The following is a 138,461-nucleotide window of genomic DNA, read 5'->3' on the forward strand; positions in this document are numbered from 1 at the left end:
CATCAAGCCCTTTGCAAAGCCCATCTCATTTAATCCTCTCCCAACAATCCTGGGAAGTTGTTCCTATTACTCTTTCCCTTTTCATAGATGAGGAAACTGAAGCACAGAGGGCTTAAGTAATGCTAGGAGTCACACAGCTCCGCAGGGACAGAGCTGGGATTCTAAGGCTATCTCCTAACTCCAGGTCAAGCAATCTTTTCCACGGTACTGCAGCCAATTCCTTATCACATGGGTGAAATCAGACGAAAAGTAAACATGCAGGGTTGCCTTCAAATGAGGCAGAGAGACAGTCCAGAGATTGAACTTCAGACTTGGAATCGAAGGCCCTGGGATTCATGCTCCCGTTTGGATATCGCTCACTTCTTAAGTAGTAAAATGCAGGGTTTGGGCTGGTCCGAACAGTGTCTGAGGTCGCTTCCAATTCTAATGTGCCAGGGGTTTATGTAACAAATGGCAGCATGCGGAGGAGATCGCAGAAGGTGACCTTCCTTCTCAAGGTTGCTAGATAAAATACAGGATGTCCAAGCCCCCAGTCCCTCCCTGATAGGGTGGAGTGGAGATGGCTATACGGGCTGGGTGTCTGTACAGACGAGGGGCAGAACTTGTTTTGAGCTCCCGCTGTGCCCCCTCCCCCTCCATTCTTAGGCCCTTTAAGGATGTTGCTCAGTCTCAGAGAAGTCTCCTTCGTACCTTGTCCCTCATGGTGGCAACAGGCAGAGGAAGAAAGCTGGCCAAGGCCTTGGCCTGCCCTCGTACTTGGCCAGCCCCCCATGCCCTGGCTGTGCAGAAGAAGCCATAGTACTTAGATTCAACCAGGCGTTGAAACATTTTATTACCCTTGACATGAGTGAAGATATAGAGCATGAAATGTTTTTCCAAGGCAGAGGAGATTAAGTTCCAATTCCATTTTGGGTTGTTTTGGTATTATTTTCTCCATCCTGAAAATTTTAGCACTTCCTAACTTAGCACCCCATTGGCTACTGACCACAGTCTCACCTGGTTTGGGGGTCTCCCAGTTTTGGGTGGCTCTGGCTACGCTCCACCTCCTGTCTCCATCAAGACTCCTCGTTTTTTCTCTAAGGTTGTAGTCGGTCAGGGTGACCTCTTGTTCTCCCAAATGTAACACTGTCACCAAAATTTGCTCTGGCTTCATTGCTCATTAGCCATCCCAAATTCCATTCTATTATGCAATTTGCATTACTAATTCATTATCTAACAATCACTCTTTTTGTAAGGAATATAGAACTGCAGGGAAAAGTGTTGGTCTCTGCTGGGATTGAAAAGGCATGTACAGCAAAGACCTATCCTCATAGATACTGCAGCTGTGCAGGAGTTTGCCACATAGCTGTATTTATTGTTCTCAAAGCAATGATTAAATAGTATCAGGTAATGGTAGGCACTGAGGACATCAAGATTGATAAGATATGATTCCTGTCTTCCAGGGGTTCACATTTACGAGATCACTAACTGGTGACTGAGGTGTTTGTTTGGTTGGCATGGTGCTTTAATAATTCTGCCTGTTTATTGCTGTGTAACAAACCACCCCTACTTAGTGGCTTGAAACAATGATGCTTTACTTTTCCTGGCGATCCTGTGGTTTACCCTGGTAGTTCTTCTGCTGGTCTCACCTGGGCACCGTTAGGCAGCTACATCAGTCAGCAGTTCAGCTGGTTGGTCCTAGATGGCCTCACTCCCATGTCTGAGGCCTCAGCTGGGAAGCCTGGAGTGGCTGGGGTGACTTTGCTTCTCTCTGACCACACTTGGGGTCTCATCCTCCTTCAGGCGATCCTGAGCTCTTTTATGTGATGGCAGAGCATTCCCAGGGGGTGAAAACCAGAGTCTCAAGGCCCCTTGAGGTCTTGGCTCACATTGCAAATGTCACTCTCACTGCGTCCTATTGGTCACCTCAAGACACAAGGCTGGGCCAGAATCAGTGGGGTGGGGTGGAGGAATAGACTCCATCTCTGATGGGAGGAGCAGCAAGGTCCCATTGCAAAGGGGGTGCATATAGGGATGAGAGGAATGTGTGGCCATGTTTTGCAGTCTACCACAGTTGCCAAAATAAAAAAAATTCTATTTCACATAAAGATCAGGTTTACTATTTTTTTTTCTTGAAAAATAGGGCGATTTGGGCTTCCCTGGTGGTCCAGTGGTTAAGACTCTGCTCTTCCACTGCAGGGGGCGCGGGTTCGATCCCTGGTCAGGGAACTAAGATCCCACGTGCCACACGGCAAAAAGGGGAGATTTGGCAGCAAGCTGCTAGAGCTGAGTACCTACTGGCCCATTTAGACTAGACATTCCATCTCCAGATCATCAGAGCCCCCATCACTCTCTATTGCTTATCCCAGGCTCTGCTCAGCCAGTAGGTCTCCTGCTGACCACTGTTTGTGACTGCTGTCTTCTAGAATTTTAGGCGATAACCCTGGAAGACGATATGTGATGAGGTCAAATGCATCCTATAGATCATTCGATTACTTGCCATGGTGGGGAGACCTGAGGCATTATAAAGTGGCGCACAAATTTTTTTTTTTTTTTTTTACTAAAAATAGTTTAAATGTTGAAGCTAGTTGTATTAGTTAGTTCCCTGTGGCTGCCTTGAAAAATTACCACCAACTGAGTGGCTTAAAACAACAGAAATTTATTCTTTTACAGTTCTGGAGGCCAGAAGTCCAATATCAGGGTGTCAGCAGGGCCATGCTCTTCTGAAGGCTCTAGGGAAGAACCTTTCCTTGCCTCTCCCAGCTGCTGGTGGTTCCCGGTGATCCTTGGCTTGTTCCTCACTTGCATCACTCCAATCTCTCTCTGTCTCCATTATCATATGGTCTTCTCCTCCACGTGTCTCTTCTGTGTCTCTGTGTGTCCTCTCCTCTTCTTACAAGGACACCAGCCATTAGATTCAGAGCCCACTCTAATCCAGTATGACCTCATATGACCTCATCTTAATTGATGACGTCTGCAAATAATTTCAGACGTCATTTCCAAATAATATCATATTCGGAGGTTCCAGGTAGGCATGAATTTTGGTGGGACACTATTCAACCCACTACACTAGTGAATAATTCTTCTTGATGAAACAGAGCATCTTTACGTTTATGCCTATAAAAACTGCCACTCACACTCACTTGCATTCTAATATACCTTATTGAGTGAGAGACCAGTAGCATTGTAACTAGGAATTTTGCACAACTGTGGTCATACTCAGAGAGTATATCTGGCATGTGAATTCTCCAGGGTGGGAGGAAGAAGAAGAAGAAGGGAAAGTTTGGAAACAGCTGGTAAAGATAGTGAGTGCTACTTGGTCAAAGAAGAGGTTGGAATGGCCAAGAGAGTCTTCAGAAGGAAGTGGGAAGTAGTATTTGATTGAGACCTCAGATTGTAGATAGGGTTTCGATGGGTAGAGAGGAAGTGAAAGAACAGCATGGACAAAAGTTCAGAGAGTCTGTGACATATCTGTGCAAAGTGAATGGATCAGTATGGTATGAATGTTGTAAAGGTGAACAGTGAATTTGGGGGTAGAGGGGTATCAGACTGGGCTGAGAGATTAGTCCTGCAGGCTGAGTAGAACCATGGTGTTCAAATCATATGCACTGATTATATCTCATATTTTAGACTTCCTTTAAGATTTCCTATGAGCAGTAGTAATAACAACAACACTAAGAGCTAATGATTATCAAGTGTTTATTTCATACTCTAGTAAGCACTTTGTGTGTTTTATCTCATTTAATACCCCACAATCTCCCGTCTCCTTGACCGGGTAGTATTATCATCCTCTCTTTAAAGATGAAGAAATTGGGATTCTTCAAGCTAGAATGTCATCTCTGGGATACAGATATCAGAGCCTATGCTTTTAATCACTATATTCTACTGTCATCACCAAATGGGTTCCACAGATAAGAATATTGGAAAATCACTGGTAGAGAGTTACTGAAAATGTCTGAGCAAACTCATGCCACAGAGAAAGTGGTATTCTTCTGTTACCTGGGGAATCTGGATTCTGAGTCAAATCAGGGGTGAAGGTGGGGGGGATGGTCTGGTGACCGGCAGACTACTTTAAAGGTCATTGCAGTAGCCTGGGCAAATGCAGTCTGTGGCATCTAAACCAAATAAATCTCAGAAGATAAGGACACATTCATGGGTCAGATAAGAAGAAGCAGTGAATGAATTGTTTGTGCAAAACACTAACCTAAGAATGCCACTTCCTTCTTAGAAAGCGCTTAGGCTCCCTCCTGCCTGCAGCTGTGAGTCTCAGTGTTATTACATTGTTATATATATATTTTAAAATAGGGCCCTAATGTAAACTATCGACTTTGGCTGGCGATGATGTGTCAATGTTGATTCATCTATTGTTACAAAAGTACCATGTGGGATGTTGATAGTGAGGCAGGTGGTGCATATGTGAAGAGAGGAGACGTGGGAACTCTGTACTTTCCACTCAACTTTGCTAAGAGCCTAAAACTACTCTAAAAATAAAGTCTATATGTACAAAATAAGGGGGAGTGGTAATTTCTGAGGTCAGTTTAGGAAACACAGGCAAATAAAGTTAATTAAAAACAACCTGCAGGACTTTTAGTACTCCTTTAGTTTCATAACACTTAGTACAGTTACAATGAAATCATTATGTCTTTTTGTTGTTGTTGTTGTTCATCTCTAGAAACAGGTTCCATGAGAGCAGGGACCATGATCACTGATGTACCTCCAGCACCCAGAACACAGTTTGGCACACGGTAGGCACTCAATACTTACTGGTTGAAGAAAAGAGAAATCAATCTACAAGACTTGATGATTGATTGGATGGGAGAGGCCAGGGACTGGGAGGTGGTCATAGCTTCAGAGTGGTTTTAATTAGTCATAGCCTTGTTACAGACCCCGCCTCAAAGCTCCCCACAGCCTACCCTGCTTTGCTTGACTTGTGATGGCCTCTGACCGCTGGAGTCCCACTTGACCAGCTGTGCTCCCCGCCATCAGTGGCCTCCAGGCAAGTCTGCATTTGCCCCAGCACGCACTGTGCTGTTTCCACCGCCAGACCTCCAGCCTCTCCACAGCTACTCACCCTAAAAATCCTTCCACCCAGCCTCAAAGCCATAGCCTCACACCCACAGAGCTCTTGGTATTTTGCAACAATTACCAAAAGTGCACCAGTGTCTCATGGCCATAAATATGGGGAAAACGTGGTAGCCACCAGGGTCCACCGGTGTCCGTGGGAAGCTAGGGAGCAGATCCCCATGAGCCCCGCCCCGGCCTTGTTGTAGGAAGGGCTGGAAACATGCCAGGATCGAGGCAGGCAGAAATCGCCGTATCTGGAATGATGTTGGAGACAGAGACTCTCTTTGCCAGCTCAAGCCAAGATAAACAGTAATCCTAAAATCTTAGGGATGATCTCTGTTTCAGAAGTGAGTTTGAGAGCGAGATGTCCGTTAGAACATTCTTAATAACAGAAGGAAGATTCTCCTCCTTAGGTAGTGATATATTTGTATAACAACAGGTATGCCTTCATCCAGTTAATATTAAAAAATTATAAATATTTAAAAAATATTTTAAAATATTGAAAAGAGGTAATGGACTCTGAAGCAGAAAGTGGAAATTTTCTCCAGTACTGCCTACCTGCCCTCACCCACCCTCATTTTAAAATCATGCTCTATGTTTTGTTTCGCAGCCTGTGCCCTGCTGCCTGACTTTGAGGAATTGGTCAATCACCTACCTCATTATTTTTATTGGCCACATAATTTTCCATGGTTTGAGTGCACCATAATTCTGGAGAACAATCTAAGCAAGCACAGCCTTTAGTGTAGCAATTCTGTTTCTAGGAGTCTGTCCCACAGAAATACCAGCACCCGCTGAAAGGTTGTATTACCTGAGTGTTTGCCAACAGTGAAACACGGGAGATAGTCTGTTAATTTGTAATGTAATTGAGGAGAGACAGGGAGCAAATGCTTTAGGTATGAGAAACTTGGCTTTGGGGAATCTGTAGGGGAGACAATGGGCCGTTATCAAATAGAGGACATATGTTTCCTGCTAATAGAAGTTTCCTTTTGGGGGGTCCAAACAGGTAGTATCAGGCTACCTGGACTCCTGAGGTCTAAGCCAATAGAAAGGACACTCCGGACAGTAGACTTTGTTTTCCCCCTAAAAATAGAGGTTAGCAAGGGATTCAACATTTTGCTTTTAATTTTGGTACAAAACATAGAAAAATCAAGCTAAATTGCACATTTTAAAAAACATAAATATCACAAATGCTGTAATATCCAGAAAAATATGGTATTCTAAAATTCTTACTAATTGCTTGATGTGCAGTTTGTGTGACCTATACCTTGGTGTGACCATCCTAGATGAGGTGACACAGCGGGCAATAGGAATACTTCTGGAAGCCATTTCAACACAGGGACAGCAAGCAATAACTTGACTCTGTGGAGAAGTTACTGCAAGCCACAGAAATCTGTCCCATCAACCTGCAATTAATGTGTCTCCAACCCACCTTCCCCTTAGCTGGATCCCCCAAATGCCCTTGGCTGTACCAATGCCACCTGACTCAAGGGGAAGTGTGACAGAGGGAAGTGTGAAAGGAAAGACACAGTGATCTTATCAGCTGGGGTTAAAATATCTTTTGCAGATTTTACAAAAACACAGGACTGTGTGAGCACGTGGCCAGGGCCCCACCCAGGGCCTTGGCAGGGGCCTACGTGAGGGAAGAGCCCAGAAGCCTCAGCTTCCTTAGGGACATGGTGAATGTACGTCTGGGTGTGGGTGCTGGCTGGTAGACTGGGGCAGCCAGCGTCTGATGGTTCCCTCAGCCCTCCTTCCCTTGCACTTGTCTTTGTAAGTTCACCCTTATATGTCTTAGACTTAGTTCCATATTAGGACAAATAGAGGACCTTAATTCTACCCCCTGTTTTTTCTGAATGATAGTATTCCATTGTGTGAGTCCACATTTAGATTATTTCTGATCTGCCGTAACACTGCTGCAAAGAGTATCTTTGCCCGTATATATATTTTTAAGCACATGGGAGCATATATTTGTAAAATACAATCTTAGAGTGCGATTGTTTGGCCACAGAGTATATCCAGTTAAAATATTGCCAACTGATGGATTTTACCAGTTGCTTTCTCTGGGGGTTGTGAGGACATGCCAGCAGGATAAGAGAGTGGCTAACACCGTGTGTTAGCAAACACTACTGACCCTTGCCACCCTGTATGTGAAAAATGCTGTCTTGCTGTAGTTTTAATTTGCATTTCTCTTGTTAAGAGTGAAGAGAAGCATCTTTTTATATGTTTAAGAACCATTTATATTTCCTCTTTTGTGGACTGTTTATAGCCTTTCCACTTTTCTGTTGAATTAGTCTTTTTCTTATTGATTTGTGAGAGCTGTTTAAATATTAAGGAAATTAGCTCTTGGTCTGTGATATAATTGGCAAATATATTATTCCAGCTTCTCATTTGTCTGTTGACTCTGCTTATGGTGTTTATTTTCCCATGGGAAAAAAATTCTATATTTATGTAACTGAACGTATTAAGCAAGTTTTTAATGACTTCTGCTACAGTGTCATTCTTAGAAAGGCCTGCCTCTCCCAAATATAACAATAAAAAAATTCTCCCACAGTTTGTTGTAGTAGTTTCATGATGTCATTTTTAATATTTAAATATTTGATTCTTCAGGAATTTATTTTGCCATATGGGGTGAAATATGCATATTTAATTTTATCTCAGAAGGCTGTCCCATTGTCTCAAGATTATTTATTGAAAAATACACGGTATTCTCCACTGACTGAGAGGCTATCTTTGTCATATACTAAATTCCAGTATGCAGTTGCTCTTCTTTTCTAGATTTTTAGTCTGTTCCATTGAACAGCTTGTCTTTTCATACACTAGTTACATATAGTCAGTTGCATATAGTAGCTTTGTATGTTTTGATTCGAGACTTCTAGCTTACAGAACTTTTTTCTTTTTTTTAATATTTATTTATTTATTTGGCTGAGCCGGGTCTTAGTTGTGGCATGTGGGATCTTCATCATGGCCCGCGGGATCTAGTTAACTGACCAGGGATCGAACCCAGGCCCCTTGCATTGGGAGCAGGGAGTCTTAACCACTGGACCACCAGGGAAGTCCCTAGCTTCCAGAACTTTGAGAGAATACATTTCTGTTGTTTTAAGCCTCCAGGTGGTGTAACTTGTAACAGCAGCCCCCCAGAAACTGATGCAGTGACAGACCTGGGGTTTGCACGCTAGTCTTTTTAAGTCCTGTGTTCTGAATAGGAGTGCAAGGATATTCATCCCTGTTCCCGAGAGAGAGAGTGTTGGTAAGGAGAAGAGTAGGGGTGATTAGTATCATTGCAGTTTCCTGACACCTCATCAGCCTGTGGTTGCTAAGAGACGAAGGGGTATACCGACTATTCTGTGTCCCTTCCAGTCTCCCTCTTCGCTCTTCTCCACCCTGCCCTGTGTCCTGGAGGCTGACCTCAGTGGCTGGCCTTGACCCCACTGCCCTTTGGCTTCTGATGGGGTTTGGCCAGGGCTAGGCACTGGCAGGAAGTTGGAAGGCAGCTCCCTCCCGCTGGCCCAGCTTGTCAGTGGCTGTGCATCTTTCCCTAAGGCCTTCGACAGCTCCAGCTCTGGCCTGTTGGTTGGCTCCAGTAACCACTTCCCCCCTTTTCCCTTTTAGGCTTCCAGGTGTTAACAGCTTCCCCTAAACTAGCCCTAGAGTACTACACCAGTCTCTTATAGGTATTCCTTAATCCTGCCCACATCCCCATAAAAGATCCATTCTTTAAACTTCCTTGAGCCACCCCTTTTGAAAGGATCGTGTGTTTCCTACCCAGATCCTGACCAATATGGGGAGCCCCCCACTTAACTTCAGTTTCCTTGGCTGTTGTCTCCACCTGCTCATTTGTACCACCTTAAGTCCTGACCATTTCATGTGCCTTTGGGAAGCCATTTCTGCTCTGATGGGAGCCTTCCAGGAATGTAAGCTGCTCAGGCACTCTGGCAAGGTCAAGGAGAAGTCTGTCTCCCCTCTGGGTCACTCCCTCATAAAAGGTCCCAAGCAGGCCAGCTGGGTCCCAGGGCTCCCCACTCTCTATCCCAGGAACTGGGCTAGTTGTGGATCTGGGCTAGGCGGGGAGGTATTTGAGAGACAAAACCTCCTCTCCCAGTAGAGCCTTGGAGGGATAAGAATCTATTACTCTGTCAGTCTCACAGGGCAGGCCCCCCCCTTTAACCAAGATGAGCTTTCTCCTTGGAGGCTTCTCATTCCTTAGGCAAACAGGGTCCTGGCAGGGTGTGCTACCCTGTTGCCAGACATGCCTAGACAGATCTAATTCTACTTAGACTTGAGCTGGGATCCTTTTGTACAAGGTTGAGAAGGTAGATTAGGACCCGGGAGAGGAAGGCCTCCAACACAACAAGTTTTAACCTAATATTCCAGGCAAGGATTCCCTAAATGTATCTGAGTTGGGGAGAGAGTTAGATAAAAAATTGTGAAGAGCTTAGTGCGTTGCCATCTCTGTGCCCATGTTCTTGCGCTCCCTCTAGCTGAAATATCACCTCACCAGAGAGGCCCCCTCAGGGAACTCTCCATCACCACACCTTGTTTTATTTCCAGCAGAGCATTTCTCATTCCCTGAAATCAGAACTGTTTTCTTCTTTCTTCACCCATTCCATGAGGGCAGGGAGATATCTTTCTTAGTCAGTGTTATACTCCCAGGGCCTGGCTCATAGTAGACATTCAATAAATATGTGTTGAATTTGTTGAGTGAGTAAATGAATTTGGCCCTATGAATGAATTTAGATGAGGAAGCCTGGAGAGGTCAAGGGAATTAGCTACCTGCTTAGGGCACACAACTCATCAGGGGCAAAGCTGGGACTAGAACCAGGGTATCTAACTAAATCTGCTATATCCAGGGGAGAGGAAGGAGTGGGGGGGATGGGTTAGCAGGAAGGCTGAGGAGAGGCTGATCTAGGAGCTGGGCTGGTGACAGTGAGATGTAAAAGGATGGGAAAGAGGGGATCTCTGGGAAGGTATTGTGATGTACTGGCCAGAGGTGAGGTGGGGGAGAAGAGACAAGATCAAGGAAGGGAAAATGAAATGAATTGGGTGCCTACTCTGTTCCAGGTGATGTGCCAGGTGTGGTGCCTGTGTGGTCTAATTTGCAACCTGTGTTATAGATACCATCATCCCCATTTTTATGAGCTAAGGAAATGGAGGCACAAGAGTTCAAATAAATTACCCTCTTTTGCCCACTTATCAAGTACTTGATGCCTAAGCTTGACCTCTTCCCACCCTCCACACTGCCTCTTTGAACATAGGGTTAAATCTGAGAGTTTTCCTTCAAGATGTCACTGTGCATGGAGTCCACAGTCAGTTGGAAGAGGGCAACAAGAAATAAGTGTTTATTCAGGGAAGGAGTAGGGAGCACAGGTACGAGACTCTCATTTGCTTCAGAGGAGAAACTGAGGCACAATAAGGCTAAATAAGGCAAGAGCTTCTTCTGATAAAGGGAGAACAGCTAGATGTGGGAAGAGTGGAGAGAGATGGAAGCTCCTCCAGAGGGTCTTCTTCTTCAAGGCGCTATGGAGAGGCAGCACAGGGACACCAGAGCGGGCAGACCTTGGAGCCAGAGGTGACACAGATACCCTTTTCTTTTTCTGGATTCCAATCTAGGGAGAAGAAGCAGGAGTGGAGGTGGGTGGCACAGGAGGGGCTGAGTCCAGGCCAGACTAGGACTCAGTGTGAGCCCCTCTCCCCTCCCCCAGTCGGGCCCTTTCCTTGCAGCGGGGTGCTCCTGGCTTTCTGCCTGCACCTGCACACAAACATGCCACAGCCCCTGCAGCCCAGATGTGCCAGGGCGGAACGAATTTGAAGTCCACTGCCCTTTGTCCCCATAGGTACACTTGTGCCTGTCAGACAGCAGCTCTGGGTTTGGGTTTGGAAAAGAAAGCTCACCGAGGCCCAGGATGCAGACTCTGCCCTCCACAGAGCCAGGTTCTGTTCAGGCCACAGGGCTGCAAAACGTGTTCTTTGTGCTGGGGATGCCTCCAGGGCAGGGTGTTGGAGGCGGCCCCCCAGTCCAGGGCTGGTCTCTGACCACCGATGCCAAGCAGCGGACTGGCTGTGGGTCGGGGGTTGAGGGAACCCTTAGAGGTTGTCACCAACCAGACCCTCACTCCTAGCCTAAAGCTTTCCCTCTTGGCTTAGCTCAAACTTGCTCAAAAAGGCTTTCATAAACAACGCAAGTCTGAAAACTCGGGCGCTCTCCCCGCCCCTCCAGCCCTGGGGGCTTCAGGAGGGTCTGGGCTGCCTGCCAGCCCCGGGCTGTCCCCAGACATGGGGATGGGGAGTGGGGAGGCGGTGCTGTTACCCTCTCCTTCCTGCTCGGTCTCCGGCCCAGAGTTTCCACAGGCCCCAGCCTCCCAGGCTCCCCACCCTGCTCTCCCTTAACCCTTTCCTCCGAGGGAAGGAGGGGCACAGGTCTCTGTTCTCCAGGGAGGCCTGGGAGGCGGCAGGGTGGGCAGGAGGAACTGAGAGAAAGGCCGGTCCCCGAAACCATACCCCCTCTCCCCCACCCGATGCCCCTCCTTCCCTTTCCCTCCCACTGGGGAAAGGGGAATGTGGAAGGAGATTTACTTTGACCCCCGGATTCTGGCTCTGGGCCCAAAACTCGAGTGGGAGGCAGAGGTTTCCAAGACCCTCCCCGCCCCCATCCCCGCCGCCTCCCTCCTCCTTCCGCGCCCCTTGAAGCTACCCAGCCGACTCAGCTAAAGTTCATCCTGGAGGGGCTGGCGCAGTGGTGAAGGGGGGAAGGCTGGGGGCGGAGGGAAGGGAGCCCGACTGGTCCCACCCCCGGCTGTAACCTCTGGCAGGAAGAGATTGTAGCGGGAGCCGCCGCTGAAAGGCTTGGAGCTCTGGAGGAAGGGCGCCCGAGCCGCGGCGGGTGCGTCCGCGAGCCGGGAGGACCCGGGCCAAGGCGGGGGCGCGCCGCCGGGAGGAGGGGGCGTGGCTTAGGCGCCTTCGGCCGGGGGACCCCGGTGGCACTGTCGGCTCCCTCCTTCCTGGGGCGGGCGGGCCAGCCATGCTCCTGTCCGGGGGCGACCCTCCGGCGCAGGAATGGTTCATGGTGCAGACCAAGTCGAAGCCCCGGGTGCAGCGGCAGCGGCTGCAAGTGCAGCGCATCTTCAGGGTCAAGCTGAACGCTTTCCAGAGCCGCCCGGACACCCCCTACTTCTGGCTGCAGCTCGAGGGGCCCAGGGAGAACATGGGCAGAGCCAAGGTAAACAGCTTCTTCCCACCTATCACTTCCAGCCAGACCCTTCTCCCGCTTCTCACCCCCCCGCCCCCCCGCGGGTCCCCAGAGGTCCCCCGACCTGGATTCGGCAGTATGGCGGGCAGGTACTGGGCCATCCTCCTGCCTTTCCAGATCTGCAGCCTTGGGTCCTTCCCTCTGGTTCCTTCTTTTTTTTCTGCCCCACCCCTCTCTTGCGTGTCACTTCTGTCCCTCAAGTGCGCTGAGAGAGGCTCGGCGTCGTGTGTCCCCCCGTGAGCCTTCCCTGGCCAGGGCCCCGCACTTACAGCCTGCTCCTCCATCTGGGGAGCAACTTAAGGTCCTGCATTTCTGTAGTCTGTGCAACATACCTCTTTGTTCTCCACCAAGAGCCTGGAAGGCCCAGGTCTTTCTGCCGCCTTTTAAGTCTCCTTAAATCCTGGGCTGCCCCTTGGAGCCTTGCAGAGTGCTGGGACTGGAAGGGCCATTAAAGATGCTTCTAGAGCAATGCTGGCACTCTACAGATGAGGAATTGGGGGCTGGAGAGGGTAAGGGGTCTCCCTGAGCGCTCAGGGTCGGGTAGGTGGGGCGTGGCAGGGGCTGGGACCAGAACCCAGGGCTCTGGGCTCCGCACCCCACACTCTTGATGCTCTAGGCAGCCTCTTGCAGGGACTCAGAGGTGGGGCTGCAGCAGCCCTGGAAGGCAGCAGCCCTAGGGGATGGGTGGGAATCTGGGAGGAGGGCTGTGGGCTTTCAGATGAAAGGGCTTGCTGTGTGGGGCTGGATGCTGGACAGGCCAGGTCACAGTGTGCCTCTCTCGCATGTGCCCTGGCTTCTCTCATAAGCTTCTCCTCCGCTTGGGCCTCTCAGGTTCCCTCTGACCCCCCAGTCATGGCCAAGGTCTCCCTCTTCCCCCAGATTCCCTTATCTTATCATTTCCTGGTAGGAATGCTGCAGCCTCCCTCAGCCCCAGACCACCTGCTCCCCCATGCACCCACCCACCCCAACACACACCCCTTCCCTAGCTGGGTCTCTACCAATATCCTAATTGGTCAAGGCCATGGGTGGGGGAGGCCCAGAACACGCTGGCCAGTGGGCAGGCAGGCTGGAAAGTTCCTCCCTCAGCCCCTCTGTTGAGCTGCTTCGTCAGCAGTTTTTCCAGTTCTGACAGAGGTACTGGGGGAGGGGAGGGGTTCCTGCCTGGAGAGCAGATGTGCAGGAACCCCTGAGATGGAGACTTTTCAGTAGCTGGCATAGGGTAGGTTAACAAGAGGAGCCTTTGGATTGTTTTGGGTTCTTAATCTTTTTTTTTTAAAGTAAGAGTGATTTTGTTTATTATTTATTTATTTATTTATTTTTGGCTGCGTTGGGTTTTCGTTGCTGCGCGCAGGCTTTCTCTAGTTGTGGCAAGCGGCAGCTACTCTTCGTTGTGGCGCACGCACTTCTCATTGCAGTGGCTTCTCTTGTTGCGGAGCACGGGCTCTAGGCATGCGGGCTCAGTAGTTGTGGCTCACAGGCTCTAGAGCGCAGGCTCAGTAGTTGTGGCGCACGGGCTTAGTTGCTCCGCAGCATGTGGGATCTTCCTGGACCAGGGATTGAACCCATGTGCCCTGCATTGGCAGGCGGATTCTTAACCACTGCGCCACCAGGGAAGTCCCGGGTTCTTAATCTTTTTGTTAATTTGAAATACACCTGCTCACCCTTTTATGGGACTGGTGCTTTCTGAAGTGTCTAGCTCACCTGTCCCCTGCTTACATACTCCATCAGCTTCTCCAGGCTTGGCTACTCCTGCTCCCACTGCTGCCTCAGAGTTCCTGGGCCCACCGACTTTCCTTCACACCTCAGGCCCTGCTAGTGTAACCAGTGGCTTTCTCCATTCCCCGCATCCTATTATCTCTTTCCCCTCTGTCTTCCCCCGCGGAAAAGCATGATTTAAGATGGAAACAACATGAGGGGTTCTGGGTAACTCCCTCCCTTATTGCACAGAATGAGCAGAAAGAAGAGATTTTTGGAGCTTTGGAGCAGGAGAGCAGGGAAAGTGGGGAGGATAAGGTTTTGTTCCAGAAGTTAGGAGATCTGGGTTCAATTTGCTGTCACCAAGTTACTGCTGGGACAGAGGGGCGTGGTGGAGAGAGTTGGAGGTTGGGGTTTGCTACCTTCTAACTGGCTGATCTCGGTCAAATCACTGACCTTCTCTTGAGCCTATTTCCTCATCTATAAATCAATATAATAATACCCACTTCATGGCAGAGTTGTAAGAGTCAATTGAAATAAGGCGTTCTTATGGACTTTTGCAAATGTGGAGAGTTACAGAGTAGAGATATCAGTTATTGTTTTTGTAACTAGCTGTATAACTTTGAATGAGTTCTTTTCCCTCTCTGAGTCTCGGTCTCCTTGTTTGCAAAGTGAGAAGCTTGGATTAAATGCTTTCTAAGGCCCAGCGATCTGATACAGGAAAATTTCCCATGTATAAGGATGTCTTGTGGTTTCCATGTGGAGGTGCTGTGGCTGACCCCAATCCCAGCTGTAGGGACACAAAATCACGTACCTGGATAATGGCCGAATATACACAGGCCAGCTGGCAGAGAGGGCTCAGTGAGACTGGAGGTTGTAGGATGGGGAAGGGGTGATGGACGGGGGTGTCTTGTCTGTGAGGGGAGGAGGGGTCAAGAAGGATACAGGCTTCTCTGGAGAAGACCCCGCGTGTTTTCTACATTATATGCACTGTTTTTCCAGGAAAAACTCTGTAGAACTCGGAAGTGCCTTTAAATAGTTTTCTTGAGGTGGGATTTAAAAAATAACGAAGACATTGCTGGAAATCACATTCCTAGGCAGCAAAAAGAAACACTGGGGAGGCCTGGCCTTTCTGAGGTGAAATCAGCCTCACCTCAGCGTGGAAAGGAGGGTTTTTACTAATGATCAAAGTAGCCCAGAGACAAGCCCTGCTCGGCTCTTCTGTCCTCCTTGGCAACGATGTAAAGAAGCGTTGGGCGCAGAGAAGACAGGTGACAGCTTGATTCTCCCCTTTTTGGACACGATGGAGGGAGGGAGGTGATGGGGAGCCAGAGGTTGGGGTGGGGAGCTGTGGGACAGGGTGTGGTTTGCTGACTTTGGGCTTTGCTGTCAGGTGGAAGTTGATCTGTCCCTGGCCCACACCGACTGTGAGCAGTACCACGGAAGCTGGTAGTGGCCAGGGGTGTGCTGGAACCAACTCCTGCTGACCCATCGTTGAAAATTCAGGAAGTTTTTGAGCCAATGGAGTCCTGTTGGTAGTTTGAAATCAACCACGGAGGGAGTATTTACACCACAGAAATTGGCAAATGCTACAAATCGGGACTATTTCCCCCATAACTGCATGATTGTTAAACACTTACCAGCACATCTAATTGTGTTGTGGGCACCTAATCCTTCTCCTTTATTTTAAACTTAATTTTTCTTTTATCAAAATAATACATAATTTAAAACTCCAATAGTTTTTAAAAAGCTCACAGTATAACGCAGTGATTCCTTGCCTTGTCCCTGCCAACTCCCTCTTCAGTGCTCTTCCCCGTAGAAAATATCTGCTCTGGCATTTCTACATCTCCACATTCCTAAAAAAATATGTAGCTATTATATCTTTTGATTAATCAATTTTAGATATCTTTTTACTTCCTATTATTATAGATGAGGATTTAGCTTCCTTATATTGCCATCCCTTTTTTCTTCCTAATATAGTTATATTTCATTTTTCTGTTAAATCTGTATTTAGTGTTTGCAACATTATGCCCTTGCAAATATCATTTACATCTAAGTGTTGAAGTGTACTATGATTAGGTTTTCTCTCTTACTTTTCGATTTCCCTGAGGTAAAGAACTCAACTCCTTTCTAGTTTGCTTGTTTTCCTTTGTACCCATTGCTAATTCTTATAACTTTCAGTAGCTTCTCACTACAATTTTCTACAAGGACAGTCTATCGATTCAAGGTGGTCTGTCAGTTCCAGATTTTTTCCTGGGGGCATCCTTCTTTCTGTCTGGTCAGGACTGCACAGCTGTCATCCTGAGACTCCCGTTTGCTGTCATTCTTGGCATCCTCTTGCCTTTTTTCCTTGTTAGATACCTCGTTTCCTGGACGCTGTGTCTTTGTCTTGAGTTGGTGGAGCACGTCCTTCAGTAGCGTCACCAAGTTAGAAAGATGGTGCCGAAACAAGAATGTTGATTCCGGAGTCGCACTCTCCAATCTGAACTAGTCGTCCTCTATGCCTCCTAGAACAGTGCCTGACACGTAGTAGGTGCTCAGTAGTGTTTATTGAATGGATGAATACATTCTGAGATTTCTCTCCACAATCTTCCTGGAGATTGTCTTTGCTTTTTTTTTATGTTGGGTCTCCTTTCTTGGTTTCTTTTCTTGATTTGCTGGAAAATGCTCTCTAGTAGCTTCCTGAGAAAGGTTTTATAGGACGTAAACTCTTGGGGTTGCATATATGCATATCTACATTGCGTATCTGATGGTCATTTGATTGACAATTTGGCTGGTATCAAATTATACATGGAAAATTATTTTCCTTCAGAAATGAGAAGGCATTAATCCATTGACTTCTTGCTTTAGGGATATCTGAAGCTATTCTTGGTCCCTGGTCCTTTGTATGTGAAGTTTTTTTTCTCTCTGGAAGTTTGTAGTTTCCCCCAGTGTTCTGAGGTGCCCCAGTGAGACCCCTCTGTGTGAGTATCTGTCTTCATCCATCATCAGTTACTATTGCGGAGTCTCTGTATGGGAAGAATGAGTTTCTCTGCACTCAGCACTCACTGTAGACCTCACTACTGGCCTTCCTCTCTTCCTTCATGATTTTTATGGTACCCACACCCTCAAGTATGCTGATCAACCTCTGATCCTAAGACCTTGTCTTTTACTTTCCACAGAACGAACTCCAGTGGGTAGGGAGGTACTTGTTCAGCCTTTGTGTAGAGGGGTGGGTGGACTCCCAGATCTAACTGCTTCTCAAACAACTTTACCTTAGTCCACCTTTTAAAAAATGTTCTCTTTCATTCCCAATTCCAGAGTTTCTTGGTGCTGCCATTTTTTTGAGCTTTTTGAGTATTCTGCGGTGTAATTTGGGGTGGTTCTGGAAAGCAGACAGTGTATGGCAACTGACTTACGAGAAAAGAGAATCCTAAGACAGGATTGATTAAGTATAGAGCAGTAGAAAACTACCTGGTGGTATTGTTTTTATTTAACTTACAAGTTGACAAATGACTTGCGGGACATTGGGCAACATATTTTAACAAATGCACATTTTTCTGTGCTTATTTTGTTCCTGCCTCTTCTCTATTTTTTCTCCTCTTGGAGAAAAAGGTCTGGGTGGGCTTTAAGCAGGAAAATTGCTCCAGATATTTTCTGGATGTAAATGCCTGTTGTTTCCATATCTGTTTTAGCTCTAAGGTATAGACAGCATCATGGTTAAGACCCCAGACTTTGGAGTCAGAGTGCCTAAGTGTCCCAGCCTACTACCTGTGTGACCTTGGACATGTGCCCTTCCTTGCTCACCTAAAATGGGGATAATAGTAATTTCCTTATAGGGCTGAGAGAGGAATCAATGAGCTGATGTATGTAAAGAGCCTGGCACATAGTAAGTATTCAATAAATATCAGTTCAGATTTATTATTTTGAAAATTATCTCATTTCCAATATATCTTTTTGCTTAAAAATATTGACGGTTAATGGAACAATAAATATTTCAAGGTCTTTGCAGAAGGAAAAAGAAACCACCCACCATCTTCTTCCTGAGCACATCTCTTCATTTTTACATATTGTTTTCATGTAGTTAGAACGTGGGGTGCATGGGGTGGGGGAGTTTGTCCAGGTCTATGAGAGTTATTCCACCTGGTCAGATTCACCCTTGCCAGGCACTGCAGACCAGCTGAGGTTCTGGGTGGGAGGGGTTGGCTTGGGATGTCTATCAGATTTTGAGCTGATTTTGGACTGACTGAAAAGGGGTTAGACATGGGCCTAAGTGCCTGGGTGTACCTTAGGCCCTTTGGGGAAGGTGTTGGAGGTCCATAGCCTGGCCATGTGGCAGAGATGAGCTTAGGCCTGAGCAGGGAAGGGTGGTCTGGGTACTGAGCAGAGGGGCCAGAGTGGTCTTTGGGATGGCTGCTGGAGATCCAAAATGGAGCGTTTGTTCCATAATGGAACTGCCATGGGAAAGCGGGAAGAGGGATGACTGTCATTGACACAGGCATGAGGAGGGACTTGAAGGCTAATGCAGTCATCAAGTGTTGGCTGATTAAGAGGGAGTGTTCATGGTTCTTTGGAGCTCATGGTGTCATGCTGGTGGAACTCAGCCATATAGTGGAGGAACCCAACCTCTCCTGTCCCAGTGACTGCTAAAGACTGAGTGTGTGAGCCCTGGAAACACAAGGACCTGGTGCCCAGATGGCCAGAGGTTTCCCTTCTGGTTCAGCCATTGTGCGTATCTGTGGGGATCCCCTGGATACTAGCCCAGCGACTTACCTTCTCCTCTGTCCCCTCTGGGCAACAGAGTTACCATGGTTACAGGTACAGGTTGTGCCGGAGGCCTTCTGCAGGGGGATTAACCAGAATCTCAGTGGATTACCCTGTAGTCACTGTGTAGTCAGCCCAAGGACGTGGAAAGAGCTCTGGTTTCAGAGTCAGATGGATGTGGGCTGTGGTCCTTACCCAGTCACCCACTAGCTGTGTGTCCTTGGGTCAGCAATAGAGCCTTTCTGAGCCTGCAAAATGGGAATAGCCTGTGCCAGGCATAAGCTAAGCACTTCTTTTGTATTATCTCACTGAAGCTTCATAATAGCCTAATGAGGTGGGAACCATTATCCCCATTTTACAGATGAGGAAACGTAGGCATAAGGATGGTAGATAACTTGCTCCAGGTCACATAAGCTCCTGGCACATGGAGGGTACTCAGTAATGTGCCATCCCCCTCCCCCCCAGCTATTTCACAATTCTAGAACGCCAGGGTAGGACTGGACCTTAGGAGTATCTAATTTAATCCATCATTTTATAGGTGAGGAGACTGAGGCCCTGAGAAGATGACAAATTTCCCACGGTAACTTTAACCTACTGAGGTCAGGTTGGAACTAGAACCAGGGCCCTTGATGCCAAGCCCAGGTGCACCCCCTCCCTCCGGCCTCCCCCATCTGTCAGAGCTCCCTGGAAAGAGATGAGTGTGTGAGGAGTCAGGACCAGGGAGAGAGTGTTGGGCCGGGGGTGTCATTTGGCTTATGGTGGGCAGGGGCAGGGCATGTGCTTGTGAGGGGAGTGAGTGCCAGTGGCAGGCCCATAACGGCTGGCTTCCTTTGTGCTCTTCCCACTGGCTTCAGGAGTATCTGAAGGGCCTGTGCAGCCCGGAGCTGTGGAAGGAGGTCCGCTACCCGGCGGCCCTGCACTGCGCCTTCCTTGGGGCCCAGGGCCTCTTCTTGGACTGCCTGTGCTGGAGCACGCTGGCCTACCTGGTGCCTGGCCCGCCGGGCTCCCTGATGGTGGGCGGGCTGACCGAGTCTTTCATCATGACCCAGAACTGGCTGGAGGAGCTGGTCGGGCGGCTGCGCTGGGGCCCTGCCCCTCTGCTCACCCCCCGGGGCATCTGGGAAGCCGAGGTGACCCGGGCTTTTGGGGCTCTGGTCTGGATCCGTGGTGACCAGTATGCAGGGGACCTGCTGCAGCTGCCCGCAGCAGTCCAGGAACTGCTGCTGAGCCTGGTGCGGGATGCTGCGGGCAAGGAGGACATCATCCAGTGGCTCGGCTGCATTGGCACCTCCGACTCCCGCTCGGACCCCGAGCTCCTGATCTGCCCAACCCACCAGCAGAAGGAAGGTCCAGCCATGGTGTCCATGGGAGACGGTCCTGGGCCTTTTCTGGAGATGGGGAGCCCAGAAAATTCAAAGAGGTTAACCAGCCTAGGAGCCATGGGGGTCCTAATACCAGGCCAGAACGCTCAGCTGGAGACAGCAAACCAGCTGGTACGGTAAGTTCTGGAGAATCAGTTTGGCTTCTCTGCCCCTGCTCCTGCTCCCCAACCCCAGGGAAATAGTTTGGGACCTAACTGGCCTTACCGCCTTTCCAACAAACTTGGGTTTCCTCCAGGGTTGGTTCCAACAACCAAGGTGGTACGGACAGTGCTTGTGAGGAAGGGTCAGTACAAGCCAGCAGCAGCCAGGACCCTGCGGACCGCACACAAGCCTCGTCCCAGCAGCGGCAGGCCCGGAGGGGGGAAGACAAGCTCCCTCTCCAGCCTCCAGTATCAGCCCTGAGTGTGTGCTCACCCTGGAAGTCCTGGACCCCGGGGCCAGCCTTTGGGCCCTTGTGGCCGGGGACTATTGCTGCAACCTTCTGGAGGATCAATGAACTGCATTCTCTCCACCTGGCCTGGCTCCTGTCCCAGGCTTGCTTCAGTTTCCCTTTCTGGCAGAGGCCACTGGGCCCCATTCAGTTCAAGCTGCCAGGGCAGAATCCTTTGCCCTTAAATCTGGGATGGAAACAGAAGGAGCTGGTTCCTTTGCCCAGTGTGGAAAGCCCAGACTGCAGACCAGATGGGGGGCCAGGAGGAGAGGCAGCTCTTCAGAATTGCCCAAGGCCAGAGACCCCTAAAAAAGTAATGAGTTTATTGGTGGTCTCAGGAGGCTCAGGGGTAAAGGACAAGGCTAGCCCAGGACTTCCACAGATAGGGCCACCTTTGACCTCTACACCCCAACTCCAAGCTGGAAGTGAGCCGGGGGATCAAGGAAATATGCAGTGGGATTGTAAGGAGCCCGAAGAGAGGCCGTTTCCAGGGCCCTCCACAGGGCGAGGGGTGCCTACTGCTCGGGGGAGGCCCGCCACTCAAGGGGGGCTGACAGCTCCTTCAGGACCTGAACCTCAAACAGTGCCTGAAACTCTCAAAGTGCCCATGGCTGCAGCAGTGCCCACAGCTCAAACCCCACCCACAAACCCCGTGCTGCCTGAAGCCCCCAAAGTGCCTGAAACCCAGACTATGCCGGCAGTCCATGAAGAACCTGCAGCCCCCAAAGTGCCTTTGGCTCCGACAAAGCCAGCAGCTCAAGTGGTGCCCACGGCACAAAAGGCAGCTGTGGGTGAACTGGCACCAGCAGCTCAAATGGTGCCTGCAGCCCCCAAAACTCCCACAACTCCGAAAAGGCATGCAGCGAAAACATCACCTGCAGGTCCCCAAACACCCAGAGCCCAGACTGGGACTACAGCTAAAACAGGGTCTGCAGCTCCTAAAGCCCCTGCAGCCCCCAAAGCACCTGCAGCTCCCAAAACTTCCAGAGCTCTGAAAATGCCTGCAGCTCAGAAGGCACCCACAGATCCAGGGCCAACCCTGGATGCAGCCAAATTCCCAAGTGAGGGCCAGCCTTCGTCAAGGGGCAGTGCTTCCTTCCTGAAGGGCCAGGGGGAAGCTGGAAGGCAGGGGCCCCAGTCCAGTGGCACTTTGGCTCCCAGTAGTAAGCGCCAACCTCAGGTGGAGGGGCTCCTAGGGGCTTGGGAGGGGGTTCCGAGGCAGCCGCCTCGCCACCCACAGGCGAACAGCACAGTAACCAGCTTCCAGAGGTACCACGAGGCCCTGAATACACCCTTTGAGCTGCACCTGTCAGAAGAACCAGGGAACCAGGGGTTGAGGCGAGTGGTCATTGACGGCAGCAGCGTGGCCATGGTGTGAGTAGCCACGGACCTGGGGTGGGCTGGGGATGCTGGGGAGCTCGGGCGGGGTGTCCCTGGGGTGATAGACTGTGGGCATCCTTGACCTCTGTATACGGGTGACATGGGGTTCAAATGGGGGAAAGATGGGAGGGAAGTGGTACATGTTGAGGGGCTACTGCATGCTGGGTGGTGTTCATGGAATCATCACAGCAGCCTTCAAAAGTAGATTTCTGTTCTCCTTCCCTCATAGAAGCAGAAACAGGCTCAGAGAAACGATTAATCTTGACCAAGTTCCCAGAGCCAGTAAGGGGCCCAGCTGGCCTTTGGGTTCAGATCTGCCCACTGCCCAGGCCCATGCTCTTCCCATTTCAGCCTGCCTCACATAGCATGGGGTCTGTCAACCCCAGACCAGTTTTCAAATGTTTAGCCCAACCCTTAAGGTCCAGCACTGATCTCCCCTGTGAAGCTTTTCCCAACCATGCCAACTCTCAGAGATCACTCTCTCTGCACAGCACTTACTGCTGTATACGTGCTAGCATAAATACATGCAGGATGTCTTCATTTGCCCACACAGTAGAATAGTTATCTGTGCTGAGCACACTCCCAGCACACAGTTGGTCAGCAAATGTTTGTTTGCTTCCAGTCCTAAACTGAGCTTTCTGGATGTAGAGGTTGCCTTCTCCTTCCTTTTGCCCTGGAGGCCCTTACACACACACACACACACACACACACACACACACACACACACACAGCAGGTGAGTGGACCCAGTAGGTGCTCACTGTTTGATGATGGAGAGATGGGAGGGGGCATTGTTGGTGCCCGTGGTGCTGATGCCCTGGCATTGCCAGATGTGCTGCCCTAGGCTGGCTCTGAGGGAGGGGTGGAGAGGCAAGGCCATTCCAGGCAGAAAATTGCTACCTCACTAATTCCCCCCATCTCCCCCCCACCCCCACCCCCCAACCCCAGGCACGGCCTCCAGCACTTCTTCTCCTGCCGGGGCATTGCCATGGCAGTGCAGTATTTCTGGAACCGGGGACACCGAGAGGTCACTGTGTTTGTACCCACCTGGCAGCTTAAGAAGAACCGGAGGGTGAGAGGTGAGCTGTCCCCAGCTGCCCAGCCCCTCAGTGGGCTTACTCTCTATGCCGTACTTTTCCTTGCCTTTCTGTCCCCACCATGGCCTTTTCTACTTAGCCCTTCCTCTGACCATCACTGTCTTTTGCCTTTCACCTCCAGAGAGCCACTTTCTGACGAAGCTACACTCCCTCAAGATGCTTTCAATCACCCCCTCTCAGCTTGAGAATGGCAAGAAGATCACTACCTACGATTATAGGTGTGCTGGTCTGCAGGCCTTCTCTTGTGGGGCCCCGGGGCTTGGGCTGGGCTGGTGTGTCAGGTGGAGTCTTGCCTCATTTGCTCTGGGGAGATGGAAGCAAATATGTCAGAGGGTCATGTCAGAGAGGGTGGTGTGGTGCACCGGCCCTCTGTAGGCAGAGGGAGAGACACAGAGAGGAGAGGGCTCCAAGGTTGGCTCTATTCAAACCCAAGAAGTGTTTCTGAATTTGGGACTCTGCAGCCCAATTTCCCTGAGTTAAGAGGCTTTCTCCCCCATGAAGTATGGGGTGAAACCCTCTGCTTTCTTTGGATGGGACTAGCCCAGGTGACTCCTGGTGCTTCAAGAGAGCTGCTTCCCCCAGCAGCTGATTTGGGTGTCAGTTTGGGTTGAAGCTCAGGTTTTCTCAAGGAATTGCTGCAGTCTTTTCCTCCCACCAGCCCTCGCCCTGGGAGGAGGTATGTGACTGGAGCCCTGGCTGGGCTCTGAAAATGGAGTCAGATTGGCCCTGTCTCCTAGCTAAAGCCTGAATGCCTCCCTACTTGCCAGTCCTCAGCACCCACTCCCCAGCGTGGCTGCAGGACCCGTGTGCATAGGGGTGCCTGTGATGCTGCCTCTGATGGGGCCGAGAAGGCCCTGTCCAGGTCACTGACCCTGGGCTGGACTCGATGCCCAGCAGGCCAGGTCTTGGCTCCACTTAGGCACCTCCCATGCCAGGCAGGGAGAAGTTCTGTTCCTCCCCAAGACCTGGCGCCCACTCAGCCTTCAAGCCTGGGAAGGGCTGGGCAGGGCAGCTCAGGCATCCTTCCTTCAAGAGCTGGCCCCCCTGGGTAAGGTCTTTAAGTGCCTTTAAATTCAGGCCTGGGTTTGAGGGAAGGTAGCTTTCCTGCAGGAGGCCCCTCTGCTGGTCACTTGTGGAATTGCATGCTCGTGGCCGCCAGAATGGCACTCTGCAGGGAATGCCGAGAAGTAGGTGGCCTTTGCTTTCTTTCCTGGTCACAGCCCTCTTTCGAGGAGAAGTGATCCTTGGAAAAATGGATTTGTTTATTCAGGTATGTGTTTTTATACGTGTATACACATATCCATATGTATGTATGTGTGTCTTGGCATGTACCTGAATGTTGTGCATTGGTGAAGAGTAATCATGGAATACTTGGTACATGCTGTGTGGCAGGCACTGAACTAGACACTTCAGTGTCTAGTGTATTGTCTCATTCAGTTTAATCCTCACAGCAATAGAGGGTAGGTATTTTATGTTAGTTTGACAGATGTGGAAACCGAAGAAGTAAAAATGCACGTATGGATGTGGACAAGTGCATGTCTTTCTGTGTGCGGGTCTGAGCATGTGTATGTGAATGCCTATGTGTAAAATAGGGGTCTGTGTTTGCATATACAGTTGGGGGATGTGCATCCCAGTTCACCCTCCCAGGGGCGAGTGGACATCCCAGTCGGCTGCATAGATGAGGATGGGCTCTTGAGTCTTGGCTCCCTGACTATCAAGGGCAGCGTTTTTGTCCAACACACCTCAACAAGAAGCTGCAAGTTCATTTTCTCAGAGGACTGGGGAGGTGAGGGTCTGGGTACTGGGTCGTTAGCGACTTCCCCTCTCCCTGCAGGTTCATGGTAAAGCTGGCGGAAGAGACAGATGGCATCATCGTCACCAACGAGCAGCTCCACGTCCTGATGAATAATTCCAAGAAACTTATGGTCAAAGATCGGTGAGGCAGCTCCCAGGGGATTGGGCTGTTCCTTCCCCTCGGGTGCTGGGCAGTCCCTGGCAGGAGGGGTTTGGGCAGGGGGAGGGGCCTTGGAGCGGTGCTCATCAGCACCTGCTGGGAGGAGATGTGGGTCTCAGCCCCTGTGGAGATACCAGGTGGCAGCAGGGTGTGGGTGGGTCAAGGGCTCCTCTGTGACGTTTCCTCCTCCATCCCGGGTCCAGCCTGCTGCCCTTCACTTTTGCGGGGAATCTCTTCATGGTGCCCGACGATCCTCTGGGCCGTGATGGCCCCACTCTGGATGAGTTTCTGAAGAAGCCAAACAGGTAATGGGCCAGGCACCCCCCTCCACACCCCACCTCCCAGCCGCTCCTGGGGCTGACTGGAAGCTTCCCCTTGGTGCTAGCCAACGTTTGTCTAGGGCTTAATAGTGAGCAGAGTGATTTTAGTTTTTCAGGTCTTTGTACTTCCACCCACATGTGCACATCCATAAACCACTTACAATATGGTTTTACAGTTTCACAACCTTGCACACATGCTTCAGTCCTATATGTAACATTCCACAACTGGCATTTGTCACCATGTTTTATTGTTTTTCCCAGATGTATGCCATGTTAGTTCATGTGGCTGGCTTTAACGTCCATGCTCTATTCCATTATGTGAGTACCCAACAGGTTTATGGGGTCTTTTGTGGAGGGCCATTCGACAGTTTCCGTGTTATGCTGTTGGTACCAGTGCTGCAGTGAACCGCCTTGTTCTTGTTTCATTGTGTGCAGGGGGAGCTGTGTCTGGAGTATATACCAAGTAGAACTTTTTCCACATTTATTACCTGCTTTGATCCTCACAGCTCGAGTTAGACATACGTGACCACTTTCCTCGTTTTACAGATGAGGAATCTGAGACTCAAGTACTTTCCCAAGGTCATTGTGCTGCTGCCGGCAGAACTGATTTGCAATAACTCAGTTCCTCTGGCTTCCACCCACTCTGAGCCGCCTTGCTGCTCACCTCCCAGTTCCCTGGGCCCGGCAGGGGACTGTGGTCAGGACCTTCTGGGCAGGGCACTGCTTCCCGGGCCAGGTCCCCCAGTCCCATTTCTCCAATCTGAAGAAAAGTGATGTGGCCGAGGTTTGCGTGCTGTGCGCTCCCAAGCCCCATGTCAAGCCTCCTTCCCTCTCTTGACCTCCCCCGGCTTGCTCATCCTGGAGTCCGATTGGAAGTACCAGTCATCTAATTCTTATCAAACCATTGGCTTAAAACTGGTCGGACATGTCACTTGGTCAATGAGGTTTTGATTGGATAAGTCTTCAAAGCCCAGGTGAATCTCTAACATTGCCGTCTGGCAGATGGGAGTGGAGGGAATATCTGTGGGCAGGTCCTGTCTGAGCCTGTGCCATGTTGGCGGCTGGCCCTCGGCCCAGCCTCAGGGAAACTCAGCAATGGGGTGAGGCTCTGTGGGGCTTCCACAGATGTGGCTTCGCCTTGGATGGCCTCTAGGGGCGGGCTGTCCCCCCCACCCCGACCTCCTCCATCAGACTCCTCTGTCCTGCTGTTTTGGTGTAGGTTGGACACTGACATTGGCAACTTCCTGAAGGTGTGGAAGACCCTTCCTCCCAGCTCTGCCAGTGTCTCTGAGCTGAGTGAGGATGCTGACCCTGGGCCCCCGGAGAGTCCGCAGAATGTGGAAGAAGTCAGGGAGGAGAGGGAGGAGAGGCAAGATGAGGAGCAGGAGATGCAGAAGCCGGCCGAGAAGGAGGATGACCTGGACTCTTCGCTGATGTCCGTGTTCAGGGCTGAGTGCTCTTCCCTCTCAGAGGAGATACTCCGGTGCCTCAGCCTGCACGACCCCCAGGATGAAGCCCTCGACATCGATCTCCTGCCGGCGGTACCTTCTCCCTCCCTGGGCATCCCCTGGGATGGGAAGGCTCCCTGCCAGCAGGTTCTTGCCCAGCTGGCCCAGCTGACCATCCCCAGCAACTTCACCGCGCTTTCCTTCTTCGTGGGATTCATGGACTCCCACCGGGACGTCATCCCTGACTATGAAGCCCTCGTGGGGCCCCTGCACAGCCTCCTCAAGCAGAAGCCGGGCTGGCAGTGGGACTGGGAGCACGAGAAGGCCTTCCTGGCCCTGAAGCGAGCTCTGGTGTCCGCCCTCTGCCTGACGGCCCCCAACCCCCAGCTGCCCTTCCGCCTGGAGGTGACGGTGAGCCAAGTGGCCTTGACGGCTGTTGTGTACCAGGAGCGCTCAGGGAGAAAGCACCCCGTAGCCTATACCTCGAAACCCCTCCTCCCCGACGAGGAGAGCGAGGGCCCGCAGTCAGGGGGAGACAGCCCCTATGCCATGGCCTGGGCCCTCAAGCACTTTTCCCGCTGCATTGGAGACACCCCAGTGGTCCTGGGCCTTTCCTATGCCTCCCGGACCACTGTGGACCCTGGGGCATGGGACGGCCGCAGGGTTGCCAAAGCATGGTTGATCAGATGGTCCCTCTTGGTACAGGACAAGGGCAAGAGGGCACTGGAATTGACCCTTCTCCAGGGCCTGCTAGGGGAAAACCGGCTGCTGACTCCTGCGGCTTCCATGCCTCGTTTTTTCCAGGTTCTGCCTCCTTTTTCTGACCTGTCCACTTTTGTCTGCATCCACATGTCGGGGTATTGCTTTTACCGGGAGGATGAGTGGTGTGCTGGCTTCGGTCTCTATGTTCTGTCTCCCACCAGCCCCCCTGTCTCCCTTTCCTTCTCTTGCTCCCCTTACACCCCGACCTATGCCCACCTGGCGGCCGTGGCCTGTGGCCTGGAGCGCTTTGGCCAGTCCCACCTGCCCGTGGTTTTCCTCACGCACTGCAACTGGATCTTCAGCCTCCTCTGGGAGCTCCTGCCCCTCTGGAGGGCTCGGGGCTTCCTCTCCTCCGACGGGGCTCTGCTACCTCACCCAAGCCTGCTCTCCTACATCATAGCCCTCACCTCCGGCCTCTCATCCCTTCCATTTATCTACCGAACCTCCTACCGGGGCTCCCTGTTTGCTGTGACGGTGGACACCCTGGCCAAGCAGGGTGCCCAGGGGGGCGGCCAGTGGTGGAATTTGCCAAACGATGTTCCCGTCCCTGTAGTGTCTCCCCGTACCACGGGCAAGAGGCCCAACTTGCTGGCATTACAGCTGAGCGACAGCACCCTGGCTGATATCATTGCCAAGCTGCAGGCCGGGCAGAAATTATCCAGCTCCTCACCCTTCAGTTCTGCCTTTAACTCCCTCAGCCTCGACAAGGAGAGCGGCCTGCTTATGTTCAAGGGAGACAGGAGGCCCCGGATCTGGGTAGTCCCGAGGCAGCTCCGGAGGGATCTGATTTTCGCTGTGCACGACCTCCCCATGGGGGCCCACCAGAGGCCCGAGGAGACCTACAAGAAGCTGCGGTTGCTGGGATGGTGGCCGGGCATGCAGGAGCACGTGAGAGATTACTGTAGGAGCTGCTTGTTCTGCATCCCCCGGAATCTCGTAGGCAGTGAGTTGAAGGTTATTGAGTCCCTGTGGCCCCTCAGGTCCACCGCCCCCTGGTCCCACCTGCAGATCGAGGTGGTGGGCCCAGTCACTGTCAGCGAGGAGGGCCACAAGCACGTGCTGATTGTGGCTGACCCCAACACCAGGTGGGTAGAGGCATTCCCGCTGAAGCCCTACACGCACATGGCCGTGGCCCAGGTGCTGCTTCAGCACGTGTTCGCGAGGTGGGGTGTTCCGGTGAGGCTGGAGGCCGCCCAGGGCCCCCAGTTTGCCCGCCATGTCCTGGTAAGCTGTGGGCTGGCCCTGGGAGCCCAGGTGGCCTCCTTGAGTAGAGACCTCCAGTTCCCCTGCCTGACGAGCTCCGGGGCCTACTGGGAATTCAAGAGGGCCCTCAAGGAGTTCATCTTCCTGCACGGCAAGAAGTGGGCGGCGTCCCTGCCCTTGCTGCACCTGGCCTTCAGGGCCTCCTCCAGCCAGGCCACACCGTTCCAGATCCTGACGGGGGGCGAGGAGAGGCTGACCGAGCCCCTGTGGTGGGAGGTGAGCAGTGCAAACATCGAAGGCCTCAAGATGGATGTCTTCCTGCTACAGCTGATGGGGGAGCTGCTGGAGCTCCACTGGAGGGTGGCTGAGAAGACGAGTGAAAAGGCTGAGAACAGGCGTTTCAAGCGGGAGAGCCAGGAGAAGGAGTGGAATGTGGGCGACCAGGTCCTCTTGCTGTCCCTCCCCAGGAACGGCAGCAGTGCCAAGTGGGTGGGTCCCTTCTATATCGGGGACCGGCTGAGCCTGTCCCTCTACAGGGTCTGGGGCTTCCCCACCCCAGAGAAGCTTGGGTGCATCTATCCTAGCAGTCTGATGAAGACCTTTGCCAAGAGTGGCACCCCCCTGTCCTTCAAGGTCTTGGAGCAGTGAGCTGGAGCAGTGGGGGAGCCCCCCGCCCCAGGGTCCTGGGCTTCTGCTGCTAGGCCTCCCCTTGACCCCAGCAATGCTCTCACAGCCCCCTGGGGGCCCTTCATTGTGCCTTTTGTAGAGAAGTTACTTCATAAAGCTTTGCTGAACTGCCTTGAACTGGGGACCAGCGTCCCTATGGAAACATGCCCAGTATGGGGTATTGGGAGAATCTGTTGAAGGCTGTCAGATGTGGGCCTCTGATAATTTTACCCTGGCAGGTATCCCTTCCTGGGGCAGGCCAGGTTCAATGTCTCTCCCCAAGTGAAAGTGTACATATACACGCGTAGTCCAGAATCTTATTTCTGGCTGTCTTTACCATGAAACAGTGTGGCTCTGGACCTCAGAATCAAAACCACATTCCCCTCTCAAACAGAAACCTCGATTGTGGGCTCCTCCCCCGATTGTTGTCCCTGACTGGGGACCCTTTGCCCTTGAATCTGTCACAGCTGACCCAAATCCATGTGGGCTGTGGAGAGGCAGCCCGTCCCTTATCTCATGGTTCGCTTTCTCAGGCCAGGCTAGGCCTGCCCAGCTGTCAAGGAAAGGCTGGCAGTCCTGGGCCTCAAGGCTCGGAACTGGGGTGGGAGGATGGCCGGCCAGCCATCCTGTAGGTGCATCCTGCCCGTCAGCATGGGAAGGGCAAAGGGGAGACGGAGTCAGCCTACCTCATTTGACTCCAGCCAATGGAGACGCTCCCTGACCCCGGCTTCGATGATATCGAGCCCACAGGAGTCAAGGATCTCGATGCCAAGTGTGGCATCTCTACCTGAAGAGCTGCTTCGACTAGACCAAGGGGCCCAGGCCTCGGCTTCAGGGGCAGGGTGACTGAAATGAGTGGTCTGGCACACGGTGAGGTGCTGGCGTGGCTCTACCTCCCAATCCCACCCCGCAGCCCGCAGCCCGCTCCTCCCACTGCCACTGTACCCTGCATCCCCAGACCCTGCATAGTGTACGACTGCTCTGTTTGGATTCCCCAGACCCCCACCCTAGTCCCCTGGACCCTGCCTTCTGGGTAGAGAAAATCCCGGCCTCCCCCAGAGCCGCTCTGCAAAGATCACTGACTGCAAGAGTGCGTTTCTCACCGGTGTGTGTGCCTTCACTCTCCCTCCGAATGGCTGCTGCTGCCGATAGAGGGGGGTCCAGGTGGAGGCCAGCACTGGGTCACTCTGGCTGGGCCTCTAAGTAGTTTTATTTCTCCAAAACTGAGCCAGTCTCCTGGCCTAGCTCCAGTTGCGAAAACTCTTTACATTGCTAGAGCCAGAGTAGAGCCTGCCACTGAGTCCAATTAGCTTGTTTTACAGCCGAGGAAAGAGGCCCAGAGAGAGAAAGTGACTTGCCCGAAGTCACAGAGATAGTTGGTGGCTGAGCTGGGACCAGGATTAAGCTTCCTGATTCTCTGTTCACCACAGATGGGGTTCAAGTGAGAGAAGGTCTCAAAGTCGTATACCCATCTTCCCTCCAGCTCCTCATCTCCCAGATCTTGAAGACAAACTACTTAGGTGTTGCCCTCAAACCATTTCTAGCTGTTAATTCTGTCCAGGAAAGAATGATTGGGTGACAACTGACAAATTGAAAGGTGAGCCGTGGGGTTTTTAGCAGATACCTCTTTCCCCCTCCTCCTCGCCCTGCACCTGCCCCTCTCCTTCTCCTCCTCCTCCCTCTGATGGTCTGTTCAACCTCATTCTCCCTCCTCAGTGCTGTATCCATTCCCCGTTAACCACATTTATGACCTTATACCCCTTTTGGTGACCTTTCCCCCCCCATTTGATTTGTCAATAAATGGATCAAAATGGAGCTAATGTCCAGTTTTTAAAAAAATTTTTTTTTCTTTTAGCTTTAGCCTCAATTATGAGGAGGGTGGGAGGCAGTTGTGGGCATGGGTGCTGCATGTTTTCCAGGCAGACTTGCAGATTTGACAGTCTGGATAGTAACTTTCCAAGTACATCTGACCTGAGCTCTTATTTTACCGAGGAGACCAGCGCCCAGGTAGTGATAGAGCTCAACCTCTCTCCCCCTACTGGTTCATGGCAGGGCTGTGAGGAGAGCCCAGGCTGAGGGCTTCCATGCTAGTGCTCTTTCCCGTTCACGTCTTAGAAGTGGGCAGGGTGGGAATGAAGATGAATGAAGGCTGGTGTAAGAATGGCATCAGTGCTGAACCAGCTTGGCTGTATCGGAAACACAATAGAACTAGGTTTGAATACTGACTCCATGGCTGCTACCTATGAAGCCTTTTCCTGGGGCCTTGGTCTTCCCACCTATCAGGTGCAGGGTAACATTTCCTAAATTATGGATGGTGCAAGGATCTTATGAAGTAATCGTGCAAAGAGGCTACTGTGGTGCCGGGTATGGAGTAAGCCTTCATCACTGTGATGGACTGCATGTTTGTGTCCTTCCAAATTCATATGTTGAAACCCTAACCCCTAGTGGGATGGTATTGGGAGGTGGGGCTTTGGGGGGTTAATTAGGTTTAGATAAGGTCATGAGGGTGGAGCACCCAAGATGAGATTAGTGTCCTTATAAGAGAAAGAAACTAGGGCTGCCTCTCTCTCCACCACTTGAGGGTACAAGGAGAAGATGGCCATCTGCAAGTGAGGAAGTGGGCTCTTATCAGACACTTGATTTGCTGGCACCTTGATCTTGAATGCCCAGCCTCCGGAACTAAGTTTCTGTTGTTTAAGCCACCCAATCTATGGGGTTTTTGTTACAGCAGCCCGAACCGATAAAGACAATCACATACTAGCTAACGTTTCTTTTCTTCCTGCCCCTGGAGTGCTTGCTGTTATTGCCGCCTAGGCTCAGAAGCCTTCCTAACCCTGGCCAAGCTTCCAGACTTCGGGTGTCTGCTTCTTGCTGTTTTCTCACCTGCCGGAATGTCTGTTCAGCACTGGCAGGGGGATGGAGTGGCAGGAAGGAAATGTCCTTCCTGACAACTCCCTGGCTCACGTGGACACGGTCACTTAGTATTTATAGAGCACCTACTGTGTGCCAGGCCCTGTCTGATGTGGAGTGGATGGCAGGTAATGGGAATGGCATGGTGCCCCTCTGGGGCCCACCGTTAGGTGAGGGAGGCAATTCAACAAGCAAATACACTGCAGGGTGGTAAGGGAAGGAACACGGCATAGGAGCCCACAGCACAGGGGTCTGAAGCCTCGGCTCGCGTGCAATCCAGCGAGGTCTTGTCTTCCTGACCCCTTTCACTGAAAATAATGCACATGCTCTTAGGACAGGGCAGCAGGTGAAAGGTTCGGAACTCCTAAGTGAAAGATTGATCAGGAAGGTGGCTTAGCAAAACCTCTACTTTCTACTCAAGAGAACTTTAAGCAATATTCAGAATTTATCCACATTGGCTTCTGAGCCCTGTGTTGGTGAGATTTCTCTTCTTCGCGGCTGAACAATTTACAAGGTCTGATTTGACATATTTTTAGCGGAGCAAATAAAGATGTGTCCACAGTTGAGCACCATGGGCAGTGCAGCCTACTAGTCACTGCTTCTCTCCTTTATACCATCACGAGTTCCCCTTCTCATTTGGGGCACTGGCAGGTGAGCTTCCCAAGTCTCTAACAGAGAAATTACAAAGTCACCAGTAGGCAGACAGTCCCAGACATAAGCAAAAATATTATAAAGAATGTCCTGCAGTGTATCTCATTCTCATGTTAAAAAGTACATAAACTGGACTTCCCTGGTGGCGCAGTGGTTGAGGGTCTGCCTGCCAATGCAGGGGACACGGGTTCGAGCCCTGGTCTGGGAAGATCCCACATGCCGTGGAGCGAGCGGGCCCGTGAGCCACAATTACTGAGCCTGCGCTTCTGGAGCCTGTGCTCCACAACAAGAGAGGCCGCGATAATGAGAGGCCCGCACACTGCGATGAAGAGTGGCCCCCTCTTGCCACAACTAGAGAAAGCCCTCGCACAGAAACGAAGACCCAACACAGCCATAAATAAATAAATAAAACCCAAAAGTTAAAAAAAAAAAAAAAGTACATAAACTACTAACACAATATCGTAAATCAACTATACTCAAATAAAAAATTTTAAAAAATGTACATTAACTATCTGGTGAGATGGGGACGCCCTAAGCTTTGCTATACCATGTTTTCCTAGGGACCGTTTATGATGTCCTTGTGTTTCTGGGTAGAAGTGAACACACCTGAAAGAAAGCAGCATTATAACAGGTAAATGGCTACAATAAAACAAAAATCCTACTCACTTTTTTTTAAAAAAATAAATTTATTTATTTATTTATTTATTTTTGGCTGTGTTGGGTCTTCGTTTCTGTGCGAGGGCTTTCTCTAGTTGTGGAGAGTGGGGGCCACTCTTCATTGCGGTGCGCGGACCTCTCACTGTCGCGGCCTCTCTTGTTGCGGAGCACAGGCTCCAGATGCGCAGGCTCAGTAGCTGTGGCTCACGGGCCCAGTTGCTCCGCGGCATGTGGGATCTTCCCAGATCAGGGCTTGAACCCGTGTCCCCTGCATTGGCAGGCAGATTCTCAACCACTGCGCCACCAGGGAAGCCCTTTTTAGCATCTTTATTGGAGTACAATTGCTTTGCAGTGTTATGTTAGTTACTGCTGTATAACAAAGTGAATCAGCTATATGCATATATATATCCCCATATCCCCTCCCTCTTGTGTCTCCCTCCCACCCTCCCTATCCCACCACTCTAGGTGGTTGCAAAACACTGAGCTGATCTCCCTGTGCTATGCAGCTGCTTCCCACTAGCTATCTATTTTACATTTGGTAGTGTATATATGTTCATGTTACTCTCTCACTTCGTCCCAGCTTACCCTTCCCCCTCCCCGTGTCCTCAAGTTAGAGGTGATATAAACAGATGGAGAGATATACCATGTTCTTGGGTTGGAAGAATCAACATTGTGAAAATGACTATACTACCCAAAGCAATCTACAGATTCAGTGCAATCCCTATCAAACTACCAATGGCATTTTTCACAGAACTAGAACAAAAAATTGTACAATTTGTATGGAAACACAAAAGACCCCGAATAGCCAAAGCAATCTTGAGAAAGAAAAACGGAGCTGGTGGAATCAGGCTCCCGGACTTCAGACTATACTACCAAGCTACAGCAATCAAGACAGTATGGTACTGACACAGAAGCAGAAATATAGATCAATGGAACAGGATAGAAAGCCCAGAGATAAACCCATGCACATATGGTCATTTTATCTTTGATAAAGGAGGCAAGAGTGTACAGTGGAGAAAAGACAGCCTCTTCAATAAGTGGTGCTGGGAAAACTGGACAGCTGCATGTAAAAGAATGAAATTAGAACACTTCCTAGCACCATACAGAAAAATAAACTCAAAATGGATTAAAGACCTACCCACTTTTTAAAGATTGTCCAAGAATCCCTGGGACATGTACCAGTTTTAACTTGTTTCCTAATTCATATGGTAACAGTAACTTACATATAGTGGATACTTGCTCTGTGCTTTCCAATGCTGTGGGATATATACCATGTTTCTCTTCATTGTCTAGAGGAAGAAAATGAGGCAAGGGGAGTTTGAGTTATTTGCCGAAGGTCATATGCAGCTACTAAGTGAGAGGCTCCAGTGCCCACCACCTTCACCACTATGCTCACTGCTTCTCATGCAAGTATATTCACTTTGTTGCTAGAGTTACTTTCTCCCCACTAATCTATGGCCTTTCTATCCTTTATTAATGTATGATATTAATATACATTAGTATACTGTATATTAAGATTTCTCCATTTCAGCTTGGTCCAGACTAAGATGATTTACAAACTAAAACAGAGCTTGGTTTACCTCAGTTGGGTCCAAGAACAATTCTGTTGGCCCTGATAAATTTTGACGCGAATGCCATGCCCTCGTTTTCTGAGCTATAATGAGAAAATCTCTATTTTGAGTTGCCACTTAGGCATTTTACAGTATAATGACCCTGCTCACATCCAGAGTCTGGACCTTTAGATAAGGACCTGAGTTTAGGACTCCTGCCCCAAATTCCCGCTTGCTTTTCCTGGGGCGCCTTTTGAAATGACCACTTGTAGTTGAGCCCGGGTAAAGTTAGTGACCTGCACCCCAACTACCTTACACATAATAGGTTCTTGCTATCCTGCTCACATGTGAACTGGGACAGAGGACTGCCCTTCTCCTGGCTCACTGCTTCCCTTTTCCCCCTCCTGGTTTCTGGGATCTGTAAGTAATAAATCTTTCAACTTTACTTCGTGTGAGTGTACTACACCTTCAGTCAAAACGACTACAGGGTTTTTACTTCCCCAGATGGGGAACCGAGGGAGCTACCTCCTGACCCCATGTGGTGGCCTGTGCTTCCGCATTCAGCAGATCATAATCTGCATATCCTTAATTTAATACACCAGCTATGGGTCCCGCAACACACAAGGGGGTGCCATTTTCCCTCAGCTAATAAATAGTGCTATTTTGTAAGATGGTGAAAAATGAATCAGGGGAGGTCGCAGCAGCTGGATTGCAAAGGATCTAAAAAAAAAAAACCACGTTAAGCAATATGGATTTAATCCTAGACCCTCTCCCTTCCCCACAATACCCTAAAGGGCTTTAGGCAGTGAAGTTGCCACTCTGGCAATCCCCGTGTGGAGAATGGACTCAGAGAAGCAAAACTGGAGGCCAAGGGGCCAATTAGGAAGCTTTCGTAGAACTCTGAGATATTGGTAGCCAGATGGATGGAAAACAATGGATGGAACTGATTTATGGGGGTTATGGGAGAGGGAGGAATCGAGGATCATGGCTGGTGTTTGGTTAGGGCAACAGGGACGTTCCATTTTTAGACACACAGAATAAGGGAGAAAACAGATTTCGGGAGGAAAGACTCTAATTTTAGCAGGTTGACTTGAAGGTGGGCTAGGCAAAGTAGGAGTCTGACATTTGGGAGGGAGGTCCTGGATAGAGATAAAAAATGTATAAGTTGTCAGCATATGGATGGAGATTCAGGCTTTTGAGAGTGTGTCAGGATGAAAGGAATCCTAGGGCAGAACCTTGAGGGAAACTGACATTTAGGAGATGGGCAGAGGTACAGGAGGCTGAAAAAGAAAGTGGCCTCAGCAGACAGGTGGAAGCAGAGCCCAGAGCATGCACAGTCAGGGAAATGGGGGCGGGAGCGCTTCTAGAAGGAGGGTGTGGCCAACAGGGTCAAATGTTAGGGAGAGCCTGAGTGACAGAGGACTACATGATAGTGACATTAGTGACGCAGAAGTTGTGAGTGACTAGCTGAGGGCAGTTCAGGTGGAGCAGCAGAGGCCACAGTTGACTTAAGGGGTGAGCAACTGGTAAGCATAGATATTTGGCTCTAAAGGGGAGGAGAGGTGACGCTAACTAGCATATAAAGCTGAGGGTAACCATATATCTACCACTGTTTCCATATCCATCAATTTTTGTTTTAGACTTAAGAGACTTGCGTCTATTTAACTGCTCAACAGAAGGAGTGAGTAGGGAGGGAGACATTGAACATACAGGAGGGAGGAGAGGAAAAGAAAAGAGTATGTTTCTGGGAAATGGAATCCATGACTGGTGGATGAAGATAGCTGCCTTGACAGAAAGAAGGACACGACTTCTACTGAGCCAGACAGGAAGGAGAGATGAGGAGGAAGGTGAGTTTTTGGATGCGCTGGTGGGAAGGGTTCCTCCTGGGGTTTCTGCTTTCTCAGCGAAGTAGAAGGTGAAGAATCTGCTGCTGGCAATGGGGGCAGTTGGAGGAGTAAAAGTTTTAAGGAGAGAACAGAAGGCTTCAGTTGGATTCCGGGGAAGATGAGGAAAGAAGCTGGCAAAGGAAACCACAGAAGAATTGCTTGGAGAATTGCTCCAGGGGTGGCTGGAGACCATGGATTTAGATCCACAGCATATCCTTCAGCAGGACTTTACTCTGTAGCAATCAGCTGCCAGGGCGTGGGTGTAGGGAAGGCAGACAGTTGGATTCTATTCTTAGGATCCTTAGAGTCCTAGGAGATTTTCGTGCCTGGAGAGGAACACTAGCCACCATCTGTACTTTATTTATTGTTTAATTAATTTACTTCATAAACCTACTTAAGCAAAAATTGTCACAACATTTAAACACTATTTATATAACCAAGTCAAAATCTACACATTTTACAAATCAAATTATTTAAACATTGATTGCAAACTTAAATCTTCCTATACATTTCAATCAAATCATCAGTATAATATGTCAGCTTCTCAAAAAGCATCAAGCATTTTGGTAAAGCACACACATCTTACAAGAATTATAAAATTTTTTACACCTACTCTTATACTCATTATAAAAATGGGTTTGTAGACCCAAGAGAAGGACACTATCTCAGTTCAGACCAATTTTTGAATTTGGATATCCAAAAGAAGAATATTATCTCAGTGCAGATGAAGTTTTGAATTATTAATCAATGAATTCTTGGTTGGGACCTGGGAAATACTTTACCTTCTAAGATGATGAAAATCTGAGCCAGTGCTTATCTTATATATCACTAGAACTTTTCAAGTCCACACTTTTCCCATGAATTAGTGTATTGTAACTGGATGACTTTTCTTTAAACGATGTCATCTTTAAGTTTAATGACTATGATATGCAGATGTCCCAGAGATGTCCATGCCCAAACCTCTTATGTTTAACAGTAAAGGGACATTTTCTATGTAATTAAAGTTATGCGCCTTAAAATAGAGAGCTTATCCTGGATTATCTGTGTGGGCCCAATCTAATCACAAGAACCCTTAAAATCAGAGAATTTTTAAAGTCAGAGACATGACAGAAGGGTAGGTCAGAGAGGTTCAAACTGTGAGAAGGACTTGGCCTGATGTTTTTGGCCCAGAGATTGATGGCAAGGAACCTCAATCCTACAACCATAAGGAACTGAATTCTGAATGAGCTTGGGAGTGGATTCTTCTACTTCAGTAAGGAAGGCAGCTCTGCCTACACCTTTCTTTTGACTTAATGAAACCCTGAGCAGAGAATCCAGTCATGCTCTGCTGGACTTCTGACCTACAGAAACTGTGAGATAATAAATAGTTCAAAGTTGTGTTAAGACACTACTTTGTGGTAATTATTACACAGCAATAGAAAACTAATACAATAACTTTACTGACATTATTTACAAATTTATCTAGCTCATTTGCATTTTTACAAACTTCCCCAATATCCCCAATATCCCCAATATTGTTGTTTTCCCCAATATCCAATCTCCTCTTCTTCCTTATTATATAACTCCTGACTTTTAGCTGGGCATAGCTGCCTGGAATAAAGACTCTATTTCCTAGCCTTTCTCCCTTGCCTGGTGTGGCTAGATATGACTAAATTCTAGCCAATGAGATGCAAACAGAACTGTTGGAGGTACCTCTCAGAAAGCTTCTTTAAAAGGAAATGGGTTTGCCCTTCCTTCCTCCTTCCTGGGACTGTAAGGGTGAAGTAATGGCTGGAGCTCAAGGAGCTATCTTGGGTCAGGAGGTGATATGCTAAAGGTCAGAACAGCAAGAAAGGAAACTGGGCTGTGGTGATCATAAAACTGCCATCCAACCCTGCACTCTTTATTTGCAGATTCTTCTATGTGAGACAGAAATAATCTGCCATCTTGTTTAAGCCATTATTATTTTGGGTTTTACTGTTACTGTAATCTCATTATAATTAGTAGCAAAGTATAGAGACCCCCTTTCCCAAGAAATGAAGGATCATGTTTGAGCAATGAGCAGTTATCTTTTGGATGTTTGCCTAATTCATGTTCATGTAACACACTGTTGGAGCTTCTTTCTTCCTAGTTGTAATATATGACCAGATGGTGCCAATCAGTCTCTTTCATTTTTGGTACAGTTCCAACTTTTTCTGGAATTACTGAGAGCTCTCTGGATCCACCCCTCCCTACTTATGCAGATAAAGAAAAATAAATGCACCTTATGAATAGATATAATATCTGTTATACTTATACTCTTCTACTTATCAAAATTAACTAAAAATATCCTATTATAGTCATACTTCTTCACTCAGTATATTAACTACATTTTTGCACATTGTATAGTTACTTTTTCCTTTTTGAAAATCACAACAGAGTTGTGGATTTTAAAAATTCACCTTGTTCCAATTAACAATGTTATTTTCCTTTTGATTATCAAATTGTCACAGAATGTCAATTTGTGGAAGCCTATTAAAATTGGTTCCTTTGCCTTCTCAGCTCTATCCTACATTTAAGAAAGTATCTTTGCTTTTTGTCTTCACCAATAGGTTCCAGGCCTAGAGTTATTTATGACATGGAGCTATTCTCCAAGGGACCTTCAGTCCTTTTAAAGGTGAATAATATTTGAGGCAAAGATTCAGGTGCTAAGAATGCATATCAGATTTTTTCCTGATGTTGTTTCTATGCCGCTTTAGTGACAAAGTTTGAAAAAGTTATTTCTTTTGAAAACCACAAATTCACATTGGTATTTCCTATTTAACTCAGGCACTACCAAATCCTTTTTTATTTGACTCTGACATACAGTTTTACATTTATTTTCCCTACAGCATACCTGCTTGTATCCTGTAACCCCTGAACCCAGTTGTAATGTCGTGTTCTCTCTTTAGTGATCCTGTAGGGTCTCACTGAGCATCATTCTCTAATTACTTTATTGATAGATTCATCCATGCTGGGCCAATGGGACAGAGAAGTGAGACAGAGTTTATAATACTGGCAGGAGAGTGGTTGAAAGGATGAATTATGGAATCCAAGGAATTTTAAGGAGGAGGATAAGACAGCACAAATCAGGAGAAAGAGGAGAGGTTGTGGGATAGTGTGGGACAGGTACAGTGAAGGTCCCTGAGAGAGCTGGGAGGAAGGAGGTGGTGGTCAGAGCATGAAGTGATTGAACTTAAGACTACAAAGGTGGAGCAGTTCTAGGAGGCGGCCATGGTCATTGATGTGTTCCATGCCTGGAGATCTACAATTGCCCGCATGTGACCTACCTCCACCTCCAGTTGCCAAAGGAACCTCTGTATACCCACTCTCGGCCAAAGCAAACATACACACCCATGTCTTGGGTGGGGAGATGAGGGCCAGAGTACATCTGGGATCTGCCACAAATAGACACCCGGTTCACCATCTGCTGGCTGCCCCAATGTACATGGAAAATGTATACTGTGTTCAGGCTGGGTGCATGCCCCCTTCCTGCCACACCAGCCACAGGCTCTGGGCTGCTCTGTGGCCCCCGCCACAGTTCTGCTACTGGCTGAGCCTCCCTCCTGCTCTAGTCCGCACGGTGCTGGCTCAGCTTCTGACTGTGCTGGCCGAGATCTGTGATGCTGGCACTCCTCACAGGAAGGGGCCTGCTGGGTATGCTGAGGCTGGTCCATCTGGTCCCCTGTAGGGGCCTGTCAGGCTCACCTGTACCACCTGTTCCCAAATAGCACTGAGCAGGAAGCTGGGTTGGAGATGGGGGACAGGAGGAGCAGAGTCTGCAAAGTAGCGCAGGCCTCCCTACCTGCCAAACCCTGCCCTGATCCTAGGGCTGCAGGCAGAAAGAGATGCAGTGAGAGGCAACCGTGAGGGGTAGGTTAAGAGGGGCAGGTCCCGAGACACCAGAGCTCTGCTCTTCACCTTGGATGTTTGGCACAGGGTCCCATGCAAGGACGTGGAATAAAGGCAGCCAGAGGGAGTCTCTCTCCTGCCCTAAAGATGCTACTTCTGGGACAGGAGAGGGCAGAGGGCAGGGGTCAGGGGCTAGATTTCCATCCTTGAAAGGCTTGAGTCCTCAGAGTGGGAAAATGAGGAAGCCAGAGAAGCTTGAATATTTCCAGCCACCCAGCAGGTTCCCTCGACGCAGGCGCAGAGATACTCGGTCCCCGGGGTCCAGGGGCAGTAGCACAGAGCTGGTGGCTGCCTCCCGGGTCACGTCTGGGTCGTTGGCAAAGGCCGAGATGACAGGCCATGTGTTCAGCATCAGGCTCACCTGGGGAGGGGAGCCCAGTTAGCACCTCTCCCCAGTCCTTGTCCCAGGACCCCCACTTTCCTGAGGGCTTCCTTCCTTCTCTGCAGCCCCAGAGGGACACTCTGGAACCTGGGAACCTGAGGCTCAGAGCACCCTCCTGGGAGGGCTGAGAGGTGGCCAGTGTTGGACTCTGTGCCTCCTTCACAGTCTCTGCTAGGCGGGCCCTTTCCCGCCTTGCTCCTGGCCCCCCAGGATGCAGGCCAATGGAGGTCTGCCTGGGGATCCCCTGGGCTCCACTTATTCCCCCCTTCGCTTCCCCTCCCCTCCTGAGCCGGGGATGGGACAGGGCCTAGGGTTCAGGTCACCTGGACAGTCTGGCGGTTGTACACCTTCACCACATGGAACCGGAAGCTGTAGACGCCCCGGACAGGGGCCACGAAGGAGCCTGAGGCCCGGTCAAAGCCACCGCCCTCGTTCACCAGGACCTGTGAGAAGCGACCCTACTGAGTAGGGCTTGGGGATGCCTGGGACTCGGGGAAACCAGGATTGGGGGGAAGGGGCAGTGAGTAAGGAAAGGAAGGGGTGGCAAGTAGACCAAACAGGAGGAATGCACGGATTCAAAAGCAATGGTGAGAAAGGGCAAGGAGGGTATGGTGGGAATGAAGGGAAGGGAGACGGGCAGCGGGCTTGGGGGCAACTGGCCACAGCAGGTCTGTTTCCTTAGCAGCAGAGTGGGTTTGGACAGTGATTCCAGGTCTTTGCAGGGTAGAGGGATTACCTGGTCGAAGTATATGGCCCCACTGGTGCCATTGCCGATCTCCCCTGCTGGCTCGTGGTGGTGGCTTCGGACTGCAGCAAATGCCACTCTTCCAGGGGGCGCCTCTCCCAGGGCTGCTCCTCCTGGCCCCCCTGCAGCAGCTCGACTGGGCTCACAGACCACCAGGCACTCACCTTCCAGGAGGACTGGCTCTGTCCCCTCCTGGGCCCACCCGGTCCTCAGGGCCAGAAGTGTCAGGGCCAAGGTCAGCCCGGGGCTGAGTGAGGGACCTGGTGGCCAGTGTCGCTTTGCTCCCAGCATGGCTGAGTGGCTCTGTGACCCACAAGCCTTCTCTGTCTGCTCCTTGGTTTTGCCCACCTCTCCTCCAGGCTCTCACCACCCCTCACCCTGCTTCTCAGCCCTCTCTCTGGGACTCATGGTCACCTGGTCTTGGCATCTCCCTCTCCATCCCTCTCTGTGCCCCACGACTCTGTCCTGCCTCTCACTCCTGCTGTCACTGCAGTTCCTGCCTCCTCGGCAGGGCACAAAGTGACAGCAGCTGGGCTCTGGGAGGGAGAGGAGAAATGAGGCAGCCATACAGGAGGGCTACAGCCAGAACCCCAGGGCAGCCCCTCCCGAGAGCACTGAAGGCTGGAACTGGGACGACAGAGAACATGGGTGTCTGTGTGAGACTGTGAGTTCCTGTATGTGTATGTATGTGTGTGTGTGTGTGTGTGTGTGTGTGCGTATGTGTGAGACAGCTCCTACAGCTCCTCCCCTCACTCCTCCCCTCTTCAAAATCCCTCGCAAGTCAGCAGCCCTCTTAGCAGCATCTTTTCCACCGTTGGAAAAAAGGGAGTGTCCTTGTGTTTTCCCCGCAATTGTTTTGGTGGAAAGCGCTTGGCCCAACAGTGTCACTATCCTGTGACCCTGGGCCCGTCTCTTTCTTTCCTTGGTCTTCTATATCTTCATCAGAAGGGACTGCATTAGTCCCTTCAAAGCGCTCTTCACCTCCATCTCTCCATGAAGTGGTTCCTCATTCCTGAGAAACAACTGCGTGGAGCGACTGGAAACTCAGAAGAGCGCGGAGACGTGACCCCGCAGGCTTGGAGCAAAAGCGGGCGAGTGGGCGGGGCCGGGAGGGCGAGCAGGCTGAGGGCGGGGCCGGGGGCGGGGACCCGGCTGGGGCCTGGGCCCGGGCCGAGGCTCCGGCCGCGGGCGGGGAACAGCCTGCAGCTGGCGGGGGCGGGCGCGCGCCGGGGCTCGGTGCAGGCCCAGCCCCGGGAGGGGCCCAGCTGACTCCGCCCCCGGCCAGGAAGTGACTCAAAAAACTGTTCGTGATGTGGGGAAGAGAGGTCTCCGTTGGGTGAGGAATCGGGAAGGCCCGCCCAGATTCGGGCCCCCCGCCCTTCTTCCCTGGGCCGGGGGCGCGGGCGAAGCTGGGGCCGGCGGGCACCGAGCGGCGCCGGCGGGACTGAGGCCGCAGCGGGCGGCGAGGCGGGTAGGCGCGCTCTCCCCCGCGCCCGGGCCGCGGGAGCCAGAGGCCGCAGTGCAGAGCGCAGTCGGGGGGCGGCAGCCGCCAGCGGCTATGGGCGGGGCCCGGTCCGACCCCTGGGCCCCGCGTGGGGCTCGTGGCGCGACCGAGGGGTGCAGCAGACGGCGGAGGAAGGGGGAGGGGTGGGAGTGGCTAGAACCTGGGAAATGGCTGACAAGGGACCCAGAGGACAGCCCAGTTCAAGCCCTGGTGAGGATTCATCTTTAAGAGGCCGTCTTGGACCCGGAGATTGCAGAGACCCGGAGGAGAGGGACTCTTTCGTCACCTGTCCCCTCCTTCTGGCCTCCAGACCCAGCTGGATCTGCCCCCCCCCCCACCGCCCCGCCCCCGCTTCCTGCTCAGGACTGTGGTCATTTTCCAAAGGCCACACACCCATCCCAGAGAGACAGCCTTGTTTATCCATGATATGTCTCCGGAGAGAAGGCCCTTGTGTCCAGATAATCTGACATTCCCTCCCTATCCCCAAGATGGACTGAAGTGCTGGTTTACCTCTTGGGTTGTTTACCAGTTTGGTAACTAGGTGCGACCTGTTGATAGCTGGTGTAGGCCAGGAGACCAAATTTGGGTTGAGGGGACATTGAGGCTCTGAGCTGCTTTCCCTCCTTCCAGGGCTGGGCGGCCAAGGAGCCATGCCTACCTGGGGGGCTGGCTCCCCGTCCCCTGACCGTTTTGCGGTGTCTGCGGAGGCCGAGGACAAGGTGCGGGAACAGCAACCCCACGTGGAGCGCATCTTCAGGGTGGGGATGAGCGTCCTCCCGAAGGACTGTCCTGAGAACCCTCACATCTGGCTGCAGCTGGAGGGCCCCAAGGAGAACGCCAGCAGAGCCAAGGTGAACGCCTCTCCCTGACCCTTCCGGGAAAACAATGACTCCCTCCCCCGAGGAGGCAGAAGAGAGGAGGGGCTGGGGAGGATCTGCACTCTTTGCTTGTCTCACTGGCCCTGAGCTTTGAGGAACTTCCAAACTCTCTATTTGTCAAGAGTTTTGGTTTCATTTCTGCTGCGATGACCCAGATTCTGGCAGGGCTTGGAGATAAGTGACTCAGTTCAAATCAGTTTGTACTCTTTGGGAGAGAAGAGATAATCTGGTTGGGCAAGCAGGCCCCACCAAGGAATTCACCGTGGGGTGGGAGGCCACACTGATTCCTTTGGAGTTAGTCAGGACTTACAGAACGGCACGACCAAATACCATCCTTGTGGTCCTAGTTTGTTTCCCTATCTATAAAATGTGACTAATAACAGTATCCACCTCACTAAACTTACTGTGAATTAGATAAAGCATGTAAAGCGTGAGTTCAGTAAAAGTTATCAATGATGATCATTACGATGGAAATATACAACACACATACACACACGTAAATGTTTAGAAGAGACAGCCTTTTAACCAATTAATTATAACAGTTTCTTAAGTTGAGGCAAGTTCTAAATGGAAATTCAGCCACAGGCTGTCAACTGAAAAGGCAAAGAAGTGAGTTTCTCGATCCCCTCTTAACTGCCACGTTTTTCAGGATCTGTAGGGCTCCATTGCTCTGCTCAGGCATCCTGGAGCTCAGAGGAGAGCAGCGGCCCCGAAGGAGCTATTGGGCCACTTAGGATTCCAGCAGTCTCTTTTTTTTTCCTACCTCCCCTCCCCACCTTTTCCCCCAGGAGTACCTGAAGGGTCTCTGCAGCCCAGAGCTACAGAATGAAATTCACTACCCACCCAAACTGCACTGCATCTTTCTGGGAGCCCAGGGCTTCTTCCTTGATTGCCTGACTTGGAGCACATCAGCCCACCTGGTGCCGGGGGCGCCCGGCTCGCTGATGGTCAGCGGCCTGACCGAGGCCTTTGTCATGGTCCAGAGCCGAGTGGAGGAGCTGGTGGAGCGCCTGAGCTGGGACTTTCGGCTGGGGCCATCCCCTGGAACCTCTCAGTGTGCTGGAGTGCTGAGAGAATTCTCTTCTCTGCTGCAGTCCCGGGGGGATGCCCACACAGAGGCCCTGCTGCAGCTGCCCCTTGCTGTCCAGGAAGAACTGCTGAGCCTGGTGCAAGAGGCATCCAGGGGGCAGGGGCCCCAAGCATTCCCGTCCTGGGAGTGGGGGAGCCCAGGTCTGCTGGGTGCTCAGCACCAGGGAGTCAGGAGTCCCCTTAGTGACGGCAGGGAGTCTCTGGACACAGGACCTGCAGGGTGGCAAGAGTCAAGGGGAGAGAGACGTGCTATGGAGAAGGAGGGGACAAAGCACGGTGGTCCCAGGGAGATGGATTTGGGGTGGAAGGAGTGGCCCGGGGAAGAGGCCTGGGAGAGACAAGTGGCCTTCAGGCCACAGTCAGGAGAAGGAGAGGCAGGGCAGGCAGTGCCTCTGAAAGGGAAGGCCCTGGGGAAGGAGGGGGTGCCTCAGGAAAGAGGAAGGTTCTGGGTCCAGGGCGAGCCTCCTGGCACCCAGGGCCCCTGTCAGAAGGCAGCTCAGCCCCGGGGAGCCTCCCTCCTGCAGCGGCTCCATAATGGGGAAGCCTCACCTCCAAGAGTGCCCAGCCCCCCACCAGCGCCTGAACCCCCTTGGCACTGCGGAGATCGAGGGGACAGAGGAGACAGGGCAGACAAGCAGCAGGTTGTGGCTCGAGGTCGGGGGTCTCCGTGGAAACGAGGCACCCGGGGGGGTAATTTGGTGACTGGCACGCAGCGTTTCCAGGAGGCCCTCCAGGACCCTTTCACCCTGTGCCTTGCCAACGTGCCGGGCAAGCCAGACCTCCGCCATATTGTCATCGATGGCAGCAACGTGGCCATGGTGTGAGTACCTGGTGGGGCTGAGAGTCCTGGGGAGGGGGATGAGATGACGAGATGGGCAGTTGCGTTCACCTTGGGGATATGTGCGAAGTGGGGGGCAGTACAGCCAGGCTGCCAGGCCCCAGAATGCTGACCCCTTTCCACTGCAGGCACGGCCTCCAGCACTACTTCTCCAGCCGGGGCATTGCCATTGCTGTGCAGTACTTCTGGGACCGTGGCCACCGCGACATAACTGTCTTTGTGCCTCAGTGGCGTTTCAGTAGGGACTCCAAGGTCAGAGGTGAGTTGGGCCTGGTCTTTTGTGTCCGGGGATGGGCCCTGCTTCCACCTTGAGGATAACCCCATTGTGCTCCTCTGTTTCTCTAGAGGGTCACTTCCTGCACAAGCTGTATTCCCTCAGCCTGCTCTCCCTCACTCCCTCCCGGGTCTTGGATGGCAAGAGGATCTCTTCCTATGACGACAGGTACTTGCTTCTCTCTTGGTCACAGGCTCGACATTCAAGGAGCCAAGTGGGAGACTGAGGGAGAGACAGAAGCTCCTGACCCTGCACACTGTAAGCCTGAGTCGTGGGACAGGGGTCAGTTCTCCTCCGTGAGCCCCTATGATTGGGGAGGTAAACCTGCCCTGCAGGCAGGATGAGATGGATGGTGGACAGCTCTGTTTGTCCACTCATCCTTCACTTTTCACTCATCAAACTAAAGGATGCCTCATATTTATATAGTGCCTTACTGTCTAGAAAATACTGATTTAATGGAAAGATGGGAAAGCCAATGACATGAATAGCTGACAAATGCCTCTTAGAACCTAGATGTCCAAACACATAGAGAAATTCCCCAACCTTCTGGAAAAACCAGAGTAAATGTTCAAAATAACGATAAATGAAGAAACGCGTTCCATGCATAATAAGACTGTACAAAACATGGTATAATAAAAGATAGTGAAAGATCACTGGTCTTAGAATTTGCAGGTCTGGATTTGAGTCCCAGGTTGCACAGTCATTGACTGTGGAGTCTCTTAGTGGATTAATCTCTTTGTCTCAAGGTCCTCTTCCATTCATTCCTCCTCCTTGTGAATGTCAAAAGAAGCTAAGGTATGTGTTTTTCTCACTCAAGGTGCTGGGCAGGAGGGCAGTGATATTCCTTAGTTTTTCATGGATCCAATCAAGTGTGGCAGAGGGTCTTACCTCTGTTGTACAGAAATGGAGACGGAGGGTCAGAGTAGTTAACTTTCTTGGCAAAGGCTATGAAGTAGCAAAGGGAAAATGAGAACTTAGAGCTGCTAGCTGGTTTAACTGAAAAACACGGGGCACATTCCCTCCCCAGTGTGCACACAGCGTGGGAGATGGGCGGATTTTAAAAGCTAACTAACCAATTTAAAAAAACTAGTGACAAGTTCTTTATTCTCTAGGATTTTCGGTTTTAAATTAAAAACGAGTTTCCAAACTGAAGTGATTATATATTTTGTTTTTTCAAATACTTAGCTCTTACTCCCTAACAGGAAAATGGTATTCTACAAAAAGTTCACGTTCTCCCGATGCTATTCTGTTTTATGTCTAGATTTCACAGGTTATCTGCACTATGGAATCTTCTTTACACGCCAGCACTGACACACTTAAAACTGAAGGTTGAGTCAGTTGTAATAAATTTTGAAGGCACATGTCTGTACAGTTGTGTACGTCCTGATAGGCAGACAGCACAATATGAATTTGGAATTTTGCCTAGTTACAGTGAAAAACACAGTGGCACGTAGCACAGGCCTACTGAATACTGCGGAACAACGTATGATGTAACGTGATAACAGTATTAAAATATGCTTAACTTGAAAATACCTTTTGTACATTATATGATACCATATACATTTTTATGTCATCTTCTTAATTTGTTTCCCAGACAGAAACTCAGAACCAGACACCTGTCACACCGAATCCTGATTACTAGTCCTCTCTATACCACACTGTCTTTCAAATACTGACTGCCTGCTTAGTACTAGGTGCGAGGCCTGCCGAAGGAAGCAGGAATGCAGGGAATCAGGGAAGACCTGATTCTCAACTTCAAAGAGCCCAAAGAAACTGTAAACCAAACAGTACAGAATGGAGAGGAAAGGGATCCCCCTTCTGGCTGGGGTTTTGTGGGAAGAGAAGGCTTTGAGAGTTTTTGTTGATTGATTGACAAGGACATGGGATGCGTTGGAGCTCTAGGTTTCAAACCTGTTAAAAAGGACTCACCTCATGAGTCATACCCCAGTCCTGTGGAATCAGAATTACTAGAGTGGGGCCCAGGCATCTATTTTTTTAAAGTTCCCCTGGTGATTCCGTTCATCAGGGAGGTTGGGGAAGCACCTTCCAGATGGAGGGAATAGTTTGAGAAACATGGAAGTCGGACAGCATGGGGCATGTTTGAAGAACAGGGTGTAATCTGATCATTGACTTTGGCAGGAGCTGAGTACATTAGGGAGTATGGGGCGAGATAAGGCCATAAGAGTGGCTTGGAGCTGGGTTCTAGACGGCCTTGGCTGCCAGGCCTGGGCATGTGGAAATATTCGGTAGATAAAGGGCATGTTTGGAAGACTTTTGTGTAGGGAAGACCATGTTCTTGGGGGAGGTCAGGAGAGACTGGAGGGTGGTAAGCGGCTGGGGGCAGGGGACCCCCTCATCAGGAGGCTATGCAGTAGTACCACGCTTGCAATGTCCAAGTAGCTCAGATGGTAATGGTGGGACTGGAAAGGAAGGAAGCAGAGTGGAAAGGCTTTCAGAGGAGGAGCATGATGGATCTGGGACTGGAAAGGAAGGAAGCAGAGTGGAAAGGCTTTCAGAGGAGGAGCATGATGGATCTGTGACTGATTCATGGGGGCACGGTGGAAGAAGACAGAGCCAGAGCCAGATCTTTCTGTCTCATACTAATGAGGCACAAAGTGTTGAGTGGAGGATTGTGGTGACTTGAGGGGATGCTATTGGGGAACCACGATGGATTCATCTTTCATGGGTTTCCTTTCTAACCCATGGCGCCTGTATGCAGTCAGTCACCTGGTGGCTGGATCAAGGTGAGGGGGCCAGATCTCCATCACCAGAAGTGGGTCACAGGAGTCGATAACGCTCTTTGGGGTTGGGACCTTGGAGAATCCCAATATGGCTGCCGTGGTTTTCGTGACAGGTTCATGGTGAAGCTGGCTGAAGAGACCGATGGGATCATTGTCTCCAATGACCAGTTCCGGGACCTGGCAGAGGAGTCTGAGAAGTGGATGGCAATCATTAGAGAGCGGTGAGGGAGCCCTCCCCTGAGCACAGGGCACGGACTCAGACCTTTCTCTAAAACCAGCTCTGCTGTGCCACCGGGTGAGGACTCTGGGAAGGGGCTGACATTGCTTTGCGAAGGATGGTAGCTGGCAGCTTCTGATGGTGTTGGTCTTAACTGTCCGGGAGGTGGGCAGAGGCCCCTCTGTGACCACACATTCTCTGTGCCCATCCAGCCTGCTGCCCTTCACCTTCGTGGGAAACCTCTTCATGGTGCCTGATGACCCATTGGGGCGAAATGGCCCTACACTGGATGAGTTCCTGAAGAAGCCGGTCAGGTAATGCCTCAGACTCTCCTAGGCAGCCCTGGCTTTTGCTCTGCAGGGACCTTGCAGGCCTGGAGAATTGGGGGAAGAATGACCTCAATCTGGGACAGCTTTATTCTGTAGTAGTTCAAGTTGCCTTGGGCTTGGCCCAAGGAATCCTGACTCAGACCCTCCTGGCTGGGAGGGAAACTCCTGTTTCCTGTTTTCCCTAATCAGTGTGTTGGATGGAGTTATTTGGAAGGTGGTTGCTTTTACTTATAGCCAGCTGCATTGAGCATGCCCTCTGTTGGACATAAAGTGATTAATTTATTAGACTAGAACTAGATAGTGGCAGGTTCACCTTCCAGGTTCCAAAGGAACAGGCCATCTTCCCTTCAGAAGTGGGTTGATACTGCCCCTCAGTGGTCAGTTTCTGGAACTTCAGGGTCGCTCCCCAGAGCCCAGACTGGGCAGGGCAGTTAACCTGGGAGCGGAGAGCAGGGAGGCCCACTGGGCTTTAACCTCCCTCGAGGATGCTTATCAGCTCTTCCTGTTCCCTCTGCTTCTTCCCAGAGCCCAGGGGTCTTCTAAGGCTCAGCATTCTGCCAGGGGCTTCACAGAACACAGTAATCAGCAGCAGGGGAGAAAAGAAGAGGAAAAAGGCAGTGGTGGCATTCGGAAGACGCGGGAGACAGAGCGGCTCCGGCGCCAACTGCTGGAGGTGTTTTGGGGCCAGGATCACAAGGTGGACTTCATCCTGCAGCGGGAGCCGTACTGCCGGGACATCAACCAGCTCTCTGAGGCCCTGCTCAGTCTCAACTTTTGAGCCTCACCTGTCTTAGGGACTGCCACCCCGTCAGCTCCAGCCTCATCCAGCTCAGCGCATTCTGTGAGGGTCCCTCTGCTGCTCAGACCCTGACCCAGTCTCACCCTGAGTTGGTGCTTTGTGTCAGGGAAGCACCAAGGAAGCGCATTCGTGTGTGGGGAATGCTCTTGCCTGGGGCACTTTGGGGACAGGTCTGTAAGGTGACCTGATCTCATCTTGAGTCAGGACCTCAACCAGCTCTCAGGAGGTTCTGCTCAGCTAACTTCTTAACCTTGCCTTATGCAGGGTTTCTCTAGGGAATGGGGGCTGCTGGGAAGGGTGGGTCACGGAGATGGGGACTGTCGGCCCCTCCTCCACGCTGTGCTGGGGATGGAGGCTAGGGTGGGTGAGAGGGGAATGTAGAATAGGTGGCCAGGAAGCTAAGCCTTTCCTCCTCCTGGCTGCTGCTCTGATGGCCAGAGAACAGGACGAGTCCCAGGCCTGGCTGGGCTCCTGGGCGCATCAAAGGGAATGCTGGGCCCTGGAAAGGCTAGTGTTATGGGCTCTGGGTCACAGTGGGGCAGCAGGGATCTGGTGGAGAAGGCAGAGGGAGAGTTGGCTTCTGGTCTCAGCTATGCCTGCCTGTGACCTTGATTGATCTTGGTCTTTACTTCCGCCTACAAGTCAGGGGTAAAAATGCCTGTTGGGAGGAGAGATGAGAACGTGGAGGAAAGCTCCTTGGAGGAAAGGTACTTGGACCAAGCCTCAGGTGTGTCTGTCTGTGGTTGCACAGGCTTCCTAACCAAAACCTCACTTTCAGAGAGCTGAGGGTCCTCTGTCCCCAGGACCTGTGCCCTAGATTTTTTACATTGCATCAGTATAACGTGCCCTATAATGGCTGCGTCCCTTTTGGGCAACCCCCCCCAAATCCACATTTACAAAACAGTTAATTAGGGGTGACTTTGCATTACCAGAAAACTCTCAGGGTTCCTTCCTATCAATGGCAGCTCTCCTGTTGCATTCAGGAGTTTGTTTACAGTTGAACGAATGTGTCAGAAAGTCCGCAGTCCCCGGTTAATGCACTTGCTCGAGCGTTGAGCAGTCACCAAACCAATGAAGCCATGTTCTGCGAGGAAAACGTTCATGTGACCTGACCCTGGCATCTTCTTTACAGAACATATATGTTGCATAAAGCGAGACCCACTTCTGCTCTGTGTGTGCGTGTATGCGGATGGGAGGGTTTATAGAGTTTGTATGTAGAGGAACCAATCTGGAAAACGAAAATTGAAGAATCAGAGTCAGAAGGTACTTGACTGGCCACCAGACCAGCTGCTGTCACCTCAGGACATTCTCTTTCCTCCTTGATTCCTACAGGTCATTGTCCTGTATCTGCTTGAAGTCCTCCTGTACCAGGGAATTTACTACCTCCGAGGCAGCACATCCATCCATGGACAGTACTAGCCAGTCCTTCCTTTAGTGCATCCCCAAATATGCTTTTCTGTTACTTCTACCTTTGAGGCCAGTCATTCCCTCAGGAACAGTACAGAGCCAGTCAACTTCCTAAAGAGTCCAAAACCAGATAAAGAAGTTAAGACAGGTGTTCCTGGATTCTGTGCTGTCTGGGCCCTGCAGCAAGTCCCTGGACATGGCCCTCTTTTTAGGCTGATTTCTGTTCCCTGAGTGGCACAGGGAGTTGAAATCACCCCAGATCCTTGTATCAGCAACTAGCATGCGGAGCTGAATGATGATGGAGAGGGTCCTAGGGTCCCAGTGTCTTTGCCCCTCCCCATTGGTGAGATCCACCACTACACTGCACTGAGCTGGGCTGGGGGCAGGCGAGTTGGAGAGGCTAGTCGGGGTGGTAACAGTGATTCAAAGACAACCCATAGTCCCCTCAGAAGAAAGGAGATTGGTTAATATGGCCTGAATTGGGGGGTAGGGGAACTGCTTCTGGTCAAACTGTGGCAGAAACCAGGGTCGATAAAAAGGGAGAGGCTCCTTGATGAATACTTGGGACTCTTTTTCCCTGAAAGGATTGAGTTTGTAGCTTTTGATAGGTTCCTTGTACCTTTCACTTTCAATGCTGGTGGGTATGCAGTGGGCTCGAAGTATCTTCTGCCCCTTTGTGCTAGGGATCCTGGTTGACTGAAGTGGCCCCAGTCAGATGAGAGGCAAGTCCTTATCTTTTGACAGTCCTAAGCTTTGCACAGCTTTGTCCTGCTGCAGCCTGATGAACTGGGGCCAGTGTGTGATTGCTTTATCAATTCATTGCTGTTCAGTGACAGACTGAAGGCTGTCCTGGACTTGGGCCTTGTCCCTTCCTCTGCTGGCATCCTAATGGCACTGTGTGAAACAAGTATGCAGGGTGACCACAGAGCCCACTGGAAATGGATCACCATTCTTTTTGCCTCTACCTTTGTCATAACCTCGTGCCTCAAATTTGTTGCCAGCTCTTTTGGCAATGGAGGGACCAAGAAGGGAGATGTTGCACATTATAACTTTCAAAACCCCGTGTAAAGTAAAGGGTCTTCTAGGATGGCACTCCTTGAAATAAATTTCAGAACCTAGGCCAAAGAGATGAGCTGAAGCTAGTGAGATGATTTATCTTTATTGCCTAAACCGCGGAACATTCTCTACACAGCAAAAAGGAGAAATGGGCCAGGAACAGGACATGCAGGGAAACCAAACTTGGGAATTTATTTAGGAGCAGTTGAAGAGGTTAAGGTCCCAACTTGATGAGACTGCAACCTTGAAACAGCAGACAGTCTCTCAGTTCAATAAGGTGAGGCAACAGGACAATGAGAAAGAAAGAGGACTCCCTAAGAACCAGATGGTTTCAGGTTTCAAGTAGAGGAGAACCTGAGCTCATAGTTTCTCATTAGGAAGCCCTCGCTGAGGGACAGGCATCAGGCCCTTCCTTGAGCCTCCCCCACCTAGCCTATGACTTCCTTCAAGGCGGCCCCCAGCTCTGGGAAAGAATACTGGTAGCCAGCAGCCAGTGTCCGCCTTGGGACCACCTTCTGGCCCTCCAGCAGCATGACGGCACGTTCTCGCCCAAAGACAGCTTGTACCACAGTGCTGGGGAGAGGGATGAAGGCTGGGCGGCCCAGGGCTGTGCCCAAGGCCCGGGCAAACTCAGCGTTGGTAGTGGAGGAGGCTGGAGCCACTCCGTTCAGGACCCCTTGCACGTGGCTTGCTTCAAGGGCGTGGGCCAGGATTCCCGCCAAGTCTCTGATGTGAATCCAGGGGAAGAACTGGTGGCCTGAGCCGATGGGGCCCCCAAGGCCCAGGCGGAAGGGCAGCAGCATGTGACCAATGGCACCGCCTCCACGGCCCAGCACAACCCCTAGAGCAGGCAAGAAGGACGGTACAGGAAGGCCCCTCAGCCTCCAGGCAGTCCCACTGTTCCTCCCTGCTTCCCCTTCCTCACCTTTTCCCCATGCTGACTTTGCTCTGTGGCAGGCAAGGGGTGTGGCTCTCTTTAGGATGTCCCGCCCTCCCACCTGTAGGTTAGCTAGAAGTGGAGGCATCCTCTGTAAGCCCAGCTCCCCTTTTCCCCCCACCCTCCCAGCCCAGAGAAGACATTCCAACCCTGTCTGATACCCAGGCCCCTGGTTCTCACCGGAGCGCACCACCACTTGGCGTGTAGAATCTCCAGGAAGCCTCGCTGCAGCTTCCCATTTGGTTACAAGGTTGGAGAAAAAGTCAAAATCTCCTCCTGGGCTGTCTTCATCGTACTCGGCTGTCAGGCTGGGCTGGTAGTACGCTGCCGGTGGAACAGCACTTGTTTGCTCTGGGTGTCCTTGGTCCTGTCTGGCCCTTGGCCTCACCCTCCTTGGCCCTTGGGATCTCCCCATGGGAACTCAGAGCCATGGATATTTTCCCCTTGATCTTCTCCATGAGCTGACCTGTTCCGGCCCTGGAGTCATTCTTATTTTTCGTTATGGGGCTAAGCTGAGGTGCTAGAGTGAGAAGCTAAGAACAAAGACTTGGGTGCCAGGCTGCCTTGAGTTTTAATCTCAGCTCCACCATTTATTAACTCTGTAACTTCAGGCAAATTACATAACCTCTCTGTGCAGAATTTTTGCATCTTTAAAATGGGAATAATAGTACCTACTGCATAGGTTTCTCGTGAGGATTAAATGTAATATGTGCAAATCACTTAGAATAGTGGCTAATGTGTGTGTGTGTATGCGTGTGTGTGTGTGTATATATATATATATATATTTGTTATTTGGTCCCAAAGGTAAAATACAAGAATCAAGAATTCTGTTCCTAAAGAACTGTGCTATAAGAAATAAGGGACCTGGAAGTAGGTGGGACTTTCCCTGGCACTGGGAGCAGTGCCACTCCCCTCACTTCCTCTGAGGTCCCCATTTCTCAGTGAAAGTACACAAAAGTCAGGAGGAATATGCATGGAATGAGGGCCTAGGTAGTTCCCGTGCTTGGAAAAGACCAGCACTCTGGGGCCTGAGTTGCCCCTCACTGTGCTCCCTCCTTTCCCTGGCTAGTCTAAGGGTTGGTGGTGTGGGACATACCTACACCTGTGACTAAGACCCAGGCCTGGGGGGATTGTGGGGCCTTGGCAATGGCTCTAGCCAGCATTTGGGTGGTCTCCAGGCGGCTGCTGAGAACCTCTTTTTGGAAGGCTTCATTCCACCTGCAGGAGAAACGGGAAATAAAATGCCACTAAATACATGCACATACCCTTCCTTCCCTCTCTTTCCCTGGGGCCCATCCATATCCGTTTCTAATAAAACCCTGCACTGCAGCTTAGAGAAATGGTCCATCTCTTCTGTAGAAGGAAAAGGTATGTCTACTTTGGGCATCCTGAGTGGGGAGTAAGGTCCACCAGCTGGGCGGGAAGAAGGGCAAGTGGGTGTGGAGGAGTGGGGGTGGGGGAATGAGCAGTCCGGGATAAGGGTTGAGTTCTCAATCTGGAAGTCCCATTCTCCACAGCTCACAGGTTCTCCTCAGAGTCGGCCCTCTCCTCCCTCTGCTCTGAAGGATGTCAGCTTCAGGGCCCGGCTGACCTGCGGAGAGGGTTGAGGATGTTCTCTCCCGCCAGGTTGACGGCGGCATCGCAGCGGGGCAGCCCCGACGTAGCGAGCTCATCCTGTTGGAGAAAGCACACAGTGCCCGCGAGCCCTCGCCCTGCGCCACCAAACTAGGCCCCCCCATCCCCCATGCTTCCAGAATTTGGACATACCCACGTGATCCGACCAGGACCTGGCTTTCGGGAGACCAACGTCACTTCGTGGCCCCTGGCCTTCAGCAGCTGGGTTAGGGCTGTCCCAATGAAGCCCGTCCCGCCACCTGATCAGAAAATGAGAGGTGTTTACCCTCCCGGGGGCGCCTTCCATCCCCACGTGGCCCCCTCTTCCAGTGCCCTCTCATCTGACGCCAGACTTCTCCCCTCCTCGCCCCCTCCCCGCGATGCAGAGGTGACACAGGTCACAGAGCTTAGGGAGATTCGGCTTCTAGGGCTCTGAGGCCAAGGCCAGGTTGCCTGTGCACGAGACGGTGCCCTCTCTCAGAAACGGCCTCCTAGCCCTCAATTTCTGGCTATGTTTTCTTTGTATAAACCGGCCTCCTCCCACTCCCCCTTCCTGCCCTCCCTCACCCACAAGAACCCTCATAGTGACCAGAACCTAACGCGCCTGCGCAAGATTTAGAGTCCGCCTCCTCTAGGACGACTGCAGCCTTTCTGCGCATGCGTCTTTCGGGAAGCGCCCTCCACTTGTGGGGCGGGCAGGACTGGGCGTGGCCCTGCCTGGCGACCCGGAAGAATTCGTAGTGAAGGCTGTATATTTCACTGCAAGGAGAGGCGGGGATCTTGGCAAGGAGGCCGGGGGGTGGGGAAATAGGCTGAGGGGGCGGGGAAAGAAGGGGAGGAGGCGGAGGAGGGAAGGTTTTAGTGTAGAAAAAACCTTTGACCTAAAGCCCGGAGCTGCTGAGTCCTCCGAATTCTGGCTGTCTCTTCAGTTTGGTGGATACGTAGTACAAGAGAATCCGTCCAGAGGTACAATGGATTTCTTTCTACCCGGCATATTATTTCACCTTTTCTTCTCCCTGTTCCGGCTTCTTCCTGTCGGCATTTAAACGTTCTCAAGTTCCCCTCGACTTAAAATAACTCTTCTCCAGCCCTCTTCTTCCTCCGCTAATGTCCTATCTTTCTCTTCACCTTCCTAGCCAAACTTCTTAAAAGAGTGGTGTTCATTTTCTACTTCTACTTTACATCCGTCTGGCTTTGCCTTTATCATTCATTGCCCCTCTCGCCAATATCACTAATTTCCCACGTGTCACCAAAACTAATGCCTAGTTTTCAGTCGTTTTTCTTGACCTCTGTATCACTGGACACTTGCTGACTCCTCCCTCCCTTTGGAAATGCTCTTTTCTCGGCCTCAAGGAAAGCCACACTCTCTTCTGGGTCTTTCGCCCAGCTTTATTCAGTCTGTGTTGCTTGCTCCACCTCCTCTAAGGTCTTACAATGTTGATATTCCTCAAAGCTGGATCCTACGGATCTTCCTTTCTTCCCATTGTGCACTTTCTCCCAAGAATCTACCTCGGTGAATTCGGTTACCAGTTTTTTCAAAGAAGACTTCCCGAATCGCCTATGAACTATAGGAGAGCCTCAGAGCTCCTGAATCCTATAAAAACTTCCCACTGGATATATCTTCTTGGATATCTAAAACCCTTTTGATTTTACTTACTAAATATCTCCCAGATGCATCTATTTCTATCTCTGCCACCATGACTCTTCTTCAAGTTATTATCCTCTTTCGTCTATTTTCTGCAATAGTCTCTTTAATAGATTTCTGCTTCTGCATGTTTTTTTCTCTCCAAACTGTTCCACACACTGCAAGTGGAATGATCTTTTAAAAATATGTGGGGGAATTCCCTGGTGGTCCAGTGGTTAAGACTCTGTGCTCCCAAGGCAGGGGGCCTGGGTTTGATCCCTGGTTAGGGAGCTAGATCCCACATGCATGCTGCAACTAAGAGTTAGCATGCCGCAAATAAAGAATCTGCATGCTGCTACTAAAGATCCCACATGCCGCAACGAAGATACTGCACACAGCAACGAAGATCCCACATGCCGCAACTAAGACCCAGCGCAGCCAAATAAATAAATATTTAAAAATATATATATAAAAAAAATATGTGGGAGGAACACTTTGTGGCATATGAATCCTGAAACACTCCCGTTACAAATGGATATGCTGGATAGAATTGAACACATCTTCACTTAAATGCGTTGTCGAGTTAGCTAGAAAATAAAAGAACTCTCCAGAGACCAAAAACAAAGTGTGCTTTGGGACTGAGGCTGTCCTGTGCATTGTCAGTCAGTCTTTGTAACCCAGAGGCCTGGTTGACAGGAGACAATACCTGGGACAGTGCGGGGGTGGGGAGCTGTGGGGAGAGGGGGAGGAGAGTCTGCTAAATCAGATGCCTTTAGACCCCAGATTCAGGAGGGTGGAGGTCCATCAGTATCCTCATGGAAGTGAGGTGGGAATCCCTTCCAGAGCTTTGTGCCCCTTGTAAGAGGGGACATACATAGGGACAGTGCTCTGATCCCAGCAACCACTCCTCCTCCCCTGAGAGGCTGATGGAGAGCAGGTTTGTAATGCCTTAGAGTCTTTTTACTCTGGGGTTCTGGAGATGGGTGGGTCAGCTTCTCCCTCCTCCTCAGCCTCTCCTTTGACAACTGATCTAGTTAAGTTAAACCGTTCGCAGATCTCAAAGTCCATCTGACACTTTGGCAGTTAAAACGTTCAAATCCGAGCCAGACAACAAGACCTGAGAAATTTCTGTCTGCACATCTGGGTGTAGGGGCAAGTGCACCTGGTGCCCTTCAGGAAGACAAGGGTCCCTCCTGAGTCTGTAGCAATCACAAGGACTTCTTTCATTGAAATGGGACAGTTTCTCCCACAGCTGCTTCCTGAAACAGCAAAAGGAGTTGAGCACAGTCTCTCTGGGTGGTCAGGCCATCACTATGGGGCGGGACAGGAAGCCAGGACTCAGGGAGAGATCTTCCTCTCAGCGTGGGCTGGGGCAGTGCAGGATGAGGGGTTTGCTGGCAACTCTGCACCTTCCCCCATGCCAGCTCTTTGTGAATGCCCCCTGCTTCATTTTGCTTGGGCAGATTTTTGCAACTTCTCTCAGGCTCTGGGATGTAATTTGCTAAATGCTATTCACATCATCATTTCACATAGTTTCTAATTAAAGTATGATAGGACCAACCAACCAATCAACCAAGATCCTAACATGGAGACCCAACAGATAAAGGAGCCTAGAACCCCTCTGGTCCCCCTTTTTATAAATTTATTTATTTATTTTTGGCTGCATTTGGTCTTTGTTGCTGTGCGCGGCCTTTCTCTGGTTGCGGTGAGCAGGGGTTACTCTTCGTTGCGGTGCACGGGCTTCTCATTGCGGTGGCTTCTCTTGTTGCGGAGCACGGGCTCTAGGCGCGCGGGCTCAGTAGTTGTGGCTTGCGGGCTCTAGAGCGCAGGCTCAGTAGTTGTGGCGCACGGGCTTAGTTGCTCCGCGGCATGTGGGATCTTCCCGGACCAGGGCTCAAACCTGTGTCCCCTGCCTTGGCAGGCGGATTCTTAACCACTGCGCCACCAGGGAAGCCCTGGTCCCCTTTTTTTAACATAGTCTCTTTAGACCCCAGAGTTTGTGGAGATAGAAGTGAAACCAAGCAACTCAGATTGGGACTTGAACCCACTTGCCGGGACTCGAACCTGGCCAAAACCTAGATTGGGACTTGAACCCATGGACCTTTTTTTTTTTTTAATTAATTAATTTTTATTTATTTTATTTTTGGCTGCATTGGATCTTCATTGCTGTGCGCGGGCTTTCTCTAGTTGCGGTGAGCAGGGGCTACTTTTCATTGCGGTGCGCAGGCTTCTCATTGCGGTGGCTTCCCTTGTTGTGGAGCACGGGCTCTAGGCGCGCGGGCTTCAGTAGTTGTGGTGCACGGGCTTAGTTGCTCCACAGCTTGTGGGATCTTCCCGGACCAGGGCTCGAACCCGTGTCCCCTGCATTGGCAGGCGGATTCTTAACCACTGTGCCACCAGGTAAGTCCCAGTTGCATTGTAGTTTTAATTTGTATTTTCCTGATTACTAATAAAGTTGGGTGCCTTTCATATGTTTATTGGCCATTTGGATATCTTATTTTGTGAATTTCCTGTTCAAGTCTGTCAGTGTTTCTTTCGGGTTGTCTTATTTTTTTTCTTATTGATTGACAGGCATTATCTGTAAATTCTGCATGTGAGCCCTTTGTTGGCATATGTGCTGTAAGGATCTTCCTCCACTGGGTGGCTTGCCTTTTCACTCTCTTAAAGATGTCTTTTGATGAGAAGTCCTTCTTGTAATCCAATTTATCAAATCATTTTTCCTTTAAGACAGTAATTCTCATTCTCAACTGGGGGTGAATTTCAGATAAAATACAGGACCCCTAGTTAAATCTGAATATCAGATAAACAATGAAAAAATTTAATTATTTCCCAGGAACTTTTTGGGACACACACTATTTTTGTTGTTGTTGTTGTTGAATCTGAGATTCAATTTTAACTGTGTGTTCTGTCCCCCCTCACCAAACATGGCAACATTTCCCCCAGGGGACATTTGGCAATGTTCTGGAGACATTTTTCATTGTCATAACCGGGGCAGTGGTGGTGGTGCTACTGGCATCAGTGGGTAGAGGCCAGGGATGCTTTTAAACATCCTACAATGCATGGGACATTCCCCCACAACAAAAATTTATCCTGTTCAAAATATCAGTAGTGCAAGGTTGAGAAACTTGTTTTAAGGTTAGTGATTTTTGTGTGCCTTGAAGAAATCTTTCTAAACCCCAAGGTGATAAAGATACTCCTGTCATATTGTCTAGAAGTTTTATTATTTTATTTTTAATGTGTGGGACACCTGGAACTGATGTTTGTGTGTGTGTGAGATAGGGGTCAAATTTCATTTTTCCCCATGGATATTCACTTGACCCAGCAATATGCACTGAAATGAGTGTCCTTTCCCACTGCCCTGTTACTTCCTCCTCTGCCATAAACCAAGTGTCCATGGATGAATGTGTCTTTTTCTGGACTCTGTTCTGTTTCATTGCTGTAATTGATTGTCTTTGCATCAACATCACATTGTACTAATTATAGTAGATTTAATAAATCTTGATTTCGGGGTGTATCTTAGTTTGGGTTTTCCCAGAAACAGACCCTGATAACAAAGACTTGAGTGCAAGTAATTTATTTGTGATGTGATTCCTGGAAGGGGTGTGGCTTTAGGACTGTCAACCAAAGACGTGAGAGACGGAACAAGCCAAAGGACTCAATGGAAGGTTCTCTCAGGGATTGGGTGCAGACAGGAAAAAGGCCCTATTCTCCACTCACCTCTTCAGATCCACCCTCCTCCCTGCTCTGTTACCCACCTTTTGCTTCATTTGTATCATTTTTTTTTTTAGATTCCACATATAAGCTGTATCATATGATATTTGTCTTTCTCTGTCTGACTTACTTCACTTAGTATGATAATCTCTAGATCCATCCATGTTGCTGCAAATGGCATTATTTCATTCTTTTTAATGGCTGAGTAATATTCCATTGTATATAAGCACCACATCTTCTTTATCCATTCCTCTGTCGATGGACATTGCTTCCATGTCTTGGCTATTGTAAACACCACTGCAATGAACATTGGGGTGCATGTATCCTTTTGAACCATGTTTGCAAAAAGCAGATTTTAGTTTGAGAACTTTCTAATCTGAATGGTCAGAAAGTGGAGTAGCCACCTTGCTTGGTGATCATCAGATGAGGATGAGGTAGGAGGGTTTAAGCATTTGGTTAGAGTGGCGGGTGGGTAAGTTAAGTTCCTTTGAGTGAATAGCCTTAGGTGAAGGCTCAGCTCTGGCTGGAGGTACACTGTTTAGCCTCCTCACTTTTTTTTAAAAAATTTAATTAATTAATTAATTTTTTGGCTGCGCCTCGCGGCATGTGGATCTTAGTTCCCTGACCAGGCATTGAACCCGTGCCCCCTGCAGTGGAAGCGTGGAGTCTTAACCACTGGACCACCAGGGAAATCCCTAGCCTCCTCACTTCTGTCCCTGCCTTTTTGGTAGAACCCAGGGAAGCTGTCTGCTTTGGACTGTAATTGTGTAGTGTTTGTGCTGGGCAGGTCCTAGGCTGTTCTTTTCCATGGCATGGGGAAATCCTCTTATATTTGGGCTAATTCTCCTGCAGATGTAAAGTTTTCCTTCTTCTTATCAGACCCCAGCATCTGACAGCTGGAGCCATGACTTTCTCTGCATCTCTGAATCAAATCTGCACTGGTGGTTGATCTTGTCTTTTCTGGGTGAGCTGGTTGAAGAGATCAGTGTGGCATCAACAGCTTTTTCCACACTCTGTGTCCAAGAAGAGCTTCTTATTTTCTGGGCTCATGGCCCGGGGCAGACCCAGACACTGCCTTCAGGGCATCCTTAAAGTTCTCCCATAGCTGGTCCCTCCCAGCACAGCCTCTGGACAATCCTGAGGAAGTCTACCCTCCCCCATCTTCTTTCCTGGACAGCATGGCACTGTGTCCTGTGGTTTCCCTGCTCCCTGGGGACTGTGCTGTGTATGGGAGTAACAGGGGTAAGATCATTCGCTGAGCATCTAAGCAGTTTCAGAAAGCACTTTTGTTTCTCTGCATTTTTCATTTTTTTGGTCATTTGTAAAAATATAGAAATAATTTTAAAGAGAATGGATAAGCCATTTATTTAATTATAATTCTGACACAATTATCTCCATTTTTGAAGAATTCTGTCCAGTTTTCTCCCAAAACGTACAGTATTCCACACTGTTGCAGTCAAAGTGAATGTACATTTTTGAATATTCTGCTTTCTTCAATTCGCATTGTATTGCATTTCTGACTAGATTTGGAGTTAGGACTTCCAAGCTCTGAGGCAGGAGCAAGCGGGAGATGTTGGCAGTCCCTCAGTGTGGGGAGCCTAGGTGTGGGAGGCTATGGAGGCAGGAGAGTTACTTCAGAAGGAGGAGCCAGGCAGGAAGGCCTGTCCTCCTGTCTCCTATAAATTAGAGTGAAGTCTGTTTGATGATCCCAGAACTGTGGCCCGGCATTCACCGTAGGCTCTTGTCAGGTATCCTGGGACTGGAGGGCTTCTGGGCTGGTTTCCCAGTCCTGGTTCCAGCGGTAGGTGGTGATAAGCATCAAGTATGTGGCAAAGAATGTTAAGAAAAGCTTTTGTTGGGAGGCTTGGCTTAATTTCAAAAATTCTGGCTAGAATTCTCTAGAAATTTGGGGTCACTCTGGTGTTAGTGACAGGCTGGCTGGATTTCAGGTGCACTCAGAGTTGGCTCTAGGGCCAGGTTTGGCTGAAGCCTAAGCATCCCTTTCCTGGGTTGGAGATATCCTACCCTGTACTGGCCTCTCATTCATTGGCCTGATACCTTTCATTTACTGTGGATGACTTAATTAGACCTGAGATTCTGGAGACCTGCAGGCCCATGATGCTTCCCACTTTGTCCTAAGGCCTTGGGCTCAGGAGAGCTCTCTGGGTTTTTGTCACAAACATGATTTTGGTGTAGATAAGAGGGTACAAGGGATAGAGACTGCCAGAAGCCATGGGACTGAGGATCACCTTTAGTGATTCATCACTTCTGATGAATCGATATTGGCTTATCTGTGACCTGGCCTGGTTTGGGTAGGTGTGGGGATGGTGGAAGAGATGGAAGGAAAGGAGAAGGTGGACGAAAAGTTAGAAAAGGAGAAGGAGAAAGAGAGAGGGCACTCACTTCCATAAAGCATGGCTGTTTTAGTTACTGCAGCTTTCACTGGAGTTACATGGAGTGAGTAAAGTTAAAAGCCATGTTGCTGTGAGTCCGAATTTTTAGGAAGAAAATGCTTTCACCAAGGGAGGTGGTAAAGGCTCCATGAACTGGAAGTTGTGACCATCACCTGGCCATTTTGGGCTCCTCATACCAGTGGACCAGCAGGCAAAGAAAGGAGGTACTATACTGGCTGGAGTAATTGACCGTGATGCCTATGAGAAGCTAGGGTTGTTGCTGTACAAAGGGCGAAGAGAAGAGTATGACTTGAACCCAGGGGATTCGCTGGGGACATCCCTTGTACTTTAGTGCTCAGTGATCATTACAAATGGGCAACAGCAACTAGTCAAACCTGTCAAATATAAGGCAACTAAAGACTCAGCCCCCTCAGGGTTAGAGGTCTGGGTAACCCCAGCAGACATATAACCCAGGCCAACTCAAGTGTTGGCCAAAGGGGAGGGAAATCTAGAATGGGTGGTAGAGGGGTGAGATGAGAAATATCAATTAAGACCCGGGAGCAGCTGTAGCACAGGACCCTGTAGCTTGATTTGCCAACCCTCTTTAAGTCTTTTTAGGAGACTGTGATTGGCTATTAAACTGAAGGTTTGAACTGGTACCTTCCCTCTCAGGAAAGAAGGATGGGCATCTTGTTCTCAGGCAAGATCCAGATACTGTAAGAAGGTGCAAGTGGATTTGGGTGGCATAGGGAAGGCTTCATCAGGACCATTTTATCCACTACCTCTGATCAGCTCAATCAGCTATACTTCCCAGCTTACACCATTCCCATGGGTATAAATCCCTGGCCACCACTACCTTTGCTAAAGACAAAAGAATGCCCATGCAAGGCACTAATTGACAAGGAGAGACCACCATGCCTGTGCACTGACCCAAGGGCTCCTATGAAGGCTTAGCTTCTTTAGCCACATCCTGGATATGGGCTGAGTGATGCGATCTGGAAGTGCAAGGCTATTTACCCCCCACAGAGCAAACCTTGACCAACGGGAGAATGAATGGGTGTATGTGCTTATGCACAGGTAGGTCCATGTATGGTACTGAGTCAGCAATAGTTAGAATACCAGGGGTTTGGAGCCAGCATATAAAGGAAATAAAGATAGTTATTAATCCTAGCCTCTAGAATAACCACCCTAATTATTTTGATGTTAATTTCTTCTAGTTTTCTTTCTATGCATACATACAATATATAATTACGAAAATTGAGATTCTACTACAGGGAGATATTTATGTTGCTTTTAAAAAGCATTCTATTACATTGCATTTTCCTACATGAGTCAATGTTTTGAAATAAATTTTTAATAACTTCACAATATTCAATCATATGAATTTATTATTTAAACTTTGTTCCATGGCTGGGAATCTAGTTTTTCTACTACTGAAAATGCTGAGATTAAAATTTTTATTCATAAACTTTTGTGTATATCTCTGATTCTTTATTAAAGATGAATTTCTGGAAAGAGTTCACTTAATTGAAGGGAATCACCATGCCCTCAGAAGCGAGGAGTGGTATCAGCCACAGGCTCCTGCTGTGTCTGTCCCTGTCCCGCTCTTTTTCTCTCCTCCAGCCAGTCCCTCAACTGGCAAGAGTTGGAGGCCAAGCAGGCTCTAGGCCTTCATCTTCCTGCTGGTTACGGAGCAGCTGTTTGTGGCTGTCGTTCGTGCAGAACTCGTGATGCTGTCCCTCCTCTTATCTGTTCCATGTATTTGTTTTGCAGAAGTGACTGACAGATGATCTTCTCTGCCTCTCAGATCAAAGCTCCACAGATGGTAGATCTTTTCCTATCGAGGTGGACTGTGAGGAGGGCCCAACGTGGTGCCAAATGCATCTAAACTGGGGGTTCTCAGCTGAGGGTAATTCCTGCCCAGCTCCCTCATCCCTCCCCAACCACAACCCCAGGGGACATACAGCAAAGCCTGGAGATGGTTTTGATTCATAAGTTGGTTGAGACGAGACTGTTGCTACTGACATCTAGTGGAGAGGTCAGGGATGCTCTAAACATCCTACAATTCAAAATGTTCTTGGTGATTCTGAATATCCTTAAAGGTAAATCAGAGTTGGTGTTGAGTTGACGATGAAGGCAAGGAAGGATCTGGTGTAATTTCTTCTTTATGTTGGAAATACGGGTCCTGCCTCTGCAGGGAATCCCTTTCTCTTCTTTCTTTCCCTATTTTTCTTCACCGTTTCCTCTCCATCTCTGTCTCTCTCACACACACATCGCACACCCACCCCTTTCAAGGCTTATGGAATGCCTGACGCTGGGAGGAGAGAGCATCAGAGAGAGGAGACACACACTCAGGTCTGGAAGCGGGGATTTATTGGGAATTATTGGGAATTCTGTGATCTGGAGGAGCCTTCCTGAGGCTTAGGGATGTGGTGGGACTTGAGCAGGAACCAGAGGCAGATCCAGAGTGAGTGGCACAGAGAACCTGCTTGGATCCGGTTCCAGATTTCCCTTCAGGCTGACCCAGGTTCCAGGTTAATTCTCTTTCAGGACCTTATTGATCCAGGGCCGGTAATGGGAGATCCGGGTGAAGATGGCAGGGGGCTTTGCATCCGACTGTCCATAGGAGACAGTGCCCTGGGCCACCCCAGCGCAGAGAAGAGGGCCCCCTGAGTCTCCCTGTGGGACAGAGAGGGAAAGGGAGAGAGAGGGGAAAGGTGAGCCAGGGAACCACCCACTCCTCCCCATGGTCCCAACTCTGAGTTGGTCAGACCTATTGGGTTAGCCAAAAAGTTCGTTCAGATTTTTCCATAGCATCTTATGGAAAAAACCCGAACGAACTTTTTGGCCAACCCAATAGCATCGGCGGCGGGAACCCTGGTTCCTCATGAGGTTCTATGTCTCTGTCTGATGCTGCTTCTTGCTTTCCTTCCTGGCGCCCCATGACCCTGTGTAGCAGCCTGGGAGGGATAGTCAGAGACTGCATGGGGCCGCGGGAGGATGATCAGCACAGGGACGGTTCCAGCTCCTCAGTCCTGTGATCTCAAACTTTGTCACCGGCTGACACTCTTCTGACTCCATCTCCTTCCAGGAGGTGTCCGGACCCTGAACAGTGATTGTGGAGAAGACCCTAGTCTAAGGATCACCTTAAATGCAGATTTTGTCTTCTGGGGATTGCCCACGCACAGTGGGAGATTGTGGTCAAAAGTAGTGAAGTGTCTGCAGGCCTGGGGCTCCATGAGTCTCAGCTTCACCTCTTGCAGAGTGTTGGACCCCGGGTCCTGAACATTTGTTCTTCCCCAGCCAGCCACCCGGCACATTCTCCCGGGTGGGATGAAGTTGAATTGGGGTGGAAGGGGGAGTGTCCCCACGGCCAGGGTCAGGTTGGCTTTCCCCTTCAGCTGTGAAGGAAACGAGGGCTGTCAGAGCTAGAAATGGGCTTGGGGGCAACTGGAGGCAATCAGGGAGGGACAGGGCAAGTTGCTTCACATTACAGCCACTTCCAAGGGGGGAGTTGAGGGGCGCTGTCCAGAGGCAGGTTGGGGAAATGTCAGGGCAATGGGACCTGAAGGAGAAGCCCTGGAGAACAGGAAGTGGAGAAGGGGAAGAAGAATTTCCACCTTCAGTAACATGATGTCATGGTGAACAATAGAGTCATTGTATTTTGGGTGAGGGAACTGTTTTACGACTTCAAGCTTCTGCCATGTGTCTTCTTTCTTTTTTATGTTATGGGCTCCAAGGGTGACCATTATAGACCTTTGTGAGGGAGAAGAAGGACAAGGTAAAACAGTGACAGTGTGATTTTCTCCTGAGATATGCCCATTCTGAGAAAAGGGGACAGAGTCTCTCCCAGGGTCAATGGTTTCTTCCCAGCCCCCCTTATCTGGGCCACTTGTGGTATTGGAGGGGCTCAGGTTTTACTCAGGGAAGAGCTTTCCCAGGGAACAGAGACAATTTCCAAGACCCTTGGGACTTGCTGGGGACTGAGCGGGCCATGAAGGACCCAGGGGACAGGATTGGCATTTCCTAATCAGGGCCAGCCCTTTGGAGCCAGAGGTGTCAGAGGGAAGGGGGAAGTGCTGGTGTCTCAGGTGGGTGCTGTTCTCTGTCTCCCATGGAAAGGATGGGTTCAGGTCCCTGGGAACTGAAGGCCAGTGTTCCTGAAAAGCACATAGAGGAAGTGGCCCAGAGAACTGGGTGGGACCCTGAAGAGTGAGTCCATATCTCATGTGCTGGGGTCGGGGAGAGGGAGCTACTTTTAGAAGAGGGGTGCTGGGATGGGGTCGCCTTTCCTTTGAGGGGAGCTGAGCTCACAGTGACTGAGTGTCACGGGAGCTATTCAATTATGAGACCGATTTCCTTAAGCCCAAGTCTTTCCTCTCCTTAAAGAGACCCAGACCCAGGAACTCCCCCTCAGGCCCCCTAGGGGGTGTCCCTGGTTGCCCCTCTCAATGGGTTACCTCCCATTTGGAGATAAACAGGACCCTGTTGTCTCACTTTCCTGCACAGTGGGCAGCCATCTGGACAAAGTCCCTTTTTATCAGGAAACCACCACAAGCCACCAGCATATCCTGGGGAGTGACAGTTTCCAGGTGGGCCATGTAGGGGCGGGAGTGTGGCTTGTTCTCTGTGCCCCCGATGATGTCGCCTGGAACAGAGAACCCCAGGGCTTGAACACAGAGAATGCACAAGCTGGGTTAAAGTTGGGAGAGGCTTCTTTCGAATGCATCCTCCTCCTGTGATCTGCCCATCCTCCCTCTCTGGTGGCTCTGGTACCTGCTCTTCTTCCTCCAGGCACGGCAGCCAGCTCGGCCTCAGATGCCATGCCGTCGTGTTTCACCTCGGATTTCCCCCACTCCCATTCTGCACCTGCTCGACTCTCCTCTGTCACCGTGCAGGACAAGCTCTCCAGGTTCCTGTCTCAACCGTCTTCATATCCCGTGAGTGCTCACAGATCGGCCAAATTACAAGGCCAGAAGGTGAAGGCAACACAGGACTTTAAGCACAGTGTCACACGTTATATAAAGAGATGACACCCCCTTCATCCTGCCTGCTCTGGGCTTTCCCCCGATCAAAGTGGGGTTCCTTGTTCCTGGGAACTACCACAGGCTGCAGAGAATGGGTGGCCACAACCCCAGTGGAAACTTCACTCTGGGCTCTTGGGGAGAGATCTGGGGTTCTGTTTAAGAGTCAGCTACTTTCAGACTAAAATCTTATTTAGTCTTGATGCTGCAGCTTCCAGATGGAATGACCCCAACACTCACCAGCTTCAGCTCTGGAGCAGAGGAGGAAGAGCAGCAGGGGGAGACGAAGATGATGCATCTTCTCAGAGAGACCATCCAGGACAGGTGCCTCTTCTATTTTCCAGTCTTGGGTTTATAACTCCCAGCAAGTGAAGGCAGGGCAGGGCTGGTAACCACAGGAACTGCATGGTCACCTTTTCTTCTCTCATTCTGAGCTGGTTATCTTTCTAATCAGAGGTTCCCCCAGAGATGCCCTCTGTTTTGCTGGAGACAAGGTTGAGTCCTGAACTCCTGAGTCTTGGCTTCAGGGATGAGCTCTCAAGCCTGGTGCCTCATCTGTGGTGGGAGATGGAGGGATCATGTCTTTCCCAGGTAGGGAAGCTCATTAAAGCCCCATCAGAGACATGGGTGGGGGAAAGTCTTTACACTGCACATTCAGAAAGCACATGCACTTTTATGGCCATGACCCACAGTAGGAAATACATTTTGCAAAATGACCCAATGCATATACTATATTTATGTGTGTGTACATGAACATAAACTTACACACATGTGAATGAATCAAGAGTTTCAGGAAAAAGCTATTCGGGGTCTTTTGTGTTTCTATACAAATTGTAAAATTTTTTGTTCTAATTCTGTGAAAAATGCCATTGGTAGTTTGATAGGGATTGCATTGAATCTGTAGATTGCTTTGGGTCTACATAGTCATTTCCACAATACTGATTCTTCCAAATCAAGAACATGGTATATCTCTCTATCTGTTTGTGTCATCTTTGATTTCTTTCATCAATATCTTACAGTTTTCTGAGTACAGGTCTTTTGTCTCCCTAGGTAGGTTTATTCTTAGGTGTTTTATTTTTTTTTGATGCGATGGTAAATGGGATTGTTTCCTTAATTTCTCTTTTTGATCTTTCATTGTTAGTGTATATGAATGCAAGAGATTTCTGTGTATTAATTTTGTATCCTGCAACTTTCCAGAATTCATTGGTGAGCTCTAGTAGTTTTCTGGTAACATCTTTAGGATTCTCTAAGTATAGTATCACGTCATCTGCAAACAGTGACAGTTTAACTTCTTCTTTTCCAATTTGGATTCCTTTTATTTCTTTTTCTTCTCTGATTGTCATAACTAGGACTTCCAAAACTATGTTGAACAAAAATAGTGAGGGTGGACATACTTGTCTTGTTCCTGATCTTAGAGGAAATGCTTTCAGCTTTTCACCTTTGAGTATGATGTTAGTTGTAGGTTTGTCATATATGGCCCTTATTATGATGAGGTACGTTCCTTCTATACACACTTTCTGGAGAGTTTTTATCATAAATGGGTGTTGAATTTTGTCAAAAGCTTATTCTGCATCTATTGAGACAATCATATGGTTTTTATTCTTCAATTTGTTTATGTGGTGTATCACACTGATTGATTCGTGGATATTGTCTTCACTGGGTTTGGCATCAAAGTTTTGCTAGTCTCATAAGGGAGATGGGTAGCATCTACTCTCCAAAAGAAATTGTATACCATTCTTTGAATTTTTTTTTTTTTTTACATATTTTCAGTGAAACCATGTGAGCCTGGGGCTGTACTTGCTGGAATATTTTTGAAAATGGAATCAACTTATTTAATGTTTATAGGACAATTTAAACTTCCTGAGTATGTTTCTTTCAGTTATATTTCCTAGAGATTTGTCAATTCCATGTATAACTTCAAAATTACTGGCTTCCCAGTGACCTGTAAGGTAACATAGATATGATTTATATATAAACATATATCTCCCAGATATAAACCCTTTCTTAATTCTCCCACCCTGTGGCTTTACTTTTCACTATGTCAATAGTGTCTTGGATAGCCTCATCCACCAGAGGGCAGACAGCAGAAGCAAGAAGAACTACAATCCTGCAGTCTGTGGAAAAAAACCCACATCTACAGAAAGATAGACAAGATGAAAAGGCAGAGGGCTATGTACCAGATGAAGAAACAAGATAAAACCTCAGAAAAACAGCTAAATGAAGTGGAGATAGGCAACCTTCCAGAAAAAGAATTCAGAATAATGATAGTGAAGATGATCCAGGACCTTGGAAAAAGAATGGAGGCAAAGATCGAGAAGATGAAAGAAATGTTTAACAAAGACCTAGAAGAATTAAAGAACAAATAAACAGAGATGAACAATACAATAACTGAAATGAAAAATACACTAGAAGGAATCAATAGCAGAATAACTGAGGCAGAAGAACGGATAAGTGACCTGGAAGACAGAATGGTGGTATTCACTGCTGTGGAACAGACTAAAGAAAAAAGAATGAAAAGAAATGAAGACAGCCTAAGAGATCTCTAGGACAACGTTAAACGCAAAAACATTCACATTATAGGGGTCCCAGAAGGAGAAGAGAGAGAGAAAGGACCTGAGAAAATATTTGAAGAGATTATAGTCGAAAATTTCCCTAACATGGGAAATGAAATAGCCACCCAAGTCCAGGAAGAGCAGCGAGTCCCATACAGCATAAACCCAAGGAGAAACATGCCGAGACACATAGTAATCAAACTGGCAAAAATTAAAGACAAAGAAAAATTATTGAAAGCAGCAAGGGGAAAACGACAAATAACATACAAGGGAACTCCCATAAGGTTAACAGTGGATTTCTCAGCATAAACTCTACAAGCCAGAAGGGAGTGGCATGATATACTTAAAGTGATGAAAGGGAAGAAACTACAAACAAGATTACTCTACCCAGCAAGGATCTCATTCAGATTCGATGGAGAAATCAAAAGCTTTACAGACAAGCAAAAGCTAAGAGAATTCAGCACCACCAAACCAGCTCTACAACAAATGCTAAAGGAACTCCTCTTAGTGGGAAACACAGAGAAGAAAAGGACCTACAAGAACAAACCCAAAACAATTAAGAAAATGGTAATAGGAACATACATATCGATAATTACCTTAAACGTGAATGGATTAAATGCTCCAACCAAAAGACACAGGCTCACTGAATGGATACAAAAACAAGACCCATATATATGCTGTGTACAAGAGACCCACTTCAGACTTAGGGACACATACAGACTGAAAGTGAGGGGATGGAAAAAGATACTCCATTCAAATGGAAATCAAAAGAAAGCTGGGGGGCTTCCCTGGTGGCGCAGTGGTTGAGAATCTGCCTGCCAATGCAGGGGACACGGGTTCGAGCCCTGGTCTGGGAAGATCCCACATGCCGCGGAGCAACTAGGCCCGTGAGCCACAACTACTGAGCCTGCGTGTCTGGAGCCTGTGCTCTGCAACAAGAGAGGCCGCGACAGTGAGAGGCCCTCGCACCGCGATGAAGAGTGGCCCCCGCTTGCCGCAATTAGAGAAAGCCCTCGCACAGAAACAAAGACCCAACACAGCCAAAAATAAATAAATAAATAAATAAATAAATAAATAAAAAGAAAGCTGGCGTAGCAATACTCATATCAGATAAAATAGATTTTAAAATAAAGAATGTTACAAGAGACAACGAAGGACACTACATAATGTTCAAGGGATCAATCCAAGAAGAAGATATAACAATTATAAATATATATGCACGCAACATAGGAGCACCTCAATACATAAGGCAACTGCTAACAGCTATAAAAGAGGAAATCGACAGTAACACAATAATAGTGGGGGACTTTAACACCTCACTGACACCAATGGACAGATAATCCAAACAGAAAATTCATAAGGAAACACAAGCTTTAAATGACACAATAGACCAGATAAATTTAATTGATATTTATAGGACATTCCATCCAAAAACAGCAGATTACACTTTCTTCTCAAGTGCGCACGGAACATTCTCCGGGATAGATCACATCTTGGGTCACAAATCAAGTTTCAGTAAATTAAAAAAAATTGAAATCATATCAAGCATCTTTTCTGACCACAACGCTTTAAGATTAGAAATCAATTACAGGGGAAAAAAAAGTAAAAAACAGAAACACATGGAGGCTAAACAATACGTTACTAAGTAACCAAGAGATCACTGAAGAAATCAAAGAGGAAATCAACAAATACCTAGAGACAAATGACAATGAAAACACGACAATCCAAAACCTATGGCATGCAGCAAAAGCAGTTCTAAGAGGGAAGTTTACAGTGATACAAGCCTACCTCAAGAAACAAGGAAAATCTCAAATGAACAATGTAACCTTACACCTAAAGGAACTAGAGAAAGAAGAACAAACAAAACCCAAAGTTAGCAGAAGGAAAGAAATCATAAAGATTAGAGCAGAAATAAATGAAATAGAAACAAAGAAAACAATAGCAAAAATCAATAAAACTAAAAGCTGCTTCTTTGAGAAGATAAACAAAATTGATAAAGCATTAGCCAGACTCATCAAGAAAAAGAGGGAGAGGACTCAAATCAACAAAATTAGAAACGAAAAAGGGGAAGTTACAACAGACACCGCAGAAATACAAAGCATCCTAAAAGACTATTACAAGCAATGTTATGCCAATAAAATTGACAACCTGGAAGAAGTGGACAAATCCTTAGAAAGGTATAACCTTCCAAGACTGAACCAGGAAAACATAGAAAATATGAACAGACCAATCACAAGTAACGAAATTGACACTGTGATTAAAAATCTTCCAACAAACAAAAGCCCAGGACCAGATGGCTTCACAGGTGAATTCTATCAAATATTTACAGAAGAGCTAATACCCATCCTTCCCAAACTCTTCCAAAAAATTGCAGAGGAAGGAACACTCCCAAACTCATTCTATGAGGCCACCATCACCCTGATACCAAAACCAGAGAGAGATACTACAAAAAAAGAAAATTACAGACCAATATCACTGATGAATATAGATGTAAAAATCCTCAACAAAGTACTAGCAAACTGAATCCAACAACACATTAAAAGGATCATACACCATGATCAAGTGGGATTTATCCCAGGGATGCAAGGATTCTTCAATATACGGAAATCAATCAATGTGATACACCACGTTAACAAATTGAAGGATAAAAACCATATGATCATCTCAATAGATGCAGAAAAAGCTTTTGACACAATTCAACACCCATTTATGATAAAAACTCTCCAGAAAGTGGGCATAGAGGGAACCTACCTCAACATAATAAAGGCCATATATGACAAACCCACAGCAAACATCATTCTCAATGGTGAAAAACTGAAAGCATTTCCTCTAAGATCAGGAACAAGACAAGGATGTCCACTCTCACCACTATTATGCAACATAGTTTTGGAAGTCCTAGCCGTGGCAATCAGAGAAGAAAAAGAAATAAAAGGAATACAAATTGGAAAAGAAGAAGTAAAACTGTCACTGTTTGTAGATGACATGATACTATACATAGAGAATCCTAAAGATGCCTCCAGAAAACTACTAGAGCTAATCAATGAATTTGGTAAGTTGCAGGATACAAAATTAATGCACAGAAATCTCTTGCATTCCTATACACTAATGATGACAAAGCTGAAAGAGAAATTAAGGAAACACTCTCATTTACCATTGCAACAAAAAGAACAAAATACCTAGGAATAAACCTACCTAAGGAGACAAAAGACCTGTATGCAGAAAATTATAGGACACTGATGAAAGAAATTAAAGATGATACTAACAGATGGAGAGATATACCATGTTCTTGGTTTGAAAGAATCAGTATTGTGAAAATGACTCTACTACCCAAAGCAATCTACAGATTTAATGCAATTCCTATCAAATTATCAATGGCATTTTTTACAGAACTAGAACAAAAATCTTAAAATTTGTATGGAGACACAAAAGACACCCAATAGCCAAAGCAGTCTTGAGCGAAAAAAACGGAGCTGGAGGAATCATACTCCCTGACTTCAGACTATACTACAAATCTACAGTAATCAAGACAATATGGTACTGGCACAAAAACAGAAACATAGATCAATGGAACAGGATAGAAAGCCCAGAGATAAACCCATGCACCTATGGTCAACTAATCTATTACAAAGGAGGCAAGGATATACAATGGAGAAAAGCCAGTCTCTTCAATAAGTGGTGCTGGGAAAACTGGACAGCTACATGTAAAAGAATGAAATTTGAACACTCCCTAACACCATATACAAAAATAAACTCAAAATGGATTAGAGACCTAAACGTAAGACTGGACAGTATAAAACTCTTAGAGAAAAACATAGGAAGAACACTGGTTTTTTTGTTTTGTTTTTGTTTTTTTTGTTAAGAACACTGTTTGACATAAATCACAGCAAGATCTTTTTTGATCCACCTCCTAGAGTAATGGAAATAAAAACAAAAATAAACAAAAGGGACCTAATGAAACTTAAAAGTTTTTGCAAAGCAAAGGAAACTACAAACAAGATGAAAAGACAACCCTCAGAATGGGAGAAAATATTTGCAAACAAATCAACGGACAAAGGATCGATCTCCAAAATATATAAACAGATCATGCAGCTCAATATTAAAAAAACAAACAACCTAATCCAAAAATGGGCAGAAGACCTAAATAGACATTTCTCCAAAGAAGACATACAGATGGCCAAGAAGCACATGAAAAGCTGCTCAACATCACTAATTATTAGGGAAATGCAAATCAAAATTACAATAAGGTATCACCTCATACCAGTCAGAATGGCTATCATCAGAAAATCTACAAACAACAAATGCTGGAGAGGGTGTGGAGAAAAGGGAACCCTCTTGCACTGTTGGTGGGAATGTAAATTGATACAGCCACTATGGAGAACTGTATGGAGGTTCCTTAAAAAACTAAAAATAGAATTACCATATGACCCAGCAATCCCAGTACTGGGCATATACCCAGAGAAAACCATAATTCAAAAAGACACATGCACCCCAATGTTCATTGCAGCACTATTTACAATAGCCAGGTCACGGAAGCAACCTAAATGCCCATCAACAGACGAATGGATAAAGAAGTTGTGGTACATATATACAATGGAATATGACTCAGCCATAAAAAGGAACGAAATTGAGTCATTTGCAGAGACATGGATGAATCTAGATACTGTCATACAGAGTGAAGTAAGTCAGAAAGAGAAAAACAAATATGATATATTAACACATATATGTGGAACCTAGAAAAATGGTACAGATGACTGGTTTGCAGGACAGAAATTGAGACACAGATGTAGAGAACAAACGTATGGACACCAAGGGGGGAAAGCGGCGGGGGGTGGTGGTGTGATGAATGGGGAGATTGGGATTGACATATATACCCTAATATGTATAAAATGGATAACTAATAAGAACCTGCTGTATAAAAAAATAAATAAAATAAAATTCAAAAATTCAAAAAAAAAGTGTCCTGTGTAACCAGAATTTCATCTTTATTCATATATACACAACAAACATTTAATGTAGATCAATTTTTGCATTATTATTGATGGTTAGTGCTTTGTATATTTTGTATAAAATTGTTTTCCCAATGTTAAGTGTATAAAGAAATTCTCCTATATCCAAAGTTTTAAGTTTTTACCTTTAAATTAATTAATTTGAGGTATAGTGTTAGTCAAGTTTCATCTTTATTCACATATACCCAACAAATTTTACTATAAATTATTTTCATCATTATTAATCATTTTGAACTCATTTTTTGTTTCCATTATGTTTTTACTCGTGATTCATTTGGCCCTTGAACAGCGTGGGAGTTTAGGGGCATCGGCCCTTCACCTAGTGGAAAATCCAAGTATAACTTATAGTTGGTCCTCTGTTCTGTGGTTTTGCTACCAACTATGGGTAGTGTAGTACTCTAGTGTTTACTACTGAGAAAAAGCCATGTGTAAGTGGACCTGTCCATTTCAAATGCCTGTTGTTCAAGGACCCTGTGTATTTAGCAGTCTGTTTCATTAGTTTTAAAAATATAAGGATTTTCTGCTCATATTCTTGTTATGAAATTCTAACTTAAAACTCATTGTGGTCTATGAAAAATGATGCATCATTTTAATCCTTTAAACATTTTTGAGACCTAATCTATGGTCTAATCTATGGTCAACATCTATATGTGCTTGTAAAGTGTGTAATCTGCCTTTGTTGGGTAAGATGTTCTATATGTGTTCGTTTTTTTCATCAGCTATTCATAAATTCTGTAACATTACTAATCAATTTATAAGATGTGCTTTAAAATCTTCTCAAACGACTATGAAGACATTTCTTCCTGAGTAGCATCCACTCACTGCTGCTGTTGAAAATTCTAACTTTGCTCTGCCATTCATTTGAAAGTGTGTAATCTATCTTACTCTACTTGTCCTTAAGATTTCTGCTATTTCTTTATAATATTGATTTCTAGGTATAGATTTCTTTTCTGTATTCTGCTTGAGATTTATTTGTATTTTTTTAACCTCTAACTGCATTTTTGTCATCAGTTTTAACAAAATCTGAAGCACTATCTCATTATATATTACTTTTCCCCCCCATTCTCTCTCTCTTCTTCTAGAACTTTAATTCAACATATGTTCAACCTTCTAATTCTACTATTTTCTATATTTTTATCTTTATGCCTGTCTGTGCTCTATTCTTGACAATTCTTTCTGAGCCATTTCAGGTTAGTAATTCTATTTTCATCTTTGTCTAATCTGTTATTAACTTTATTCACTGTGACTTTAATTTTGGTGTTTTCATATTTCTCACTTTTAGAAGTTGTATTTAGCTCTTTTTCAGATGTCATTTTTTGAAGGTTAATGTTCCTGGGAGTGCTTTTTTTTTCCATACACACACACTGTATTTTATTTTTACAAGAGATAAATAAACTGACATCAAGCATTGTAAATGGATGACCACAACAAAAGCAACAATGATTGCAGTTACCAAACACGAAACACACTATGTCATAATATTGACATTCAGTCCAGTAATCCTCCACTCTAACAGCTCCTTTACTTTGCAGTAAAAATTGATTTGTATATTTTTTGCCTCTGAGTCCTTGTGGGATTTTTTTTTTATTCAAACAGAAAGTCACAAAAATTATAATCATCCTCATCAGTTCACTCAGTTCCATGTACTTAGTTTTTTTTTCATCTTGATCTTTTGTTAGCACTTTTATGAATTCATCAGTTTTCCATTAGAGTTCTGAAAATGCTTATTCATTCAGTTCAGCAGTATAGTCAGTTACCAGAAACCTGTACTTGTCAGAGTCTTTTCCATGAATTCCTTGAAGATGAAACCCTTTTATAGGAACATATTTGCAAAAGCATCAGAGTACACACAGAACTGTCTGTAAATGACAAAACACTTAAAAATGACCACGGTTAGAGATTTGATGAAAGTTCATAATAATGCAATTGACAAGGAAATTTAGTTATTTCTGAGATATACATTTTAAAGTAATAACTAGAATTATGACATAACACGGGAGTGCTTTTAAAGCTTGTTTTTATTTCAGCATAATTTTTTTTGCAATCTATATTTTATTTTACTAATAGTATTATCCCAATAATTAAAGTATTTTCTCTCTTATCATCTATTGTTTATTAGTCATGGTGTCTTATATCTTTCCTTGCTTGTTGATCTGTTTATATTTGACTATATGCTTGTCATTGTACTTGAAAAACAATATTTAGGTGTAATTCAAACACTGGAATTAAGTGAATTTCCTCCACATTTGCATTTGATTTTGCCGGGTACTTTGGCAAACAGTCCATAACAACATTAATCGAAGTTCAAGGTATGAGAGTCCATGAAAGTCCAGTACTATTTCCATCTTTCATGAAATTACATGCAAGCACTTGCCCATTAACTCTTAATTTTATTTATTTATTTATTTATTTGTTTGTTTGTTTGTTTGTTTATTTATTTATTTATTTATGGCTGTGTTGGGTCTTCGTTTCTGTGCGAGGGCTTTCTCTAGTTGCGGCAAGTGGGGGCCACTCTTCATCGCGGTGCACGGGCCTCTCATTATCGCGGCCTCTCTTGTTGCGGAGCAGAGGCTTCAGACGCACAGGCTCAGTAATTGTGGCTCACGGGCCTAGTTGCTCCGCGGCATGTGGGATCTTCCCGGACCAAGGCTCGAACCCGTGTCCCCTGCATTGGCAGGCAGACTCTCAACCACTGCGCCACCAGGGAAGCCCCCATTAACTCTTCTTTGTTACTTTGAGTGTGTAAACTATTCAGTTCCCAGCTTATTGTGAGGAGGGTTTGACTAGACCTGCTTGTGTGGGTCTTGGTCTTTGTTTTTTTTTTTTAATTTCTTTTTTATTTATTTTATTTTTTAAAATTTATTTATTTTTTATTTTTTTAACATCTCTATTGGAGTATAATTGCTTTACAATGGTGTGTTAGTTTCTGCTTTATAACAAAGTGAATCAGCTATACATATACATATATCCCCATATCTCCTTCCTCTTTGATTTCTGTACGTCTCACTTTATATGCTCATTAAAACAGAAGTTCGAATTTTGTGGGTTCAGCAAATTTCCACAGAACAATAGTAACTGTCTAACTGGACACCCATTATTCCTTCAGTTTTGGCCTGGTATTCACTCCTACATTGGCATTTCTTCAAGGCTTTTAAGGTTTTTAACCATTTTAAACAGGTTTCTTTCGGTTGTTTTTGGTGGGAAGATCGGCATGAAATCCTAGTCACTGTTAATGAAATCCCCTATCCACATCTGTATTCAGATCATTGGGAGCATATATATTTGACTTCCATTTCTTCGCATGCTACTCTTTATCCTTTACTTTTTAAAAAAGTTACATTAAAGTTTTTAAAATAAAATAAAGTGTTGAAAATCTTTAATTAACAATAAATTAAAATTACCCAGATGCTAAGGCACTAATAAAGCTGTTACACTATTTTCGTTTCTTTTCCCGTTTTCTGCATATTACCTTTCAGATGCATGAAGAAATTTCATGCGGTTGCAATCATAAACCGTGCATTAGAGGAAGGATTAAGTTCTTGGCAGCTCTGAAAATAAGCTATAACCTGTGTATATTTATATATAGGGAGAGGATCCTTAACTTTTATAAGATTTTCAAGTGGGCTTATAATAATCCATAGAAGACTGAGAATTGTATTAGCTTTCAATTCTGATACTTTTGCAAAAGTTTTACTATACTGTAGTGCTTTCTGTGCCAACAGAGAATCTTCTAAGTATTGTTAAGAGCGTCTCACAGCCCCCTGTGTTACTCTGCAGGACTCTGCCGTGCCTTTCTCTCAATGATGAATGCCTGGGTCCACTTCTTCATGTGTTACAGGGAGCACAGCAGTGAGGGACCCCCTTCTTAGGAGCTATCACCCCTGGGGCAGAGATGGGATTAGGTTGATGGGTCTCTTATACCATGGATGAATAGGATCTGAGATGTTTTTCCACCAGGGTCTGATGGCTGGCAACAAAATCAAGTCACTAGGCCTTTTCTGCCTGCAGAGAACCTTCTGGAACATAAAGGCCTTCGCCTTGAGTAGGAAGCAGGAAAACAGAAGTCGTCCACAGTGTCAAGATTTCACTGAGAGTTTGCTGGGGCTCAAGTGACCTGAGAGCGTAATGGTCAGTGGCAGAGCCTCATTCTTCCCTTTTCTTTCCCTGGCAGTGCCCTCCACACACTCAGGAGAGAGAGCTACTCAATCTGCATGACAACCTCTAGAAAGAAGTGGGAGCAGCAAGGGTCTCAACGGGGGGCTAAGACCAAAGGGTGAAGACATGCAGGCTCCAGTCCCTGAGGGAGAGGAAGGAGGAAATAGACAGCTCCCAGCTTTGATGCTTGTAGGGATTATTGAATTAGGTGGGTTTGAGGTTCTGGGACACAGTGACCCAGTCCCCATCCCTGTTGCCCTGGGTTCCCATTTCCGCGGCCAGCACTGACTCAGCAGCTGTGCGGGATATTGCGCTGAAGGCTTGGGTTACTGTCTTCCCCCAGATCACTGGCAGTTGGTGGGCAAGCCTCTTGGGCAGCCTTGGGTGATGAAACCTATCACAGCAGCAGGAGAATGGGAATGCGAATTCTCAACCCCCCACCCTCACCCTTCCTTCCTCTTTCAGGGGCTCAAAGTCTGGCAGGAGGAAGCACCAGCAGCAACTGACTGGGCAGACTTCCCAGGAAGATGCAGCCACTCCTGCTCCTGGTGGTCCTTCTCCTGCTGCCCAGGGCTAGGGCAGGTGAGTGACCGTCCCCATCCTCAGAGGCCAACCCCAGCCCATAGACTCTGGAGCCAGACCACTCAGGCACTTCCTAACCCTGTATCATTGGGCAGCTTGTATGAGTTCAAAGTTCCTCAGCTTCATCATCTATAAAACAGGCATTATATCAGGCCTACCTCAGAGAGTTGATATGAGAGTTAAATGACTTAGTGTACATAAAACTCTTGGAGTCGTCCTGGCACGTACTACTTGCTATATAAACATGCTCTCTGAACTCATTCGGCAGCTCCTGTGGCAGAGCCTAGGAGATAAAGATACAGCAATAGCAGGCCCGCCAGCTCATCTTTAGAGCCCTAAATTCATGAGCTGGCCGTGAGCTGGACTCACAGGGATCTGGGAGGCTCCCTGAGGAAGAAAATACCACGGAACTTCAGGGAGAGGCTGCTCAGAGGGCTCCAGATTTGCCATCCCCACAGCAGAGGAACCTTCCTCATTATGGGAGGCTGCAGCTGGGCTTGCCTTGTGGGGAGGTGGGAGGGAGCTGAGGCCGGGATGGGGAGCCAGCAGCGTTTCCTGCAGAATCCTGGAGCCTCCCCCAAGGCTGGTGCCCTGCAGACCCAATTCTCATGAACCACCAGCTTCTCCGGCCCCTGCAGCACCTCTCCTGCCTCGCCATCTTCTAACCTTTCTGGAGCCACCAAGCCGAAGCCCACACACCTGTCAGTGCAGAGATAAGTGCCTAATGCTTCCTTCCAGGGCAGATCATCGGAGGCCAAGAGGCCAGGCCCCATTCCCACCCTTACATGGCATATGTTCAGATCCGAACTCCACGTCTGAAAACTTGTGGGGGGTTCCTGGTGCGAGAAGACTTTGTGGTGACAGCAGCTCACTGCTTGGGAAGGTGAGGCACTAAGGGGCTTCTGGGCACCAGCAAAGCAGTTCCAGAAGATTTCCTGAGAGGAGCCATTGAAAGCAGGGTTCTAGCAATAAAGGGGTGAAAAAAGAGCAGGTAGGACTTGGGGGGCAGGGAGCAGGCCAGTGTAAATGGGGAGAAAGCAGGACCTGATCAAAAAGAGCAAGATGGGGAGATGGAAGGCACGCATTGGGGCTCAAAATATGAATTCAAGCTCCTTTTTTATTGTAGGGGAGGCCAAATATAAGGTCGCTGGGTTTCCCACCACCCCCAGCTCAAGGCTGTGGAGGCCAAGGGCATAGAGCCCAGTCCCAGAGCCCTCCTGTCCCCACGTTCCCTTGGCTGAGGTCTCACCACCCTGGGCTGTCACGTGCCCTGCATCGGGGACTGCAGTTCCTGCAGCTCAGACCTACCTCTAGGCTCCCTTTCCTTTGCAGCCAAATAAGTGTCATCCTGGGGGCCCACAACGTCAGTAGGTTGGAAAGGACTCAGCAGCGCATACCGGTGCTCAGAGCCATCCCCCACCCCAGGTACAATCCGCAGAACCACCGGAATGACATCATGTTACTGCAGGTACCGACCCTCTGGTTCTTCACCCGGGCTGCTCCCTCCCAGCTTGGGGGACCAGGGAGGGGGAAGCCGAGCAGACTCCCAGGGTGGTGGTGGGCATGGGGTGAGCACGGCATAGACAGTCCCTGAGTGCCTGCATGCTTCCTGCCAGCTGAGGAGCAGAGTCAGACGTAATCGAGCTGTGAGGCCGGTGGCTCTGCCTCAGACCCAGAACAGGCTGCGTCCTGGGACCCTGTGCACCGTGGCCGGCTGGGGCCTTGTCGGCCTGAACACGAGAACAGACACTCTCCAGGATGTACGGATCAGAGTGCAGAGGGGTGAGGAGTGCAGGAGGCGCTTCATGTTCTACACTGGCCGAACACAGATTTGTGTGGGCGACCCAAGAGAGCGGAAATCCGCCTTCCTGGTAAGACTACGGGCATCTGCCGACACTGTCCGAGACAAAGGGACGTGGGCAGACTGGGCAGTGAGGACAGACTACATCCCCATGGCCTCAGTCTGGGGCCCAGACCAGAGTGAGGTGGGGGACTTTTCCCCATCAATCCGGTCTCTGAGGGAATAGCAGGTGCACCAGCCACAGGACATACACGTGCAGCGTTTTCCTGGGGCCGGTGAAGGTACCTTGACCTGGGTTGTTCTGGAGAATAACCATAGCCAGGGCTGAAGCCCAGTGATGGAAAAATCCAGAAGCTTGACTTCTGCTCCCCCTCCCCCTCCCATCTCACACACAGCCAGCAGTGGAAGGAGCCCACCCACCCCTGTCTTCTCTGAGGGCGGGCCTTAGGGCCGCAGGAGCGGGGAGGCCTGGAGAATGGAGGCCCGGCTTAGTGTCCCTTCCTCTGGTTGCCCACAGGGGGACTCCGGGGGCCCCCTTGTGTGTAACAACGTGGCCCAGGGCATCGTCTCCTACGGAAACAGGATTGGGACTCCTCCAGCAGTCTTCACCAGGATTTCCAGCTTCCTGCCCTGGATACGGAGAACGATGAGACGCTTCAAAGAGTGGGGGCTGGAGTGACACGCCCTGTCACTGACTCCCCTTCTCTGGGGCAGAGCCCAGATCCAGGGCGGTTCCCAGAGCCTTAATAAACATTCACATCTAGAGTGGAAATAACCGATTTCTCATTTGTTCATTAAACATGATTCAGTACACAGCAAATGTGTGCCAGGACTGAGTGTAAGCTCCTCCAGGAAAGTGGGGTCTCTTCCCCAGGACAAGTGAATCCCCATCCCCACCATCCTGGGAGTCAGGGTGGGCTTCTTCTCTCCTCCAAGCCATCCATTCCTCCAGCTCCCCTCCACCCGCTCTGGGGAGTGATGGAAGGACCTATCTCTCCCCAGAGTAAGGCTCCTTATTCTCCACCCTACCAGAGACTCTCCTTTAGGTATTAAAGTGTGCCCCAAAACTGTGTGCCATTGGCATGGGTAGGACAGGCAGATCAAAGAGAGAATTGAAATTCCATACAAGGCCCAATTTAATATATGGTAAACAATTCTCAAATCACTGGGAAACAATGAACTTTTAATAGACGACATTGAAACAAAATAGAGAATCATTGGGGAAAAAAGATAAAGTTGGGTCCACACTTCTCATCATAATCCAAAATAACACTCAGATGGGATCAAAGACCTAAATGTAAAAAAATCAAACCATATAAGTACTAGAAGAAAGAAAAAAAAGGTTTACTTTCTTAAAAATATCTAACAAAACACCCATATCAAAGCTGCGCTATTCACAATGGCCAAGAGATGGGAGCAACCCAAGTGTCTATGGACAACCAGAGTTTCTGAAACCTTTACCCATACCAGCCCTGACTGTACTATAGACCAATGTTCTCATTTTCAATGTGATGAGCTTCTCCTTCTGGTTTCGTTACTCTAAAATTATACAATATGATATGTTGGCTAAAATGACTTTATACTAAAGATTAGCTTATGACTGATACATCAATATTATATTCAAATAATAGATTTCTGAAGTCACATAGTTTAAAACCGTGCTTTTAACACCTCAGGTAACTGTAAAGAATCAGCTGGGAAGTTCTTCTATGTTCATCAAAATGGTAATTACTCATCGCAGTGTGACATTTCCCACCTGAATTTTTGCAGTTTCCATAATCTTGAATAATCACTGAACACATATCAAAGCAACTGATATGCAGAAATGCTTTGGTAAATTTGATCATTCTTTTATAGGCATTTCTTGCCAGAAAGTCATTTGCCTAACATTCAGTGTAAGTCATTTATCAACAAAATTTTAATCAATAATACATCTTTGAAATTACTCAGTCATTTTTCCTATATTTGCTACCACCTACCCATAGGAATTCTCTCTTGCTTGTATGTTCTGGGGGAAAACAGTCTCATTGTTAAATATTTGCATTGGCAGGTGGAAAGAATACTTGACGATGGAGGGGGGAGGAGAGAGCTGTGGAAGAGCCCTCGTCCAGCCCTTCCTCTCTGTGACATTTACTTAGAGCCCCAGAGCACCGCCCAGGTCAGGACTCAGTCCCCAGGAAACTCCCAGGGCAGACCCATCTCTCCTCTAAGCCTCTCCCTGCCAGTCAGCACTTCCAAGGTAGCTCTCTGCCTCCAGCGGCCCTGCCGGAAACGTTTCTACAGACCTCATCGTGCTCACCTCCAGAGGACAATTCCCTTCATGATCATCCCAGAAGCCAGTTCCACCACCTCTCACAGCTCAGCACCCTCCCCCAATAAGTAAACCTCAGCAGCAGAGCTTTGGCAAGAAAGCATTTTGCACACCAAAAACTAGAGTAAAAGAACACAACTCCTCCCACTTTCTTTCTCCACTTTCAATCTCTGTGTCTTGGAAGCCCTACTGACTTGTCTGGAAAGTCACAAAACCATGGCAAGCTCATGGACAGAAACGCCACCGGGAGCTTCTCTCCTGACCCCATAGCTCAGGCAGACTTCCGGTCCCGCAGAGGCCTGGTGTCTGTGCCCTGGGGCAGAGCATCAGAGTCAGGAGAAGCTAGCCACTGGTGATTTGTCATAACTATAGCAACATCACAGAAGTGAGGTCTGGTAACCTTGATAATGGTGGTCTGAGTTTGTCTGGGAAATGGTGGGTGCCCCAGGGGAAAGCCACCTGAACCTTGGGTTGGAGAAGAGAGGGCAGCCCAGGAGCAGTTCCAGTAGCTCAAAGGAAATGTCTTTCTTATAGAAATGTGAAAAAACTCTCAGAAGTGGATGAAATCTTCCAAATACATTATGAACCATTTCAAGATTTTAGGTGGCATGACCCCCAGAACAACTAAAAACCCCATTAGACTGATACCTTATTATGATTATGTTTTCAAGTTTCCACTGAATTTCCAGAAGTATAATTTTCTCTGGCTACAGTATGATTCACTGTTTTGTGTATAGAAAAGTTCTATATCATTTCGACAATCCAGAAAATTTGCTGTGTTAGTGCTTGAGTGTATAATTACAACGTTGACTATTAGTATGTGTTTCAGTCGTAGCCAGCCCCTGATATGGCCTGAATGACCTCACCTCCAGGTATTCACACTGGAGAGTGAAAGCCTTTGCTGGTATGACAGTCATCACTGAGACTTCAAATTCCCAAGCAAGGAGAGACCAGATGACTAATGAAAGCCAGTATGAGTGCACCCACCTCACCTTTTCTACCACAAATAGATGTGAAGCATGGTGCCCAAAATGTCACAGAGGAGGAAATGATCCACAGCAAATCCCTGTGGGGAAAGACAACCCACATCCTGATGGAGACAAAAGACCCAGATCAGATAAAACGGCTAGTGCCCCATGGTCTGCAGGATGGCTCTGGTAGACCAGCTGTTTGTCAATCGAGTTTCATCATGTCTCATGGTTTTCAAATTGTGGAACTGCCTAGAAGGGAAAGAAAAGAAGGAGATCAAACCTCCACCTCACACCATTTAATCAGAGCTGTGCATCTGTTTTAAATATTTGGCATGTGTCCAAATTTTACTTAAGGAAAATATTCATGAGTGTAGAAAGAAAAATTTTGAAATACACTGATAGACACTAACCATTAAAACTACAAGGCCAGGTAGTGACCAACACAGCCATGTGGTGTGTTCTGCACAGGAACTGGACCCGGTCTCCCAACTCCCAGCCAGCACTCTCTCAGTCAGAATGTACTGTTCTTCAACTCTATTCTCTCCCAGTCCCTCTGGCCACAGAGCCATTCAGCCTGCTGCTCTTAGACCTATTTGTATCACAGGACCAAGTGATCATCCCGTCTGTTTCTTTGAAATGAAATCTCTCTGCTTGGGGCTTTCCAGTCATCCGTACGTCTCAGTAAATTGATAGTGTTTGACTAACCTGAGTTTCTTCTGGAATCTCTGTATCCTCTCTTGTGGAAATTCTCCTCAGAGCCTAAGGCTGGGACCTCCTAGACCAAGCCACAAGTTGAGTGTTCTCAAGCCTCATGCCGAACTCACCTGCCAGGCAATGAAGAATACCAGACCAGTGGGAGAAGATCCCATCCTCCACTCAAGGGAGTGGCTCCACTGAGGGTTAGGACGAGGGATGTGGTTTCTGGAGGCAATTCCACAAATATTTCCTCTGCATCCGCCATTCTTCTCAATACAGTGAGTTTTATAGAAAGGCCAGAAGGGGATGCCCAGGTGGGGGCAGTCACTTTTAACTGGGGCTCTTCTTTCCTTGAAAACAAGAACAGAGGCCGTCCCCAGGCTTCAGGCATCTTTCAGTTGTCCCAGATGACGTCGATACTCCACCCAGATGAGGAAATTTGCTTCTCATCTCTTTCTTTAGCTTACAAAATGACCAAAAGCATGGAACGTTAGGCCTCTCTAGCGTACCTGTACATTCAGGAAAAGGTAGGAGGAACCTTGGCTTCAACTTGGTGGTCAGGGGCAGAAGGATGAATTCAGGCAGGCTTGTTTGTGATGACTTGCCCCCTCCCCAGCTCTCCCTTCGTCCCTTCCTCTTTTCTTACAGTCTCCATTTGTATAGGTTTTGTCTACTACCTATTAAGGTGTAAGTGATAAATGAGGTATAAGACTGATTATGTGACCGTGCTCAAGACTCTTGCATTTATTTAAGAATCTCTTGCAAATTCATAGCGACACAAAGTAGAATGGTGATTCCCAGGGGCTAGGGGGAAAGGGTAATGGGGAGTTACTGTTTAGTGGGTTCAGAGTTTCAATTTGGGAAGGTGAAAAATTTCTTAAGATGGTTAATGGTGAAGGTTGCACAACGATGTGCATGTACTTAATGCCATTGAACTGTACACTTAAAATTGGTTAATAGGTAAATTTTCCATTAGGTATATTTTACCACAAAATTTAATTAGTAATTTAAATAGTAATGAAAAAAAAGAATCTTTTGCAATTCAATTAAAAAAAGCCCTAATGGTAGAAGATGTCATTTGGAGAAAGTGGTCAGCTACCTCTTCTGCACATGGACAGCACTGTTGGAGCTACTTTTCCCTTAAGAGCACTTAGGTTTCTAGATCAAGGAGAAGAGGCCCCATGTCTGAATGATGTCATAGACCCCAGAAGTAGCTCCATCCCAGCACTTCTCACATGTGGACATAACACAGAAGAAGCAGCTGTGGGAGAGAATGAGCCAGAGGTGCTATCTGAAGAGAGGGCTGGACTGGAAATAAAATGATGAGATCTAGGATAGAAGGGAAGGAGACATGGGGGAAATCTTGCCCATTCTTCTATGATACTTTATCCTACTTGGAGTTCACTGAGCTTCTTGGTTTTGAACATTAATGCTTCAGGGTTTTTTTTTTTTCCATCAATATTGTGAAAATTTCAACCGTCTCCCCTCCTTCTGGGACTCCCTAAACATATGTTGCATGTAGTGTCCGACACATCTGACACCCTGTTCATTTTCCTTCTTCCTTTTTTACTTCTGTTCACTGAAAAGTTCTGAAGCAATTATAAATTTGTTAGTGGTAACTTCACAAGAGCAGCCAGCTGCTCTTCTGGAACAATCGCTAAGCTCAGACACCGGTGCCTTTTGCCCTTGGTCTGTGCAGCAGAGCTAGATGTGGGTCAGGTGAGATAGGAGGAGGAGGGGAGTGGAAGGAGAGCAGAGAGAGACAACAGCTGATCACTATTATGTGGATCCACGGGGAACCCTGGGAGAAGGGAGGCCTGAGCCATGTGTGGGGTGGAAGCGTAGTCCAAGGTGGAGTCCAAATAGCTCAGAGGAAAACTGCCTATCAGAAAAATGTGATAGCACTGCCAAATGCACAGGAAACCAGCTGCAGAAACTGTGAAAACTCTCATGGTTCTATGTGACAAGATTCGTTAAAATGATAAACACCTGCTTTGGGCTAAAATTATAGTCTATCATCTTTGATTTTCTATACTTCCCAAACATCATAAATAATATTTTATAGGTGCGTTAAAGACCAGTGTGTCAACACAGTTATTTAATAAATTACTGCAACATTGCTGAGCATACTTGTGGTTTGCAAATTGGCGGTGGGGAGGAAAGGTAAATCATCAAAGATAAGAGGCAATATATCCCCTTTAAGGCACTGTCATTCTTGAGGCAGAGAATGAAAATGAGAAGATACATGTTCTACCTTGTGGGTAATGACTGAGCCAATAGATGGAAAAACAGCTTAAACCTTATGTTCAGTTTGAGATAAGATTCCAGAAGTCTTCTCATGTCTGTACTAAATTATAAAAGAACAAATAGAAGTAATCTAAACTGTCCGGCTGATTGCCTGTATTCTAAATAGAATCATAGCTTGGAACTTGCCCTTCTAAAGTCTGACAACCCTAAGCACCTGTGTGCAGAGAACTGCATGAGCAAACGTGCCTGGTTCCTCACCAGGAGCAAGGCGCCTTGGGGGGCAGAACACTTGCCCACATCATGGTCTTCCCTGGAGCCCAGATTACCTGGGCCAGGTGGGACAGGAGTGACCTGGACAACTTAGAATGAATGACAAAGTGTGTTTATCCTCTTTCCGTCTCTACCTGATGCTTCCCAACTACTTTAATATTGGGGTCTTTTAAACCTTTGAAATATCAACAAGTTGAGAATAATACTGGCTTTATAAGGGCTACCTGGGACTGGACCACACAATAAATTCAGGTGCATTTGTCTGTCAAACCCCTCTACGTAAACTCTCCTATTCTGTCATCACCTTATCTTCCTGGTACTCTCATCAATACCCCACCTCCACTTCATCCTCAATCTCTGGTCCTCACCCCCATCCCCAACAGTTTGCAGTTGCCTGAAACTACCAAGAAGTTGATTAATGGCTAGGCTCTTGGCTAATGTGTTTTAGGAAAGACTTTTTCTTGGTACTTTTGCATTTCGAACAACAGCAAAAAAACTCTTCAGCTATCAAAAAAAACTCTGAAGCTCTGCAAAGAGTATAATTGGATAGTTGTATGCTTTTTTTTTTTTTTTTTTTAGGAAGTAGACAGTTACCTAATGACAAACAAAAGGCATGGTGGGGTCAGATTTATGGTCTTGGAGGATTGAATTTAGAGGAAGGGGACACCATTTCTGATTAACGCCCAAACCCCCCAAAGCCCGTCCTCCATTCAGAGTTCAGGATTTGCTCTAGGTGAACATGATCATGCTGACTACCAAGGGCCTAAGAATGTGGTTCCTGCAACACCCTCACCATACAGACTTTTCTGATGAAAGCTCATGTCTTGAGAATCAATAGAACCAGGAGTAAATTGGTGGGCCCTGAGCCTGCCCTTTGAAACTCAGGATTGAAAAAGCCTGGAAGGAGAAATCACCTGCCACTTCAGGCCTGCTCAGCTTTTCAGAGAATATGCTGCTTCTCCTGTTCTTAGTGGCCAATCTCCTACCTCCAGGGCTGAAAGAGGTAAGTGACTCTCCCTATCCTCAGAGCCCTGGCTTATTCCAGCAGCAACACTTCCCCAGTGCCCCAGCAAGACTATTGCTATGATTGTTCCTTGCCTCAGTCCATTCCCAGAAATTTGCTAAACCCCAGACCTGCCGCTGGGTATATAGTGCACAGATTACAGGAAAGACTCCCGCGGAGACCTGGTGGGTCTTCTCCTCTCCATAGGTCACAGCTTGGCACATGGAAAGTTACTTATAGTTAGGATGGCACAGGATCCTGGTGTGGAGGGAAAGCTGAAAATGAGGCTTATAACTTCCCATTCTCCAAAGCTAAGAGTGGGTTGCTCTATCCTAAGAGCTATTGTCTAGACCAAGAATGAAAGAGCTATCTTGCAGTGTTTCCTAGATGTCACCTTCTCACTCTCCCCACTTTCTTGAGCCACCCTGCTCCACCAGGGCAGATATCCAGAACCTAAGTGGGCCTCTCAGTGTTGCCTCACCACTGATCATGGCCCTAATGGAAGCTGGCTTCCACCCAGACCCCCTCCTCCCATTTCCCAACCTCACTCTGATTTCTAATCCTGTACATGTGTTCCTCTTTATCATGATGGTTAAATTCCTTAAAAAGATAAATCGGTGCTGAGGTTCAGGCTGCATTAGAACCAAAAGCAATTTGGGGGACTGTTCATTCGCATATCCAACAAGTATTTATGGGACATTTACTATGTGCCTGGCTCATGATGGGGGAGAAAGAAGCCAGAGAATTCCGCTCCATGAGCTCAAATTTTCAGGTTTTAGAAACCAGTCTCACCTGGAAGTAAGAAGGACACAGGGGGTCTGAAGCTCTCAGGGACAAAGAAATAACCAGGGTAGGTCAGAGAGATTTATTTCCAGGTCTTCTCGATGGTTTATCTGGAAGACAGATCGCTTCCCCTTCACATGTATTTGAAGTGCTCCAGAACAAGGGCTGAGCTCTTTATCTCTACAGGGAGATAAGAGCTAAGCAAGGAAACAGGTCATGCTGCCAGCCCGCCATGCTGCCCAGGGAAGCCTGGAGCCCCCATCTCATTGTGCTGGGTCCCTGAAGACCACTGCAGACTATCCTCCTCTGGACATCCCATTGTTTTAGGTCACCAGGCAGTGCCCGTCCTGTTTCCTATGAACAGAGAGATCCACGGAAATTTTCTCTTTCAGTGGAGATCAAATGGGGCAGAAAGACCAGACCGCAAGCCCCACCCTACATGGTCTCTGTATGTTTCTATGACAACAAACAAGACTGGAGCAGATGTAGGGGTTTCCTGGCATAAGACAACTTCATGTTGACTGCGGCTCACTGGGACAGAAGGTGAGGAGCACAAAAGAGTCTTGTCTTTCTGGGAACCCGTAGTACCGTCCCAGGGCTTGTAACTCAGGAAGGTCCCTGAGCATGCAGAGCCCATGGCTAATCAGTGGAGCCAGCTGATCTGCTCTGGCCAGGGCAAAGTGAGTGTGGGATACTGGGGGGGAATGTTTGGAGAGAGGCCTGTTAAATTTACGGATGTCAAAACGGTTTAGTAATTTTTTGTACAATAAAACAGTGGATTATAATGTAGCCTGGGAAAATTATACTTCTGAAAATTCGGTGGAAACTTGAAAAAGCAATCTTATTTTTTTTAATTGAAGTATAGCTGATTTACAATGTTGTGTTAATTTCTACAGCAAAGTGATTCAGTTATACATACATTATTTTTAAAAAATATTCTTTTTCATAATGGTTAATCATAAAATACTGCATGTAGTTCTCTCTGTGCTATACAGTAGGACCTTGCTGTTCATCCATTCCATATATAATAGCTTACATCTGCTAAGCCCAACCTCCCACTCCAGGCCTCCCCCAACCCCCTCCCCCTTGGCAATCACAAGTCTGTTCTCTATGTTTGAGTCTGTTTCTCTTTTGTAGATAGGTTCATCTGTGTCATATTTTAGATTTCACATATAAGTGATATCATATGGCTTTTGTCTTTCATTTTCTGACATACTTCACTTAATATGATAAACTCTAGTTGCATCCATGTTACTGCAAATGGCGCTATTTCAGTCATAAAAAAGAACAAGTGGTATTCTATTGTATACGTGTACCACATCTTCTTTATCCATTCATCTGTTGATGGACATTTAGGTTGCTACCATGTCTTGCCTATTGTGAATAGTGCTGCTATGAACATAGGGGTGCAGGTATCTTTTAGGATTAGAGTTTTGTCTGGATATATGCCCAGGAGTGGGACTGCTGGCGAAAAAGCAATCTTGATGGGTATCAGTCTAATGGGGTTTTTAGTTGTTCTGGGGGTCATGCCACCTAAAATCTTGAAATGGTTCATAATGTATTTGGAAGATTTCATCCACTTCTGAGAGTTTTTTCACATTTCTATAAGAAAGACATTTCCTTTGAGCTACTGGAACTGCTCCTGGGCTGCCCTCTCTTCTCCAACCCAAGGTTCAGGTGGCTTTCCCCTGGGGCACCCACCATTTCCCAGACAAACTCAGACCACCATTATCAAGGTTACCAGACCTCACTTCTGTGATGTTGCTATAGTTATGACAAATCACCAGTGGCTAGCTTCTCCTGACTCTGATGCTCTGCCCCAGGGCACAGACACCAGGCCTCTGCGGGACCGGAAGTCTGCCTGAGCTATGGGATCAGGAGAGAAGTTCCCGGTGGCGTTTCTGTCCATGAGCTTGCCATGGTTTTGTGACTTTCCAGACAAGTCAGTAGGGCTTCCAAGACACAGAGATTGAAAGTGGAGAAAGAAAGTGGGAGGAGTTGTGTTCTTTTACTCTAGTTTTTGGTGTGCAAAATGCTTTCTTGCCAAAGCTCTGCTGCTGAGGTTTACTTATTGGGGGAGGGTGCTGAGCTGTGAGAGGTGGTGGAACTGGCTTCTGGGATGATCATGAAGGGAATTGTCCTCTGGAGGTGAGCACGATGAGGTCTGTAGAAACGTTTCCGGCAGGGCCGCTGGAGGCAGAGAGCTACCTTGGAAGTGCTGACTGGCAGGGAGAGGCTTAGAGGAGAGATGGGTCTGCCCTGGGAGTTTCCTGGGGACTGAGTCCTGACCTGGGCGGTGCTCTGGGGCTCTAAGTAAATGTCACAGAGAGGAAGGGCTGGACGAGGGCTCTTCCACAGCTCTCTCCTCCCCCCTCCATCGTCAAGTATTCTTTCCACCTGCCAATGCAAACATTTAACAATGAGACTGTTTTCCCCCAGAACATACAAGCAAGAGAGAATTCCTATGGGTAGGTGGTAGCAAATATAGGAAAAATGACTGAGTAATTTCAAAGATGTATTATTGATTAAAATTTTATTGATAAATGACTTACACTGAATGTTAGGCAAATGACTTTCTGGCAAGAAATAGCTATAAAAGAATGATCAAATTTACCAAAGCATTTCTGCATATCAGTTGCTTTGATATGTGTTCAGTGATTATTCAAGATTATGGAAACTGCAAAAATTCAGGTGGGAAATGTCACACTGCGATGAGTAATTACCATTTTGATGAACATAGAAGAACTTCCCAGCTGATTCTTTACAGTTACCTGAGGTGTTAAAAGCACGGTTTTAAACTATGTGACTTCAGAAATCTATTATTTGAATATAATATTGATGTATCAGTCATAAGCTAATCTTTAGTATAAAGTCATTTTAGCCAACATATCATATTGTATAATTTTAGAGTAATGAAACCAGAAGGAGAAGCTCATCACATTGAAAATGAGAACATTGGTCTATAGTACAGTCAGGGCTGGTATGGGTAAAGGTTTCAGAAACTCTGGTTGTCCATAGACACTTGGGTTGCTCCCATCTCTTGGCCATTGTGAATAGCGCAGCTTTGATATGGGTGTTTTGTTAGATATTTTTAAGAAAGTAAACCTTTTTTTTCTTTCTTCTAGTACTTATATGGTTTGATTTTTTTACATTTAGGTCTTTGATCCCATCTGAGTGTTATTTTGGATTATGATGAGAAGTGTGGACCCAACTTTATCTTTTTTCCCCAATGATTCTCTATTTTGTTTCAATGTCGTCTATTAAAAGTTCATTGTTTCCCAGTGATTTGAGAATTGTTTACCATATATTAAATTGGGCCTTGTATGGAATTTCAATTCTCTCTTTGATCTGCCTGTCCTACCCATGCCAATGGCACACAGTTTTGGGGCACACTTTAATACCTAAAGGAGAGTCTCTGGTAGGGTGGAGAATAAGGAGCCTTACTCTGGGGAGAGATAGGTCCTTCCATCACTCCCCAGAGCGGGTGGAGGGGAGCTGGAGGAATGGATGGCTTGGAGGAGAGAAGAAGCCCACCCTGACTCCCAGGATGGTGGGGATGGGGATTCACTTGTCCTGGGGAAGAGACCCCACTTTCCTGGAGGAGCTTACACTCAGTCCTGGCACACATTTGCTGTGTACTGAATCATGTTTAATGAACAAATGAGAAATCGGTTATTTCCACTCTAGATGTGAATGTTTATTAAGGCTCTGGGAACCGCCCTGGATCTGGGCTCTGCCCTAGAGAAGGGGAGTCAGTGACAGGGCGTGTCACTCCAGCCCCCACTCTTTGAAGCGTCTCATCGTTCTCCGTATCCAGGGCAGGAAGCTGGAAATCCTGGTGAAGACTGCTGGAGGAGTCCCAATCCTGTTTCCGTAGGAGACGATGCCCTGGGCCACGTTGTTACACACAAGGGGGCCCCCGGAGTCCCCCTGTGGGCAACCAGAGGAAGGGACACTAAGCCGGGCCTCCATTCTCCAGGCCTCCCCGCTCCTGCGGCCCTAAGGCCCGCCCTCAGAGAAGACAGGGGTAGGTGGGCTCCTTCCACTGCTGGCTGTGTGTGAGATGGGAGGGGGAGGGGGAGCAGAAGTCAAGCTTCTGGATTTTTCCATCACTGGGCTTCAGCCCTGGCTATGGTTATTCTCCAGAACAACCCAGGTCAAGGTACCTTCACCGGCCCCAGGAAAACGCTGCACGTGTATGTCCTGTGGCTGGTGCACCTGCTATTCCCTCAGAGACCGGATTGATGGGGAAAAGTCCCCCACCTCACTCTGGTCTGGGCCCCAGACTGAGGCCATGGGGATGTAGTCTGTCCCCACTGCCCAGTCTGCCCACGTCCCTTTGTCTCGGACAGTGTCGGCAGATGCCCGTGGTCTTACCAGGAAGGCGGATTTCCGCTCTCTTGGGTCGCCCACACAAATCTGTGTTCGGCCAGTGTAGAACATGAAGCGCCTCCTGCACTCCTCACCCCTCTGCACTCTGATCCGTACATCCTGGAGAGTGTCTGTTCTCGTGTTCAGGCCGACAAGGCCCCAGCCGGCCACGGTGCACAGGGTCCCAGGACGCAGCCTGTTCTGGGTCTGAGGCAGAGCCACCGGCCTCACAGCTCGATTACGTCTGACTCTGCTCCTCAGCTGGCAGGAAGCATGCAGGCACTCAGGGACTGTCTATGCCGTGCTCACCCCATGCCCACCACCACCCTGGGAGTCTGCTCGGCTTCCCCCTCCCTGGTCCCCCAAGCTGGGAGGGAGCAGCCCGGGTGAAGAACCAGAGGGTCGGTACCTGCAGTAACATGATGTCATTCCGGTGGTTCTGCGGATTGTACCTGGGGTGGGGGATGGCTCTGAGCACCGGTATGCGCTGCTGAGTCCTTTCCAACCTACTGACGTTGTGGGCCCCCAGGATGACACTTATTTGGCTGCAAAGGAAAGGGAGCCTAGAGGTAGGTCTGAGCTGCAGGAACTGCAGTCCCCGATGCAGGGCACGTGACAGCCCAGGGTGGTGAGACCTCAGCCAAGGGAACGTGGGGACAGGAGGGCTCTGGGACTGGGCTCTATGCCCTTGGCCTCCACAGCCTTGAGCTGGGGGTGGTGGGAAACCCAGCGACCTTATATTTGGCCTCCCCTACAATAAAAAAGGAGCTTGAATTCATATTTTGAGCCCCAATGCGTGCCTTCCATCTCCCCATCTTGCTCTTTTTGATCAGGTCCTGCTTTCTCCCCATTTACACTGGCCTGCTCCCTGCCCCCCAAGCCCTACCTGCTCTTTTTTCACCCCTTTATTGCTAGAACCCTGCTTTCAATGGCTCCTCTCAGGAAATCTTCTGGAACTGCTTTGCTGGTGCCCAGAAGCCCCTTAGTGCCTCACCTTCCCAAGCAGTGAGCTGCTGTCACCACAAAGTCTTCTCGCACCAGGAACCCCCCACAAGTTTTCAGACGTGGAGTTCGGATCTGAACATATGCCATGTAAGGGTGGGAATGGGGCCTGGCCTCTTGGCCTCCGATGATCTGCCCTGGAAGGAAGCATTAGGCACTTATCTCTGCACTGACAGGTGTGTGGGCTTCGGCTTGGTGGCTCCAGAAAGGTTAGAAGATGGCGAGGCAGGAGAGGTGCTGCAGGGGCCGGAGAAGCTGGTGGTTCATGAGAATTGGGTCTGCAGGGCACCAGCCTTGGGGGAGGCTCCAGGATTCTGCAGGAAACGCTGCTGGCTCCCCATCCCGGCCTCAGCTCCCTCCCACCTCCCCACAAGGCAAGCCCAGCTGCAGCCTCCCATAATGAGGAAGGTTCCTCTGCTGTGGGGATGGCAAATCTGGAGCCCTCTGAGCAGCCTCTCCCTGAAGTTCCGTGGTATTTTCTTCCTCAGGGAGCCTCCCAGATCCCTGTGAGTCCAGCTCACGGCCAGCTCATGAATTTAGGGCTCTAAAGATGAGCTGGCGGGCCTGCTATTGCTGTATCTTTATCTCCTAGGCTCTGCCACAGGAGCTGCCGAATGAGTTCAGAGAGCATGTTTATATAGCAAGTAGTACGTGCCAGGACGACTCCAAGAGTTTTATGTACACTAAGTCATTTAACTCTCATATCAACTCTCTGAGGTAGGCCTGATATAATGCCTGTTTTATAGATGATGAAGCTGAGGAACTTTGAACTCATACAAGCTGCCCAATGATACAGGGTTAGGAAGTGCCTGAGTGGTCTGGCTCCAGAGTCTATGGGCTGGGGTTGGCCTCTGAGGATGGGGACGGTCACTCACCTGCCCTAGCCCTGGGCAGCAGGAGAAGGACCACCAGGAGCAGGAGTGGCTGCATCTTCCTGGGAAGTCTGCCCAGTCAGTTGCTGCTGGTGCTTCCTCCTGCCAGACTTTGAGCCCCTGAAAGAGGAAGGAAGGGTGAGGGTGGGGGGTTGAGAATTCGCATTCCCATTCTCCTGCTGCTGTGATAGGTTTCATCACCCAAGGCTGCCCAAGAGGCTTGCCCACCAACTGCCAGTGATCTGGGGGAAGACAGTAACCCAAGCCTTCAGCGCAATATCCCGCACAGCTGCTGAGTCAGTGCTGGCCGCGGAAATGGGAACCCAGGGCAACAGGGATGGGGACTGGGTCACTGTGTCCCAGAACCTCAAACCCACCTAATTCAATAATCCCTACAAGCATCAAAGCTGGGAGCTGTCTATTTCCTCCTTCCTCTCCCTCAGGGACTGGAGCCTGCATGTCTTCACCCTTTGGTCTTAGCCCCCCGTTGAGACCCTTGCTGCTCCCACTTCTTTCTAGAGGTTGTCATGCAGGTTGAGTAGCTCTCTCTCCTGAGTGTGTGGAGGGCACTGCCAGGGAAAGAAAAGGGAAGAATGAGGCTCTGCCACTGACCATTACGCTCTCAGGTCACTTGAGCCCCAGCAAACTCTCAGTGAAATCCTGACACTGTGGACGACTTCTGTTTTCCTGCTTCCTACTCAAGGCGAAGGCCTTTATGTTCCAGAAGGTTCTCTGCACGCAGTAAAGGCCTAGTGACTTGATTTTGTTGCAAACCATCAGACCCTGGTGGAAAAACATCTCAAATCCTATTCATCCATGGTATAAGAGACCCATCAACCTAATCCCATCTCTGCCCCAGGGGTGATAGCTCCTAAGAAGGAGGTACGTCACTGCTGTGCTTCCTGTAACACATGAAGAAGTTGACCAGACATTCATCATTGAGAGAAAGGCATGGCAGAGTCCTGCAGAGTAACACAGGGGGCTGTGAGACACTTTTAAAAATACTTAGAAGACTGTGTTGGCACAGAAAAACATTGTAGTATGGTAAAATTTTTGCAAAAGTATCAGAATTGAAAACTAATACAATTCGCAGTCTTTTACGGATCGTGATAACCCACTTGAAAATCTTATGAAAGTTAAGGATCTCCTCCCTATATATAAATATACACAGATTATCACCAATTTTAAAGCTGTAAAGATCTTAATTCCTTCTCTCTTACACTCTCAATGATTGCAACCTCATGAAATTTCTTCATGAATCTGAAAACTAATATGCAGAAAATGGAAAAAAACCAAAAATAATATAAGAGCTTTATTAGTGCCTTAGTATTTGGGTAAGTTTAATTTATTGTCACTTAAATTTTTAACTCTTAATTTTGTTTTAAAATTATTACTCTAACTTAAACAAAGGGGAAAGTATAAACCAGACTGCCCACGTGAAAAAAGAGGAGTAAAATATATGCTTCCAATGATCTGCATAGAGATGTGGATAGGGGATTTCATTAACAGTGACTAGGATTCCATGCCAATTTTCCCACCAAAAACAACCCAAAACAAACCTGTTTAAAATGTATAAAAACCTTAGAAGTCTTGAAGAACTCCCAAAGCAAGAGAGATTATTAGGTTAAAACAGAAGGAATAATGGGAATCCAGCGATAGCTACTATTATTCTGAGGTAATTTGCTGAACCCACAAAATTTGCACTTTTGTTTTGATGACCGTATAAGGTGAGGGGTGTAGAAATTAAAGACCAAGACCCACACAAGCAGGTCTGGTCAAACCCTCCCCACAATAAGCTGGGAACTTAAAAGTCTACATGCTTAAAGTAACAAAAAAGAGGTATTGGGCTAGCTCTTGCAAATAATTTCGTGAAAGATTGTAATTACCTGGATTTTTTATGGACTCTCAAACCTTGAACTGCCATTAATATGGTTATAGCTTGTGTCCCAAAGTACCTGGCAGAGTCAAATGTAAATCTAGAGGAAATTCACTTAATTCCAGAATTTGACACCTAAAAATTTATTTTTCAAGTTTAATGACAAACATATAGTCAAATGTAAACAGATCAAGAAGCAAACAAAGATACAAGACACCATGACTAAGAAACAATAGATAAGAAAAGAGGGGGAAAAACCCCGTTAATTATTGGGATAATATTATTAGTATAATAAAATACAGATTGAAAAACAATTATGCTGAAATAAAAACAAACCTTAAAAGAATTCCAGGGAACATGAACCTTAAAAAAAGTGACATAACATTTGAAAGAGAACGAAATACGACTTTCAAAAGTGAAAAAATGAAAAACTAAAATTAAAATCTCAGTGAATAGAGTTAATAACAGTTTAGACAAAGATGAAAAGAGAATTACTAACCTAAAATAGTTCAGAGATCTTCCCACTTAAGGAAGGAAATGAGCTGCCGACTGGAGCGGTGAGTAACCTTACTGAGCATCAGAAGAGTGATCTAATAGAGCCAATCTTCAAGGACTGGAAAGTGAATTACAACCGGAGAAAATCAGACTTCTATGTAGTGGATGCTGGATACATATTTAGAAGCCTAAGACGTGTGGCTAACAGGGTCTTGGTGCTCCGGCCTGGTGTCAGGCCTGAGCCTCTGAGGTGGGAGAGCCGAGTTCAGGACATTGGACCACCAGAGACCTCATGGCCCCACACAGTATCAATCGGTGAGAGCTCTCCCAGAGATTTCCGTCTCAATGTTAAGACCCAGCTCCACCCAACGGCCAGCAAGCTCCAGTGCTGGACGCCCCATGCCAATCAACTAGCAAGAAAGGAACAAAACCCCACCTGCTAGCAGAGAGGCTGCCTAAAATCATACTAAGTTCACAGACACCCCAAAACACACCCCAGGACATGGCCCTGCCCACCAGAAAGACAAGATCGAGCCCCACACACCAGAACACAGGCACCAGTCCCCTCCACAAGGAAGCCTACACAAGCCACTGAACCAATCTCACCCACTGGGGGCAGACACCAAAAACAACGGGAACTGCAAACCTGCAGCCTTTGAAAAGGAGACCCCAAACACAGTAAGTTAAAATGAGAAGACAGAGAAACATGCAGCAGATGAAAGAGCAAGGTAAAAACTCACCAGACCAAACAAATGAAGAGGAAATAGGCAGTCTGTCTGAAAAAGAATTCAGAGTAATGATAGTAAAGATGATCCAAAATCTTGGAAATAGAATGGAGAAAATACAAGAAATGTTTAACAAGGACCTAGAAGAACTAAAGAGCAAACAAACAATGATGAACAACACAATAAATGAAATTAAAAATTCTCTAGAAGGAATCAAGAGCAGAATAACTGAGGCAGAAGAACAGATAAGTGACCTGGAAGATAAAATAGTGGAAATAACTACCACAGAGCAGAATAAAGAAAAAAGAATGAAAAGAGTTGAGGACAGTCTAAGAGACCTCTGCGACAACATTAAATGCACCAACATTTGAATTATAAGGGTCCCAGAAGAAGAAGAGAAAAAGAAAGGGTCTGAGAAAATATCTGAAGAGATTATAGTTGAAAACTTCCCTCACATGGGAAAGGAAATAGTCAGTCAAGTCCAGGAAGCACAGAGAGTCCCATACAGGATAAATCCAAAGAGAAACATGCCATGACATATATTAATCAAACTATGAAAAATTAAGTACAAAGAAAAAATATTAAAAGCAGCAAGGGAAAAGCAACAAATAACATAGAAGGGAATCCCCATAAAGTTAACAGCTGATCTTTCAGCAGAAACTCTGCAAGCCAGAAGGGAGTGGCAGGACATATTTAAAGTATGAAAGGGAAAACCTACAGCCAAGATTACTCTACCCAGCAAGGATCTCATTCAGATTCGATGGAGAAATTAAAACCTATACAGACAAGCAAAAGTTAAGAGAATTCAGCACAACCAAACCAGCTTTACAACAAATGCTAAAGGAATTCTCTAGGCAGGAAACACAAGAGAAGGAAAAGACCTACAAAAACAAACCCAAAACAATTTAGAAAATGGTAATAGGAACAAACATATTGATAGTTACCTTAAATGTAAATGGATTAAATGTTCCAACCAAAAGACATAGACTGGCTGAATGGATACAAAAACAAGACCCATATATATGCTGTCTTCAAGAGACCCACTTCAGACCTAGGGACACATACAGAATGAAAGTGAGGGGATGGAAAAGGATATTCCATGCAAATAGAAATCAAAAGAAAGTTGGAGTAGCAATTCTCATATAAGAGAAAATAGACTAAATAAAGACTACTACAAGAGACAAAGAAGGACACTATGTAATGATCAAGGGATCAATCCAAGAAGAAGATGTAACAATTATAAATATTTATGCACCCAACATAGGAGCACCTCAATACATAAGGCAAATGCCAACAGCCATAAAAGGGGAAATCAACAGTAACACAATAATAGTACCCACTTTCATCAATGGACAGATCACCCAAAATGAAAAAAATAAGGAAACACAAGCTTTAAAAGACACATTAAGCAAGATGGATTTAATTGATATTTGTAGGACATTCCATCCAAAAATAACAGAATACACTTTCTTCTCAAGTGCTCATGGAACATTCTCCAGGATAGATCATATCTTGGGTCACAAATAAAGTCTTGGTAAATTTAAGAAAATTGAAAACATATCAAGTATCTTTTCCGACCACAACACTATGAGACTAGATATCAATTAGACGAAAAAAAAACTGTAAAAAATACAAACACATGGAGGCTAAATAATACACTACAAAATAACCAAGAGGTCACTGAAGAAGTCAAAGAGGAAATAAAAAAAGACCTAGAAACAAATGACAATGAAAACATGACGACCCAAAACCTATGGGATGCAGCAAAACCAGTTCTAAGAGGGAAGTTTATAGCAATACAATCCTACCTCAAGAAACAAGAAAAATCTCAAATAAACAACCTAAACTTACACCTAAAGCAATCAGAGAAAGAAGAACAAAACCCCCAAGGTTAGCAGAAGGAAAGAAATCATAAAGACCAGATCAGATATAAATGAAAAGGAAATGAAGAAAATGATAGCAAAGATCAATAAAACTAAAAGCTGGTTCTTGGAGAAGATAAACAAAATTGATAAACCATTAGCCAGACTCATCAAGAAAACAAGGGAGAAGACTAAAATCAACAGAATTAGAAATGAAAAAGGAGAAGTAACAACTTACACTGCAGGAATACAAAGGATCATGAGAGATTACTACAAGCAACTATACGCCAATAAAATGGACAACCTGGAAGAAATGGACAAATTCTTAGAAAAGTACAACTTTCCAAGACTGAACCAGGAAGAAATAGAAAATATAAACAGACCAATCACAAGCACTGAAATTGAAACTGTGATTAAAAATCTTCCAACAAAGAAAACCCAGGACCAGATGGCTTCACAGGCGAATTCTATCAAATATTTTGAGAAGAGCTAACACCTATCCTTCTCAAACTCTTCCAAAATATAGCAGAGGGAGGAACACTCCCAAACTCATTCTACGAGGCCAGCATCACCCTGATACCAAAACCTGACAAAAATGTCACAAAAAAAGAAAACTACAGACCAACATCACTGATGAACATAGATGCAAAAATCCTCAACAAAATACTAGCAAACAGAATCCAACAGCACATTAAAAGGATCATACACCATGATCAAGTGGGGTTTATCCCAGAAATGCAAGGATTCTTCAATATATGCAAATCAATCAAGGTGATACACCATATTAGCCAAGTGAAGGATAAAAACCATATGATCATCTCAATAGATGCAGAAAAAGCTTCTGACAAAATTCAACACATATTTACGATAAAAACTCTCCAGAAACTAGGCATAGAATGAACTTACCTCAACATAATAAAGGCCATATATGACAAACCCACAGCCAACCTCATTCTCAATGGTGAAAAACTGAAACCATTTCCTCTTAGATCAGGAACAAGACAAGGTTGCCCATTCTCACCTCTATTATTCAACACAGTTTTGGAAGTTTTAGCCACAGCAATCAGAGAAGAAAAAGAAATAAATGAATCCAAATCGGAAAAGAAGTAAAGATGTCACTGTTTGCAGATGACATGATGCTATACGTAGAGAATCCTAAAGATGCTACCAGAAAACTACTAGAGCTAATCAATGAAGCTGGTAATGTAACAGGATACAAAATTAATGCACAGAAATCTCTTGCATTCCTATACACTAATGATGAAAAATCTGAAAGAGAAATTAAGGAAACACTCCCATTTACCATTGCAACAAAAAGAATAAAATACCTAGGAATAAATCTACCTAGGTAGACAAAAGACCTGTATACAGAAAACTATAAGACACTCATGAAAGAAATTAAAGATGATAGAAACAGATGGAGAGATATACCATGTTCTTGGATTGGAAGAATCAACATTGTGAAAATGACTATACTACCCAGAACAATCTACAGATTCAGAGCAATCCCTATCAAACTACCAATGGCAGTTTTCACAGAACTAGAACAAAAAATATCACAATTTGTATGGAAACACAGAAGACTCCAAATAGCCAAAGCAATCTTGAGAAAGAAAAACAGAGCTGGAGGACTCAGGCTCCCTGACTTCAGACTGTACTACAAAGCTACAGTAATCAAGACAGTATGGTAGTGGCACAAAAACAGAAATATAGATCAATGGAACAGGATAGAAAGCCCAGAGATAAATCCACACACATATGGTCACCTTATTTTTGATAAAGGAAGCAAGAATATACAATGGAGAAAGACAGCCTCTTCAATAAGTGGTGTTGGGAAAACTGAACAGCTACATGTAAAAGAATGAAATTAGAACACTCCCTGACACCATACACAAAATAAACTCAAAATGGATTACAGACCTAAATGTAAGGCCAGACACTATAAAACTCTTAGAGGAAAACATAGGCAGAACACTCCATGACATAAATCACTGCAAGATCCTTTTTGACCCACCTCCTAGAGAAATGGAAATAAAAACACAAATAAACAAATGGGACCTAATGAAACTTAAAAGCTTTTGCACAGCAAAGGAAACCATAAACAAGACCAAAAGACAACCCTCAGAATGGGAAGAAATATTTGCAAATGAAGCAACAGACAAAGGATTAATCTCCAAAATTTACAAGCAGCTCATGCAGCTCAATATCAATAAAACAAACAACCCAATCCAAAAATGGGCAGAAGACCTAAATAGACATTTCTCCGAATAAGACATACAGATTGTCAACAAACACATGAAAGGATGCTCAACATCACTAATCATTAGAGAAATGCAAATCAAAACTACAATGAGGTATCACCTCACACCAGTCAGAATGGCCATCATCAAAAATCTACAAACAGTAAATGCTGGAGAGGGTGTGGAGAAAAGGGAACGCTCTTGCACTGTTGTTGCGAATGTAAATTGATACAGCCACTATGAAGAACAGTATGGAGGTTCCTTAAAAAACTAAAAATAGAACTACCATACGACCCAGCATCCCACTCCTGGGCCTATACCCTGAGGAAACTGTAATTCAAAAATAGACATGTACCACAATATTTATTGCAGCACTATTTATAATAGCCTGGACATGGATGCAACCTCAGTATCCATCGACAGATGAATGGATACAGAAGGTGTGACACATATCCACAGTGGAATATTACTCAGCCATAAAAATAAATGAAATTGAACTATTTGTAGTAAGGTGGATGGACCTACAGACAGAGTCTGTCATACAGAGTGAAGTGAGTCAGAAAGAGAAAAACAAATACTGTATGCTAACACATATATATGGAGTCTTTAAAAAAAAAACGTTGTGATGAACCTAGGGCCAGAACAGGAATAAAGACGCAGACGTAGAGAATGGACTTGAGGACACGGGGAGGGGGAAGGGTAAGCTGGGACGGAGTGAGAGAGTAGAATTGACATATATACACTATGAAATGTAAAATAGCTAGCTAGCGGGAAGAAGCTGCATAGCACAGGGAGATCAGTTCGGTGCTTTGTGACCACCTAGAGGGGTGGAATAGGGAGGGTGGGAGGGAGACCCAAGAGGGAGGGGATATAGGGATGTATGTATACATATAGCTGATTCACTTTGTTGTACAGTGGAAGCTAACACAACATTGTAAAGCAATTATACTCCAATAAAGATGTTTAAAAAAAATAAATAAATAAAATAAAATCGTTCCAAAAGAAGTGTAAAGGATGGATCCCAGACAGGTATAAAGATAAAAAAATAGAAAATAGTAGAATTAGAAGGTTAAACATATGTTGAATTAAAGTTCTAGAAGAATGAGAGACAATGAGAAGAGGCAATATATAATCAGATATTGGCCGAGATTTTTAAAATAACTGGAGAAAAACATCTAATTAGAGGTTAAAAAGATAAATCTCAAGCAAAATAATAAAAAGAAATCCATATCAAGAAATCATATTGCAGAAATGTTAAGAGCATCTAGAGAAAGAAAGGCAGATTACTTTCAAGTGACTGGCAGATCAAGGCTGAGTTTTCAACAGCCACAGTGAGTGGATGCTACCCAGAAAGCGACATTTTCATAGTCATTTGGGAAGATTTAAAAACACATCTTATAAATTGATTAGTAATGATATAGAATTTAAAATGGCTGATGAAAAAAATGAACACATATAGAACATCTTTTTTTTTTTTAAATTTATTTATTTATTTATTTATTTTTTCCACACACACTGTATTTTATTTTTACAAGAGATAAATAGACTGACACCAAGCATTGTACATGGATGACCACAACAAAAGCAACAATGATTGCAATTACCAAACATGAAACACACTCATACTATGTCATAATATTGACAGTCAGTCCAGTAATCCTCCACTGTAACAGCTCCTTTACTTTGCAGTGAAAATTGATTTGTATATTCTTTGCCTCTGAGTTCTTGTGGGATTTTTTCTTTTTTTAAATTCAACCAGAAAGTCACAAAAATTATACTCATCCTCATCAGTTCACTCAGTCCCATGTAATTAATTTTTCTTTTTCATCTTGATCTTTTGTTAGCACTTTTATGAGCTCATCAGTTTTTCATTAGAGTTCTGAAAATGCTTATTCATTCAGTTCAGCAGTACAGTCAGGTACCAGAAACCTGTACTTGTCAGAGTCTTTTCCATGAATTTCCTGAAGATGAAACCCTTTTATAGGAACATATTTACAAAAGCATCAGAGTACACCCAGAACTGTCTGTAAATGACAAAAGACTTAAAAATGACCACGGTTAAAGATTTGATGAAAGTTCATAATAATGCAGTTGACAAGAAAATTAGTTATTTCTGAGATATACATTTTAAAGTAATAACTAGGATTATGACTTATAACATTATACCAGAACATATAAGATTTTTAGAAATTTCATGTAATGTCTGAAACATTTATATTAACATATTTCCATACAAATAACCCAATGAAAGTTTAGTATTAGTTGTTTTGTTTGTTTGTTTATACTGCAGGTTCTTATTAGTCATCAATTTTATACACATCAGTGTATACATGTCAATCCCAATCGCCCAATTCAGCACACCACTATCCCCACCCCACCGCAGTTTTCCCCCCTTGGTGTCCATATGTCTGTTCTCTACATCTGTGTCTCAACTTCTGCCCTGCAAACCGGCTCATCTGTACCATTTTTCTAGGTTCCACATACATGCGTTAATATACAATATTTGTTTTTCTCTTTCTGACTTACTTCACTCTGTATGACAGTCTCTAGATCCATCCACGTCTCAACAAATGACTCAATTTTGTTCCTTTTTGTGGCTGAGTAATATTCCATTGTATATATGTACCACAACTTCTTTATCCATTCGTCTGTTGATGGGCATTTAGGTTGCTTCCATGACCTGGCTATTGTAAATAGTGCTGCAATGAACATTCGGGTGCATGTGTCTTTTTGAATTATGGTTTTCTCTGGATATATGCCCAGTAGTGGGATTGCTGGGTCATATGGTAATTCTATTTTTAGTTTTTTAAGGAACCTCCATATTGTTCTCCATAGTGGCTGTATCAATTTACATTCCCACCAACAGTGCAAGAGGGTTCCCTTTTCTCCACACCCTCTCCAGCATTTGTTGTTTGTAGATTTTCTGATGATGCCCATTCTAATTGGTGTGAGGTGATACCTCATTGTAGTTTTGATTTGCATTTCTCTAATAATTAGTGATGTTGAGCAGCTTTTCATGTGCTTCGTGGCCGTCTGTATGTCTTCTTTGGAGAAATGTCTATTTAGGTCTTCTGCCCATTTTTGGATTGGGGTGTTTGTTTCTTTAATATTGAGCTGAATGAGCTGTTTATATATGTTGGAGATTAATCCTTTGTCCATTGATTCGTTTGCAAATATTTTCTCCCATTCTGAGGGTTGTCTTTTCGTCTTGTTTATGGTTTCCTTTGCTGTGCAAAAGCTTTGAAGTTTCATTAGGTCCCATTTGTTTATTTTTGTTTTTATTTCCATTACTCTAGGAGGTGGATCAAAAAAGATCTTGCTGTGATTTATGTCAAAGAGTGTTCTTCCTATGTTTTCCTCTAAGAGTTTTATAGTGTCCAGTCTTACATTTAGGTCTGTAATCCATTTTGAGTTTATTTTTGTGTATGGTGTTAGGGAGTATTCTAATTTCATTCTTTTACATGTAGCTGTCCAGTTTTCCCAGCACCACTTATTGAAGAGACTGTCTTTTCTCCATCGTATATCTTTGCCTCCTTTGTCATAGATTAGTTGACCATAGGTGCGTGGGTTTATCTCTGGGCTTTCTATCTTGTTCCATTGATCTATGTTTCTGTTTTTGTGCCAGTACCATATCGTCTTGATTACTGTAGCTTTGTAGTATAGTCTGAAGTCAGGGAGTCTGATTCCTCCAGCTCCGTTTTTTTCCCTCAAGACTGCTTTGGCTATTCGGGGTCTTTTGTGTCTCCATACAAATTTTAAGATGATTTTTTCTAGCTCCGTAAAAAATGCCATTGGTAATTTGATAGGGATTGCATTGAGTCTGTAGATTGCTTTGGGTAGTATAGTCATTTTCACAATGTTGATTCTTCCAATCCAAGAACATGGTATATCTCTCCATCTGTTGGTATCATCTTTAATTTCTTTCATCAGTGTCTTATAGTTTTCTGCATACAGGTCTTTTGTCTCCCTAGGTAGGTTTATTCCTAGGTATTTTATTCTTTTTGTTGCAATGGTAAATGGGAGTGTTTCCATAATTTCTCTTTCAGCTTTGTCATCATTAGTGTATAGGAATGCAAGAGATTTCTGTGCATTAATTTTGTATCCTGCAACTTTACCATATTCATTAATTAGCTCTAGCAGTTTTCTGGTGGCAGTTTTAGGATTCTCTATGTATAGTATCATGTCATCTGCAAACAGTGACAGTTTTACTTCTTCTTTTCCAATTTGTATTCCTTTTATTTCTTTTTCTTCTCTGATTGCCGTGGCTAGGACTTCCAGAACTATGTTGAATAATAGTGGTGAGAGTGGACATCCTTGTCTCGTTCCTGATCTTAGAGGAAATGCTTTCAGTTTTTCACCGTTGAGAATGATGTTTGCTGTGGGTTTATCATATATGGCCTTTATTATGTTGAGGTAGGTTCCCTCTATGCCTACTTTCTGGAGAGTTTTTATCATAAATGGGTGTTGAATTTGGTCAAAAGCTTTTTCTGCATCTATTGAGATGATCATATGGTTTTTATTCTTCAATGTGTTAATATGGTGTATCACATTGATTGATTTCCGTATATTGAAGAATCCTTGCATCCCTGGGATAAATCCCACTTGATCGTGGTGTATGATCCTTTTAATGTGTTGTTGGATTCTGTTTGCTAGTATTTTGTTGAGGATTTTTGCATCTATATTCATCAGTGATATTGGTCTGTAATTTTCTTTTTTTGTAGTGTCTTTGTCTGGTTTTGGTATCAGGGTGATGGTGGCCTCATAGAATGAGTTTGGGAGCGTTCCTTCCTCTGCAATTTTTTGGAAGAGTTTGAGAAGGATAGGTGTTAGCTCTTCTCTAAATGTTTGATAGAATTCACCTGTGAAGCCATCTGGTCCTGGACTTTTGTTTGTTGGAAGATTTTTAATCACAGTTTCAATTTCATTACTTGTGATTGGTCTGTTCATATTTTCTGCTTCTTCCTGGTTCAGTCTTGGAAGGTTATACCTTTCTAAGAATTTGTCCATTTCTTCCAGGTTGTCCATTTTATTGGCATAAAGTTGCTTGTAATAGTCTCTTAGGATGCTTTGTATTTCTGCGGTGTCTGTTGTAACTTCTCCTTTTTCATTTCTGATTTTATTGATTTGAGTCCTCTCCCTCTTTTTCTTGATGAGTCTGGCTAATGGCTTATCAATTTTGTTTATCTTCTCAAAGAACCAGCTTTTAGTTTTATTGATCTTTGCTATTGTTTTCTTTGTTCCTATTTCATTTATTTCTGCTCTGATCTTTATGATTTCTTTCCTTCTGCTAACTTTGGGTTTTGTTTGTTCTTCTTTCTCTAGTTCCTTTAGGTGTAAGGTTAGATTGTTTATTTGAGATTTTTCTTGTTTCTTGAGGTAGGCTTGTATAGCTATAAACTTCCCTCTTAGAACTGCTTTTGCAGCATCCCATAGGTTTTGGGTTGTCGTGTTTTCATTGTCATTTGTCTCTAGGTATTTTTTGATTTCCTCTTTGATTTCTTCAGTAATCTCTTGGTTATTTAGTAACGTATTGTTTAGCCTCCATGTGTTTGTGTTTTTTACGCTTTTTCCCCTGTAATTCATTTCTAATCTCATAGCGTTGTGGTCAGAAAAGATGCTTGATATGATTTCAATTTTCTTAAATTTACTGAGGCTTGATTTGTGACCCAAGATGTGATCTATCCTGGAGAATGTTCCGTGCGCACTTGAGAAGAACGTGTAATCTGCTGTTTTTGGATGGAATGTCCTATAAATATCAATTAAATCTATCTGGTCTATTGTGTCATTTAAAGCTTCTGTTTCCTTATTTATTTTCATTTTGGATGATCTGTCCATTGGTGTAAGTGAGGTGTTAAAGTCCCCCACTATTATTGTGTTACTATCAATTTCCTCTTTTATAGCTGTTAGCAATTGCCTTATGTAATGAGGTGCTCCTATGTTGGGTGCATATATATTTATAATTGTTATATCTTCTTCTTGGATTGATCCCTTGATCATTATGTAGTGTCCTTCCTTGTCTCTTGTAACATTCTTTATTTTAAAGTCTATTTTATCTGATATGAGTATAGCTACTCCAGCTTTCTTTTGATTTCCATTTGCATGGAATATCTTTTTCCATCCCCTCACTTTCAGTCTGTATGTGTCCCTAGGTCTAAAGTGGGTCTCTTGTAGACAGCATATATATGGGTCTCGTTTTTGTATCCATTCAGCAAGCCTGTGTCTTTTGGCTGGAGCATTTAATCCATTCACGTTTAAGGTAATTATCGATATGTATGTTCCTATGACCATTTTCTTAATTGTTTTGGGTTTGTTTTTGTAGGTCCTTTTCTTCTCTTGTGTTTCCCACTTAGAGAAGTTCCTTTAACATTTGTTGTAGAGCTGGTTTGGTGGTGCTGAATTCTCTTAGCTTTTGCTTGTCTGTAAAGCTTTTGATTTCTCCATCAAATCTAAATGAGATCCTTGCCGGGTAGAGTAATCTTGGTTGTAGGTTCTTCCCTTTCATCACTTGAAGTATATCATGCCACTCCTTTCTGGCTTGTAGAGTTTCTGCTGAGAAATCAGCTGTTAACCTTATGGGAGTTCCCTTGTATGTTATTTGTCGTTTTTCCCTTGCTGCTTTCAATAATTTTTCTTTGTCTTTAATTTTTGCCACTTTGATTACTATGTGTCTCGGCGTGCTTCTCCTTGGGTTTATCCTGTATGGGACTCTCTGCATTTCCTGGACTTGGGTGGCTATTTCCTTTCCCATGTTAGGGAAGTTTTCGACTATAATCTCTTCAAATATTTTCTCTGGTCCTTTCTCTCTCTCTTCTCCTTCTGGGACCCCTATAATGCGAATGTTGTTGCGTTTAATGTTGTCCCAGAGGTCTCTTAGGCTGTCTTCATTTCTTTTCATTCTTTTTTCTTTAGTCTGTTCCGCAGCAGTGAATTCCACCATTCTGTCTTCCAGGTCACTTATCCGTTCTTCTGCCTCAGTTATTCTACTATTGATTCCTTCTAGTGTAGTTTTCATTTCAGTTATTGTATTGGTCATCTCTGTTTGTTTGTTCTTTAATTCTTCTAGGTCTTTGTTAATCATTTCTTGCATCTTCTCAATCTTTGCCTCCATTCTTATTCCAAGGTCCTGGATCATCTTCACTATCATTATTCTGAATTCTTTTTCTGGAAGGTTGCCTATCTCCACTTCATTTAGTTGTTTTTCTGGGGTTTTTTCTTGTTCCTTCATCTGGTATATAGCCCTCTGCCTTTTCATCTTGTCTGTCTTTCTGTAAATGTGGTTTCTGTTCCACAGGCTGCAGGACTGTAGTTTTTCTTGCTTCTGCTGTCTGCCCTCTGGTGGTTGAGGCTATCTAAGAGGCTTGATGGGAGGCTCTGGAGGTGGGTAGAGCTGACTGTTGCTGTGGCGGTCAGAGCTCTGTAAAACTTTAATCCACTTGACTGTTGCTGGGTGGGGCTGGGTTCCCTCCCTGTTGGTTGTTTTGCCTGAGGCAACCCAACACTGGAGCCTACCCGGGCTCTTTGGTGGGGCTAATGGCAGACTCTGGGAGGGCTCACGCCAAGGAGTGCTTCCCAGAACCTCTGCTGCCAGTGTCCTTGTCCCCACGGTGAAACAGAGCCAGCCCCCGCCTCTGCAGGAGACCCCCCAACACCAGCAGTTATGTCTGGTTCAGTCTCCCCCAGGGTCACTGCTCCTTCCCCTGGGTCCCGATGCACACACTATTTTGTGTACGCCCTCCAAGAGTGGGGTCTCTGTTTCCCCCAGTCCTGTCGAAGTCCTGCAATCAATTCCCACTAGGCTTCAAAGTCTGATTCTCTATGAATTCCTCCTCCCGTTGCCGGACCCCCAGGTTGGGAAGCCTGACGTGGGGCTCAGAACGTTCACTCCAGTGGGTGGACTTCTGTGGTATAAGTGCTCGCCAGTCTGTGAGTCACCCACCCAGCAGTTATGGGATTTGATTTTACTCTGATTGCGCCCCTCCTACCATCTCACTGTGGCTTCTCCTCTGTCCTTGGACGTGGGGTATCCTCCTTGGTGAAGTCCAGTGTCTTCCTGTCGATGATTGTCCAGCAGCCAGTTGTGATTCTGGTGCTCTCGCAAGAGGGAGTGAGAGCACGTCCTTCTACTCCGCCATCTTGGTTAATCCCCAAACTTCCCTTTCTAGAACATCTTAACCAACAAAGGCAGACTACACATTTTACAAGCAGAGATGGATGTTGACCATAGATTAGGCCATAGGTTAGGTCTAAAAATGTTTAAAGGATTAAAATGATGCATCATTTGTTATAGGCCACATTGAGTTTAAGCTAGAAATCCTTAAAAAGAATATGAGAAGAAAATCCTTATATTTTTAAAACTAGAGAAATAGACTGCTAAATACAACTGACAATTGAATGATGCAGGTTTGAACCGCTTGGCTCCACTTATACATGAGTTTTTTTCTTTTTCTTTTTCTTTAAATTTAATTTTAATTTTATATTAGAGTATAGTTGATTTACAATGTTTTGTTAGTTTCAGGTGTATAGCAAAGTGATTCAGTTATACATATACATATACCCATTCTTTATCAGATGCTTTCCCATATAGGTTATTACAGATTATTGAGTAGTGTTCCCTGTGCTTTACAGTAGGTCCTTGTTGATTATCTATCTTACGTATAATAGTGTGTATATGTTAATCACAAACTCCTAATTTATCCCTCCCCCCTCCTTTTCCTTTTGGTAACTGTAAGTTTGTTTTATATGCCTATGAGTGTTTTTCTGTTTTGTAAAGAAGTTCATTTGTATCATTTTTTTTTTTAGGTTCCACATATAAGTGACATCATATGATATTTGTCTTTCTCTGTCTGACTTACTTCACTTAGTATGATAATCTCTAGGTCCATCCATGTTGCTGTGAATGGCATTATTTCATTCTATTTTATGGCTGACTAATATTCCATTGTATATATGTACCACATCTTCTTTATCCATTCCTTTGTTGATGGACATTTAGGTTGATTCCATGTCTTGGCTGTTGTAACTAGTGCTGCAATGAACATTGGGTTACATGTATCTTTTTGAATTGTGGTTTTCTCTGGATATACGCCCAGGGCTGGGATTGCTGGATCATATGGTCATTCTATTTTTAGTTCTTGAAGGAACCCCCATACTGTTCTCCCTAGTGGTTGTACCAATTTACATTCCCACCAACAGTGTAAGAGGGTTCCCTTTCCTCCACTCCCTCTCCAGCATTTATTGTTTGTAGCCTTTTTGATGATGGCCATTCTGACCGGTGTGAGGTGATACCTCATTGTAGTTTTGATTTGCATTTCTCTAATAATTAGTGATGTTGCACATCTTTTCATGTGCTTTTTGGCCATCTGTATGTCTTCTTTGGAGAAATGTCTATTTAGGTCTTCTGCTCATTTTTTGATTTTTTTTTTTTTGATATTTAGCTGCATGAGCTGTTTGTATATTTTGGAGATTAATCCCTTGTTGGTTGCTTTATTTGCAAATATTTTCTCCCATTCCATGGGTTGCATTTTGTTTATGGTTTCCTTTGCTGTCTAAAAGCTTTTAAGTTTAATTAGGTCCCATTTGTTTATTTTTGGTTTGATTTTCATTATTCTAGGAGGTGGATCAAAAAGATATTGCTGAAATTTATGTCAAAGTTTGTTCTTCCTATGTTTTCCTCTAAGAGTTTTACAGTATCCAGTCTTACATTTAGTTCTTTACTCCATATGAGTTTATTTTTGTGTATGGTGTTAGATAATGTTCTAGTTTCATTCTTTTACATGTAGCTGTCCAGTTTTTCCAGCACCTCTTCTTATTGAAGAGACTGTTCTTGTCTCCTTTGTCATAGATTAATTGACCACAGGTGTGTAAGTTTATTTCTGGGCTGTCTATTTTGTTCCATTGATCTATATTTCTGTTTTTGTGCCAGTACCATACTGTCTTGATTACTGTAGCTTTGTAGTATAGTCGGAAGTCAGGGAGTCTGATTCCTCCAGCTCCCTTTTTCTTTCTCAGGATTTCTTTGGTTATTTGGGGTCTTTTGTGTTTCCATATAAATTTTAGTATTTTTTGTTCTAGTTCTGTGAAAAATGCCATTGGTTATTTGATAGGGATTGCATTGACTGTAGATTGGCTTGGGTAGTATAGTCATTTTGACAATATTGATTCTTCCAATCCAAGAACATGGTATATCTTTCCATCTGTTTGAGTAGTCTTTGATTTCTTTCATCAGTGTCTTATAGTTTTCCAAGTGCATGTCTTTTGCCTTCTTAGGTAGGTTTATTCCTAGGTATTTTATTCTTTTGGATGTGATGGTAAATGGGATTGTTTCCTTGATTTCTCTTTCTGATCTTTCATTGTTAGTGTATAGAAATGCAAGAGTTATCTGTGTATTAATTTTGTATCCTGAAACTTTACCAAATTCATTGATTAGCTCTAGTAGTTTTCTGATGGCATCTTTAGGATTGTCTATGTATAGGATCATGTCATCTGCAAACAGTGACAGTTTTACTTCTTCTTACCCAATTTGGATGTCTTTTATTTCTTTTTCTTCTCTGATTGCCATGGCTAAGAATTCCAAAACTATGTTGAATAATCGTGGCGAGAGTGGACATCCTTGTCCTGTTCTTAATCTTAGAGGAACTGCTTTCAGTTTTTCACCATTGAGAATGATATTTGCTGTGGGTTTGTCATATATGGCCTTTATTATGTTGAGGTAGTTTCCCTCTATGCCCAATTTCTGGAGAGTTTTTATCATAAATGGATGCTGAGTTTTGTCAAAAGCTTTTTCTGCATCTTTTGAGGTGATCATACGGTTTTTATTCTTCAATTTGTTGATGTGGTGTATCACACAGATTTATTTGCGGATATTGAAAAATCTTTGCATCCCTGACATAAATCCCACTTGATCATGGTGTATGAGTCTCTTAAAGTATTGTTGGATTTGGTTTGCTAGCATTTTGTTGAGGATTTTTGCGTCTATGTTCATCAGTGATATTGATTTTCTTTTTTTGTAGTATCTTTGTCTGGTTTTGGTATCAAGGTGATGGTGGCCTCATAGAATGAGTTTGGGAGTATTTTTTCCTTTGCAATTTTTTCTGGAATACTTTCAAAAGGATAGGTGTTAACTCTTCTAAATGCTTGATAGAAGTCACCTGTGAAATCATATGGTCCTGGACTTTTGTTTGTTGGAAATTTTAAAATCATAGTTTCAATTTCAGTACTTGTGATTGGTCTATTCATATTTTCTATTTCTTCCTGGTTCAGTCTTGGAAGATTGTACCTTTCTAAGAATTTGTCCGTTTCTTCTAGGTTGTCCATTTTATTAGCATATAGTTGCTTGTAGTAGTTTCTTAAGATCCTTTGTGTTTCTGTGGTGTCTGTTGTAACTTCTTTTTCATTTTTAATTTTATTGATTTGAGTTCTCTCCCTTTTTTTCTTGATGAGTCTGGCTAGAGTTTATCTTTTCAAAGAACCAGCTTTTAGTTTCATTGATCTTTTTTGTTGTTTTCTTTGTCTCTATTTTATTTATTTCTGCTCTGATCTCTATGATTTCTTTCCTTCTGCCAACTTTGGGGTTTTTTTGTTGTTGTTCTTCTTCTTTCTCTAATTGCTTTAGGTGTGAAGTTAGGTTGTTTATTTGAGATTTTTGTTTTTTCCTCAGGTAAGATTGTATTGCTATAAACTTCCCTCTTAGAACTGCTTTTGCTGCATCCCATAGGTTTTTGGATCATTGTGTTTTAGTTTTCATTTGTCTCTAGGTATATTTTGAGTTCCTCTTTGATTTCGTCAGTGATCCATTGGTTGTTTAATAACATATTGTTTAGCCTCCAAGTGTTTGTGGATTTTTACAGTGTTTTTCTTATAGTTGATTTATGATCTCATAGTGTTGTGGTCGGAGAAGAAGATTGATATGATTTCAGTTTTCTTAAAGTTACCAAGGCTTGTGACCCAGCATGTGATCTCTCCTGGAGAATGTTCCATGTGCCCTTGAGAAGAATGTGTATTCTGATGCTTTTGGATGGAATGTTCTATAAATATCAATTAAATCCATCTGGTCTAATGTGTCATTTAAGGCCTATATTTCCTTATTGATTTTCTGTCTGGTTGATCTGTCCATTGATGTAAGTGGGTGTTAAAGCCCCCCACTATTATTGTGTTACTGTTGATGTCTCCATTTATGGCTGTTAGCATTTTTTTTTTTTTTAAACATCTTTATTGAAGTATAATTGCTTTACAATGGTGTGCTAGCTTCTGCTTTACAACAAAGTGAATCAGTTACACATATACATATGTTGCCATATCTCTTCCCTCTTGCATCTCCCTCCCTCCCACCCTCCCTATCCCACCCCTCTAGGTGGTCACAAAGCACCGAGCTGATCTCCCTGTGCTATGCGGCTGCTTCCCACTAGTTATCTATTTTACATTTGGTAGTGTATATATGTCCATGACACTCTCTCACCCTGTCACATCTCACCCCTCCCCCTCCCCATATCCTCAAGTCCATTCTCTAGTAGGTCTGTGTCTTTATTCCCATCTTGCCACTAGGTTCTTCATGACCTCTTTTTTTTTTTTTTTTTTTTTTCCCTTAGATTCCATATATATGTGTTAGCATACTGTATTTGTTTTTCTCTTTCTGACTTACTTCACTCTGTATGACAGACTCTAACTCCATCCACCTAATTACAAACACCTCCATTTCATTTCTTTTTATGGCTGAGTAATATTCCATTGTATATATGTGCCACATCTTCTTTATCCATTCATCCGATGATGGACACCTAGGTTGCTTCCATGTCCTGGCTATTGTAAACAGAGCTGCAATGAATATTTTGGTACATGACTCTTTCTGAATTATGGTTTTCTCAGGGTATATGCCCAGTAGTGGGATTGCTGGGTCGTATGGTAGTTCTATTTTTAGTTTTTTAAGGAACCTCCATACTGTTCTCCATAGTGGCTGTATCAATTTACATTCCCACCAACAGTGCAAGAGTGTTCCCTTTTCTCCACACCCTCTCCAGCATTTATTGTTTCTAGATTTTTTGATGATGGCCATTCTGACCGGTGTGAGATGATACCTCATTGTAGTTTTGATTTGCATTTCTCTAATGATTAATGATGTTGAGCATTCTTTCATGTGTCTGTTGGCAATCTGTATCTCTTCTTTGGAGAAATGTCTATTTAGGTCTTCTGCCCATTTTTGGATTGGGTTGTTTGTTTTTTTGTTATTGAGCTGCATGAGCTGCTTGTAAATCTTGGAGATTAATCCTTTGTCCGTTGCTTCATTTGCAAATATTTTCTCCCATTCTGAGGGTTGTCTTTTGGTCTTGTTTATGGTTTCCTTTGCTGTGCAAAAGCTTTTAAGTTTCATTAGGTCCCATTTGTTTATTTGTGTTTTTATTTCCATTTCTCTAGGACCTGGGTCAAAAAGGATCTTGCTGTGATTTATGTCATAGAGTGTTCTGCCTATGTTTTCCTCTAAGAGTTTGATAGTGTCTGGCCTTACACTTAGGTCTTTAATCCATTTTGAGTTTATTTTTGTGTATGGTGTCAGGGAGTGTTCTAATTTCATACTTTTACATGTACCTGTCCAATTTTCCCAGCACCACTTATTGAAGAGGCTGTCTTTTCTCCACTGTATATGCTTGCCTCCTTTATCAAAGATAAGGTGACCATATGTGCATGGGCTTATCTCTGGGCTTTCTATCCTGTTCCATTGATCTATATTTCTGTTTTTGTGCCAGTACCAAACTGTCTTGATTACTGTAGCTTTGTAATATAGTCTGAAGTCAGGGAGCCTGATTCCTCCAGCTCCATTTTTCGTTCTCAAGATTGCTTTGGCTATTCGGGGTCTTTTGTGTTTCCATACAAATTGTGAAATTTTTTGTTCTAGTTCTGTGAAAAATGCCAGTGGTAGTTTGATAGGGATTGCATTGAATCTGTAGATTGCTTTGGGTAGCAGAGTCATTTTCACAATGTTGATTCTTCCAATCCAAGAACATGGTATATCTCTCCATCTATTTGTATCATCTTTAATTTCTTTCATCAGTGTCCTATAATTTTCTGCATACAGGTCTTTTGTCTCCTTAGGTAGGTTTATTCCTAGGTATTTTATTCTTTTTGTTGCAATGGTAAACGGGAGTGTTTTCTTAATTTCACTTTCAGATTTTTCATCATTAGTATACAGGAATGCAAGAGATTTCTGTGCATTAATTTTGTATCCTGCTACTTTACCAAATTCATTGATTAGCTCTAGTAGTTTTCTGGTAGCATCTTTTGGATTCTCTATGTATAGTATCATGTCATCTGCAAACAGTGACAGCTTTACTTCTTCTTTTCCGATTTGGATTCCTTTTATTTCTTTTTCGTCTCTGATTGCTGTGGCTAACACTTCCAAAACTATGTTGAATAATAGTGGTGAGAGTGGGCAACCTTGTCTTGTTCCTGATCTTAGTGGAAATGGTTTCAGTTTTTCACCATTGAGGACAATGTTGGCTGTGGGTTTGTCATATACGGCCTTTATTATGTTGAGGAAAGTTCCCTCTATGCCTACTTTCTGCAGGACTTTTATCATAAATGGGTGTTGAATTTTGTCGAAAGCTTTCTCTGCATCTATTGAGATGATCATATGGTTTTTCTCCTTCAATTTGTTAATATGATGTATCACGTTGATTGATTTGCGTATATTGAAGAATCCTTGCATTCCTGGAATAAACCCCACTTGATCATGGTGTATGATCCTTTTAATGTGCTGTTGGATTCTGTTTGCTAGTATTTTGTTGAGGATTTTTGCATCTATGTTCATCAGTGATATTGGCCTGTAGTTTTCTTTCTTTGTGACATCTTTGCCTGGTTTTGGTATCAGGGTGATGGTGGCCTCGTAGAATGAGTTGGGGAGTGTTCCTCCCTCTGCAATATTTTGGAAGAGTTTGAGAAGGATAGGTGTTAGCTCTTCTCTAAATGTTTGATAGAATTCGCCTGTGAAGCCATCTGGTCCTGGGCTTTTGTGTGTTGGAAGATTTTTAATCACAGTTTCAATTTCAGTGCTTGTGATTGGTCTGTTCATATTTTCTATTTCTTCCTGGTTCAGTCTCGGCAGGTTGTGCATTTCTAAGAATCTGTCCATTTCTTCCAGGTTGTCCATTTTATTAGCATAGAGTTGCTTGTAGTAATCTCTTATGATCGTTTGTATTTCTGCAGTGTCAGTGGTTACTTCTCCTTTTTCATTTCTAATTCTATTAATTTGAGTCTTCTCCTTTTTTCTCTTGATGAGTCTGGCTAATGGTTTATCAATTTTGTTTATCTTCTCAAAGAACCAGCTTTTAGTTTCATTGATTTTTGCTATTGTTTCCTTCATTTCTTTTTCATTTATTTCTGATCTGATCTTTATGATTTCTTTCCTTCTGTTAGCTTTGGGGTTTTTTTGTTCTTCTTTCTCTAATTGCTTTAGGTGCAAGGTTAGGTTGTTTATTCGAGATGTTTCCTGTTTCTTGATGTAGGCTTGTATTGCTATAAACTTCCCTCTTAGAACTGCTTTTGCTGCATCCCATAGGTTTTGGATCGTCGTGTCTCCATTGTCATTTGTTTCTAGGTATTTTTTGATTTCCCCTTTGATTTCTTCAGTGATCACTTCGTTATTAAGTAGTGTATTGTGTAGCCTCCATGTGTTTGTATTTTTTACAGATCTTTTCCTGTAATTGATATCTAGTCTCACAGCGTTGTGGTCGGAAAAGATACTTGATACGATTTCAATTTTTTTAAATTTACCAAGGCTTGATTTGTGACCCAAGATATGATCTATCCTGGAGAATGTTCCATGAGCACTTGAGAAAAATGTGTATTCTGTTGTTTTTGGGTGGAATGTCCTATAAATATCAATTAAGTCCATCTTGTTTAATGTATCATTTAAAGCTTGTGTTTCCTTATTTATTTTCATTTTGGATGATCTGTCCATTGGTGAAAGTGGGGTGTTAAAGTCCCCTACTATGATTGTGTTACTGTCGATTTCCCCTTTTATGGCTGTTAGTATTTGCCTTATGTATTGAGGTGCTCCTATGTTGGGTGCATAAATATTTACAATTGTTATACGTTCCTCTTGGATCGATCCCTTGATCATTATATAGTGTCCGTCTTTGTCTCTTGTAATTGTCTTTATTTTAAAGTCTATTTTGTCTGATATGAGAATTGCTACTCCAGCTTTCTTTTGATTTCCATTTGCATGGAATATCTTTTTCCATCCCCTCACTTTCAGTCTGTATGTGTCTCTAGGTCTGAAGTGGGTCTCTTGTAGACAGCATATATATGGGTCTTGTTTTTGTATCCATTCAGCCAGTCTGTGTCTTTTGGTGGGAGCATTTAATCCATTTACATTTAAGGTAATTATCGATATGTATGTTCCTATTCCCATTTTCTTAAATGTTTTGGGTTTGTTATTGTAGGTGTTTTCCTTCTCTTGTGTTTCTTGCCTAGAGAAGTTCCTTTAGCATTTGTTGTAAAGCTGGTTTGGTGGTGCTGAACTCTCTCAGCTTTTGCTTGTCTGTAAAGGTTTTAATTTCTCCATCAAATCTGAATGAGATCCTTGCTGGGTAGAGTAATCTTGGTTGTAGGTTTTTCTCCTTCATCACTTTAAGTATATCCTGCCACTCCCTTCTGGCTTGCAGCGTTTCTGCTGAAAGATCAGCTGTTAACCTTATGGGGATGCCCTTGTGTGTTATCTGTTGTTTTTCCCTTGCTGCTTTTAATATGTTTTCTTTATATTTAATTTTTGATAGTTTGATTAATATGTGTCTTGGTGTGTTTCTCCTTGGATTTATCCTGTATGGGACTCTCTGTGCTTCCAGGACTTGATTAACTATTTCCTTTCCCATATTAGGGAAGTTTTCAACTATAATCTCTTCAAATATTTTCTCAGTCCCTTTCTTTTTCTCTTCTTCTTCTGGGACCCCTATAATTCGAATGTTGGTGCGTTTAATGTTGTCCCAGAGGTCTCTGAGACTGTCCTCAGTTCTTTTCATTCTTTTTTCTTTATTCTGGTCTGCAGTAGTTATTTCCACCATTTTATCTTCCAGGTCACTTATCCGTTCTTCTGCCTCAGTTATTCTGCTATTGATCCCATCTAGAGTATTTTTAATTTCATTTATTGTGCTTGTCATCGTTTCTTGGTTCCTCTTTAGTTCTTCTACATCCTTGTTAAATGTTTCTTGCATTTTGTCTATTCTATTTCCAAGACTTTGGATCATCCTTACTATCATTATTCTGAATTCTTTTTCAGGTAGACTACCTATTTCCTCTTCATTTGTTAGGTCTGGTGTGTTTTGACCCTGCTCCTTCATCTGCTGTGTGTTTTTCTGTCTTCTCATTTTGCTTATCTTACTGTGTTTGGGGTCTCCTTTTCACAGGCTGCAGGTTCGTAGTTCCCGTTGTTTTTGGTATCTGTCCCCAGTGGCTAAGGTTGGTTCAGTGGGTTGTGTAGGTTTCCTGGTGGAGGGAACTAGTGCCTGTGTTCTGGTGGATGAGGCTGGATGTTGTCTTTCTGGTGGGTTCGTCCACGTCTGGTGGTGTGTTTTGGGGTGTCTGTGGCCTTATTATGATTTTAGGCAGCCTCTCTGTTAATGGATGGGGCTGTGTTCCTGTCTTGCTAGTTGTTTGGCATAGGGTGTCCAGCACTGTAGCTTGCTGGTCGTTGAGTGAAGCTAGGTCTTGATGTTGAGATGGAGATCTGTGAGAGATTTTCGCCGTTTGGTATTACGTGGAGCTGGGAGGTCTCTTGTGGACCAGTGTCCTGAAGTTGGCTCTCCCACCTCAGAGGCACAGCCCTGATGCCTGGCTGGAGCACCAAGAGCCTTTCATCCACACGGCTCAGAATAAAAGGGAGAAAAAATGGAAAGAAAGAAAAAAAGAGGATAAAATAAAATAAAATAAAGCAATTATAATAAAAAATAAGAAAAAAATTATTAAGAGTAAATTTATTAAGAAAAAAAATTTTTTTTAATTTTTAAAAATAGATTTATTAATTTTTTATACTAAAAATAAGAAAAAAATTATTTAGAAAAAATTTATTAAGAAAAAAAATTTTTTAATTTTTTAAAATAAAAAATATGAAAAAACTTATTAAAAATTTTTTTAAAAAATAGAAAATAAGGAAAAAATTATTAAGAAAACATTTATTGGGGAAAAGAAAAAAAAATTTTTTAAGCCAAAAAAAAAAAAAAAAAAAAAAAAAAAAAAAAACGGACAGACCTAACCCTAGGACTAACGGTGAGAGCAAAGCTATACAGACAAAATCTCACCCAGAAGCATACACATCTACACTCACAAAAAAAAAGGAGAAGGGGAAAAGTTAATATATCCTGCTCCCAAAGTCCATCTCCTAAATTTGGGATGATTCGTTGTCTATTCAGGTATTCAACAGATGCAGGCACATCAAGTTGTTTGTGGAGCTTTAATCCGCTGCTTCTGAGGCTGCTGGGAGAGATTTCCCTTTCTCTTCTTTGTTCGTACAGCTCCCGGGGTTCAGCTTTGGATTTGGACCCGCCTCTGCATGTAGGTCCCCTGAGGGCGTCTGTTCCCCGCCCAGACAGAACGGGGTTAAAGGAGCAGCTGATTCGGGGGCTCTGGCTCAGTCAGGCCGGGGGGAGGGAGCGGTACGGAGGAGGCGGGGCGAGCCTGCGGCGGCAGAGGCCGGCGTGACGTTGCAGCAGCCTGAGGCGCGCCGTGCGCTCTCCCGGGGAAGTTGTCCCCGGATTACGGGAGCCTGGCCGTGGCGGGCTGCACAGGCTCCCGGGAGGGGCGGTGTGGAGAATGACCTGTGCTCGCCCACAGGCTGTTTGGTGGCGGCAGCAGCAGCCTTAGCGTCTCATGCCCGTCTCTGGGGTCCGCGCTGATAGCCGCGGCTCGCGCCCGTCTCTGGAGTTCGTTTAAGTGGCGCTCTGAATCCCCTCTCCTTGCACGCCGCGAAACAAAGAGGCAAGAAAAAGTCTCCTGCCTCTTCGGCAGCTGCAGACTTTTTCTCGTGCACCCTCCCGGCTAGTTGTGGTGCGCTAGACCCTTCAGGCTGTGTTCCCGCAGCCAACCCCAGTCCTCTCCCTGGGATCCGACCGAAGCCCGCGCCTCAGCTCCCAGCCCCCGCCCGCCCCGGCGGGTGAGCAGACAAGCCTCTCGGGCTGGTGAGTGCTGCTCGGCGCCGAGCCTCTGTGCGGGAATCTCTCCGTTTTTCCCTCTGCGTCCCTGTTGCTGTGGGATCCGCGCTGATAGCCGCGGCTCGCGCCCGTCTCTGGAGCTCGTTTAGGCGGCGCTCTGAATCCCCTCTCCTTGCGCGCCGCGAAACAAAGAGGCAAGAAAAATTCTCTTGCCTCTTTGGCAGCTGCAGTCTTTTTCCCGGACTCCCTCCCGGCTAGCACCGCAGCCCGAGCCCCAGCTCCCAGGCCCCGCCCGCCCCGGCGGCTGAGCAGACAAGCCTCTCGGGCTGGTGAGTGCTGGTCGGCACCGCTCCTCTGTGCGGGAATCTCCGCTTTGCCCTCCGCACCACTGTGGCTGCGCTCTCCTCCGTGGCTCTGAAGCTTCCCCCCTCTGCTACCCGCAGTCTCTGCCCACGAAGGGGCTTCCTAGTGTGTGGAAACCTTTCCTCCTTCACAGCTCCCTCCCACTGGTGCAGGTCTCGTCCCTATTCTTTTGTCTCTGTTATTTCTTTTTTCTTTTGCCCTACCCAAGTACGTGGGGATTTTCTTGCCTTTTGGGAGGTCTGACGTCTTCTGCCAGCGTTCAGTGGGTGTTCTGTAGGAGCAGTTCCACGTGTAGATGTATTTCTCATGTATCTGTGGGGAGGAAGGTGATCTCCGCGTCTTACTCTTCCGCCATCTTGCCCCTCCCTCGGCTGTTAGCATTTGTCTTGTATATTGAGCTGCTCCTATGTTGGGTGCATATATATTTACAATTATTTTATCCCTTCTTGGATTGATCCCTGGATCTTTATGTAGTGTCCTGCTTTGTCTCTTATAACAGTCTTTATTTTAAAGTCTAGTTTATCTGATATGAGTATTGCTACTCTGTCTTTCTTTTGATTTCCATCTGTGTGGAATATCTTTTTCCATCCCCTCACTTTCAGTCTGTATGTGTTCCTAGATCTGAGGTGGGTCTCTTGTAGACAACATATATACGGATCTTGTTTTTGTATCCATTCAGCCAGTCTATATCTTTTGGTTGGAGCATTTAATCCATTTACATTTAAGGTAGGTATTGATACATATGTTCTTAATGCCATCTTGTTAATTGTTTTGGATTTGTTTTGGTAGGCCTTTTTTCTTCCCTTCCTCTTTTGTTCTCTTCTCTTGTGTTTTGATGACTATGTTTAGTGTTGTGTTTGGATTACTTTTCCTTTTCTGTGTGTGTATCTATTGTAGATTTTTGGTTTCTTGTTCCAGTGAGGTTTTGATACAGCCATCCATATATATATATATATATATATATATATATATATATATATATATACTGGTCTCTTAATTTCAAATGCATTTCCAATATACTGCACTTGTACTCTCCTCTTCTCATGATTGTTGGTTTTGATATCGTAATTGTGTGTGGATGATTTCCTACCTTTGCTGTATGTTTGCCTTTACTGGTGAGCTTTCCCATTTGTAATTTTCTTGTTTCTAGTTGTGGCCTTTTCTTTTCCATCTAGAGAAGTTCCTTTAGCATTTGTTGGAAAGCTGTTTTTGGTGGTGCTGAATTCTCTTAGCTTTTGCTTGTCTGTAAAGTTTTGATTTCTCCATTAAATCTGAATGAGAGCATTGCTGGCTAGAGTATTCTTGGTTGTAGGTTTTTCTCTTTCATCAGTTTAAATATGTCATGCCACTCCCTTCTGGTCTGCAGAATTTCTGTGGAAAAATCAAAAGATAACCTTATGGGGATTCCCTTGTATGTTATTTGTTGCTTTTCCCTTGTTGCTTTTAATATTTTCTCTTTGTATTTAATTTTTGTTAATTTGATTAATATGTGTTTTTGTGTATTCCACCTTAGGCTTATCTTGTATGGGACTGTCTGTGCTTCCTGAGCTTGAGTATTTCCTTTCCCATGTTAGGGAAGTTTTTGGCTATTTTCTCTTTAAATATTTTCTTAGTTCCTTTCTCTCTCTTCTTCTGGGACCCGTATAATGTGAATGTTGGTTTATTAGACTGTCTTCATCTCTTTTCATTCTTCTTTCTTTATTCTGTTCTGCAACAGTGATTTCCACCAGTCTGTCTTCCATCTCACTTATTCATTCTTCTACCTTATTTATTCTGTTATTGATTCCTTCTAGTGTATTTTTTATTTCAGTTACTGTATTGTAGTTTTCAGTTATTGTATTGTATTGTATTGTTCATCTCTGTTCTTTAAAGCTTCTAGACCTTTACTAAACATTTCTTGTATCCTCTCTGTCTGTGCCTCCATTCTTTTTCCTATATCTTGGATCATCTTTACTCTCATTACTCTGAAATTTTTTTAAGTTAGATAACCTATCTTCACTTCACTTGGTTGTTCTTCTTGGGTTTTATCTTGTTCCTTTGTCTGGATCGTATTTCTCTGCCATCTCTTTTTGTCTAACTTTCTGTGTTTGTGGTCTCTCTTCCTCAGGCTGCAGGATGGTAATTCCTTTTGGTTCTGGTGTCTGCTGCCTGGTGGGTGAGGTTGGTCTAGAGGATTGTGCAGGCTTTCTGGTAGGCAGGACTGTTGCCTGCCTGCTGGAGGGTGGAGCTGGGTTTTTTCCCTCTGGTGGGCAGGGCCATGTCAAGGGGTGTGTTTATAGACAGATCTTGGCTCAGGACGACTTTAGGCAACCTGTCTGCTGATGGGTTGGACTGTGTTTCCACCCTTTGGTTGTTTGGCCTGAGGTGTCCCAGGACTGGATTCTGCAGGCTGTTGAGTAGGGCCAGGTTTCTGTGCCAAAATGGCAACCTCTGGGAGATCTCACACTGATGAGTCCCTTGGGTATCTGTCACCAGTGTCCTTGCCCCCACAGTGAGCCACAGTTGATCCCTGCCTCCCCAGGAGACCTTCCAGGACCCACAGGTAGGTCTGACCCAGGCTCTTATGGAGTCACTGTTTTGTTCTGGGTCCTAGTGCATGTGCAACCTTGCATGCGTACTCCAAGAGTGAAGTCTCTGTTTCCCCTAGTCCTGTGGAATTCCTTCATTCAAGCCCCCCATCCTTCAAAGTCTATTGCTCTCGGGGCTCCTCCTCCTGATGCCAGACCCCCAGGCTGGGGATCCTGATATGGGGCTCAGAAGTCTCACTCCTGTGGGAGAATCTCTGAAATATAATTATTTTCCAGTTTGTGGGTTGCCCACCTGGTGAGTATGGGATTTGATTATATTGTGTAAGTGCCCCTCCTGCCATCTCATTGCAGCTTCTTATTTGTCTTTCTGTGTTGAATATTTTTTTTGGTAGGTTCGAGTCTTTTTTGTCAATCATTGTTCAGCAGTTAGTTGTGATTTTGGTGTTTTCTTTAGAGGAGGTAAGATCAAGTCCTTTTACTCCACCATCTTGTCTCTTGTCCTACACGAGTTTTTTTCAATAGTAAATACTACCATACTACACTATCCATGGTTGATTGTATAAGTGAATGCAAAACCGCAAAACGGAGGGCTGACTATAAGTTTTACTTGAATTTTCCACTGGGTGGAGGGTTGATCCCCTTAATTCCTATACTGCTCAATGGTCAAGTGTCAATAATGAGTCAAAATATAAAACATAATGGAAAAAAAATGAGTTCAAAATGATTAATAATGTTAAAAATAATTTGTAGTAAAATTTGTTGAGTATGTATGAATAAAAATAAAATGACCATTTAACACTATACCTCAAATTAATTAATTTAAAGAAAAAACTTTTAGAAGATAGGAGAATTTCTTTATAAACTTGACATTGGGAAAAAATTTAAGATATAAAAAGTACTAACCTTCAGTAATTACAAAGTAAAAATGGATAAATTGATCTATTTAAAAAATTTGTTGGGTAAATATGAATAGAGGTGAAATTCTGATTATCAAAGATACTATTAAGATAGTGAAAAGGAAAGCCACAGGGTGGGAGAAAATATTTGCAATAACTGAGAAAGGATTTCTATCTAGGAGATATGTGTGTATATGTATAAATCATATCTATGTTATCTTATATGTCATTGGGAAGGCAATAATTTTGAAAATATACATTAAATTGACAAATCCCTAAAAATATAAGTTAATGAAATGTACCCAAGAAGTTTGAATTTTCCTATAAACAAATAAATTGATTCAGTTTTCAAAAACATTCCATCAAGGAGAGCCCTACGCTCATAAAGCTTCACTGAACATCTCTACAAAATAGTCAAAGAACACTATATAATGTCTTCTGGAGAGTAGACACTACTGATCTCCTTTATGGGACTAGCAAAACCTCGATGCCAAACCCAGTGAAGACAGTATGGGAAAGGAATATTTCAGGCTAATATCACTTGAATATTGAGGTAAGTCAAATCATTCAATAAGGAAAAATATTATCTCAGGACTAATTTGGGTTTAGGAGTAGGTGGCATTTCATTCAAAACCCAATTGCTGTAACACAATACATTGATTGATAAAATGATTATTCAATTAAAGCAAAACAGAATAAGCAATTTCTGAAGTTCACCCTCATTAATTAAAATTCTAGCAAACTAGAAATAAAAAAAGAATGTCTTTAATTTGATTAAATGTCTCCATAAAAATCCCCAAGCAATCATTATATGCTGAAACACACAATGTTTTTGTTTGAGAGCAAAAAAATACAAGGACACGTGGATAGCCATAATCACCATTTGTCTTCAGTATTGTACTATAGATTTTACCCAGTGCAGTTAAGCAGGAAATAGAAGTGAAAGGCATAAGGTCAGGAAAAGAGGAAATAAAACTTTGACTATTTGAGATATTATAGTGTACCCAGAGAATGCTCAAGAACCTGCAGATCAATTATTACAATTAATTAGACAGTTTGACAAATTTGCTGGGCACAAAATCAACTTAAACTTTAATCATATTTTGATATATACTGTAATATTGTTGGAAAATGAAATTTGAAAATGTTAATGTTTAAATCATGAAAATTATCAAATAACTAAATATAAATCTAAAAAAAGATGTGCAAGACCTCTTTGGTGAAAATGATAGAATTATATTAAGAAAACCTAAGCTTAGAGATACTCTATGTTCATGTTTGGAAGAGAAAATATTTTTAAAATGTCAGTTCTCCAAAAAGTGATCTATAGATTCATTGCACCCAAGATGTATTTCATAGAACTTAATTGATTCTAAATAGATGTGGAAAAATCAATGGCCCACATTAGCCAGGACAGTCTTGAAGAATGAGAATAAGATGGGAGGTCTTGCTTTAGCAAATGAAGTCATAGTAACGACAATAGTGTGGTATTAATGAGGGCATAGAGACATAGACTAAGGGACAAGAAATAGAGATCCCACACAGATATGGACACTGATACACACATATTGAACACTTGGTTTATGATGGAGGTTTTATGGCAGAGACTGGGGGAAAGACTATTTTCTTTTTTTCTCATCAATAAGTGATGCTAGGACAATAAATGTCTCTATGGTGTCCTATAAGAACACAAATTTATACGTGGAAAAAAAACCTGACCCTTATTTCACACCATGCCCAATAATCCATTTTAGGTGGATTATAGATCCAAGTGTGAATAAGTATTTGAAAATATAATACAACAATATCTTCATGATAGGTAAATATTTAAAATACGTTACATAAAAGTATTAATCATCAATAAAAGTATTGATGACTTTGACATTAAAATAGAGAGAAACAAAAGCCAGAGGTTAGGGATTAGAGAGAACATTTGTGTGGAGAGGGGATATATGACAGTAGAGAGAGGTATATATGCTTTTATTTTCTGTTTTAATGAAAGAAAGTGTGATATTTGAACAAATAAGACTGTGATACATTTCACAATATCCATAGCTACTTACATCTACTTCGGACTGTTTTATTGTAATGTAATGTTTTATTACATTTCCATAAGTTACAATTTTTTTCTTCTCTGGGTTGTTGGGACATTAGATAGGGTGTTTCCCATATCTTCCCTGGGCTCCAAACGCCACCAACAATCCAAATATTCTGGGCAGGCAGTTGCCAGATGGTGCTGGATCACTTCCCCTTCCCTCTTTTGCTGCTTCTTTGGTCAGAAATCAACATGGTTGGTCTTGGCTTTGTAGGAAACCAGTGTACTCTTGAGGCATTCTGGACATCATCAGGGCTGTTTTAACATCACTCTTAGAAGGACATTTTGGAAGCTCCTTGGGGAACTTCTACTGATGAGCTTGTGTTGCCACCACCATTGTCTTTTCACTGCACGTGTAAAGAAAGACAAATGAAACGGAAACACAACACTCCAAAATCTATGAGATGCAGCAAAAGCAGTTCTAAGAGGGAATTTAATGCAATACAAGCATTCCTCAAGAAACAAGAAACATCTCAAATAAGCAAAGTAACCTATCATCTAAAGGCATTCAAAAAAAAAAAAAAGCCCAAAGTCAGCAGAAGGAAGGAAATAATAAAGATCAGAGAGGGGCTTCCCTGGTGGCGCAGTGGTTGAGAGTCTGCCTGCCAATGCAGGGGACACGGGTTCGAGCCCTGGTCTGGGAGGATCCCACATGCCGCGGAGCAACTGGGCCCGTGAGCCACAATTGCTGAGCCTGCGCATCTGGAGCCTGTGCTCCGCAACAAGAGAGGCCGCGATAGTGAGAGACCAGCGCACCGCGATGAAGAGTGGCCCCCGCTTGCCACAACTAGAGAAAGCCCTTGCACAGAAACAAAGACCCAACACAGCCATAAATAAATAAATAAATTAAAAAAAAAAAACAGAGGTCTAACCTCATTTAAAAAAAAAAAGAAAGAGAAAAAGGTCAGAGAGGAAATAAATAAAATGGAGACAACAAATAATGGAAAAAAAATCAATGAAACCAAGAGCTGATTTTTTTGAAGGGATAAACAAAATTAATAAACCTTTAGCCATGCTCACCAAGAAGAAAAGAGAGAGGCCCCAAGTAAACAAAATAAGAAATGAAAGAGGAGAAATAACAACTGACATCACAGAGATACAAAAAATCATAAGAGAATACTACAAACATATATGTGCCAACACATTGGTCAACCTAGAAGAAATGGACAAATTTCTAGAAAGTCACAACCTGCCAAGACAGAGTCAAGAAGAAACAGATAATTTGAACAGACTGATCACTAGTAGTGAAATTGAATGTCTAATTAACAAAACTCCCAGCAAACAAAAGTCCAGGACCAGATGACTTCACAGGGGAATTCTACCAAACATATAAGTAAGAGCTTATACCTATCCATCTCAAACTATTCCAAAAAATTAAAGAGGAATATACACTCCCAAATTCACTGTATGATGGCACCATTACCCTGATACCAAAACCATACAAAGGCACTACAAAAAAAATTATAGGCCAATATCTTTGAAGAATATAGATGTAAAAATCCTCAACAAAATATTAGCAAACCAAATCCAACAATATATAAGAAGGATCATACAATGTGATCAAGTTGGATTTATTCCAGGACACAAGGATCATTCAATATTCACAAACCAATCCATGTGATACACCACATTAAAAAAGAACAGATAAAAATCAAATGATCATTTCAATAGACACAAAAAAAGCACTTGACAAAATTCAACATCCACTCATGATAAAAACTCCTAGCAAAGTGGGTATACAGGGAACACATCTCAACATAATAAAGGCCATTTATGACAAACTCACAGTCAAGGATGCCCATATATGGGGATATATGTATACTTATAGCTGATTCACTTTGTTGTACAGCAGAAACTAACACAACATTGTAAAGCAATTATACTCCAATAAAGATATTAAAAAAATAAAATTGTATCAGAAAGAATAAAATTAAGGAATAAACTTAACCAAGGAGGTAAAAGACCTATAGAAAACTATAAAACACTGATGAGGAAATTGGAGATGATACAAAGAAATGGAAAGATATCTGGCACTCTTAGACTGGAAGAATTAATATTGTTAAAATGACCTTACTACCCAAAGCAATCTACAGGCTAATGCAATCCCTATCAAAATACCCATGACATTTTTCAAATAACTAGAAAAAACCGTCCTAAAATTCATATGGAACCACAAGAGACCCCAAATTGCCAAAGCAATCTTGAGAAAAAAGAACAAAGCTGGAGTTATCACTCTCTCTGACTTCAGACTGTACTACAAAGCTACAGTAATCCAAACAGCATGGTACTGGCATACAAACAGGCACATAGAACAATGGAATAGAATATACAACCCACGCACCTACAGTGCATTTAACCTAGGAAATAAACTCATGCACCTATGGTCCATTAATCTACAACAAAAGAGACAAGAGTCTACAATGGAGAAAGACAATCTCTTCAACAAGTGGTGCTGGGAAAACTGGACAGCTACATGTAAAACAACTAGATTAGACACTTCCTCACACCATAAACAAAAATAAACTCAAAATGTATTAAAGACCTAAATGTAAGACCTGAAACCATAAAACTCCTAGAAGAGAACATAGCCAGAACACTGCCTATTGTAACAATATTTTTTTGGATTTATCTCCTAAGGCAAAAGAAATAGAAGCAAAAATAAACAAATGGTACCTAATTAAATGTAAAAGCTTTTGCACAGCAAAGGAAACAAAAGAAACCAAAGAAAAGGCAACCTATGGGATGGAAGAAAATATTTGCAAATGATATGACTGACATGGGGTTAATATCTAAAATATATAAGCAGCTCATACAACTCAATATCAAAAAGCAAACAACCCAATCAATAAATGGGCAGAAGACCTGAATAGACATTTTTTTCCAAAGAAGACACACAAATGGCTAACTGGCACATGAAAAGATGCTCAACATGCAAATCAAAACAACAATGAGATATCACCTCATGCCTGTCGGAATGGCTATCAACAAAAAGAACACAAATAACAAATGTTGGAGAGGATGTGGAGAAAAGGGAACCCTCCTACACTGCTGGTGGGAATGTAAGCTGGTGCAGCCACTATGGAAAACAGTATGGAGGTTCCTCAAAAAGCTAAAAATAGAACTTCCATATGATCCAGTGATTCCATTCCTGGGTATATATCCAGAAAAATAAACAAAAACACTAATTGAAAAAATACATGCACCCCAGTGTTCATAATAGCACTATTTACACGTGCCAAGATACAGAAGCAACCCAAGTGCCAATTAAACAAATGGATAAAGAAGATATGGTATACATATACAGTGGAATATTACTTGGCCATTAAAAAGAATGAAATTCTGCCATTTGCAGCAGTGTGGATGGACCTAGAGAATATTATGATTAGTGAAATAAGTTAGAAGACAAATACTATATGATATCATTTATATGTGGAATCTAAAAAATAGTACAAATGTATGTATATGGAAAGTGGAAACACACTCACAGATATAGAAAACAAACTAGTGGTTACCAAAGGAGAGAGGGAAGCTGGGAGTGGCATTTAGGGGTATGTGATTTAGAGGTACAAACTATTGTGTATAAAATAGATAAGCAACAAGGATATACTGTACAGCACAGGGAATTATAGCCGTTATCTTGTAATAACTTTTTTTTTTTTTAAGATAGTAGTCATCTTTTCTTTTTAAAATTTATTTATTTATTTATTTATTTTTGGCTGTGTTGGGTCTTCGTTTCTGTGCGAGGGCTTTCTCTAGTTGCTGCAAACAGGGGCCACTCTTCATCGTGGTGCACGGGCCTCTCACTATCGCGGCCTCTCTTGTTGCGGAGCATAGGCTCCAGACGCGCAGGCTCAGTAGTTGTGGCTCACGGGCCCAGTTGCTCCGCGGCATGTGGGATCTTCCCAGACCAGGACTCGAACCTGTGTCCCCTGCATTGGCAGGCAGATTCTCAACCACTGCACCCCCAGGGAAGCCCTTGTAATAACTTTTAATGGAGTATAATCTGTAAAATACTGAATCACTATGCTGTATACCTAAAACAAATATAATAATGCAAATCAACTATACTTCAATAAAAAGACATAAATAAAAAAATCTAAAAGCAAAAACAAATAAATGAAAATTTATCTAATTGAATCTGATTTTTCTATAAAAAAATAAGCGGAAAAAATATTTAGGGCCCATGATCCTTTTAAACAGCACACAGTATTAAGCACCATGGTAGAGAAGATCTGGCAGCTTAGCAAAACCAGTTTTCTTTTCTTCCAGGGGACATAGGTGAACTGCACTGTCCAGTCTACCTTGAGGGTAGGTGTGACTCTGTCACTGTTGCAGGAAATGGGATGTGAATGAAACGCTGTGAGCCCCTTCCAGAGCTGGGCTGTAAACTCCCATGCCTGACCATCTAGTTTCTTCCCTTTCCAGGATTTGACACAGATGAACACAGGGAACTTGGAAGCATCTTTAGGGAACTGAGACTGTGTCTCATAATCTTGGGCCGACCATGTAATTTATTACCCAGCTGGGACACTTGAGAGTGGAAGGGGGCACTGCTCAGCAGGAATACTCACTTTGGACTGTGCCTGAGCAAGAAATATACTTCTATTGTGCTAGCCACGAAATGCTAAAGTTTATCTGTTAGAATTGTCAGGGTTATCTTAACTAACAAGTACCAACTTACTTAAGCCAGCCTTTTTCTAACATGGAATGTTTTTAAAAATAGAATTGTTTTACTAATGATAAATTTTAAATAGTGAATAAATTAAAAACAGAAAGAAGAAAAATGTCAGCCCTAATCTCACCATCCAAGTGACCACTGTTAACGGATGTATTTCCATCCAGATTTTTTACATGTGTAATTTTTATAGATGTGATTACAGTACATTCAGTTTTGGATCCTATAGTTCATTCAACAGACATTTTCCTCATTTTATTAAAAAATCTATTAGTGAAGATCATTTTAGAATCTCTTCATATTTAATAAACAGGCACTTAAGTTATCTAAATCATACATAAATGTTGTAGAAAAATTAGATAAGTGGATGTGCAGGAAGAAAGGCCTAAAAGGAAAATGTATGTATAAACAAAAATTGACTGCAGTATATGCTGTTATTAACCTGCTTTTGACTTAAATCTAATGAACATTCTTTCATGTGGCAATTGTAATTCTATATCATGACTTTAAAGTTTCCATAGTGTTCAAAGCTATGAAACTTCTAAAAAGCAAAACCCCAGTTAGTGTTGGATTAATTAGTATTTCTAAGATTTGACTTGTGTAACTTTTTTAGGCATTACCTTCTCCACTTTTCTCGGTGTGGTTGATGGTTACATCAGACACCTTTTTTCCTTTTTTTTTTTTTTTAATATATTTGTGTACAAGGTGTGATAGTGCATTTTCTCAATGTCCATTCTGCATATCATTATTATCATTTTTGTCAATCCTTCTCAATTATATAAGCAAAAATTCTTAATATTTTAATTTGCATTGATTAATTAGTGAGCTTTCACTTTTCCCCAAGTGTTTATTCAGTTTATTTATGATTTGCCTATTAATGTTCTTAGCCTAGTTTACTTTCTTTTGTTTTCTCAGCTTAGTTTTTGTTCTTTTGTTTTCTTAGCCTAGTTTTCTAGAGCGGTGGATAATGTAGATGGTAATGGCTACATAATATATAATGTGAATGTGCCATATTTTACCATCTCCCTATTTCGGACATTAATACTGATTCTAATTTGAGATCTATGATTAAATAATGGTGTGATGAACATCGATATGAATAACCCCCCTAAACACACACACACACACACACACACACACACACACACACACACACACTCTTTAGATCTTATGTAGGTTAAAGTCCTAGAAATAAAAATCACTAGATCAAAGAGAGATATAATGTAAATATATTTAGATATCATTTTAAGGAAATACATACCATTAAGGGCAGTACTGTGTTCATGATGCTAGTCATCATAAGGTAATAGTTTTTCTTCCTAATGTATCTCATACTATGTCAAGTGTTTCTATCAGGTGTAAGGGGGAAGAGTGACCCATCAGGCACTGTCCCTCAAGGCCACACACCCTTGCCTGTGGTGGTGGATCTGCCGCTGGCTTCGGCTTACACCTTGGGGTTCCATGGAGCTCTTCATGGCTGACTTTCTGGGCTCTCTACATTCCTTTTGTATGACGGCTTCTCCTAAGAGTGTCATCATTTACTGCTGTGACCTGAAGTTGTCCCTTGGCTCATGCACATCTTACTGTTCGCTTGCTCACCTCCGTGCATGTATTCAGCTCTTTTGTCACCTGTGCTCTGCCGGCTCCAGGGAAGACTTGGCAGATGGATGTAGGGACTGTCTTGTGTAAAAAATAAGTTTTTATTTGCTTTTCACCTTAGTTTTCAATGTGCTGAGTTTTGCTTTTCATATTCATGCGATTTGTTTTTCTTTTTAGTGAAATTCCTTCTGTTTACGATGTTGATCTTACTTTATTCAGTGTTTGTCCAGTTATCATGAATTTGTTGTGTTCTGTCACATCCAATGCACTGGTGGTGCTGTTTGAAGGATACAGGACATCTGGGTCACAGTGAACTGTGTTACCCTTTAAATGTGGCATTTCGTGGATTTTTGGACTGAGGTTCATGCCTCCACATGTAACATAACTAAAGATCAGGCTGTTCTGGTTGCCTCTTTCCTTCTTCCCTCCCTCCCCTCCGGACATGGACTCCACAGAGCACAGATTGGAAACCCCAGGACCTGTGGGTCACCAAGCCTCTTCCAATTTCACATTGCCCTTCTGGAATCAAACAAGATCATGCATGTGAAACTCTAATGTGCAATCCAGCTAAAATACAGAGAATTTAATTATTTTAAAGACAAGATTTCTTCCAGATTACAGATACAGGTCCATCTGTGTCAAACTGAACTTCCTAGTGGAAGGAGAGGAACCAGCGGAATTTAGAGGAAATTTCTCATCACTGTAAGTTTCCCAATGGCAGAGACAGAGCCTGTTATGTGCTGGTACAGAGAGAGGTCAACATTTGATCTACTGATGGATGGCAAAGTGGTACTTTCCCACCCAGCAGCCCTGGGTCCCTCTGGCTCACAAGGCTGCCATAATCTGGTTGTCAGCAGGGAGAGTCAGGGGTCCAAGGCTAGGCCAGGCTGAAAAGGGCTTAGGCTGCTGAGTGACTACACAGGCCTTGGAGGTGGCTGAGCCCCTGGAGGATGCTGGGTTGGATCCAGGGCCTGAGATGGCCCCACCCAGGTGGGAGATGGGTACTGGCTCCTCTGATAAGCAGCAGGTACTGGCTGGCAAGTCAGGTTTGGAGGGGACAGGCAAAGGAGGAGAATTCACATGGGGGCCTGGGAGCTCTGTTAGGGAGATGAGAGGGAGGCTGGCTCAAAACAGCGTGAGCTGGAATGGAAAGGAGCTGGTGGCCAGGGCACTCAGATAGAAAACAGGGGCTGGTGTGGGACGGTAGACAGGGAGCAAGGTTGACTGAGTCCCATGTTGGGCCCAGGGCAGAGTGGGGAGATGGGACCCCAGTGAGGCTGAGGGCCATCATGGGAACATCTCAGCCTCCTAAGCTCTAGATGGTCCTGGTTACGGGAGAAGACTGCCCTCACTGGAGAGAGAGGCCCTGGAAACAGGAAACTGAGTGTCCATGGCATGACCCCCTGACCTCCTAGGTCCCTGGAGTTATTTTCCTTCCTCTGACCTGTTCTTTGTTCTGCCAAATTGAAGAGGGGTTGGTGACAGTGGTTGGCTTAGAGAAGGTAAGAAATTTCTAAGGCCCAGAGAGGACCATTTTGGGGGAGAGAAGATTGTCCTTTTTAATGGACCTCACTTTAGACTCAGACCTGGCAGAAGGCTAAGCACCAAAGAGGCATGATTGAGACTCTATACAGACAGCATGGGATTTAGGGAGGAGTGAGGGCTGGGGAGAAAGGGGGAAGCAAAACCCAGAACTGACAACAGAGGGCATCCTGGAGCAGTGTGGTTGCATATTGAGGTGGTTCAATGAATAAATAGGAATTCAGTCGTAGTCACTCTAGAGATCCATTTATTGTGGCCCTGTGACCCCACTGCTAACCCTTATGGAATTCTTGCCGCTGCCGCAGAATGATGGTCAGCAGAGAAAAAGGTCAGTCTCAAGCTGCTGTTAGAGATGCTTCATTGTTCTCCTTATCCAGGACAGGAAGTGTGAGACCTTGGTAAAGACTCCTGGAGATTTCCCGTTTGTTTTTCCATAGGAGAAAATACCCTGGACCACGTTTTTGCACATGAGGGGCCCGCCGGAGTCACCCTGTGGGTAGAGAAAGGAAGGGCTGAGTGGGCCTCCTCATGGTCCTGTCTTCCCTGCCACCCCAGGCTGGGTGGTCTCTGTCAGGGGCTGTGAGGAAGATCTGGGCCAGAGGAGGCCTGGTCACCTCCCTCGTTCCTGGGGTCCAGCCTGGCTCTGACTGTTCTTTGCAGCTCAACTCAGGTCTACCTTTCTGTCAGTCCTCATGGAAACTCTGGTGATAACGCAGCTACAGGATGACTGATCCTTCCTCACTCCCAACCCTGATCCACTCAGGGGAGAGAATTAAATTTTGGATTAGTGGACCTGGCTGCCCAAGCTCTCAAGCTGAGGTTGAGGATGTGGCCTGTCCCCTACCCAGACCTCCCCAAGATCCTCTCCCGGGGCCTGTGTGCTTAGATGCGAGGAACCTGACCTTGAAGGCAGCCTTCACCTTCCTCGGGTCCCCCACGCAAATCTGGGTGGCCTGGCTGTAATAGCCGGGGAAGAGGGATTTGCACACTGGATCCTCCTGCACCGTCAGCTCTGCCTCCTGCAAGGTGGTGGTTGGAGTGCCCACAGCCACCTGCCCCCAGCCGGCCACACTGCACGCCTTTCCTGGCTTCACCCGGACCTTGCCCCTGGGCAGGCTGAGGGGTTTCACGGCTGCAGTCCTCTTGGCCTTTCTCTCCAGCTGATGGGAAGAGGCAAGAGTCCAGCTCAGCCAATGGTCTCTGGACTTGGGTGCCACGATGAGGCTACACTGACCACCCCCCTCACCTGAGCCACTGAGACTGGTCAGGCAGCCAGATGGTAGGGAGGGAAGGGACAGGCGGTAGTGGAGGGGAAACGATCTGT

The 138,461-nt window shown here is 45.5% G+C and overlaps 8 protein-coding genes across 24 annotated transcripts in view; 3 read left to right on the forward strand and 5 right to left on the reverse strand.

Annotated features, from left to right (window-relative positions):
* Nucleotides 1–12,008: 12,008 nt before the first annotated feature.
* Nucleotides 12,009–29,971, forward strand: NYNRIN (NYN domain and retroviral integrase containing). The gene is made up of 8 exons (XM_061180724.1): nt 12,009–12,256; nt 19,579–20,222; nt 20,342–21,910; nt 22,863–22,993; nt 23,133–23,229; nt 24,846–24,947; nt 25,169–25,270; nt 26,505–29,971. Exons 1-8 carry the CDS (start codon nt 12,059–12,061, stop codon nt 29,344–29,346), a joined length of 5,685 nt encoding a protein of 1,894 aa, XP_061036707.1. The 5' UTR covers nt 12,009–12,058; the 3' UTR covers nt 29,347–29,971.
* Nucleotides 29,972–39,488: 9,517 nt separating this feature from the next.
* Nucleotides 39,489–44,452, reverse strand: CBLN3 (cerebellin 3 precursor). Of its 2 annotated transcripts, XM_061180730.1 has the most exons (4): nt 44,069–44,452; nt 42,046–42,262; nt 41,633–41,752; nt 39,489–41,288 (listed from the first exon to the last, which is right to left on the reverse strand). In XM_061180730.1, the coding sequence occupies exons 1-4, from the start codon at nt 44,155–44,157 to the stop codon at nt 41,091–41,093; spliced, it is 624 nt and encodes a 207-aa protein (XP_061036713.1). In that variant the 5' UTR covers nt 44,158–44,452; the 3' UTR covers nt 39,489–41,090. The 2 variants fall into 2 exon arrangements, with proteins under 2 accessions (XP_061036713.1, XP_061036714.1); XM_061180731.1 differs by lacking the exon at nt 44,069–44,452 and having other exon boundaries at nt 42,046–43,239.
* Nucleotides 43,232–53,257, forward strand: KHNYN (KH and NYN domain containing). Its single transcript, XM_061180725.1, has 8 exons — nt 43,232–43,525; nt 44,189–44,409; nt 45,225–46,345; nt 46,492–46,622; nt 46,709–46,805; nt 49,492–49,599; nt 49,808–49,909; nt 50,450–53,257. The coding sequence occupies exons 2-8, from the start codon at nt 44,209–44,211 to the stop codon at nt 50,700–50,702; spliced, it is 2,013 nt and encodes a 670-aa protein (XP_061036708.1). The 5' UTR covers nt 43,232–43,525; nt 44,189–44,208; the 3' UTR covers nt 50,703–53,257.
* Nucleotides 53,258–53,270: 13 nt separating this feature from the next.
* On the reverse strand, nt 53,271–56,396 carry SDR39U1 (short chain dehydrogenase/reductase family 39U member 1). Of its 3 annotated transcripts, none has more exons than XM_061180726.1 (6): nt 56,333–56,396; nt 55,891–55,997; nt 55,715–55,797; nt 55,220–55,341; nt 54,304–54,447; nt 53,271–54,027 (listed from the first exon to the last, which is right to left on the reverse strand). In XM_061180726.1, the coding sequence occupies exons 1-6, from the start codon at nt 56,394–56,396 to the stop codon at nt 53,615–53,617; spliced, it is 933 nt and encodes a 310-aa protein (XP_061036709.1). In that variant the 3' UTR covers nt 53,271–53,614. The 3 variants fall into 3 exon arrangements, with proteins under 3 accessions (XP_061036709.1, XP_061036710.1, XP_061036711.1); XM_061180727.1 differs by lacking the exon at nt 56,333–56,396 and adding an exon at nt 56,305–56,332; XM_061180728.1 differs by lacking the exons at nt 55,220–55,341; nt 55,891–55,997; nt 56,333–56,396 and having other exon boundaries at nt 55,715–55,796.
* Nucleotides 56,397–56,587: 191 nt separating this feature from the next.
* Nucleotides 56,588–83,360, forward strand: LOC133085377 (cathepsin G-like). Of its 8 annotated transcripts, none has more exons than XM_061182399.1 (10): nt 56,588–56,703; nt 68,260–68,405; nt 68,687–68,813; nt 68,944–69,080; nt 80,005–80,175; nt 80,668–80,784; nt 81,523–81,667; nt 82,117–82,252; nt 82,401–82,655; nt 83,103–83,360. In XM_061182399.1, exons 6-10 carry the CDS (start codon nt 80,730–80,732, stop codon nt 83,262–83,264), a joined length of 753 nt encoding a protein of 250 aa, XP_061038382.1. In that variant the 5' UTR covers nt 56,588–56,703; nt 68,260–68,405; nt 68,687–68,813; nt 68,944–69,080; nt 80,005–80,175; nt 80,668–80,729; the 3' UTR covers nt 83,265–83,360. The 8 variants fall into 8 exon arrangements, with proteins under 8 accessions (XP_061038382.1, XP_061038377.1, XP_061038378.1 ...); XM_061182394.1 differs by having other exon boundaries at nt 68,701–68,813; XM_061182395.1 differs by having other exon boundaries at nt 68,701–68,813; nt 80,056–80,175.
* Nucleotides 66,001–68,787, reverse strand: CMA1 (chymase 1). The gene is made up of 5 exons (XM_061180732.1): nt 68,730–68,787; nt 67,963–68,113; nt 67,086–67,221; nt 66,612–66,866; nt 66,001–66,144 (listed from the first exon to the last, which is right to left on the reverse strand). Exons 1-5 carry the CDS (start codon nt 68,785–68,787, stop codon nt 66,001–66,003), a joined length of 744 nt encoding a protein of 247 aa, XP_061036715.1.
* An 11,218-nt stretch (nt 83,361–94,578) lies between the features above and the next one.
* LOC133085378 (cathepsin G-like) lies at nt 94,579–97,771 on the reverse strand. 2 transcript variants are annotated; one of them, XM_061182401.1, is made up of 6 exons: nt 97,724–97,771; nt 97,115–97,231; nt 96,232–96,376; nt 95,647–95,782; nt 95,244–95,498; nt 94,579–94,796 (listed from the first exon to the last, which is right to left on the reverse strand). In XM_061182401.1, the coding sequence occupies exons 2-6, from the start codon at nt 97,167–97,169 to the stop codon at nt 94,635–94,637; spliced, it is 753 nt and encodes a 250-aa protein (XP_061038384.1). In that variant the 5' UTR covers nt 97,170–97,231; nt 97,724–97,771; the 3' UTR covers nt 94,579–94,634. The 2 variants fall into 2 exon arrangements, with proteins under 2 accessions (XP_061038384.1, XP_061038385.1); XM_061182402.1 differs by lacking the exon at nt 97,724–97,771 and adding an exon at nt 97,489–97,615.
* A 39,712-nt stretch (nt 97,772–137,483) lies between these two features.
* The window catches only part of LOC133085379 (granzyme H-like), a 2,868-nt gene continuing 1,890 nt past the window's right edge, over nt 137,484–138,461 (reverse strand). For 4 of the 6 annotated variants that reach the window (XM_061182405.1, XM_061182404.1, XM_061182403.1 and 1 more), the window contains 2 exons: nt 138,040–138,297; nt 137,484–137,627 (listed from right to left, as the gene is read on the reverse strand). In XM_061182405.1, coding sequence (XP_061038388.1) covers nt 137,484–137,627; nt 138,040–138,297 — 402 coding nt within the window. The remainder of the gene's footprint in view (nt 137,628–138,039; nt 138,298–138,461) is intronic. The other 2 variants (XM_061182408.1, XM_061182409.1) reach the window with 2 other exon arrangements.

The sequence above is a fragment of the Eubalaena glacialis genome, chromosome 2 (genome assembly GCF_028564815.1).
Source record: "Eubalaena glacialis isolate mEubGla1 chromosome 2, mEubGla1.1.hap2.+ XY, whole genome shotgun sequence".
Lineage (NCBI taxonomy): Eukaryota > Metazoa > Chordata > Mammalia > Artiodactyla > Balaenidae > Eubalaena > Eubalaena glacialis.

What these genes read in the sequence shown, in the direction of transcription:
- NYNRIN (XM_061180724.1), top strand. Translation starts at nt 12,059, where the DNA reads ATGCTCCTGTCCGGGGGCGACCCTCCGGCGCAGGAATGGTTCATGGTG. An exon ending in ACAGCAAACCAGCTGGTACG is followed by an intron (nt 20,223 to 20,341) that starts GTAAGTTCTGGA and finishes GGTTTCCTCCAG; the next exon opens with GGTTGGTTCCAACAACCAAG. An exon ending in ATCACTACCTACGATTATAG is followed by an intron (nt 23,230 to 24,845) that starts GTGTGCTGGTCT and finishes CTCTCCCTGCAG; the next exon opens with GTTCATGGTAAAGCTGGCGG.
- CBLN3 (XM_061180730.1), bottom strand. Translation starts at nt 44,157, where the DNA reads ATGTCCCCTCAACCCAAATTTGGTCTCCTGGCCTACACCAGCTATCAA. An exon ending in ACTGGTAAACAACCCAAGAG is followed by an intron (nt 42,263 to 44,068) that starts GTAAACCAGCAC and finishes TCTGGCCCTGAG; the next exon opens with GACCGGGTGGGCCCAGGAGG. An exon ending in ACAACCGCCAGACTGTCCAG is followed by an intron (nt 41,289 to 41,632) that starts GTGACCTGAACC and finishes TCCCCTCCCCAG; the next exon opens with GTGAGCCTGATGCTGAACAC.
- KHNYN (XM_061180725.1), top strand. Translation starts at nt 44,209, where the DNA reads ATGCCTACCTGGGGGGCTGGCTCCCCGTCCCCTGACCGTTTTGCGGTG. An exon ending in ATCTCTTCCTATGACGACAG is followed by an intron (nt 46,806 to 49,491) that starts GTACTTGCTTCT and finishes TTTTCGTGACAG; the next exon opens with GTTCATGGTGAAGCTGGCTG. An exon ending in ATGGCAATCATTAGAGAGCG is followed by an intron (nt 49,600 to 49,807) that starts GTGAGGGAGCCC and finishes GTGCCCATCCAG; the next exon opens with CCTGCTGCCCTTCACCTTCG.
- SDR39U1 (XM_061180726.1), bottom strand. Translation starts at nt 56,396, where the DNA reads ATGCGCAGAAAGGCTGCAGTCGTCCTAGAGGAGGCGGACTCTAAATCT. An exon ending in GTCCTGGTCGGATCACGTGG is followed by an intron (nt 55,798 to 55,890) that starts GTATGTCCAAAT and finishes TTTCTCCAACAG; the next exon opens with GATGAGCTCGCTACGTCGGG. An exon ending in GGTCTTAGTCACAGGTGTAG is followed by an intron (nt 54,448 to 55,219) that starts GTATGTCCCACA and finishes TTCCACCGGCAG; the next exon opens with CGTACTACCAGCCCAGCCTG.
- CMA1 (XM_061180732.1), bottom strand. Translation starts at nt 68,787, where the DNA reads ATGCATCATCTTCGTCTCCCCCTGCTGCTCTTCCTCCTCTGCTCCAGA. An exon ending in CTGCTCCAGAGCTGAAGCTG is followed by an intron (nt 68,114 to 68,729) that starts GTGAGTGTTGGG and finishes TCTCTGTTCCAG; the next exon opens with GCGACATCATCGGGGGCACA. An exon ending in AGACAAAATCTGCATTTAAG is followed by an intron (nt 66,145 to 66,611) that starts GTGATCCTTAGA and finishes TCTGTCCCACAG; the next exon opens with GGAGACTCAGGGGGCCCTCT.
- LOC133085377 (XM_061182399.1), top strand. Translation starts at nt 80,730, where the DNA reads ATGCAGCCACTCCTGCTCCTGGTGGTCCTTCTCCTGCTGCCCAGGGCT. An exon ending in GCAGCTCACTGCTTGGGAAG is followed by an intron (nt 81,668 to 82,116) that starts GTGAGGCACTAA and finishes TTTCCTTTGCAG; the next exon opens with CCAAATAAGTGTCATCCTGG. An exon ending in AGCGGAAATCCGCCTTCCTG is followed by an intron (nt 82,656 to 83,102) that starts GTAAGACTACGG and finishes GGTTGCCCACAG; the next exon opens with GGGGACTCCGGGGGCCCCCT.
- LOC133085378 (XM_061182401.1), bottom strand. Translation starts at nt 97,169, where the DNA reads ATGCAGCCACTCCTGCTCCTGGTGGTCCTTCTCCTGCTGCCCAGGGCT. An exon ending in GCTGCCCAGGGCTAGGGCAG is followed by an intron (nt 96,377 to 97,114) that starts GTGAGTGACCGT and finishes GCTTCCTTCCAG; the next exon opens with GGCAGATCATCGGAGGCCAA. An exon ending in GCAGCTCACTGCTTGGGAAG is followed by an intron (nt 95,783 to 96,231) that starts GTGAGGCACTAA and finishes TTTCCTTTGCAG; the next exon opens with CCAAATAAGTGTCATCCTGG.